Source organism: Garra rufa, chromosome 5, assembly GCF_049309525.1.
Source record: "Garra rufa chromosome 5, GarRuf1.0, whole genome shotgun sequence".
Lineage (NCBI taxonomy): Eukaryota > Metazoa > Chordata > Actinopteri > Cypriniformes > Cyprinidae > Garra > Garra rufa.
Window position 1 is genome coordinate 3,741,850 of NC_133365.1, and position 106,642 is coordinate 3,848,491.

General features: G+C 34.6%; 1 protein-coding gene across 2 annotated transcripts; it reads left to right on the top strand.

Annotated features, from left to right (window-relative positions):
* Positions 1-13,954: 13,954 nt before the first annotated feature.
* Positions 13,955-86,104, top strand: dlg4a (discs, large homolog 4a (Drosophila)). Of its 2 annotated transcripts, none has more exons than XM_073839541.1 (20): positions 13,955-14,084; positions 43,116-43,169; positions 43,820-43,870; positions 45,534-45,658; positions 53,858-54,027; positions 55,408-55,544; positions 57,903-58,077; positions 58,176-58,314; positions 66,064-66,220; positions 69,056-69,158; positions 70,706-70,820; positions 72,869-73,045; positions 75,397-75,439; positions 77,699-77,729; positions 77,844-77,891; positions 78,142-78,243; positions 81,273-81,445; positions 81,535-81,647; positions 83,023-83,114; positions 84,347-86,104. In XM_073839541.1, exons 1-20 carry the CDS (start codon positions 13,995-13,997, stop codon positions 84,451-84,453), a joined length of 2,202 nt encoding a protein of 733 aa, XP_073695642.1. In that variant the 5' UTR covers positions 13,955-13,994; the 3' UTR covers positions 84,454-86,104. The 2 variants fall into 2 exon arrangements, with proteins under 2 accessions (XP_073695642.1, XP_073695644.1); XM_073839543.1 differs by having other exon boundaries at positions 57,903-58,047.
* The last annotated feature ends 20,538 nt before the right edge of the window (positions 86,105-106,642 follow it).

Here is a 106,642-nt window from a genome sequence, read left to right on the forward strand (position 1 = left end):
TCTGGTTTTGCTTATTGTCACGTGTAACATAACGTCTGTGTGCTCTGATAGCTTTTGCATGGGATGGCTAATCTAGTGATGAACAGTTTGTCAGATAATCATGTTTAATGATGCTGCTTCAGTTACGCAAGCTCTGTAGAGACACAAGGAGTGTGTGAGAGATCGCAATTTGATTTTCTACTTTAAAATACACAAGCTGTCTGACAAAAATGGCAGTGATTTATTGTCATGAACTTTGGAGTATTGTATGCAGTGGCGTAAAGCGTCCTGTAGAGGACAGTGTGCTGTCATGTGGGTCAGCTGCTGACTAACAGGGTTTTGACTGAGATTTCTGCTGCTTATCAAGGATACAATATATACTGATTGGCAGTGTTTGGGAAAGTTACTTTTAAAAGTAATGCATTACAATATTGAGTTACTCCCTAAAAAAGTAACTAATTATGTTACTTAGTTAATTTTTATGGAATGTGTTACGTTACTTTTGCGTTACTTTTTAAATCTGGGCAGGGCTTGCTTGTTTGTTTTTAATATAAAAAGTTCTATTTTTGGCAAATGTGAAAGCCTTTTTACACCAAAAGCCTCAGGCTTAGAGAAAAAGTAAATTGACGTCTGTACAGTAGACCGCAGAAGAACAAATGTCAACTATTCAGCAATAAAAAAAAGGAAAACAAATGTTAGATTAACTTGAGTCATTTTTGCTTATTAGTATGGATGAATTGGATCATCGAAGGTTGGCAGCAAAGACATCGGTTAATAAAATGGGATTAAATACATAAAGGATATTTGTATTATTTAGCTTATTTAATTATTGCAGGTTTGCGTTGAATTTCAGTGTTTTTATTCATTTTGAGGAACACTGTATCTGTTTTTTAGTGAGTGAGATGAATTAATGCATGTTCACATTTATTCTAGAACTAAAGTAACATCTTACTCACAATTTCTCTCAACATGGGGACAGCTTTTAATAAATAAATGGGTGGAAAAAGTAACTGCCGTTACTCATTTGAAAACACAACTCAGATATTTTTCTGTCAATTAAAAAGAAATGCGTTACTTTACTAGTTACTTGGAAAAAAAGTAATATTATTATGTAACTTGTGTTACTTGTAATGCTGCTGATTGGCCAGTGGCAGGAAACGTGTTATGCTTCAAACTGTTTTGTTTCATTGAAGTATCAACTATTTTTCTTCTGAAATGCCTTAAAAGATAGATATAAAAATAGACAGAAATGTGCAGTCCTTGGGAGCCAGATAAAATTAGATCACTTGGTTCAGGAGTTCATATTGTCATTTCAGACTGTTGATTGATTTTATCCTCGCAAATCTGAGCTCAGTTTGAGACGTTGAGAAGGTTTAGGACAAATGTAGGGCTCTTTTCTTAAAGAAGAAACAGGAGATTTGATTTTGCTCACTGTTTAATGCAAGACACCACAAGTGAGTAGGGTAAAAATACTGTCAACAAACTCATTTTAACCATATTTTTAGTGATAAAATATCATAGAAATTAGTATAAATGATATTTGAAACCTTAAGAATATAGAAAGACTGTAAAAACTAATATGATCAGTAAGTCATGGCAAGTTCTGTTTTTACATGACTTTTACTCATCAAAATACGTTTGGCAATTTTGTAACTTTTTTGTATAAGTTCTAGTAAATTCAACCAGATTTTTCGTGGAAATTGTTTTAATGTAATTTAAGTTTAAAGGACTCATATAAGTTTATTATATTGCCAAATTTTAAGGCAGCAAACTGCAATTGAATATGAGTAGAAGTCGGTGTGATATTTTATTTTTCATTATTTTTTTTTTAATTATTATTATAAAGTATTAGTATTTAATATGTAAGTGCTGCTGAAGTGGATATTCCCTTACGAAAAAGAAGTTTATTCAAGTGTGCTATTAGTATACTACTTTTAAACTTAAAAATAGGAAAGTATACTTTCAGTATACTTTTTTATGAAGTTCTCAGAAATGTGCTTTATATACTTCTCAGAAATATACTTAAAATTACATTTAAGTACACTTGACTTATACTTAGAAAAAGTATATTTGAGCTGTACTTGTGCTCTGAGAATCAGTGTTTTCATTGTTATATGCTAGGGGTGCTATTGAACATCCTCTGTACAGAATTTCCAAAACACAAGTGAAAAAGAAACCGAAACAACAGATGCTTCCACATGTAATCTAACACAATCATCAGACATAAAACAGCATCAAAACCATAGATATAGAAAACTGTGTAACAGTATGGAATAAAATGTTGACCCATGAAGAGGTAATAATGACTAGGTGTTGATCTACATTTTGATTATTATGAATAGTCTTTTTTTTAGCTTTTTGTTCAGAATTTTGTTTATTTATTTATTTTTTATGAAACTTACCCACATTCAAGTGTTTAGATAAAAGAATGCATGAAGCTGGAATAAAATGTTTTTGTTTACAAGCCGATGCCCTGTTCTTTCTTTTGATGTTTTGTATGTACAGATATTTATGTAACAAAATATATACAAATTAATACCTAAATAGGGACATAGTAGTATACTTAAAGTATGATATAAAGTTCACTTAAAGAAAACTTATGTGTATACTTACAGTATAAATCTACTAAACTACTAGTTTACTGAGACTATACTTCAAAGTGAACTAAAAATGCATTATTTAACCAAAAATGCAGTATTTAATTGGTAAACTATCAGTATACCTGTAAGTTCACTTTTAGTATACTTGTAGTACAAACTAAAAACATAGATGTAAACTAGTTGTGTACTCAAAGTTTACTACTGTTATACTTAAAGTATACTTTTATATACTAGAAAAGGGGCCAATTTAGTCCCAAGGAATATTGAAATAGTACACTTCAAAGTATACTACTAGTACACTCATTTTTGTATACTACATAAAGTATACTTAAAATATACTTGAACTTTATTTAAGTATACTTCTTTTTGGTAAGGGTTGACCTGGTGCAGAAGAAAAACTCATGAACTTTAAAGATAGGTATTGTAATTGAAATCTACAAGAGATAAAGTGCAAGAAAATAAACACTTAAATGCGTTTTTTTATTATGGAGGTAAACTAGCCTCAAACGTCAAAGTTGAGAGGTGCATAAAAAAATTAAACAGTGGTTTACCCAAAGTGTCTTGCCTTAATCTCTCTGCTGTGCAGGAGAAACAGTTGAGATATAAAGTGGATTTGAGTGTGGAAACGGGATCTCTCCATATGGACGCACAGCACTCACAAACATTTCAAACAGGAGGTTGAGACAGTTAGATTCTGGTGTCCATAGCAACGGGGCTGCTGCTGCTGATATTAACACATTTGAAGTGCCAAGAAGGCAAGTGAAATCATTCTAAGCTTTCCTCTGCTCTCTCTCTCCCGCTCTTTCTCTCTCTCTTTCCATTTCTAAATGACAGGCAGTAGGATGAGAGGTAGTGAGATGAGGAGAAAGCACGCACACACACACACACACACACACACACACACACACACACACACACAGCTATTGAGTCACAGCAGGATACAGGAACCAGCAAACACTGAACACTCATCCACAGAGAACATGCTATGAATGAGGAGTACAACGAATTATGTAATCATAACTAGATAGTTAGATTGAAAGATCAGATTTGATTCCATTGGTGAATTATGGCATTTTGTGGTCAAATATGTTTGTGTTCTGACAAACAAAACTACTATGAAAAACAATACACTGCAAAAAAATGTCTTTTTTACTTAGATTTTTGGTCTTGTTTCCAGCCAAAATATCTAAAAATTCTTAAATCGAGAAGGATTTTTGTAGAAATAGTAAAAATGATTGTCTTGTTTCAGAAAGAACAAGTCGAAATAACAAGCAAAATAATCTGCCAATGGAGTAAGCAAAATAATCTTAAATCAAAGATTATTTTTCTTTTTCTGAGCAAAACCTTACTTAATTTTGACTTGTTTTTTTCTGAAAACAAGACAATATTTTTTACTTGTCCAGAAAATCCTTCTTGATTTAAGAATTTTAAGATATTTTGACTGGAAACAAGACAAAAATTCTAAGTAAAAAAATAATTTTTTGCAGTGTACAATTTTTGTATCATGTTTAATGTTTAAAAGATTCAAATCATATGTTAACTTAATTATACTTTTACAAACAAACATACAATGAATGAAAATGGCAAATGTGTCTATTTAACTACACAAACACACATCATATGAACAGTCAGTCAGTAATGATACCAATCTAGGGTTTTCATTAATTAATACTAAATCCATAATAAAAATAACCACTACATGAAATAAACATTAACTAAAACTAAATATTAAAATAATTTACTTGATTTATGTTATTTGCCAAGGTAACATTTCTAATTTTTGCTTATTTGAAGCAATAAGATAACTAAAACGTTAAAACACAACTAAAACTAAAAACTAAAACTTAACACAAAAACACACACTAAACTTACTAGTTTTAAAATTAAAATAAAAACAGAAATGCTAAAAATAAAATATAATGTAAAATATTAACAAAAGCTATAATAGTATACCTGTGAAAATAACAGGCCTCTAGTGCTTTAGCACTAAAAATTTAACATTTTGGGTTTTTAGATTTTTTTACTTAATCGGAATGCTATGAAACTTGGTACACAAACTGAAAAGGTTAAATGGTCCTAAAAAAAGTCACATTTGTACTTTTTGTGGTCAAAAAAGACTTCATTGGAAATGAATAGGAAGCAAATTGTTGTTGTTATAAGCATAATGTTTGGTACTACACTTCTGTTTAGAAGGTTCTTTAGATTATAAAAAGGGAAGAAAGAGATGGTCTTTAAAGAACGTTTCACTGAATGGTTCTTTGTGGAACCAAAAATGGTTCTTCGATGGCATCACTGTGTAGAACCTTTTAAAGCACCTTTATTTTTAAGAGTGTACATCCAAACAACTCCTACTGAAAGCTCATTGTTTTGTGAAATCAACCTCAAATTTGCAACACAGCTTCTTTAGATATATGGATTTGATTTTCACAGTTTTAGTGCAAATCATTTTTTGAAAAATTTAATTGTACTTTTTTCTTTTCCACAATAATCTGCCATGTTTTTCCTCGAAAACTGCAAATGTATGTGTTTATGTGCATGCTTCTTTAAATGCAAATGAGCTGCTGCTCCCCGCCCCCTTTTCAAGAATAGGGCTGTGCCTTTACAGCTCGTAACTCAGATCTCTGTCAAAAAACATCTGTTTGGTTTTGATTATCGTTTGTTCATGTAAATGGACAACTCTGGTCACATTGTATGTTTGTTTTGAGTGCAGTCAGAAAAAACAGCAACAAAAATGAGTTATTTCCCTTGAACAAAGATAATAATTTGTTCATGTAAATAGACAACTCTAATCACATTGTATGTTTGTTTTGAGTGCAGTCAGAAAAAAAAAACAGCAGTACAGAAATGTGTTATCCTGGGGTTATCTCCCTGTTTCTTTTGCCATGATTTAGCTAGGCTAATGCCAAGGAGCAATAAGCAGTCAAATGAATTAGCAGGTGTGTGTCTTACGCATATGAATATACGTGTGAGTCTGTGGGTGTTGTGATTGCTGCTCTAAACATTATACAGACAGACGCAGCTCTGTTGCATAACCAGCTCCGCTGTGACTCCAGCTCTAATTGGCTGTTCGATCATTTGCATATCTGCATAGGCAAATGTCTTTGCAGCGGTATCCTTAAATTACAGCAATATGTGCACCTTATAACAATGTAATTAATAAATGATCTTCTGTTCTCTTATAAATGATAGCGAATGAAAGCTGAGATAATGAAAAACAAGAAATGAATTGAAGGAGAGGGAGACGCGAACGGACTACAGGGGAACATGATGTTAGATGAGAAGAAGGAGAGCAGGAGGAGCTGAAAGATAGAAGTGAAGATGAGTCTAGAGGGAAATCCGGGGAGTTAATAACCGGATCTAATTTACAGAGCCCTGATACTGTAGACCGCTGTTTGTACCTGAATTTAATTTTGCCCTCTCTGAATCCCACAAAGGTTTACTGGATTCAGAAATTAAGAAACCACTGGGTTTCAAACTGATAATTCATTGCATTCATTATGTTATTTTTAGTTATTTTTAGTATTTGTTGGTCAGGACAGTTTGTTTTTAGAGAAAAAAGCTCTAAATTTCTATGAGGGAAGATGTAACCTCAGGTACCTTTACCTCTGTCTGTCCCTTCTTCAGAAGTGTGTCACTAATGGTGTGTGCAGGTGGCTAAACGCTCGAGTCTGGCCATCAGTTCAGCAGTGTGTGTGTGTGTGTGTGTGTGTGTGTGTGTGTGTGTGTGTGTCTATGCCAGCACGGCCGTCTGTGTGCCAGTGGGGGCGCTGGAAGGACTCTGCTATCCAGAATGCTCACATGAGCATCAATAATGCTTACGGATATACTGCAGAGTACAATACTACCTGTACTACCCTTACCAAAAAGAAGGATACTTCAAGTATAGTTAAGTAAAGTTCAAGTATATTTTTAAGTGTGCTTTATGTAGTGAGTATACAAATATCAGTTTACTCGTAGTACACTTTTAAGTGTACTATTTCAATACTCCTTGGGACTAAATTGGCCCACTTTCTAGTATATAAAAGTATACTTTGAGTTCACAACTAGTTTACATCTATGTTTTCAGTTTGTACTGCAAGTATACTAAAAGGTATACTATAGATTACTAATTAAATAAGTTTTATGCATACTTTTTGTAGTCTCAGTAAACTACTAGTTTAGTCATTTATACTGTATACTTGTAAGTTTTCTTGAGTGAACTTTACATCATACTTTAGGTATACTACTATGTCTCTATTTAGGTATTAATTTGTATATATTTTGTTATATGAATATCTGAACAAAACATCAAAACAAAGAACAGGGTATCTGCTTGCAAACAAAAAACATTTTATTCTAGCTTCATGCATTTTTTTTTAATCAACACATGAATGTGGGTAAGTTTCATAAATAAAAAAACAAACAACATTTTGGACAAAAAGCTATTTAAAAAAAAAAAAAAAAAGACTATTGATGATAATCCAAACGTATGGAGTTGATCAACACCTCAAAGCTTGACAGTCATTATTACCTCTTCATGGGTCAACATTTTATTCCATTACATTACACAGTTTGACATATCTATGGTTTTGATGCTGTTTTATGTCTGATGATTGTGTTGGATTACACGTAGAAGCATCTACATTCTTCTTCACTTGTGTTTTTGATGTGTAATAGCGCATATAATAATGAACACGCAGATTCTAAAAGCACAAGTAGAACTTAAGTATATTTAGACTTAAATATACTTAAATGTCACTTAAATGTCATTTTAAGTATATTTCTGAGACTGAAAGTATACTTTCCTATTTTTTAGTTTAAAAGAATTATACTTATAGCACACTTAAACTTTTTCTGTAAGGGTATCCTGCACTCTCAGAAAAAAAGGTACAAAAGCTGTCAGTGGGGAGGTGTCCTTTCAAAAGGTTCACCACTATACCTTATTTACCTCTAAAAGGGTGCATAAGACTACCTTAAACGAGAAGTCCACTTCCAGAATAAAAATGTCCTATTAATTTACTCACCCCCATGTCATCCAAGATGTTCACATCTTTCTATCTTCAGTCAAATAGAAATCTGTGCATTGCAAAGCTAGTGCAAGATGAGCACTTGTGGTTAAAACGTATATACAATTTTATAAATATATATTTTAGAAAATGACTAGATAAGACCTTTATTTCTCAGCTGGGATCATTTAGAGCTCTTTGAAGCTGCATTTAAACTGCTGGTTTGGACCTTCAAGCCATTGCGCACCATTGAAGTCCACTAAAGTCCTGGAATGTTTTCCTCTAAAAACTTTATTTCTTTGCGAATGAAGATAGAAAGACATGAACATCTTGGATCACAAGGAGGTGAGTAAATTATCAGGAAATTTTTATTCTGGAAGTGAACTTATCCTTTAAAGGCAAATATTAGTACCTAAATGCTGACAGCTTTTGTACCTTTTTTCTAAGGGTTGTGATTATAGCAGCAGTATTATAATAGAATTATTTATATGGTATTTGTTAATATTTTCAATATTTATTAATATTTTTGTATGCAATCATTTTTGTTCGTTTTTTAATATTTATTTTTAGCTTTTATTGTTTTAACTTTTTGGAATTTTGTTACTTCAAATTATTTTACTTCAGTTAGCTACACTTTTTTAAAATAAAGGTGCTTTACGATGCCATAATATCTGAAAAACCCTTCTGTTTCACAAAAGGTTCTTCAGATTATAAAAAAGGTAAGAGATGGTTCTTTAAAGAACCTTTGACTGAATGTTTTTTTTTTTTGTGAAACTAAAAATGCTTCTTTTATGGCATCGCTGTGAATAACCTTTTGTAGCAAGGCAACATTTGACAGTTTACTCATCAAATTTTTATTTGTTTAACTGAATTTCAGTTATTATTTTAATTATTACAGTTAACATTTCAATAGTTTTTGGTAACAGCAGAAATATCATAGGGGAATTTGAATAGAAACTGCTATTTAGCTACTTTTGCTTTTATAGATTTAAAAAAAAACATTGCTATCATTTATCCATGTTTCTTCTGAACAACTACCTGAACACCAGTTTTACAGTATTTTATTATCATTGAGGAACTATTATAGTTTTATTAGAGTTTATGTAAGTAATTTTGTTGCATGTTTTTGTCGTTTTTATAATTTTTATTTACATTTTAGTTTTAGTAAAATTTAGTAAAACTAAATTCAACTATTTATATGTCCACTTTTGTAAATAGCTGATTTTTTTTTAAATTAATATTATTTAAATATACAATGAAACCAAATATTATTCAGACACCAGATATCATTTTTGATATTTTTTAGTGGGTGCAGGGTGATAATGTGAGAAATGTTGAAGGTGTCTGAATAAATTTTGGTTTGACTGTATTTAAAAAAAAATAATGTTTATTTTATTACAGCGGTTTTAGTTTTAGTTTCAGTAAACTATAATAACCCTCCTGAACACCCTAGCAACCACATTCAGCCATAGCAACCATTCAGAATACCTTAGCAACTGCTTAACACCATGGCAACCACTTTAAAACAGCCTATGTCAAACCGCTTTTGGACAGACAAGCAGCTCTCGTGTTTTCTAAAGAAAATGTTGAAATGCAGATACCTTTATGTTTTGTTCTTCCCGTCCTGTGTAGGGACGTTATGCTGTGTTTGCGTGTGTGTGTTCATGTGCTCAGTATTCCCTCCTGCTCGTCGCCCACCACAGGTTCAGGAAAGCTGTTTATGTGTGTGTTTGGAAGTGATTCGATTACCTTTTGCTACAGCGATCTCCTCTAGGCACTCTCTCCACCTCTTTAGCATTTTCACCACTCCTTTTACAAAAATGTGTGTGTGTGAGAGGCTTCTATATCTATTCAAAGTTTCTTGCTCACTAATGAATGTTTAAAGTTGTCCCTGCAGCTCTGAGGTAATTACTGAACAGACTTTCGCTGAGACAAATGGTCTGGGGATCCAACGCAAGAGAGAGAGAGAGAGAGAGAGAGAAAGAGAGAGTGGGTGGCAATGGAGGCAGAGAGAAGGACTGAGATATAGAAAGGGGAAGGAAGGAGAGAGAGGGGAGTCCATGTGATATCTCATTTAGGTGTGCCTGTCAACTTGGAGTATCTTACGTAATACTTGTGTGCGCATGGAAAACACTTCTGTGGTGAAAATCATTGTGGGGCATTTGTGTTTTCTTAGCTCAAAGCGGTTCGGCTGGCATGCGATTTATATTGATTAATGTCACATGACTTCATTACAATTCATGTTCATGTTGACATCATTATTTTGCATTTTTATCCAATTTTGTATAAAAAGATTGTGACTTTTGTGATTGTGATTCATTTTAAGTGCATCAGTACAGTATATTGGTTTAATAAAAAATGTGGTTTTGATGCATACTAAGCATCAAGGTCTTTCAAAGTCGTTTCTTTCATAAACTAAATTAAATATTGACTAACAAAATATTTTTAGTTTTATCTTGAATGGAAATTCTACTTTATAGCTAATTTCGCTTTTATTTATGGTGAAATCAAGCCCCAATTGCATTAAGTAACATTTTGGCTTGCGTCTAAAGAAAATATATTGATTAAGTATACGTTTTGTATAATAAATAATTGTGTTAGTTTGTATGAAAATGAGGACATTGGCATATCTCAGAAAACATGGCTGCCATTGACCAATGAATTTTGAGTACCTATTAGACAAGATTAACAAACTTTTAACGATCGGAACGAAACTCAGTGGACATGTTCGACTCTTGGTCCTAAAGGTCTGTAAGAAATTTCAAAGAAATTGGCCACTAGTTGGTATATTCATATCATCTGATAGATCTCCTCATGCTAAGCAACTTTCCATATCTGTCAATCAAACCATTCATTTATTTTCAAAAGTGTGAAAACCCTACTTTTGTGAACTATAGTCCTAATTTTTTTTTTTTTTTTTGCTAAATCTTGATCAAACCACTGCAGCACAATTCTCTGGACTCTCCAGATCAATATTTATAAAAAAAAATATGTTCAATTGTCTTTTGGTTGGCTATAATGGGGTAATTTAGAAAAGGGGTGTGGCCAAGTATACCCAAAAGCCTATAAAACCTAAACAAAAACTCCAAACTTTATGAGTCTTGTTGAAAACATGTGTCAGATAACTCTTAACAAGCATTGAAAGTTTCATGGAGTTCAGACCATAGGTGGCGCTATAACAAATAAAAAGGCTTCAAAAACACACAAATTCAATGGTAAAATGCCTCAAATTGCTAAAATAATGCTCACATATTCACACAAACACTAGATGTTCATATCATAAGATCTCCTTATTCTAAACAACTTTGTTTCTTGAACCATTGCTGTCATTCCAGCTGTTCTTTAAATATTTGATATTATTTAAAAAAAAATACTTTTGTGAATTAGTCCTAGGTTTTTAACTCAAAATCAATAAAATTGCTACAGTACAATTCTCTGGACTCTATGTCAATAATTATCAAACAAAATGTTGAACATTTGCATTTAGACTGTTTTAACAGAGCCATTTCTTAATATGCAAATGCAACCACTAGATGGCAGCAAAGGATCACTCATTGGCTCATTCTATCACTTATATAGTACTTTTCTCAGGTTTTATTTTGGTACTGACATTCAGATAGTTTAAAATCATAATTATTACATTTAAAATCACATTTTGTCAAAGTTTACCACTTCATTTGCATTGAGGAATCACATTTTGCAATTATGCCACATTATGATTAAAGTGAGACCTGAAAATTGCATTATAAAGAGAAGACTTGCAGGAAGCATTTTGATACCTACAACAAAATGTCTTTGCATGTCTGTGTATATGTATGCTTACTTTGTATTAATCTTTCATTTCAGGTTGAGTATGTGTGTGTTGCAATATTTTTCATCATGGATGTGTTGTGATTTCCCAAAATTTCAGGTTGGATGCATTAAAGGCCTTAAAATGTTTGAACCCCGATAACTGCTGCTTGCAGCTATATTTTTTAATATAATTTGAGAAAAACTATAAACATAGTTTTTTTTAATTGGTCCAAAGTATAAATTTTTTCAATGCTCTGTTCCTTAAAAAAGCAGTTTTCCATTTTAGATCCTTTGTTTCATTTTCATCACGCTCGTTTCATCCTTCTTTGTTTTGACCTTTGCTATTAACCTTTACCGTTGACCTCTGACACGGCCATCATTATGCATAGTATACTAACCATTGTGCATCTGTCAGATAAGCGTACAGAGATGATGCATTGCATCTGCTGACGCTCGGGCCTCGTCTTCAGCACAACCCTCCAACCTTTAAGCAATATTTATGTACGAGGGGAGGCGGTTAAAAGCAGGTCATTATCGTAGATCTTATTTCCCAGGGGACATCTCTGTTGTGGGCTGGATAATTCAGCGCTCTCTTGGAGTACTGCGTGTCTCCTCAGTAGTGCATATTAGCGGTGAGGATAAAGCCGAGCGTCAGTAGATCTGGCTGCGGATGTGCCGTCTCAGCACTCTCCTGTGTCACACACACTCTCCACAAATGAACCGGAAATACACAGTCGAGTATTGCTGAGTATTTTAGCACACCATTACAGAAGTGCTGTAATTGAACACTGAGGGTAATAGGGTACTGCAGGGATGATGGATTTTTATATGCTAAAAACCTGAAAATGAGTTAGCATTTTAGCATTTCTGGTTCCATCGTCCTGAAGTCAGTGGGTTTTTTGAATGGGTTTTTGGTTATATGTTTGAAATAGTCACATAGTCATGTTTTTTCTACATCAGTAAAACCCCTTTGTGGCTTTTGAAAGCTTTTACTTGTAAAAGTCAATTGCTAGCAAGTGGCTAAATGGGACTACAGAGGTTGTCGGGACATTAAACGTCATCATGCCAAACAGATAAACTCATCCATTCATTAGTTGCTTTGTGTTTATAGTCATGCTCTTGCAAACTATATTAACTCAAACTTTTAGGGAAAGTGATTTAAAATAAACACTGAAAGGCTACGTTAACTTTTTACTTCTGGTGTTTATTAATGGAAAAACCATGATACGTCTGGGAAATAAGGTACGATGGCATTTTTTTGTTCCATGTTAAAAGATCTAAATTATGAGATTAAAGTTGTAATATTTAGAGAATAAAGTCGAAATGTTTAGAGAATAAAGTTATAATATTTTGAGAATAAAGTCGAAATTTTTCAAGAATAAAGTCTAAATTATGAGAAAAGGGTCAAAGTGTTTCAAGAATAAAGCTGAAATGTTTTGACAATAAAGTCAAAATTTTTCCAGAATAAAGACGAAATTCCAAGAATAATGTCAAAATTACAAAAATAAAATGTTTTGAGAATAAAGTTGAAATTACGAGAAAAAAGTCAAAATGTTTTGAGAATAAAGCCAAAGTTACAAGAATAAAGTTTAAATTATGAGAATAAGGTTGAAGTTTTTCGAGAATAAAGTTGAAATGTTTTGGATTTCACTCGATATCTGGGCGCATTTAAACTCTTTGTGGGGAAAATCGAAGGTACAGCATTTGGTTTAAACCTATGCTTATATCTCTTTCAGTATGTGGTCATCATATCAATATTTCATTTTCTGAGTTCCCTGCTAAAAAAAAACAGCCAAAACCATCCTAGGCTGGTTGGCTGGTTTTAGCTTGTTTTAGTTGGTCTCCCAGCCTGGGAAGGTGGCCAAAACCCCTCTAAAACCAACCTGTTGACCAGCTAAAACCAGCCAACCATCCTAGGCTGGTGTTAGCTGTTTTTTTTCAGCAGAGTTGTGTATTGCGAGTTGTGTTGCGGTAGAAATGGCGTAGCTCAGTGCTAGTATCTCACTGAGTGCAAATGTTTTACGTAATCAAAATAATAGCGCCCCCCATAGTCCAAAATATGAATAGTGATGTGGACTTTTAAATAACATACATCTTTAATTGGTTTCTACAACATATTTAAGTGAGAGACGTCATTGCCAAATATATAGCACAAAACCAGCTACTTCCATCTTAAACCAGCTAAGACCAGCCAACCTGCCTATGCTGGTTTAAGCTGTTTTTAATTTTTCAGCCGACGCTCTTTTATATTTAAAATACAGACCCAGTAAAATGACCGCACATCATTACAAATAAGCGTCAAATCCCTCTCCTTTCCACAAATGAAAAATCCAACCGCATTCATAATAGACGCCCTACAATAACGATTGACCACTTTACCGCTCCGCGTGACGCAATCCTCTCGTGGCTTGTTGCTTTATTAACTTTGCAACACGCTCCTCGAGATCCTCGCTTGTTTTATTCCGTGTAGCTAAACGTCATGCGTGAATGTCTTATTTTGCCACTGTCACATTTAAAGCGCAAGCGTGTCTCTCCTCCTCCTCTGCTCTGCTCTGCTCTCCTCCTTCCGCGCGCTCGTCTTGTGGAGAGGCGCGCGCTGTCGGTCTGAACGCTCGTCGGTGTTCAGCGCTCGGGCAGGATGTTTGTGTCCGTGTGGTACGCCAAGAAAATGGGCCGGCGTTTTATCAACAACGTCCGGAAAGCTAAAAAGCAACGCCACCGGATCATGGTAGGAATTGACGGCTTTCTAAATATTCTGTCATTTGGGTTTGGAGGCTGTTCATCCCTGTAGTCATAAATTCTTGACGAAGTAACGTTAGTGTGTGCATGACTTCTGTTGGCATTTCTGATCTGATTTGGAAACAACCCGAGAGGAATCTATACTGTAACTCATTCCTACAAGATTTAGCCTATATTTGATATTTGTAGTGTGTGTAGACGAGTTCTGGAATAATAATGTATTTATTTTTTGAACTCTGTGTTCCATCTGAGTCTTACAGAACAGTTAGAGGAATCACAGGGGAGCTTTTAAACGAGCATTTTTGTATCCTTGTGGAAGCTACAGGGAACCATAGCCTTCTTTCTAGTCTTATATATGATGTTAAAGATAAAACTGAGTTCTGAGGAGCGCCACTAATCAGATCCATAGTCTGGTCTAGTCTCTGTTCACAGCAGATGGACGCCTAGTGCGTCAGAAGTTGCAAAATGTGAAAAGTTAAAATTAGGGTGTCTGTGTGTGAAATGGTGCTTCTGACAAATGGCCCAGTCGCTTAAATAATAAATGAGATCATTAATGAAACTGAAGGGATTAAATAAGATAAAAATGGGGCACCTGGACTTGCCAACGCTTTATGATGTTTTTGGTGTTACTGCTTTTTGCAGTTTATTTTAAAGGGAAAGACCATTGTGTTCTAGAGTGTTCTTATTTTTTTCTGCGAAACACCGAGGGGACAAGAGAATTTTGAGACGCAGACTATATCATTATAAAGAAACTTGTAGTACTCTGTCGGTGGAGGATGAAGAGAGACAAACACAATAATAACTGCCAAGAACAGATTGCTTGTGTGTTCCTGCCCTGGAGTGTGTGAGGGGGTGGATGCGTCTTCTCCTCTCATTGCTTTGTATCGTAAATTGTCGGTGTCACTTCTGTCTGATTGTTTTTGTGAGACGTTCATTTATTTATAATACACGCAGTCAGAGAAACAGAGAGAGGATTTACTGCCACAGGTATGTGTCAACTTCAGGTACATTCAGTGACAGTTGGACGGCCCAAAACATACTTTACGCAAGTAGGCAACATCTGTGTTTAGCTCTGCAGTCTTCACCCGTTATCGCATTTTGTAATGTGCCAAGCCACAATTTATAATGCAATGCAATTTGAGTAAGACCAACATAGCTTAATGTCATATACACTACCAGTCCAAAAAAAAAACGTTTTTAAACAGTAAGATTTTAATGTTTTTAAAGAAGTATCTTCTGCTCAATAAGCCTGCATTTATTTGATCCAAAGTTTACAGCAAAAACAGTAACATCTTGAAATATTTTTACTATTTAAAATAACTGTTTTGTATTTGAATATATTTTAAAATTTAATTTATTCCTGTGATCAAAGCTGAATTTTCAGCATCATTACTTCAGTCTTCAGTGTCACATGATTCTTCAGAAATCATTGTAAAATGCTGATAAAATTGCTGTTCAAACATTTATTTATTATTATTATTAATATTTAAAACAGTTAAGTAATTTCTTTTTTGATGAATAGAAAGATCCAACGATAATCTTTTATCTGAAATCCAAAGCTTTTGTAACATTATACATACCATTCAAAATCTTGGGGTGAGTATCATATTTATTCATTTTTGGGGGAAAGAAATGATAGAAATTAATACTTTCATTTAGCAAGGATGCTTTAAATTGATCAAAAGTGATGATAAAGACATTTATAATGTTGCAAAAGATTTCTATTTCAGACTTGAAGTCTTGAAGTGCTATTCTTCTGAACTTTCTATTAAAAAACCTTAATAATAATAAATGTTTTTTGAGCAGCAACTAAGTATATTAGAATGATTTCTGAAGCATAATGAAATCACAGGAATAAATAAAATTTTTAAATATATTCAAATAGAAAAAAAGTTATTTTAAATAGTAAAAAAAAAAATTTTGGCTATACTTTGGATCAAATAAATGCAGGCTTGGTGAGCAGAAGAGACTTCTTTAAAAACACAAAAATCTTCTTTAAAAAATTTTTGACTGGTAGTGTATATTTCAATTTGACTATCACCTAGAGAACAGAGATTTTGTTCATAGCCTCTCTAGAGTGCCTGTTAAGTTCAACAGTTATTTTGTGTGAAGAAGGAATAGTATATAGAGACCTAAAGATCATTTAACTTGATGCTTATGGTGCAAGATGCTAAAAAACAATTCTCAGCATTCAAAAGGCATCCATCTAGTTATATGAACTGAGAATTAAAAAATGGTGCACCGCTTTGATGTGAATGTCCCTAAACACAATTCAGTGCAGATTGTTTAGTGGACTTGGCATAGAGGCTGCTATTGAAGGATGAGGCTGTGTCAACTCCTCTGTATTGGGCACAACAACAAACCAGTGCAACAAATGCCTTCAAGTGGTTATTTATTATATAATTAGCTGAACTGCATTTAAGTTGGAAAAGTAATATAAAAGCTTTCTAAACTTAAAAAGTTAGAATGCAATCCCCAAATGTCAATCATTTATCCAAGTAACTTCACTCTCATTACATGTACAAACTGGGCAAATTAAATTTCTCAGAAAAAAAGAGACATATTTATAAATGCATACAATTTTAGTTGACCTAAAACGAGTGATGTATGGACCTCCAGTGCATGAGCACTTTATGGAGTGTAATTTTTAAAAAATTATATTTTATTTTAATACTTTCTTTTTTACTTTTCCATTATTTGTTTATTTTTATTCCCATTACATATTTATGCAAACATCTATTTTGCATAAAGGAAACCACAAACTGTGAGCAATTAAATTTGCATGATTCTATAGGGTTTTTAATCATTATGCCCTTTAATTATTAAAACACAGCATGGCAAAAAATAAAATTAACTATCAAAACTACCATTCCCAGCAGACTTGTTTGCATCCATGGAGCATATCAACATGCCTCTTCCAAAGACACAACTCAGCAACTCATTTAGAGTTCATGCAGTTTAGCATCATTTTCCACTAGTTACATAAATACTGTATGATTTTTCAGACTTTACTTGAAGGCTGCAGAAATGCTGTTTTTAGCACTGAGACAAACATCAGGTATAGCACAAAGAAAGAGTTTTGAGAGATAAACTAAATTTAGTATGCTTTGTTGTGAAACACTTTGACTAACATTATATATTGACACTTGGAAGAAACATGCATAAAGCCTCTTTTTTAAAAATGTTATTGCATGCATTGCAGGTTTATGTTAGACTTTAGATCACAGACTTTTAAGTTAAGTAGTTTACCCCAAAAAATCAAAATTTGCTGAAAATGTACTCACCCTCAGGCCATCCGAAATGTAGATGAGTGGGATTTGGAGAAATGTGTCATTCCATCACTGGCTCACAATGCAGTGAATGGGTGCCGTCAGAATGAGAGTCCAAACAGCTATAAAAACATCACAATAATCCACAAGTTATCCACACCACTCCAGTCTATCAATTAACATATTCTAAAGTGAAAAGCTGCTTGTTTGTAACAAACAAATCCATCGTTAAGATGCTTTTAAATTTAAACCATTGCTTTTGGCTAAAATACATCACCATAAACCATAATATTGATTTATCCACTAAAAAGGTTGCCTTGTCTGAATCAGCAGCGAAATCTGCACAGCTCAAGCAAACCAAAACAGCTTTAAACAAATATGTGGATAGATTTTGATGTAAGAGGACAACGGGGGGTGAGCTTTTTCACTGGAGGCCTACTATTGATTTTTGAGGGTTAGGGTTTAGGGTTAAAAGCACTTTAAAGATGGCTTCAAAGATTTTTGCTTCACAAGACATTATTTGATGGACTGGAAGGATTGAAGTATTGTGATGATTTTATCATTCTGACGGCACCCATTCACTCCAGAGGATCTACTGTTGAGCCAATGATTTAAAGGAGTAGTTCACTTTCAGAACGAAAATGTACAGATAATGTCCTCAACCCCTTGTCATCCAAGATGTTCATGTCTTTCTTTCTTCAGTCATTAGGAAATTATGTTTTTTGAGGAAAACATTTCAGGATTTGTCTCCATATAGTGGACTTCTATGGTGCCCCCAAGTTTGAACTTTCAAAATGCAGCTTCAAAGGGCTCTAAACAATCCCAGCCGAGGAAAAAAGGGTCTTATCTAGCAAAACGATCGGTTAATTTCTAAAAAGAATTACAATTTATATACTTTTTAACCTCAAATGCTCGTTTTGTCTAGCTCTGTGTGTACTCTGTTTAGAGATGAAAAAGTATATAAATTGTAAATGTTTTTAGAAAATAACCGATCGTTTCGCTAGATAAGACCATTATCATTTAGAGCCCTTTGAAGCTGCATTTAAACTGCATTTTGGAAGTTCAAACTCAGAGGCACCATAGAAGTCCATTATATAGAGAGAAATCCTGAAATTCTTCCTCAAAAAACATAATTTCTTTACGACTGAAGAAAGAAAGACATGAACATCTTGGATGACAAGGGGGTGATTATCTGTAAATTTTTGTCGTGAAAGTGAACTACTCCTTTAAAGCTACATTTCGTTTTTCAGCAAGTTTTTGTTTCATTTGAACATATGCCTAACATAAAAAAATATTATCAACCCTTGAGATCTTTTGATCTGTATCCTGTTATTACTCAGTAAGCACTAGCTGTGTTGAAAACATTCATTAAATAACATGGGGTTGTGGTTATATAGAGTGCTTTTCTAATTGTTTGCATTTCAGTGGCAGTTTCAGGTGCTTGTGCGAGGTGTGGGAGGGGATTTCGTTCATTTTTTCCACACACGCACATCATCTCTGAGTGGGAGTTTATATAAGTAGATTTTGTTGAAATGCGTGTGTGTTGTTTCTGCCCACTGCTGTGTGGCAGCCCCCTCAGGTTTGCATGTGTTTCCAGTTTTAACTTCCAAAACAAGCTTGTCATTCAGAAGAACTCAAAACATCCAATATTCATGCACAAGCAGAGCTCGATAATGTCACGCTCTCAGGTCTGTGGGTTTGTGTAGTATCCTTGAAGCAAATACAATAGCAGTGTATTAGTGTGCGTGTAATAGGGTACATGTGCAGCAGCACGGTTTGTGTGTGTGTCCTGTTTTCGGTTTTGACGAGCAAAATATAAAGAGCAGGCTTTTAGACTGATTATATTTTAATTAATTTTGTGCATCTCATTTTATGGATTAGTTGCTCTCTGACTTTGGATTAATTTGTTGAATAAATGTTTATTGAATATGAATGTTAATCATTAACTGTTCCTGTAAACGCTTAAAGTGTGTCATTTTTCCAGACAGTGGAGTGGTTCTTTTATGTGTTTCTCCTTTCCAAGCTGTTTATGCAGAGACAAGTGAGCCATTTGAGGTTGATTTCCTCTAAACAGTACTATTAAACGAAACATATGATAGTTAAAATATACATATATAGAAATATTAATTGTTTTCATTAACGTTATTTTTTCTGCAACTACTTTTTAATATACCTTAAGTACTTGAAGTGCATATTTAGTACAATTAAGCTTGTTTCTGTACAATTTTATGATGTTTTTACTACACTCTTAAAAATAAAGGTGCTTCACGATGCCATAGAAGAACCTTTTTTGTCTAAATGGTTCCATGAAGAACCTTTAACATCTGAAGAACCATTCTATTTCACAAAAGGTTATTTGTGGTAAAGGAAGTTTCTTCAGATTATAAAAAGGTAAGAAAGAGATGGTCCTTTAGAGAACCTTTGACTGAATGGTTCTTTGTGGAACCAAAAATTGTTCTTCTATGGCATCGCGGTGATTGTCAGAAGTGTACTCGGACTCTAAAATGTGAGTAAAAGCATGCTAACGTGCTGCCACAGTTCATCAGTGTGCTATAGCGTAAATGTGTAACTAGCTGGATGTTAGCCATTTTGGGATGAGAGAAGGACGGCTCCATGGTGACCAGCTTCCCCCTCACTGGGAAAAGTACAATGTGCTTCTGGAGCGAGAGATGATTGATGGCGTAGATTAAAGGGAGCGAGCGAGAGAGTGGGAGGAAGTGTTGATACATAGAGAAAAGATGAGGGAAGATGTGCGTTGTTGAGAAAGACTGAGCCGGTGAAGGAGCATGTGAGCTTATCAGAAATGTATGCAAGGAAAGAACCAATAGATTGTTTTACAATGAGCAGTTTCTGTGATGCACAGTGTTTGTTAGCGTCAGTGTTGGAGAAGGCACCATAAAATGATCATAAAAGTAAGTTGTTTTAGTAAAAATGAATTAAAAATCCATGTAATTGCATTGTGTGAGGAAGAAAATGAAATTCTAGTTTATATTTAGCGATCCTCGTAACCGTCACATGACCATGAAGATTTACGTCAGTGATATCAAATGCTTTTTGACTCTCACCTGATTGGTCATTTAAAAAAAATATGCAACGAAGATTTTTCCAACACATTTCTAAACATAATCATTTATTTTAGGAAGCTTGGAGTGTTTGTACTACAAATGGCAACAAAATCTGAACCAAGAATAAAAAAAGTCTGCAGGTCAAAATGATTAGCCCTCTGATTTTAGTAGTCAATGGTTGCTTGATAACAGCCTTTAGTCGTTTGTTGTAGTTCTCAAGAAGTTCCAGTCGTGTCTACTGAGAATTTGCAGCCCATTCTTCCTTAGCAAATTTCTCAAGCTCCTTCAGATTTGTTGGTCTCCTGGCATTGACTCTGGTCTTCAGTGAGCCCCACATATTTTCTATTGGATTCTGTTTCTTTTTGCAAGCCAGTCAAGGATGTTCACTTTGCTCAGTTGGAGGTAGTTCTTCACCAGAAATGAGGTATGCTTTGAGTTGTTATAATGTTGGAAGACAAAACTTCAACCCAAACCAAATTTTGTTGCAGACTGCCTGAGGTTGTCTTTCAAAATCTTCTCGTAGTCTTTCTTTTTCATGATTTTTTTTCAACCCTGATGAGATTCCCATGGCATTGCACTGCCATGTTTCACTCTGGGAGTGGTGTTCCTTGGGTTGAGTGCCTCTCTCTTCTTTCTCCAAACATGGGCATCATCTCTACGGCCAAAGAACTATAGTTTTGTCTCATCGGACCAAAGGACATGTTTCTAGCATGCATACCTTTTGTCCAGGTTGTCCTTCAAATGTCAGTCTAGCTTGGAGGTGTCTCTTCTTCAGAAGTGGAGTTTTTCTTGGTCGAAACCTCACAGTCCATTTCTGTGTGGGTCTTTGTTGAAACGTCGGTCTCGGACTTAGCTAAATCATCCACTTGTCTTACAGTATCTCACAAAAGTAAGTGCACCCCTCACATTTCAGCAACCATTTTAGTATACCTTCTCAAGGGACAATACTATAGACATGAAACTTTGACATATATTTAGAGTAGTCAGTGTGCAGCTTGTATAGAGGTATAGATTTACTGCCCTCTGAAAATAACTCAACATACAGCCATTATTGTCAAAATAGCTGGGAACAAAAGTGAGCACACCCTAAGTGATAACAGCAGTATGTTGTTTAACCATGCAAAGCCACATGTCCCATTCATCATGTTTATGTTTATGTCTGCTTGGCAGGACCATACAAAGTTGTGTATCTTGTAATGGAGCAATTAAAATTTGATGCTTTAAGTACAATTCTCTCATACTGACCAGTGGATGTTCAACATGGCATCTCATGGCAAAGAACTCTCTGAGGATTTGAGAATTAGAATTGTTGATCTCCACAAAGATGGCCAAGGCTATTAGACGTTCAGTAACTGAAACCGAGTTACACTACAGTGGTCAGGGTCCAAGATGGGTTCCATTCGGAACAGGCCTTGCAAGGGTCAATCAGCAAAGTTGAGCACTCGTTCTGTGCATCAGGTGCAGAACATGGCTTCAAAAACAGATGCATGAGTGCTGCCAGCATTGCTTTAAAGGTTGCAGAAGTAGAAGGTCAACTTGTCAGTGCTCAGACCATACGCCTCACACTGCAACAATTCGGTTTGCATAGGCGTCATCGCAGAAGGAAGCCTCATCTGAAGCTGGCTCACATGAAAGCCCGCAAACAGTTTGCTGAAGACAACCAAGAGCTTGAATTACTGGAACCATGTCCTGTGGTCTGATGAGGCTATAAGATAAACTTGTTTGGCTTAGATGATGTCCAGCATGTGTGTCTATGCCCTGGTGAGGAGTACCAAGAAAACTGTGTCTTGTCTGCAGTTAAGTATGGTGGTGGTAGCATCATGGTCTGGTGCTGCATGAGTGCTGCTGGTTCTGGGGAGCTACAGTTTATTGAGGGAAACATGGATTCCATTATGTACTGTACATTCTGAAGCAGAAACTAGGCCGAACAGCAATTTTCTAAAATGATAACGATCCCAAACACACCACCAAGATGACAACTGCCTTTCTGAGGAAGCTGAAGGTGATGGGGTAGCCAAGTATGTCTCCAGAACTGAACCCTATTAATCACATGTGGGGCAACAACAACCTATGCAGCTCTGGTCAATTCCATGTCCAGGATGATTAAGTCAGTGCCAGATAACAATGGTGCTAACACAATATATTCACACTTTGGACAAGTTAGGGTGTTTGACACTTAGTGTCACGTTGTAGTAAGGAGATCTGGGTCCAAAATGCAAGGAGTATATTTAATAACAATAAACACAAATAAACAGAACAAAACAAAACCAAAAGGCCAACACGGCACACACGACTGGATCTGGGCAGGAGCAGGATTAACATAAAACTTGAAACAGAGACAGGAACAAACCATACGGTAGACAGTACAGGAGACAATGCAGCCAGGATGAGTAGTGGGAAATGAGTGTTCTTATAGACCAAACAATTGTGGACAGATGTGAGTGTAATCAGTGCTAATGACTAGACATGAGTGTACAATTAGGGATGTGGAGTGCAGGGAAGGGAAAACAGCGACCTCAGGAGGCTGAGGGGAGACCCACAGCCCAGATCATGACATTACCCCCCCTCTAGGGAACGGCTTCCAGACGTTTCCAACGAAAAACAAAAAAAAACAAAAACAAACCATCTGGAGGGAGGAGGAACGGTGGAAGGTGAATCAGGGGGAGGGATGGCGGGCCAGGCCCGTGCAGCGGAGGAACGTGAGTTGGCTTCGCCGCCAGAGGAACGCCAGCGGCCAGAGGAACGTGAGCTGGCATAGCTGCCAGAGGAACGTCAGTCGCCAGAGGAACGTGAGCTGGCATAGCTGCCAGAGGAATGTCAGCGGGCACCGCTGCCAGAGGAACGTGAGCCGGCATAGCCGCCAGAGGAACGTGAGCTGGCATAGCCGCCAGAGGAACGCCAGCAGCCACCGCCGCGTCCGGCACAGAGAGCGCGGCCACCGCCGCGTGCGGAACAGAGAGAGCGGTCACCGCCGCGTCCGGAACAGAGAGCGCGGTCACCGCCGCGTCCGGAGCAGAGAGAGCGGTCACCGCCGCGTCCGGAGCAGAGAGAGCGGTCACCGCCGCGTCCGGAACAGAGAGCGCGGTCACCGCCGCGTCAGGAACAGAGAGCGCGGCCACCGCCGCGTCCGGAACAGAGAGCGCGGTCACCGCCGCGTCCGGAACAGAGAGCGCGGTCACCACCGCGTCCGGAACAGAGAGCGCGGTCACCACCGCGTCCGGAACAGAGAGCGCGGTCACCACCGCGTCCGGAACAGAGAGCGCGGTCACCACCGCGTCCGGAACAGAGAGCGCGGTCACCACCGCGTCCGGAACAGAGAGCGCGGTCACCACCGCGTCCGGAACAGAGAGCGCGGTCACCACCGCGTCCGGAACAGAGAGCGCGGTCACCACCGCGTCCGGAGCAGAGAGAGCGGTCACCGCCGCGTCCGGAACAGAGGGAGTGGTCACTTCCGCCTTCCCACGGAAGAGCCACTCCACCCCCACTGCAAAGCGGGAACGCCGTCGCGCCGACTCGGCCCTACAGGCCTCCATCTCGGCCAGTTGAAGGTGAATGACCTCCTCGAACCGAGCGGTCGCCGCCTCAAACGCCGCCGCCTCCTCAGAAGAAAAAAAAATATTCCTCCCCGCTGGACCCATCGTTGCTGGCTGCATTCTGTCACGTTGTAGTAAGGAGATCTGGGTCCAAAATGCAAGGAGTATATTTAATAACAATAAACACAAATAAACAGAACAAAACAAAACCAAAAGGCCAACACGGCACACACGACTGGATCTGGGCAGGAGCAGGATTAACATAAAACTTGAAACAGAGACAGGAACAAACCATACGGTAGACAGTACAGGAGACAATGCAGCCAGGATGAGTAGTGGGAAATGAGTGTTCTTATAGACCAAACAATTGTGGACAGATGTGAGTGTAATCAGTGCTAATGACTAGACATGAGTGTACAATTAGGGATGTGGAGTGCAGGGAAGGGAAAACAGCGACCTCAGGAGGCTGAGGGGAGACCCACAGCCCAGATCATGACACTTAGGGTGTACTCACTTTTGTTGCCAGCTATTTTGACAGTAATCTATACTGCTATTCAAGCTGCACATTGACTACTATCCGAGTTTCATTTCTATAGTATTGTCCCTTTAGAAGATATACTAAAATGGTTTCTGAAATGTGAGATACTGTAGCAGTTGTTCTTGGGTCTTTAGAAACTCTCACTAGTTTTCTTTTCAAAGTTTCTAAAATCTTTCTCTTTCTTCCTGTGCTCTCAATTGTGTGGGTCTCTTCAAACGTCTTGATAATACTTCTCGTGTTAATTCTTGAGACATTTTGTGTGTAATTCAATCAGAAAAAGAAAGGAAAAAACACTTAAGCGTCTTTAAATACTTACGTTACAACAGTAGTTGGCCTCATGCACTCCACTTCATTTTCACCCGTATACCATCTCCTCTTCTTTTGCTGCTCCTCACATTTCCCTGGTTGGCTCTGAGTTCATTTTGCTAATATCCACTGCACTCCCTTCAACCTTCATATTCCTCTGAGGATCTCGCCAGCGCCTGCTGAATAAAGGCTGATGCTCAGCAATATTTGAGTGTGTGTGTGTGTGTGTGTGTGTGTGTGCACTGCATTTAAATGTGTATATTCAGATTTTGCATTGTAGGATGAATCTGCATGAAGATCTAGTTATTTCATGTTTAAGTTAAACATTAGTAGTAAACATTTATTCGGTGCATTTGATTCTAAAGAAAACAAATGTTTGTCTTTGTAATCTGTGATCAGAATATATATAACCTGGTTAATCACTGGTCCAGACCACTTTTTATAATCAAAGTCCCATTTTAAACAATCCTGTCCTGTTTTACTCTGAAACATTACATAATATGAATCGCAGACAGTAGTTACAGTGGTTATGTATTTGTATTTGCATGCTAAATTTAGCAGTCAGTTTCTGACCGGCGCCTCACCTTACCTTGTTCAGCCGACTGAAATAATGTTTTTGACAGCAAAACTGCCCTCCACGAACGCACACACACAGACAGACACACAAACACATTATTTTTGACAGTGGCTAATATAAATGCTATATGTTGTATAGTATGTTGACATTGATGTTCCACCCACCATTCCTCGCTTTCATGTTGTGCAATAACTCCTGGGTAATTCAAGCTTTCCCGTCACGTTCCTTTCGACTGCACACTCTTTCTAGTTTATTCACATTCAACAGTTTCCCTTCCTTGCTAGTCCCATTTCTATCTCACTATACTATACCTCTCTAACTAGCTCATTACCTTTTCTTACTGTAGGTTCTGCACTGATTCCCATCCCTATAGACTGTGAGGTTGTGTCATTATATTTGTATTTAATGAGCAAGTTGTTTTAGATACTTGACTAGAATCAAAGTGTAGCAGCAGGAATAGATGCTGAATTCATGTCATGACAGAATGATCATGTTTTAGACATATGACATTAAACAATGTGAACCGCACAACTGGGATGTTCTTGAAGTCTGGACTCTTTGGGTTGGCAGCTGAAGTGCAGCTGAATGAAACTGAAACTTTATAGTCTGTACTATTTGGAATACAACTGATTTATCATTTAGGGTGCATGTTTGCCCTTTTTAATGTTAATGCCAATGCCATGTGAATAAAGGTTTCTTCGAGTGCCTTGGTTTGATGAGTTTTTTTGAGGACATAAAAAATCCATTAACCAAAGAGCATTGATTTATAGATTTCACACCCCAGCAGCATTTGGCATGCTTTTGGATTTACAATTTATTTATCATTCGGAATAAAAGAAATACAAACTCTTTTTTTCTTAGAGCTCTTAATCAATGACATACAGAACTTTCTTTCTTTCTTCATTTTTTGTTTGTTTCTAATTGGAACTCACAATTTAAAATTTGAAAATTTACAGACTTTTCTTTTAGGCCACAAATTGTTAGGATCTTAAGTAAAGATCATGTTCCTTAAAGATATTTTGTACATTTCCTACCTTAAATATATTAAAACTTCATTTGGACAACTTTAAATGTAATTTTCTCAATATTTAGATTTTTCTTAGATTCCTGATTTTCAAATATTGTCCAAAAAAAAAAAGACCATTACGATTGGTTTTGTTGTCCAAGGTCACATATTATTTTAAACCTATTACTATTAACATTTTACATAACATTTATTTATTTTATCTCACAATTCTGATTTTTTTTCTTGCAAATGCAACACTCTTAAAAATAAAGGTGCTTATAAGGTTCTTCACAGTGATGCCATAGAAGAACCATTTTTGGTTCCACAAAGAACCATTCAGTCAAAAGTTCATTACAGAACCATCTCTTTCTTACCTTTTTATAATCTGAAGAAACTTCTTTCACCACAAAGAACCTTTTGTGAAACAGAAAGGTTCTTCAGATGTTAAAGGTTTTTTATGAAACAATTTAGGCAAAAAAGGTACTTTCACTTTGGCATCGTGAAACACCTTTATTTTTTTAAGAGTGTAGTTCAACAATTGTTCAGACTTTATAACTAGATTTAGCTCAACAATAGTAAGTTTTATCAATTCTCAGGGGAAAAAAAGCCAAGCTGATTTTATCTTGGAATTTTGAAAATAATGTCAGAATTTTGAAATATAATTTGTACCTTATTTATTCTTATATGGCTCTTCAATGGCTCCATAGACTGCTACTTGAAAACCAACCAGATAAGCTCCGCCCACAAAAGAAACCGTCATCACTGTTTGTGAACACTGAATTAGTCTATAGGTTATGGGAGGAAAGTTCATGTGTTGTATTTATTTATTTGTTCACTGTCACTATTTAAAATTCCAAGTTTTTCATGACCATGTGAAACCCTGTCTCACCCGAGTTTTTTCCTGTTCAAATTGATTGCAACACTTCCGGAAGCCTCTGTTGAGTCCTACAGATGAGCGGTTGCGTCAGTGTGGTTTTTGACGTGGGTGCGTGTGGCTGAGATCGGCCCATCTGTAACCCACTCGAGTGTGGGAGTACCTCGTTACCATGCAAACGTATTCATCTCACACACAGAGAGACTCAACCTTTTAAAGTCCTCTTGTGATTTACTAACATACTGCCTGCAGTAACCGTTCATATGTTTACATTGTCCAGAGAACTAATGATAATGATAAAGATGACCTGGTATTATAATAACAGAGAAATCAATGTCTTAGTTAATGACTACAAAGCAAATATTGAAGCTGGATACAGCACTTAACTTGAATAATCCTTGTTAACTCAAGTTTCCTATATACAGAAGGTGCTGCTTTGTGATTTGCACGACTGACTGGCAGAAAGATTGGTTAAACGAAGAAAAAAAGGTATAATCAAAAAAAAGGTATAAATCTTCAAAGTCACTTAAAGTATAAAAGCTAAATGGTATGTTTTTGTACCTTTTTACCCCTAAATTGTACATATTAATATCTTATAAGGACATTTTAGTATTACATATTAGTGCTTTTTGAAAGCCCAATGCTCAAGTGACAGTTTTGTACCTTTTTTTTGCATGTGCAGGTGCAGGGTGCATGCAGAAACGGGTGGAAATTTTTCAGAACAGTTCAGTTAAATCTTTAATATCGTAGCATTAGTTTCTGAATGCCATTTTTACAGTAGTATAAGAAAATATTTTGGAAATAAGTATTTCATTATAGCAGTTTGAACTTTAAACTTGAACGCACTTAATGTATCAAAAGTGAAAGTGGAGACAGTAAAGATATTTATAATGTTAAATTATATTTCAAATAAATGCAGTTCTTTTGGAACTTTGTATTCAGAAAGCTCAATGCGAAAATTATCCTAAAATTAACATTTATCACAGTTGTCACAAAAATATTTGGCAGCAACTGTTTTCAACATTGATAATAATTATAAATGTTTCTTGAGCAGCAAATCAGCATATTACAATGATCTCTGAAGGATTGTGTGACACTGAAGGCTGGAGTAATGATGCTGAAAATTCAGTTTTGCATTAGGAATTTGCATTTACACTATATTTATGAATTTGACAGGTGCTTTTATTCATTCAAGTTACTTTATATACATGTCGTTTAGTTCATGCATTCCAATTTATTTTTTAGAGTGTAGTTTATCATGTAACTGTTGGCTCATTGCTATTTTAACACATTGATATTTTTAATAGCAACTTGCCACAAATATTAGTGCATATATTGGCTATTATAAAACAGATACGTAATAGGGTGTAATGTTATCACAAAGGTACGGTATGGTATGATAATACCTTGATATAAATTCCATAAAACTATTTTTATTGCGATATTTAAACTGTCAGCAATTTATACTAAACTTTTAAGCTTTTATTTTGATGGAAACTCCAGCTTCAGTGAGCTTACAAAATGTGTCTCTACTAAATCTAGGGAAATGCTGTAATAATCTGCCCATTAAAATGTTGGGAATTACTCTAATGTGAAAATAAAGCATAACTGGTGGCCGTTGCATTCTCAAACGTGCACTAAACTCACAGCACATGCAATAAATGTGTTCACTGCATTCACTATGAACAGAGCCAATCTGAGGGAAATGGAAAACACTGGAACACAAGTTTATTGCATGAACGAAGTGTGCACTTTGCTCTGAAATGCACAGTGAAAACAGATTTGATGAAAAGCCATCAAGTCTGTTTCATTGTGCTTTCGGTTTTAGTTCATTTGACAGACACTTCGCCAAAGCATAATGACCCAAAACACAACTTAATTTTATTTTTATATCGTCATGTGACCACAATGATGTTTTCATCATGATGTCAATTTTGCTATCGCGATACCACGATATTGATAATATCGTTACATCCCTAATACCTAAGGTTGTGCATTATGATTGGTCAATACAGTGTAGTGTTCCAACCATATAGCAACACTTCTATATATTCACAGTGTACTTTATTGCTTAATTTTACCACAGCTTTGAACAATGATTTTCTTGGAGCCAGAACTGTTTGTTTTATAAAGGACAATTTTAGACATGTTTAAATACTATAGTGTGGTGAAGCTAACGCAGTTCTGAGATGCCCTGACCCACATTCTGCAGGCAGACTCTCCCTGAAGCCAAAACACAACTGAGATTATAAGAGTTAAATGGCAGTCAAGGCTGCTGAGAAACCAAGGGGCTGCTAAGACCTTTACTAGATGAGTCCACCGCTGGACTGTTGAAGAAATCAGTCAAGCAGAACAAAAAATGATTATGCAACTGTTCCCATTTTTAAAAGTTTAGTGCACTGAGTTTGGGCATTAAACATAAAAGTATGGCTTGAAGTTGTTTATGTAAATTGTTTGGTTTAAACTTTCCATATGCATTAGTGGTTTAATGAAGTGAAGTTTTTAGAATTCTGGTTTGGGTGGCCGTCAGCGCAAGCAGATTTCATTATAATAATAGTGCATAGAAATGATGCTTGAAGTTAAGGTCTGGATCAGGAAATGCTCATGTATTGCACATGCTTTACCACTATTTTACTAGTGCTTAGTGCTTACATTTTAGTATCATTTTGGTAGTAAATAAACAGGTAAGATCCAACTTTTGTGAAATCCATGCAGTGCAGCTGTATAAGCTCTGCATTTCACAACCCAGGCCATTGGCAATATGGGCTTGAGGTGACTTTTCTGCAACACCAATATTATGTACCTACTGTACTTTTTAAATTGAAATTGTCAAGTGGGTTCAATGCATGGGTAAAATATGCATTCAATGCATGACCATGACATGTTTTACTATATTGGTTCCAACACATTCTCACTCATCAAGTCACATATTGACGCTTGGTCAGGACCCCATTGGCGTAACTTTTTGACACACAGTTTAGTGTCATTTTGTGATGTCTTTTTTCGTCTTGCAAAAGTTTGGGAGTATCTTTTTGATTGTGATTATGTGTGTGATATGTGATATGTTGATTGTGATATGTATTTTATATGTGACCCTGGACCACAAAACCAGTCTTAAGTAGCATGGGTATATTTGTAGCAATAGCCAAAAATACATTGTATGGGTCAAAATGATTTGTTTTTATGCCAAGAATCATTAGGATATTAAAGATTATGTTCCATTATTTACAACCATAAATATATCAAAACTTAATTTTTGATTAATATGCATTGCTAAGAACTTAATTTGGACAACTTGCAAGGTGATTTTCTCAAATTTTGGATTTTTTTTTTGTTTTTGTTTTTTTGCACCCTCTGATTCCGGATTTTCAAATAGTTGTATCTCGGCTAAATATTGTCCTTTCCTAACAACAAGCTTTCCATACATCAAAGTAAAGCTTATTTGTTAAGCTTTCAGATTATGTATAAATCTCAATTTCAAAAAATGGACCCTTATGACTGGTTTTGTAGTCCAGGGTCACATTTGGAAACTGGATTTGAAATGAATAGGGATCAAGAAATCAATACTGATATAAATAACATAACAAATGACATTCAAATAAAGACATTCATTTTTATGATTGATCCTATTTGACATGCACAACACAGAGTGATGCTCACAGCACTGTTTAGATCCGGTTTGTGTTGAAGAGCCACTAACAAAGTCATTTATTCACATAATGTTCTTTTTCCTAAAATGTAAATGAGTGTGAATATTAACATCATCATCATTGCCTAAAGGACTGAAGTCTGTCAAGTCTGCTATTTTATTCTAACTGTTACTCCGTCTGTGAAGGCTTCTGTAAATGTGTAATGGTGCAACAAAAGTATTTAAAAGTGCGGAAGTTATGTAACTTACTGCACCTTTATGTCAAAACTAACATGTACACAGCTGATCACAGGCTAATCTAGACCTGCTGTAGTTGTTCTATAGACACAGTCTATAGAGACTGCTCAAGTCTGATCTTTAGGTGCTGCGGATTACGATTGGATTTCCTGGAATTTGATTTCTTTCAGTTCTGTGTGAACTTCATGTTTAGTCCTAAACTCATGGGGTATACACTTCAGTCTCCACAGGGAGAAATGAAAGTGACATACCTTGTTTACCCATTAAAGGATGTTTAAAGGTACACACACACACACACACACACACACACACACACACACACAGTGCTTCAGTTTGCTCTAATTTTAGCACTGAACGCTGGCTTTTATAGACTTGCATTACATCATGTCTCCTTGATGTGTTTTCTTTTTTCTAAAAGTTTCCCTCTGTCTCTTTATTCTTCTGTGACATGGATAAATTGCAGGCTTATCAAGCTGTCTTAATAAGTGAAGAGAGGTGGAGAGACAGCGAGAGAAACAAGGCTGGAGAATGTAGAAAAACGAGCAGATGTTTCTTATAATGAGAGGACGAGTGTGAGCAGCAGACAGCTGTGCTGTTCTTACCCTCCCACAAACAAACGCTTCATCTTCACGCTACCACAAAACTGACCTTCACTACAGCTACACTTTGACTAAATAATAGCTGTTTTCTATATGAATATATTGAAAAGTGTAATTTATTCCTGTGATCAAAGTTGAATTTTCATCATCGTTACTTCAGCCTTCAGAAATCATTCTAATATACTGATTTGACAAACATTTCTGATTATTATCAATGTGGAAAACACTTGTGCTGCTTTATTTTTGGTGGAAACCTTCATACTTTTGTTCTTTAATGAATAGAGTACTTATCGAAAATTTATTTTAAATACACATCTTTTGTAACATGAATTAATTTACTGTCACTTTTGCTAAGCCATCAAAGCAAACATTTATTTCTATAGCACTTTTCCAAACACGTAAATGCAGTTCAAAGTGCTTTTACAAGCAAGAACGAATCAAAATCAAAAACAAAAACAATAGTATACAACAAGTACGAAATTGAAATAAACCCATTAAAATGCTAAGACTTGAAAAAGATTTAAGGAAAGCCATTTTGGTCAATTTAATGCATTCTATTCTGATTTAAAGTATTAATTTCTTTAAAAAATGTGGTCCAGGTATTTTAGCAAATTTTGTCGGATTAAAAATCACCAGCTGATATTAATTCCTCTGAGAAATACTGGTTTAGGGACGAATTCTCACTAATAACCAGTTGCTTATTACCATGGATATTTAATAGTGAGAATTGGTCCCAAACCAAAGAGTGACTGAAACATTTATTAAATATAGCTGCAAGCAGCAATTACGGGGCCAAGCACAAAATGGAAAATGAAGAGCTAAGCATGGCATGAAACACCAGACCAACTGCAACAATGAGTAAAAGGAAGCCATTTTAAGACGATTTTAGTCAAGATGACAAAAAAATAATATAGAACTGTTAGTAATGATTTAATGTCTTACCAATTTTGACTAACAGGTGGTGCTGTTATCAAATCGATGTGGTGTGTTTAGTGTGAGGAGACAAAGGCACACACAAAGTTTGGTGTCATTATGTCAAAGCTTTGCAGAGATAAAGCCTCAGGGTCATTTTGGCATCAAGCCTAAAATTTGTAGCTGTGCTGTATGGAAACGGTTTTATCTATCATCATGAAATTCATAACTTTCTGTCAGCACAGTCTGAAGATGATCTGACTTGAAAATCGGAAGAATGGTCTAGGAAATCAATATGGCGGACAGGAAGTTTGGCCAACAATGGTATAATTGCTATGTTGTCGGCATGACCCAAGGAATATTATGAGACCAGTTTCATTACAATAGGCTAAAGCAGTCAACAGTTATTAGCTTTTTTGGACATTTCATAATTATTGGTTAATAAATGGTTCATTACTCTTGACCAATAGGTGGCGCTGTTACCAAATTGATGTGGTGTAATCAGTGTGAGGTGATAATGCCACATACAAAATTTGGTGTAAATATCTAAAAGTTTTGCAGAGATACAGCCTCAGATGCACTTTGGCATTTCCCAGCAAATTCGTTGATGCGTTAAACAAAAAAAGTTTAATATATCCACGTAAAATCCATAACTTTTTGTCAGCATGGTCTGAAGATGATCAGAGTAAAACAACAGTCTAGGAGGAATTCGAAAAAGTATGTTTTGGCATAATTGGTATCAATGTTCTTAGCATGACCCAAGGAATATTTTGAGATCACTTTTATTACAATAAACCATTTTCATCAGAAGTTATTAGCATTTTTCAAAAATTCTTTATAACTATTGACCCCAAAAGCGCTGCCACCAAACATTTTGAGAACTGTCAGGGCATGGTGCCGAAGACAAATACTGAGTTTCGTAACGATACGTCAATGCGTTCATAAAATATAGCATTTTGGCTGATGCCCAAAATGGCTCACATGGGATAATTAGACATGGGAATTGCTGACTTTTGGATATGGTTTGACTTGGCATCAAACGAGACCAGTTTCAAGATTTTTGTCCAAACCATTGAGAAGTTATAAACAAAGATAGCCATTTTTCATATCTCCTGACCACTAGGTGGCACCTTGCAGAAACACAGCAGGTTGCCTCAGGTCATGCTTATTATAACACACACCAAGTTTGGTCTCAATACGCCAAATTATTGCGGAGATAAAGCCTCACATCCATTTTTGCATGCTTTTCGTAGAATTTGTTTGTGCGTTATTCAAGAACGGTTTGACGAATCAACTTGAATTTCTTAACTTTTTGCCAGCATGATCTGAAGATGATCTGAGCCAATTTTGGAGAAAATCAGACAAACCGTCTAGGACGAGTTTGAAAAAGTAGGTTTTTCAAACAATTAAAAATAGAAAAAAACTAAACCTTGCGATTTTTGAAATTTGGTGTCCATTCGACTCGGCATGAGCCAAAGATTCAGAGGAAGAAAGAATTTGAGTTTGGTGCCTTACGGTTTTAAAAGTTATTAACATAAACATGAGTGAAACTTTAGACAAGTGGTGGCACTAGAGAGTTTGATAAAATCATCATAACACACAGTCTTTTGGGACTTAATCACAGGTAGTTTGCTTCTGCATCAATAAATCTTTTGAAAAATACCAATAGTAATGATATTTAATCACTGTTGGATTATGTTTTGCATCATGAGAGACAGATGTGTCTGCTGCGTGAGGCCGTGTCAGTGTGTTAATGAGTGAATATGCGCTCGTTCTCCCTGTAGCAAGATAGAAATACTCTGGTTACGTAACCCTGTGGAAATCCTTGTCTGCTACATCTTTGTTAACATCATTGTCGTCATCGTCATCTTCTTAAAAGGCGTGTTTGAATAGAGCGCTTGGTGGAGGAACAGACAGAAAAAGCGGATTGAAACGAGAAGGAGAGAAGAAACGGTGTGAGAGCAGGAGGCTGATTTCATGCTTTAGCTACAGAGCATCTTCTCATGCTAATCAACAGACTACTGCGGCACAACAAATCACCAGAAACCAGAGATCCAACCAGGACTATGAGGGGGAATAAGGTGCAGAGAAACCCAATGAAAAACAGAGCAGAGCTAATGAGAAAGAGAGAGAGGAGAGCACAACATTACCGCCCACTCACTGAGATTCAATCCAGCTTCTCACTTACCCGTCATCCTCTCTTAAAGAGACAGTTCACACAAAAATTAAAAGGCTGTCATCATTAACTCACCCTCATGACTTTCTTTCTACTGCTGAACACAGAAGAAGATATTTTGAAGAACGTTGACGATAGCCATTGACTTCTATAGTGTGAAAAAAATGCAATGAAAGTCCAACCGCCAACTCTTTTATTTACCAAGATTCTTTAAAATATCTTCTTTTGTGTATGAAAGAACATTAAAGTCATAGAAACGCACAGCAGATTTTGTGAAGCAAGTGAGGCAGGTTTAAAAGCAGAAACATGAAGGTAATATTTTATTAATGGACTTACATGAATTCTTGAGTAAAAGTGTGTTCTTTGAGCATGGCTTTTCCAGGTGGATGAATGTCTGGATATGTGTTACCAACAGAATTCCTGTGGGTGGTGTTTGCACCATGTCAGCCATGCTTTACAGATTCTTACGTCATGCATGGAAGTTACCAAGTTGACTCTTTTAGCTTAAGTAAAATTTTATTTTATCTAAGCAATCTTATATAATTTTTCAGTAGCCTTTTGAAACATGTGATAGTTTTGAATGTTTTATCCATTGATCTGGTAGGAATTCCAGTGTAGGTGTATTTACTGTAATCGTGATTCCCATTGGTTTACACACATTGAGACATATGCATGTGCTATGAATTACTGGCCATAAGTGCAAAATATTGAAATTCTGAAGACATTTAGAGACCAAAATGGTAAAATTTGCATATTATGTCATATTAGTCATTTAGTGTATTTTGGACTTAAACAGTTCTTCCCTTATAAGAAACAAGTGTGCTTATTTGTATTGGAAGTGCTTTTGCTATGCACTTCATATCTTAAAAGTGTATATATATAGAGAGAAAAAACTGTAGTTGCAGATAATTTAATATTAACCTGTTTAATCCCAAATTTTTCCTAGACGTGAAAATACCCAAATCATGTGTCATTAGTAACCCTTTGAAATAATAATATTTTTTTTGGAAAAGTGTTTAGAAAAATTGTGTTTTAAAATTGGGTGGGATAATGTATAAACTGAATTAACATATTTCTACAGTCGTAAAAATGATTATATATCTTAGCCCAGCAATTTTAAACTGTTTGATCACATTCTAAGGTACTACAATGCATAAACCCTTATGCAACATTGATAGGAATACTGAGATAAAAGACTAAAAAAATATTATCATCAACGCATTTCAAAATTGTTATTTTATTGTAACACACATCATCAGATTTTTATATTAGCAACATCAATATTGTAACTATTTGTAACATTTGAACTTTTGATTTGGTGCAATATTTTGTCATTGCAACATTTTAAGTGCAGTCTTCATTAACTAGATAAAAGATACTAGATACATTTATATATGCTGTCTGAATAATTTTTGGTTTGACTGTATTTTAAAAGTACTAAATTGCAACTTCAACATAAATGTGTAATTGTAAAAATATTTAAATGCATAACATAAGTTTCAAAAGGCATTCATTATGCATATTGTCAGTACATTCATCAGTACACTCTTAAAAATAAAGGTGCTTCATGATGCCATAAAAGAACCTTTGGCTCCATAAAGAACCCTAAACATCTGAAGAACCTTTCTGTTTCACAAAAGTTCTTTGTGGATAAAGATGTACGGAAGGCCTGCTTCAGTGAGTCAAAATTACTCTGAAGTTCAAATAATTGCATATAAATAAATACAGATTTAAACCATAATACATTATTATTTAATTGCAAATGGCATGCATTCACAGTAAGTGTCCAAAAACAACACAAATATATTCTTTTTAAAATCTATCATTTTCAAGTACTTTTTAAAAATGTATGCTGAAGTCTACTTGTTTTTCAATATGGTAAAAAATTCAGTGTTTGAATTTGGCAACATTTAATAGTGTGTTAAGTCACCTCTTGGTGTCCACTGTAACCTCAGTTCCTGAAGCAAATTCAGATGAGAACTACTGACATAGAAATTAGGTTAAAACTACTCTGACACCTCAGTGCTCATCACTGTAATCTCACTCACTTTCCATTCCACCTCTGTAATCTAGGGTTTTACTTTTAGGTTATAAGTGATTTCATGCCCTGCTAATACACTAATGCACTGCTTCACACATTTCACCATGATTTCTGACCTATCATAATGAAAATATTGTTGGATATAGTAAGCTTAAAAATATTTACCCATTGATTTCAAATAAGCTGAAGTAGTATTTCTGATAGAGTAGGACATGATTTTACATGTTTGGGGATTTTATCTCCCTTCTAAGCAATTCTCATTTTTTTTGCCCATTTTGTAATTTGCACAAGAGCGCTGCAAATGACATTACGGCTAATAAAACAAGAATGGTTTTGAATTAAGAATTTGTTCCCATGACTTATTAATCTGTTTCCTCATTTTAGTTAAATCATGGCCGTGATTTAACTATATTAACAATTTCTTCAGTTTAAAATCATTGCGACGATTAAGATAAAATGAATAAATGAACAAATTAATAAAATGTGGACACAAATCAACTTTGGATGGCCTGAGTAAATATTTAGCAAATTTTCATTTTTGGGTAAACAGTTCATTTCTGTCTGTCTACTTCTTTTCTTTCTTTTTTTGTGTGTGTGTCATGTACTGAAATACTATCTGTTCATCTTTTTAGATTTCAGTCATAAATCTGGTGCGAATCTTTGAATATTTTATATGAAAATTCATTACATTGCTGTGTTTACCACTGTGAAAATGCACAATTTTAAAGTACAGAAATAATATACTTAAGAATAATATACTGAAACACTTAATGGTTTATTTACGATAAATTGAAAATGTTTTATAGCTAAAATGTAGTACTTTTTAACTCACCTAAGTAGGACTTAAGTACGTTTATATATACATTTTATAATACTTTTAATGTCATTATGTATGTTGTGTATTATTACACATTTGCACCGATGAATTTAGTACATTTAGGCCTATATATTAATTTGAAATGTAATATCAAATTAGTTAAAATTACTGAACATTGTTAAATGTGTAGCGTGCTGGACGGACGAGACGCGATACAAAATAAACACTAATTTTAATATAATCTTCAGATCAACAGGCAGGAACATCCACACACGTAAACTTCAACAACGAATAAAGACCGACGGTGTAATGAACTCAAAGACAGACTTATAAAGACAAACTAATCATTAAACACAGGTGACGGGGATGAGGACAAACGAGGGCAAAACCAAAGCAGACAGATCGACGGGGGGAGACAAAGGGAGAAACCAAGTAGACAAACAGACAGAACTGTGACAAACATGTGCTTATCACATCAAAATGAGCTTCTTTAGAGCACAAGATTATTAAAACACTATTTAAAATGTCTCTTAATTTTTAAAAGCACACTTAAGTGTTAAAAATTAATTGGAATGTCTCTTTAAGTACAATTAAGCGGCCTTTTATTTATTTAATGCTATATTATCTGCAAGTACAGATTAATATATAGATTGATGCAGGGAACAACAGGGCTAAAGGCACACCATAAGAAAAAAAAAGTGGTTTATTTAGTTTAAAAATCGTATAAATGAGGTGGCAAGCATGGAACAAAAGGCACACAGTATTGATACAAATGTTTTTTTGAACAATGTCTAAGTTAAAACTTGTTCAAAATAATCACTTTAGCAAAGTTTGTACTATTTTCTGCTTATTTTGATATATAAAAGATATATTTTGTTCAGTATATATACTGTCATTAAAATATGTTAATATCAAAATATATATTTAAAATACAGACACAAAATAATTTTAGAAAATAACGATTCTGAAAGCATTGTCAGAGACCCCATAGTAATTTAATATAGATTTACAGTAGTAATAACAAATTATATTTGATTTTATTATATGATATGATTAATAGCATGTTTTAAAAATGATGGTTTCATTCTAAACATGGTGATCATCTTATGTCAACAAATGGAAAAGTAAGCCATCTATGAATTATCATGTTAATTATTGTGGCTTTTAGCCCCAACAGCAGGAGTGCTTTTTACCACAAATACAATGCTTTTAAATATTCCTTCGCTATTTAAAAACCATTGCTTTAATTATCTCAAACAAAACTGAAAATCATTTAGAAGACCTTTGTCTCAAAATATGTTTAAATGTTTAATGAATGTTTAAAAACATCAAATATTAGATTAAGTAAGCACAGAATCAACTTTGCGCTGCTGCCAACAATCGCATCAAGGATCAGACAAATTTGCACGTGCATCTTGAAAAGCAAATGTTTTAGAAAGCACCACTTTTTTCTGCCATCAAATGATTTAAAGGAAAATAAAATCAAAGAGCCCTTTTATCTTGGGGCACCTTTAGACCCATTGTACCCTCAATACAATACATTCTTCTACTTCTTTTACACAAGGGGAATGTGCAATTCACACACTTGTCTTTGGTATACGAAGGATGTATATGTGTATTGGATTGGACAGCCATAAATATGGTTGTTTAGTTTACACGTTAGATGTTGAGGATCAGAACGGCTAGCTCACAGCGCGCGCACACACACACACACACACACACACATATGTTGTGTTAACATGTTTTATGGGGACATTCCATAGGCCTAATGGTTTTCATACTGTACAAACCGTATTTTCTATGGCCCTACACCTAAACCTAGCCCTCACAGGAGATTGTGCACACTTTTACTTCATCAAAACTTAGGGGTGATATTTGACAATGATTTAAAGTTTGATAAACAAATTAACGCAGTTGTTAAAAACAGTTTTTATCATCTTAGATCTATCGTGAAGTTGAAATAATTTTTATCGCCTAAAGACTTGGAGACTGTGATTCACGTCTAGGCTCGATTACTGTAACTCACTTTATCTTGGTGTGTCTTGATCTACTTTATCTCGTCTGCAACTGGTACAGAATGCCGCTGCCAGGTTCCTTACCCGAACTAGGAAGAGGGATCATATATCACCGATTCTTGCTTCTTTACACTGGCTGCCAGTTGAATATCGCATTAAATTTAAGGTGTTGCTGTTTGTTTACAAAGGATTACATGGTCAAGCTCCTGAATATATTACAGATCTCCTCCTCCCTAGAAACTGTGGTAGAACATTACGGTTATCCGATAGTAGGTTGCTTTTCGTGCCTCGATCAAGTCTGAAATTAAAAGGTGATTGTGCCTTCTCGATTGCTGCCCCTAGATTGTGGAACGATTTACCAGCATATATGTGACCCTGGACCACAAAACCAGTCTTAAGTCGCTGGGGTATATTTGTAGCAATAGCCAAAAATACATAGTATGGGTCAAAATTTTTTATTTTTATTTTATGCCAAAAATCATTAGGAAATTAAGTAAAGATCATGTTCCATGAAGATTTTTTTTGTAAAATTCCTACTATAAATATATCAAAATCAAATTTTTGATTAGTAATATGCATTGTTAAGAACTTAATTTGGACAACTTTAAAGGTGATTTTCTCAGTATTTTGATTTTTTTGCACCCTCAGATTCCAGATTTTCAAATAGATGTATCTCGACCAAATATTGTCCTATCCTAACAAACCATATACCAATAGAAAGCTTATTTATTGAGCTTTCATGTGATCTATACATCTCAGTTTTGTAAAATTTTACCTTATGACTGGTTTTGTGGTCCAGGGTCACATATTAGGTTGTCTCCAGATATTGTAAGCTTCAAATCTCATCTTAAGACATATTTTTATTCAAGTATATGTCACAGTCTGGCTGGGTTGAGGAGTGGAGATGGAGGAGGAAAACCAGAGTAAATGAATGAATGAATGAATGAATGAATGAATGAATGAATGAATGAATGAATGAATGAAGTTTATTAAAATAAAAACTGCAAAATGAACAAATAAACAAAACCGGGAGCAGGAACATCAACATTGACCGACAAACGGGGTGTGCAAACACAGACTCATAAATACACTGAAACGGGGGCGTGGTCACAAACAAGATAACAGGATAACGAGGGGGAAATACAAATATGGGCAAGAATAAACCAACTGAACATGAACCAAAAGGGGGAGACAAGGACTAAACCAAAATGACTATGAAACATAAGGGGAGAAAACACTGGGAGAACAGAACAGAACAAGACATAATCCTGACATATAAGTGTATGCATGTGTGTAATTTTTGCATTGAAATTGTTGAATATTGTTTTGTGAAGTTATGTTTGAATTGTACAGCTCTTTTCGCTGTTGTAAACGTGCTTTAGAAATAAAATTGCCTTGCCTTGACTTGCCTCAAAAAAACTCATTGTGCATGATTTATAAGCCTGTTTCCTCATGGGGACCTAAGAAATGTCCTTGTGGGGACATTTGGTCCCCATAACATGATGAATACCAGGTGCACACACACACACACACACACACACACACACACACACACACACACACACACACGTTCTTCCTGTGGCTGCTCATCTCTCTCAGATGTGTCTCTCCTTGGGCAGTGGAAGCCATGGGGCAGTGAGCACTTGAATGAGTTTCTGTCGGCGTGTGTAGTTGAGTGTGTGCTAATGTGATCATGTGGGCGGCTGCAGCGCCCTGTAATAAAAGGCAGTAGTTTGGAACTGAGCTGGAGGCAGTACTGCTTGTTTGTGTGTGTGTGTGTGTGTGTGTGTGTGTGCCTCTAATCACATTTATTGGAAAGCAATAGAGGTGCTAGCAGATGTTACAGCTTTAAATTGCTTGTAGTGTGTATGTGAGTTGTAATAGAGGGTTGTGCAAGTTGTAGTACAGCTTATCAGTTGATGTATGTGCTGTTTGCTATCGCATTATTTCAATGGAAAGACCTGCAAAACTGTTGAGTCTTCTAGAAATCTTGGCTGTTTTAAAAGAAATACTGGTTTACTGCTTATATATACAATAACCATTCAAACGTTTGGGCCAGTAAGATTTTTATTTTATTATTTTATTTGGCAAGGATGCATTCATTTTTAATAAAAAGTGACATTTATAATGTTAAAAAAGATTATGTTTCAAATAATGTATCACAGTTTTAACACAAATATTGGGGAGCACAACATTTCAACATTGATAATAATGAGTAATGTTTCTTGAGCAGCAAATCTGCATATTAGAATGATTTCTGAAGGATCATATGACACTGAAGACTGCATGAATGATACTGAAAATTCAGCTTTGATCACAGAAATTAACTATATTTTAACATACATTGATTTGTTTAACATATATTGAAATGAAAATTCTTTGCAAGCCGAAGTTAAAATTACACACTGGGTCTGAAGGTTGATTACTGAACATGGTTTTTTCGTGTTTTTCCGCCATGCATTTTGCCAATTTATTTCACTATTGCATAAATCAAATAGCCAATATTTGCTTTTTACAGTTTTGTCTTGCTTTTCAAAGAAAAAAAATACAATTACAAAACAACAATTTAAAAATATTGATTTAACACTGAACATTTTATAACATTTTAGTAGAAATTGTAGCTTACCAACAAACCACAATTTAACTTAAAATGAATAAGTTAGTAAAATAATATTCTTTGGCCATTTTTAAGACCCCCTTCTTGAATCAGGCATGTGTTTTCAATGTACAAATAAATACAGCCTTGCTGAGCAAAGCAGAATGTTATAATAAATGTATTAATAGAGCTGTTGTTATGATTGTTATCATTATTTTTGTCTTACTTTTTTTTATTTTATTTTACAGAACAACAGTAAAATAATAATACTAACATTTATGAATGTTGACTTTTATTTTGGGTGGAAACCCGCAAGAAAACCTCAGTAGCAGCAGATTTATGAATGATTCTCATCTTTGGACTTTGAACCCCGGCTAATTCGCTGGTGCAGTGCTGAAAGAATAAATACAATTGGTGCGTGTATTAGACAACATAACATTCTGTAGTTTATTTACTAATGGTTTAAGGCCATTTGGAGATTTCAGTCACCGAAAGAGCTTTTTGTTATTTTCAGCCGAATAATTTCAGTTGCCAAACATTCGGTGCATCCCTATTGATTTGTACTGTGTTTTTGATCAAATGAATGCAGCCTTGGTGAGCAAAAGAGACTTACCAAGCCCAAACTTTTGAACACTACTATAGTAGGCCATCAAGATATTCAGCATGCATACCGAAAAATTGCTTACTGTGCACAGTGTGCATACTGCGTCCAGCAAATTAGGTCCAAGTAGTAGCGTTGTGTATTCCAGACATAGTCATTATGTGTAATAAGCACTGCGCTGAACATTCCCTCTCTCTTTCCTCCTGCAGGCGAACTCTCCACCGGTAGTGGTAAATACAGACACGCTGGATGGCTCACCTTATGTAAGTATTGTGCATATTTTAGTCTTTGCATCTAGAAATAATTAGTGGTGCAGACAGGAATGATAGCTCAAACCAAGAATACCCTGACAATGATAGTAATAATGCCCTGGCAGACACCTACAGTGCCCTTGTTGGAGCTCACAGCACCCTGGCAATCACATATCAAGTTCTGGGTTATGGGTTGGTGTGATTTTGCCACATTTTCTTAATCCTGAAACAGCATTTCTATCCAAAAACATATTATAACTCACTAAATTGAACTTTAACCATAACTTACCCTAAATAACAGGTGAATAAGAATGGTGTAGAAGTCAACTGACACAAGTTTTGAACAGTAAAACAACATTTATATTTTCTACAGAAACTTATGCATCATAATGGCTGTTGTGGTCTCTATAAGGTGAAACGGACCACTTGCAGGAAAATAAATGCAATGCTCAATATAGAAATTGTAGGAATTCATTTAAAAATGCTGTTAAAAACCTGTTTTTATTAGCTGGATCAGCCCAAAAAATACATTTTTAGCATGAAAGGAAAAACATTTATGATTCAGTTGTTGTTTTACTGCTGATTAAAAACTGTATGTCTGTTATATAATACATGTCTTGAGCTGACGTCTTAATGGTTTTGACTCTGTTCTTGTCTTGTAGGTCAATGGAGCAGAAGGAGAGATTGAATATGAAGAGATTACGTTGGAAAGGGTAAGTACAAACAAGTACAGTCATGTATCATAGCATTATCTTTTTTAACAGAGGTCATTCTATGTAATGGGTGCCTTATCTGCTTTGACAAATTGTATATATCTTTAATTTTTTAACATAATTACATTTTAGTACAATTTGTACGATTTTAAATAACCCTTGTGAAAAAGAAGCATACTTATTAAATTAAATGTGCATTTGTTGTGTACTTCAAATCTTAAAAGTGCATTTTTAAAATTAGAATATAATATAGATATAGAAAAAGGCCACTTAAGTGTGCTTAAAAAGAGACACTTTCATGACTTTTTAAAACACTTAAGTGCAAATGTAATCAAATTAAAATACTTTTTGTTTTACTGGCTCCATTTTAAATAATTGTTTTGTCATGATTAAAAGAAGTAAATTATGTAAAATACTTTAAATGTAATAAATTACAACTCTATCCATATCATTAGTTACATAATTACACATACAGTCAAACCAAAAAATATTCAAACACCAGATATAATTTTTTTATATTTTTACCAGTGGGTGCAGGACACTATAGTTTATTTATGCAAGTGAAGATAGCAAAATAAAGAAAACTTTATACCCATAAATAGTATAATGGGTATAAAGTTGTATATTGTACAAATTTGAGACCAAAAAATAGATTTGACACTGTGACCTGATTATGTTTTGTTACATACTTTTCTATCAAAGTTATCTAACATTATCAATATGAATTTGAGTTCTTGTCATATTGTATTACCGTTTTCTAAACTATAGCGAATAAACTGTGATAATGTGAGAAAAGTTGAAGGTGTTTAAATAAATTTTGGCTTCACTGTATATATAAATGCTATACAAGTTTCAATAGAAATTATATCAAAGTTTACCATAAATGCATTCAGAAGTACACTTTAACAAAGACAATGGAAGTACTTAAAAAATCACACATAAAAATATACTTAAGCAGATTCAAAAAAGCACTCCAAAGGTTCATTAATGGCATTTAATTTCATTTAATTACATTTTCATTGAACTGCAATTAACATGCAATTAAGTGCCTGAATACATTGCATTTAGTTTGCACTTACATATATTTATTAATCACTTCCAGAACAAAAAATAAATAAAAAATACAGATAATTTACTCACCCCTTTGTCATCCAAGATTTTCATGTCTTTCTTCATTTGTAAAGAAATTGTGTTTCAGGAACATTTCAGGGTTTCTCTCCATATAGTGGACTTCTATGGTGCCCCTGAGTTTGAACTTCTAAAATGCAGTTTAAATGCAGCTTCAAAGAGCTCTAAACAATCCCAGCTGAGGAAGAAGGGTTTTATCTAGAGAAATGAAACACTGGGTCGGTATTTCTGCAGTGATGTAGGATTTTGAAGTTGGACAAGAAAATGAGATGGGAGTTTGACATACCCTAACTGTACTAAACCGAAATACACAGAGGACGCAGAGCTAGACAAGACGTGCATTTGAGATTAAAAAGTTATAAATTGTCTTTTTTTTTTAGAAAATAACTGATCATTTTTGCTAGACAAGACCCTTTTTCCTAGGCTGGGATCCTTTTGACCTCTAAAGCCAAGTAGCAGAGCTTCAGTGTATGTAAATTAGAGACTGCCATTCAGTTGAATGTATGTGTGTGTGTGTGTGTGTGTGTGTGTGTAGGGGAACTCTGGGCTCGGCTTCAGTATCGCCGGAGGGACTGATAACCCTCATGTCGGAGACGACCCCAGCATCTTCATCACCAAGATCATTCCAGGAGGAGCCGCCGCACAAGACGGGAGACTCAGGTAACGCACAGACTGTATGCAGAATGCATATAAAGTGACCCTAACATTTATTTATACACTTAAAGGGGTCCTATTATGCTTTTTCACTTTTTGAATTTCAGCCAGTGTGTGGTATGTATGTTTGTATCTACAAACATCTATTTAAAACATTAGAATCACTTTACTAAAAAATCTAGTTTGCACAGTTATACACGGATCTTGCTGCTTTGTGAAGGGGCGTGGTAGGACTGAAACACCGTCTAAGCTGTCCACCAATCGCAACGCAGTAGCACTGCTGACCAATCACAACACATTTCGTTTTACGGAAGACGGACCTTCATCAAACCCGGAACTAATCGAGCCATTAGTGCCAGCCTGGGGAGAAAGCTATTGTAATAATGTAAATTATGTAAAAAATAAAGCATGCATGAGAGCATGTGCACAAAATAAAGACTTTGTAATAGAGCATAATAGGACCCATTTAAGTCACATTGACAAATGTATAAATGTCATTGCATTAGGTCATGCACTTTTTGTAAAATATGCCTTTCTTTAAGATTACTCCCACTTGGATTGACAGTAAGTTATCTAACACAATGACACTTATATATTTAAGTTATGACTTAGGTAAGACTGCACAATGAGTCATATTTGAATCATAACCACAATTTCTACTTCTCTCGATGTATTAAGCATGATTGGAAGACTGGTTATTTATACTGAAAATGTGCTAATTTAATTTAGAATTTGTGTTGTTTTGCATTGGTAACAAGCCTCCACAAGCTTTCATTATTTGTGGTTGCCAAATATCAAGAGTTTAAATCCCCCAATTAGAAAAGCTTTTTTTCTTTAACTGTATCCACTGGCATGTAGCGAGCAAGGTGGAGTGTTTTCAATTCATTCCTATGGAAGTTGAGCTAAAACGCTCTTGTGGTGTATTATGGGATTGAAAGCGATTCTGAGAAAGTGTTGAGAGCGAATGTTTGGCATTTCTCAACTTTATGCAAATCACGAGCGCTAAACAACCAATCGTTGTGAAAAGTAGGCAAGGCAAGATTTTGACAAGTGTTTGCAGAACTGGTGGATTACTGAGCTGAAATCACATATCATTGAAAAAGTCATGCAAAAGTAAAGTATGCTTTTATTACATGCCAGTGTTTCCTTGGCGAACCGCCATTAAAAGAAGACAATGAAACGCAAACAGGGTGTAAACATTGTTTTTCAGAGGCATGATCTGCCCTAAATTTGACACACCCCAAAGCAGTGGCGTTGTAGCGTTGCCAGCGGCACTGAGCGCGGATTTGACGCTGTGATTGAAACGCACCGTGATGAATACATTTTCTGCCTTGTGATTTACTTAATATTCCCAACCTGGCAATCGCACATGCTCTCTCACATTACAGAAAAAGTGCTGATGATCTGAAAACACTGCCAAATATGCAAGATGGAGTTTAATGATCTCTATTGAGATATTCTGCTCAACTAAAAGTCTAATACAGCCAGTGTATTTCTTTCACACAGTGATTTGTGATGTTTGCTAAACTAAATCTGTGCAATTCAGTGCTTAATTTGAGCCAGATCCTGCTCCGGAAAATGTCCGATTTTGGATTTGCGTTCTGGTGTTTGTTTTTAAAGATCTGGTATAAACAAGTGCATTAGATCGTGAGAGTGAGTGCGTGCATACGAGACAGAGCTAGCGCAGATATATGTAGATGTATTTGGAGGATTGGTATTCGACCAATCAGCTTTCTTAAGTTCAAAATCGCTCTCATTGATTGGTGCTTAGTCCTTAACCACTCTCTCCAAACGTGCACTGCTCACAAAATATATTTAGTGAGCAGCGGAATGTTTACAGAGAGAATGTAATATCAGAAATAATACCAAATCAAGCGAAATATTATAATGTATAAACATTATAAACACTATAAACATCACTATACGTTAGCTCCCCTGATTCCAAAGCAAATAATTTAAATGTAACGCTATTCAGAACAGAACAAGAATTTAAAAAAGCTAAGAAACCAAAACAAAGCGAAACTGAAAGTACTGAATTGCGCTGTAATTCGGCACAAATCCAAACGTTTCCATATTTGCATTAAAACAAAACAAAACATTTGTGCTTTTGTAAAATAAAGCAAATGAACAGGATGCGCATTCTGTCATCTCGGTTCTGCAATCTTATGTAAAAGTACAATAGTTCTGAGTACAATCCAGTGCTTAATTTGAGCCAGATCCTGCTCTGGAAAATGTCCTATTTTGGATTTTTGCGTTCTGGTGTTTGTTTTTAAAGTTCTGGTATAAACAAGTGCATTAGATCGTGACAGTGAGTGCGTGCATACGAGACAGAGCAAGCATGGATTTATGTAGATGTATTTGGAGGATTGGTATTCGACCAATCAGCTTTCTTAAGTTCAAAATCGCTCTCATTGATTGGTGCTTAGTCCTTAACCACTCTCTCCAAACGTGCACTGCTCGCAAAATATATTTAGTGAGCAGCGGAATGTTTAGAGAGAGATAATAATACCAAATCAAGCAAAATATTATAATGTATAAACATTATAAACACTATAAACATCCCTATACGTTAGCTCCCCTGACTCCAAAGCAAATAATTTAAATGTAACGCTATTCATAACAGAACAAGAATGGAAAAAAAAATATATATATATAAAGCTAAGAAACCAAAACAAAGCGAAACTGAAAGTAGCAGGCGTTGGGCTCACGCTGTAATTCGTTTTCATGTTTTCATATTTGCAATGAAACAAAACAGAACATTTGTGCTTTTGTAAAATAAAGCAAATGAACAGGATGCAGAAAAAAAAAATAGTGACTAATAATTGTGATTATATTTTAGAGCTAAATAATCGTGATTAACCGTTTAACCACTGTCGCACACCCCTTTATTTAATTTTACGGTCACTGTATGTGTACTGTATATGCTCACACTCATAATCGCATTGTCGCAGTTAAATATCTCAGTGGATGTACTAGTGATGCATTTATAATGGGACCAGCTGGGGTTCCTGCTAACAAACGCAGTTTTACCCCAGAGCTTTCCAGCACATCCACACACTGCAGGAGAAATTAAGCAGACAGAAATAGCACAGAAAGAAAGAGAGACAGAGAGACAGAGAAAGGGAAGAGATGGACAGAAATAGGAGATCGGTAAGTTCACCCAAAAATGAAAATTCGGTCATTATTTCTTCACCGTCATGTTGTTCCAAATCCATACGAGTCGGATCTTTTCAGTGATCCAATTAACACGGCAGTCAGAGCGATCGCTGCTGGAGTGAAACAGCTCACTGGAGGTGAGGACTTTCAGTGAATAATGACTTATTTCGATCTGTTCATCAAATCATACAGGTTTGTAGTGACATGTTGGTTGGTTAATGATGAGAGAACTATTGGCTTTAACCACACAGCTGGAGTCAAACACACACACAGTGTCAAAGCTGATGGAGCTGTTTTATGCTGTCCTCTGCTCTTCTCTGCAGACAGTTGAGGTTCATTACTTATGGCAGTGCTGGGACCAAATGGACTGTAGTTTAGAAAGACAGAAACATTTCTCTTTTCCCCCTACAGTGTGATTTTACAAGCGAATGAGAATACTCGCCGTTCCAGAATTAATGTGATACTTTGAAAAGATACTATGTGTATCTTCATTCTCTGCACTGCAAGTACACTCTTAAAATAAAGATGCTTCAGGATGCCATAGAAGAACCTTTTTTGTCTAAATGGTTCCATAAAGAACCTTTAACATCTGAAGAACCTTTCTGTTTCACAAAAGGTTCTTTGTGGCGAAAGAAGGCTCTTCAGAATCTAAAAAGGTAAGAAAGAACCTTTAAAGAACCCTTGACTAAATGGTTCTTTGTGGAACCAAAAATGGTTCTTCTATGCATGGCATTGCTGTGAAGAACCTTTTAAAGCACCTTTATTTTTAAGAGTGTTACACTACCAGTTAAAAGTTTTTGAACAGTAAGAGATTTAATGCTTTTAAAAGAAGTCTCTTCCACTCACTAAGCCTGTATTTATTTAATCCAAAATACAGCAAAAGCAGTACATTTTTACAATTTAAAATAACTTTTTTCTATTTGAATATATTTTAAAATGTAATTTAACTCCAAACTTTTGCAACATTACAAAATGTTTTTATTTCAGATAAATGCTGATCTTTGGATTATTCTATTCATCAAAAAATCCTGAAAAATTCAACTGTTATAATAATAATAATAATAATAATAATAATGAAAATGTTTCTTGAACAACAAATCAGCATATTAGAATGATTTCTGAAGGATCATGTGACACTGAAGACTGGAGTCGATGATGTTGAAAATTCAGCTTTGATCACAGGAATAACTTACATTTTAAAATATATTGAAACAGAAAGCAATTATTTAAAATAGTAAAAATATTTAACAATATTACTGCTTTTGCTGTATTTTGGATTAGATAAATGCAGGTTTGGTGAGCTGAAGACGCTTCTTTAAAAACATTAAAAATCGTACTATTCAAAAACTTGAGTACATAGTACACATTATAAAATTATAATCAAATAATTGAATACACGTGATAATAATGATATTTCACATTCGTAGTAAACACACATATAACGTATAACACTGCATAATTGTCACATTTCACAAAAAATGAACTCTTTTTTTAATGGTATGGATAAATTATATGTTTTCTTTCATGTGAAATATTCCTTCAATTGTAGTATAAATGAAGTCCACACAGCAAAAATGTTTGTAATTGTTATAGAAAATGTTACAATTAAAACATGGTAATTAGTTAACTGTTATAATATACAGTGAAAAACTTAAAATGGTTTCAAATTGCATAATTTTACTGTAAAATAATGTCAAATTTATGTGTACATTAAAAACACATGCCTGATTTAAGAAGGGGGTCTTAAAAATGGCCGAATATTATTTTACAATCTTATTAATTTAAAGTTAAATTGTGGTTTTGTTGGTAGGCTATAATGTCTACTGGTATGGTAAAAATGTTCAGTGGTAAATAGATATTTAAAATTGTTGTTTTGTAATTATTATTTTTTTCTTTTAAAAGCAAGATAAAACTGTAAAAAGCAAATATTGGCTATTTAATTTATGCATTGGTGAAATAAATTGGCAAAATGCATGGGGGAAAACACGAAAAACCGTGTTTGGTCAGCTTCGGCCAAGAATTTCCATTTCGGTGCATCCCTATGAAATATCTTAATTCTATTTTTCTACTTTCTTGGTGATCAGTGGTAATTAGAGGGCTTTGTGATTAATATTTCTGAGCAGTTATTTCCAGAAATGTGTATTGACAGTCAGTCGTCACAGTGGCTCTTATACTCCCACTCTCTGTAATCTCTGCTTTATGTTTCTGCATGACAGCACAACGAGTGCTGCGTTTGCATTTCTGAAAGCTAAGGAATATTTGTGATGTTTTGTCGAGTTGTCAGTTTCAGTGAAATGTCTTTTGTCAGATGCTGTTGAGCTCTGTGAGAAAATGCTCTGCTTTAGAAAAGAGCAGGTAAAAAGAGAACATGGTGTAGTTTACTGCACCGTAATAAACATAATAGTACTCTTGTATTAAAAAATTCATGTGTGTACTCACCCTCAGGTTATTCTTAACCCGTATCATTTTTTTCTTCTGTGAAACACAAAAGAAGACGTTTTGCAGAATGTCCTGCCCGCTCTTGAATGAGGCCTATTGTGGTTGAACTCTACTAAGGACAAAATGTACTATAAAATGAGTCATGTACTGTAAAACAAATCTTCTAAAGTCATACAATAGCTTTGTGTGAAGAACAAGACATTTAATCCTGCTCTGCTCATAGCTCTCAAATCTCAAAGCATGACATAACTAGAATTATCCTGAAAAGGCAAAAACAAGACAACAAGAACAAATGTCAGAATCAAATGTCACGGGTGCGCACTCACTGACTCACAGATTTTCAAACAGTTTTACAGTATGTTATACTGTTTCAAAATGCATATATATATTTTAATATTTTGGTGGTTTATCACTAGGGTCAAAGTGTCAAATGCATTATCATAACAAAAGCATTTTCAAAATTGTGATCTGGTAAAGCCATGAAGCTCATCTCAATTTTGTAATGTTGGTTCAGTTTTATTAAACAGACATGTATTATAAAAAACAGAAAGTGATGTATTTGTTTATACAAATCAATAAAACACTAACTATATTATTTAGATGATATTTAACACAAATTATACAGATACATCATATTTAACCCTGTATAGCCTGACCTATAAGAGTTTAAAAGATGATCAAATCTCTGTATATTTTATGGTGGAGGACAAACATACAATACAGTGCATTAACAAATAAGCATTGATTTATATTTGATGTATTCTATTTGCATTTAAACATGAACAAAAAAAAAACATATTGCTTCATATGGTTAATGATTTGTACATTGCATTTAATATATTTAATTGACTTCCTGCACTTGGTTTGTACACAATTATTTTGCAATTGGTTTAGTTGTTTCAAAATTTTTACAAAACGTAGTCTCTCGTATCACTGTGATTTTTAACTGAATTAATGAGATTTTTTTGCAGGCCAGCATAAATGGTTGAAACAAATTGTTAAGAAAGTTATGTTTCCTCATTGCTAAATCAATGTCAGAACAATGAGAACTTATGAACAGAAGAATAGAACTTAAGACTTAGGAACCTGAACTTTCAGAATAAAAAACATATCAAAATACATGTACTCCATGAAACCAGTGAAAAACAACTCACTCTGAAACAGTAATTTTTTCAGCCATAGATGCTAAAATATGTCTTTTTTGTTTTCACTAACTAGCTAAAAAAGTTTGTCAAGACCAACTTTAAGTTGGCTTGAGAAAGCTGGACCTGGAAGTTTGAAAAAGTGTATACGTTTTAGGTTTGATGGTTTTCAGTCTAAAATAGTTTGAAGTTTAAAGTAGTTTTAAAAGGTTAAAGTTTGAATATTTTGAAACCAATACAGTCTGTTAGAGATAGATAGATGTAGTTAACATGATTCTAGCATTAGCATGTTTCTAGCATGATTAGCATGTTACTAGCATGTTGTTAGCATGATTCCAGCATGATAAGCATGCTACTAGCATGTTTATAGCATGTAGTTAGCATTATTCTAGCATGATTAGCATGTTACTAGCATGTTTCTAGCATGTAGTTAGCTTGATTCTAGCATGATTAGCATGTTACTAGCATGATTAGCATGTTACTAGCTTGTTGTTAACATTATTCTAGCATGATAAGCATGTTACAAGCATGTTTCTAGCATGTAGTTAACATGGTTCTAGCATGATTAGCATGTTTTTAGCATGACTAACATGTTACTAGCATGTTGTTAGCATGATTCTAGCATGATAAACATGGCACTAGCATGTTTCTAGCATGTAGTTAGCATGACTCTAGAATGATTAGCTTGTTACTAGCATGTTTCTAGCATTATTCTAGCATGATAAGCATGTTACTAGCACGTTTTAGCATGTTTTAGCATGTTTCTAGCATTATTCTAGCATGATAAGCATGTTACTAGCATGTTTTAGCATGATTAGCATGTTTCTAGCATGATTAGCATGTTACTAGCCTAGTGTTTCTAGCATCTGAATATCTGGGCTGAGTTTGTAGTTTGTAGAGTTAAAGCTCTAGAAGGAGCAGCAGTCAGAAATGTTAGTCTCAGAATAAGAATAACTGTAAGTTTGAATAGCATTTCAGTAAGTTGGGTTTCTCAAGTCTACTTAAATATATCGAAACCCATGAAGGATCCAGTAACATAATCTCTGGCGTGGAGAAATAGCAGCATGCGGGATGAAATTGGAAACAGAACTTGTTTATTATACATTGACAAGCCTGTCATTGGATTCAGGAGCTGATGCTGACAGTCAGCCAATGGCCATGGTTATTGCCTGATGTCCATAATCTCAGAATGGACAAATATCAGCCGATTTGTTCCTGTGTGAATACATTTCTACTGCCTCAGTGTGCTGCATTAGAAAGTCAGTGAATATTAACCGTGTGTTGGTGTATTCTGTGAGGAATTAATATAATTGAACATCTTTTATATCTTGCACATCAGAAAATAATGCCATTTTTAATTCAAAACTTCTAATTTTGTGGCAGCTGTCAGTTCAGAGGTTCATTTATGGCTGAGCACTGACAGATGTTGCCTTAATAACTTTTTTTTCCATTTCTCTCTCTCTCTCAGAGTAAATGACAGCATTCTCTTCGTGAATGACGTCGATGTTCGGGAGGTGACCCACAGTCAGGCGGTGGAGGCTCTGAAGGAGGCGGGCGCTATCGTCAGACTCTATGTATTACGCAGGAAACCCATCGCTGAGAAAGTCACCGAGCTCAAGCTCATCAAAGGGCCAAAAGGTAAAGTCTCTATTTATCATTCACATATCATTCAGCAGATGCTATTATCCAAAGTGACTGACAAATGCAGAATACAGCAGAATGATTCATCACAATGACTTATAAACCTACTGTGAGATAGATGGTTCTTAATCAGTGGTGTATGCTTTTGTTGACACCATTTGCTTGCATTATTACAACACCAGTGGAATTTGTGGGTAAAAACTACATTACCCAGGATGCTGTGCAGAAAGCTCCACCAATCAGAAAGTCCCTGTAAGGAAACTGTGATCAAAAAGCACTGAAGCAAAGTGAATGATGTGATCAAATCTCATTACACTCTGAAAACACTCTTATATTTTTTTCTTTTATATTGATTTATCAAGGGGAGACACTGCACCTGTTAACTTTGAGATTTGGTGTTTCATAAAGTGTTTTTTCAGACTAGTGGAAAGAAAACACCCAAAAGACACCTTTAAGTGTTTCTTTTATAGCACTTTATCTATGTGTGTCAATAGATTTCAATTACAATACAGATTTTAATCAAAATGAGTTTTTTCTAGTAGCACTTACACACATCAAACTTTACATGTTTATTCCTGTCTATATCCTAAAGGTTTTTACAGACGGATTTGTTCATATATAATTTGCTTGATTCTATTTATTCTATGTTTTCTGCCTGTTCTAAGTATTTTCTAATTCCCTCTGTAAAAACATTTGACTCTAATATGTCAAAAAAAAATTTAAACAAGAATTTTGAAACTGATTACATCCAGTGTTAAGATTTTTGTATGCAAATGTATGCAAATCAGTGCATATTTTATTAAATAATAGCTCATTTGCATATTAAAACCTAACATTTTAGAAAACTTGTAATACAAAAAATGATTGCAATTATCAATGTAATCAATCAACTGGGTAAGTAAGGTGATAACTATTAGTTATTTTTTTTACCCTGTTCACCTGCAGTGTCTCGTCTTAAATCATTTTTACTTTTTTTGCAATGCTTTATAGGATTGTTGTTCTTAGTTATGAAGTACACAGTCTTAAAGGGATAGTTCACCCAAAAATGAAAATTCCGTCATTAATTGTTCACCTTCATATCGTTCCAAACCCGTAAGACCTGGATTCATCTTCAAAACACAAATTTATTTTTGATCAAATCCAAAATCCGAAAGCAATGTAATTACCAAATTCAAGGCATAGAACATCAGTGGTTCCACCTTAATTTTCTAAAGCTGTGAGAACACTTTTTGTACACAAAGAAAACTAAATAACAACTTTATTCAACTATTTCTTCTTCCCTATCAGTCATGCATTCACAAAAGTAAAAAATTGTTGAATAAAGTCATTATTTTTGTTTATGAAGAGAATATGTGACCCTTGTTGTTTGTGTCTCAGGGCTAGGCTTCAGTATAGCGGGTGGTGTGGGGAACCAGCACATCCCTGGAGACAACAGCATTTATGTCACCAAGATCATCGAGGGAGGAGCGGCACATAAAGATGGACGACTACAGATCGGTGATAAGATACTGGCGGTAAGACGACGCATATAAATCACTGATGAGATCTGACATGTGTAAAGATAGACTGTGTTAAACTGGAGCAACATCACTGTGCTGTCGCTGTGGGGTTGTGTGAAATGGGCTCTTCAATGCTGCCACCTGCCGATCACAGGAGGAACTACAGGCAGGTTGTGCAAAAGCAAATTTATCTTATTTGATTTACATGCATTTTCTATAGGTTTGTTGCCACTATTGATGCAGAAATTGCAAACTGCAACTTTAAACACAACTTTAAATCTTTAGACGTAATTTCCGTAATCCATAAGTACTTCTATTGTCTTTGCAAACGAAAGTACTGACAAGCATTTATCATAAACTAGAATATACTTTAATGCCTTTTCTATGGAAACTTGTATGCCATTGCATAATTACAGAATTGTTATGATGAAGTTGCAGATTACATGTGTTATTTTAGTGTCACTATTATAGATTTTATTAATATTTTGACTGATTTTATATTTTTTGTTTGAAGTTTTAGTATTATTGTTGTGTATTTTTGTCATTTTGAGTAGTTTTTGTTTAAAGGGAGACACTGCAGGCAAAAACTCAGTTTGAGATTTTGGGCTTTTTGGTTTTTCATTTAGTGTTTTTTTTTTTTTTTTTTCAGATTAGTGGAAGGAAAAAAATCCAAAAAACACCATTAAGTGTTTGTTTTATAGGACTTTATCTATTTGTGTCAATAGATTTCAATTACAATACATCATTTTAAAGGCCGTTTTCTCAAAATGAGGTTTTTCTTCTACACTGAGCCATAAATCTCCACTTCAGTAGCACTTTGCAACTTTACATTTTTATCCCTGTCTGTATCCTGAAGGTTTTTACAGAGGGATTTGTTCATATATAATTTGCTTGATTTTATACAACACTTTATTTCCCCAAAAATGATAAAAAAAAATATAGTGTTTCATGTCTGTTCAAAGTTTTTTCTCAATTGGCGTGACGAAATGAGATACCCAAAAAAGTCCCTCTGTAAAATCTTTTGACTCTGATATTTCAAAACAATTTAAACAAGATTTTTGAAACTGACTTCATCCAGTGTTTAGGTTTTTGTACCAGAAATTTATGCAAATTAGCGCATATTTCATTAAATAATGGCTCATTTGCATATTTAAACAACATTTTAGACAACGTGTAATGCAAAAAATGTTTGCAATTACTACATTTTACTACATCAAACCTTTATTTTATTATATTTGTGTTTTATTTCAGTTATTGCTAATTTTAAGTAACACAAATGTTTTTCAGTTTTAGTTAACTATAGTAACCCTGTAATTTAGTACATTTTAAATATATTAACATGTAATGTCAAATATCACACTACAGTTAAAATTTAATTGTACTTTACATGTATGTATGTATGTTAGTCAACACATCAAAATATGTGCACTTCTTTAAAGCACCACAAAAGATTATTAAAACGTTGAGCTTTTAAATGTACATTTAAATTTTAATTTACATTATTGCAAAGTGCTCTTATAAAAATGTACTTGAGTGTGTCAAGAAACATGTTCATGAAAGTTTAAAAGTTTACATTAAGTACACTGCAAGTTTTTTTTTTTTTCAATTATTCTTTTAAAGGAACATTCCACTTTTTTTGGAAATAGGCTCATTCTCCAAGTCCTCTCGAGTTAATAAGTAGAGTTTCACCGTTTTGAAATCCATTCAGCCGTTCTCCTGTTCTGGCGATATCACTTTTAGCATAGCTTAGCATAGATCATTGAATCCTATTAGACCAATAGCATCACATTCAAAAATGACCAACGAGTTTCGATATTGGTCCTATTTATAAAAACTTGACTCTTCTGCAGTTATATCGTGTACTAAGACCGGCGGAAAATGGGAACTAATTTCAGGCGCTGCGTGATATTACTGCGCCTGCTTCGGCCATATTACGGCAGCATACTTCCTTGATTATTACGCCGGAATGGAAATGTAGTTCCTAATCTTATCAGCCTAGAAAAATTGCATCTTTACATTTTCCGCCGGTCTTAGTACACAATATAACTACAGAAGAGTCAAGTTTTAAATAGGACAAATATTGAAACTCGTTGGTTATTTTTGAACGCGATGCTATTGGTCTCATAGGATTCAATGATCTATGCTAAGCTATGCTAAAAGTGATATCGCCAGAACAGAAGAACGGCTGAATGGATTTCAAAACGGTGAAATTCAACTTATTAACTCGGGGGGAGTTGGAGAATGAGCCTATTTCCAAAAAAAAGTGGAGTGTTCCTTTAAGATCTCAAGTACACTACAAGTGCACATTCAATATAATGCATTTCTGTTTAATGAGAGACACTAGCCTCATAGAGTCAATCTGTGCATCTGCAGGTGAATAATGTGTGTCTGGAGGATGTGATGCATGAGGACGCGGTGGGCGCGCTGAAGAACACAGCAGAGGTGGTCTACCTCAGAGTGGCGAAGCCAAACAACCTGTACCTTACCAACAACTACAACCCACCAGACCTCACAAGCAGTGAGTACACAACAAACGGAACACTGAGAAGTATGTTTCTAGTAAAAGTCTTCAATAACTTTCAAGATTCAATGACAGTCCTTGGTGAATCCAGCATTCACTCATTCCTGTGTGTGCTCACTCTTCAGCGTACTCTCCACATCTGGACACGGACCTTGGACATCCAAACTTCCTGGCCTCGGATTACCCACAAGCCCTCACTCCCACCTCACCAAGCCGCTTTTCTCCTGTGCTGCATGGCTTGATGGGAGATGACGACTTACCCAGGTAACTGGAAGCTTATAATTCAGCAGTTCCTGCACGATCGATGGTTTCAATAAATGGGAAGGATTTAAAACAGAGCTCTTATAATCTTAGTATCACTGAGATACTCAATAATTATTATAGTTTAATTAACAGTTTTTATTAACATTTAGATTTTTTTTGTATATATTTTTTTAATAGATTTGAATTATTATTATTATTATTTTTTTACAATTTTACTGTTTTCATTTTAACTTGCTACTCATGCTAACAACATGTTAGTAACTTGTTAGTTACTAACATGCTAAAACATCAATCATGCTAACATGTTAATAACATGCTAATCATGGAATAATAAAATGGTAATTATGTTCGAACCATGCTAGCGAAATGCTAGTATCATGCTAGTAACTGGCTAATAATGTTAAAACATGCTAGTAACATGCTAATAATGTTAGAAACAAGCTATTAACATGCTAATCATGCTACAACATGCTTGCAAATTATGTTAACAATATGCTAGTAAGATGCAGCATGCTAGTAACATGCTAATCATGCTATAACTGACTAATAATGTTAAAACATGCTAGTAACATGCTAATAATGTTAGAAACAAGCTATTAACATGCTAATCATGCTACAACATGCTTGCAAATTATGTTAACAATATGCTAGTAAGATGCAGCATGCTAGTAACATGCTAATCATGGCAGAAACATGCTAACTGTGATAAAATCATGCTAGTAACATGCTAATAATGTTAATCATGCTACAACATGCTTGCAAAATATGTTAGCAATATGCTAGTAACATGCAGCATGCTAGTAACATGCTAATCACGGTAGAAACATGCTAACATGTGATAAAATCATGCTAGTAACATGCTAATAATGCTAGAAACAAGCTAGTTACATGCTAATCATGCTACAACATGCTTGCAAATTATGTTAACAATATGCTAGTAACATGCAGCATGCTAGTAACATGCTAATCATGGTAGAAACATGCTAACTGTGATGAAATCATGCTAGTAACATGCTAATAATGTTAGAAACATGCTAGTAACATGCTAATCATGTTATAACTGACTAATAATGCTAAAACATGCTAGTAACATACTAATAATGTTAGAAACAAGCTAGTAACATGCTAATCATGCTACAACATGCTTGCAAATTATGTTAACAATATGTTAGTAACATGCAGCATGCTAGTAACATGCTAATCACGGTAGAAACATGCTAACATGTGATAAAATCATGCTAGTAACATGCTAATAATGTTAGAAACAAGCTAGTTACATGCTAATCATGCTACAACATGCTTGCAAATTATGTTAACAATATGCTAGTAACATGCAGAATGCTAGTAACATGCTAATCATGGTAGAAACATGCTAACTGTGATGAAATCATGCTAGTAACATGCTAATAATGTTAGAAACATGCTAGTAACATGCTAATCATGCTATAACTGACTAATAATGCTAAAACATGCTAGTAACATGGTAATAATGTTAGAAACAAGCTAGTAACATGCTAATCATGCTACAACATGCTTGCAAATTATGTTAACAATATGCTAGTAACATGCAACATGCTAGTAACATGCTAATCATGGTAGAAACATGCTAACTGTGATAAAATCATGCTAGTAACATGCTAATAATGCTAGAAACAAGCTAGTTACATGCTAATCATGCTACAACATGCTTGCAAATTATGTTAACAATATGCTAGTAAGATGCAGCATGCTAGTAACATGCTAATCATGGTAGAAACATGCTAACTGTGATAAAATCATGCTAGTAACATGCTAATAATGTTAGAAACAAGCTAGTTACATGCTAATCATGCTACAACATGCTTGCAAATTATGTTAACAATATGCTAGTAAGATGCAGCATGCTAGTAACATGCTAATCACGGTAGAAACATGCTAACATGTGATAAAATCATGCTAGTAACATGCTAATAATGTTAGAAACAAGCTAGTTACATGCTAATCATGCTACAACATGCTTGCAAATTATGTTAACAATATGCTAGTAACATGCAGAATGCTAGTAACATGCTAATCATGGTAGAAACATGCTAACTGTGATGAAATCATGCTAGTAACATGCTAATAATGTTAGAAACATGCTAGTAACATGCTAATCATGCTATAACTGACTAATAATGCTAAAACATGCTAGTAACATGCTAATAATGTTAGAAACAAGCTAGTAACATGCTAATCATGCTACAACATGCTTGCAAATTATGTTAACAATATGCTAGTAACATGCAGCATGCTAGTAACATGCTAATCATGGTAGAAACATGCTTACTGTGATAAAATCATGCTAGTAACATGCTAATAATGCTAGAAACAAGCTAGTTACATGCTAATCATGCTACAACATGCTTGCAAATTATGTTAACAATATGCTAGTAACATGCAGCATGCTAGTAACATGCTAATCATGGTATAAACATGCTAACTGTGATAAAATCATGCTAGTAACATGCTAGTAGCTTGCAAATTATGCTAACAATATGCTAGTAACATGCAACATGTTAATCATGCTAGAAATGTGCCAACAACATGTTAGTAACTTGTTAATCATGCTAGCAACATGCTAGTGACATACTCATCATGTTAACAACATGCTACTCATGCTAGAAACATGCTAGTAATTAACTAATCATGGTAACAGCATGCTAGTAACACCCTAATTGCAATAAAATCATGCTAGTAACATGCTAATCATTCTAGAAACATGCTAATTGTGATAATCATGCTAATAACTTGCTAGTAACATGATAATAATGCTAGCAACATGCTAGTAACTCGCAAATGATGCTAACAATATGCTAGTAACATGTAAAATCTAGCTAGTAAAATGCTAATCATGCTAGAAATGTGCAAACATGTTACTAAATTGCTAATCATGCTAACAGCATGCTAGTAACACTCTAATCATGCTAGAAACCTGCTAGCAACATGCTAGTAACTTGCTATCTATATATATATATATATAGTTTTAGTTTTCTTTTTTTTAGCACACACCTAAACTAAATGAAAAAAATATTTTTTTTACTACAGACAACCGCATTTATGTCAAAAAGATCATCAAGGAATTACATTTTTAATTTCTGTTCATATTTATTTTATTTCAAGTATTTTTTTTTTCTATTGTTTCAGTTAACTATAACTATAACTATAACCCTGCATTGGGTAAAATAAATATTAATTGGCAGCTGAGATTAATAATTGAATTTTAAATTGAAGTCACTCCAATGATGCAAACAGCAGCAGACACAAAGTTGTTTTGATGGCCTCTTTTAGATCTTATGTCATTTTGGGGAATTTATTCTCTAAGCAAAACTGATTCAGAGGCATGTTATATTTCTTATTAGTTATTTAAATAATCTTAGTATGGATGCCATTGATCCCAAAGGGTTCATTATATTTATTGTAATTATAGCAAATTCATGATTCATGTTCATGAAAGTAAGCCAATAAGTCAATCTTTCAGAATGAGTCTATTTCCAGATTTCCACAGATTTTCTCCATAATTAGAGCAGAAAATGTTTACTCTATCTAATTTGGTTCTGTGCCTCTGGCTTCCTCACTGAGAGACTGAAGGACTAAAGAATTACGGAATAACTTTCTAGTAGCTCCCTGATGAAAAATACTTAGAGCTGGCTTAGAACACAAAACGACCAAAGGCTATAAAATTTTCTATCACAGTAGTGATGCATTAAATAGAAACTCACAGCAGCAAGAAAAATCTAAATTGCATGTTATATTTCACAGTTCTGACTTACAATTGCACATTTATAACTTGCAATACTGAGAAAAAAATTAATAATTGCAACTTTTTTATCTCTGTTTTTAATTCTGTAACAGAAACAAGCTTCAACCAGATTTTTTTTTTTATAAATAAAATTTATAGTCTTAAAACACTTGATGCATTTCATAATATTAATTTAAACATTTAACCTAGATTAATGTGTGCTGTTAGATACATATCCAATCGTTTGTGCAGAAATTGTAAGCTCAAGAGTGCTTTGCAGGACATGGAAGCACCAGCACTTGCAATTTTTTCTTAATAACAGTGGAAACCTAAAATACGCCATCATTTTGCTCATAAAGATTAATACATCAAACAGAACTGCATAAGATTTTATTTGTGTGCACAATATCCACAAAAAGTTGTGCTTTTGTAAAATAGCAAAAGAAAATATCAAAATTGTGAGCAGAGTTCTTTCCTCAGAATTGCACTTTATAACTCTGAACAGAAGTCAGAATTGTGAGATATAAACTCACAGCTGCGAGAAAAAGTCAAAATTGCATGTTATATTTCACAGTTCTGACTTGCAATTGCACATTTATATCTTGCAATAGCAAAAGCTGTGAAATAATTGCAACTTTTTCTCTTTTTTTATTCTGTAACTTCCATAACATTTTTCTTTTTTTAACTAAAATGTTAAATCTCAGCTGGTTGATCATTAATGCCATTGACAGATATTAACATATCGCTGAGCCATAAAACTGCTTATGAGACATTATAGAAATAACAGTATTTTCAGTAAAGCTGTTTTGCTGTTCGGTTTTAATAAAACAGATTCTTTATTAAGTTAATTTAACAATATGTTCGGAACATTTTATGTTTGCAAATGTTTGATTCAAGCTTTTGTTTTTTAAAGTAACGACCAAGCGGCCAGCTGCAATGAGTTGAGTATGTTAGATCAATTTAGCCTTCTCAAATCAACACAACTTGCCTAAAATAAAAGCTATAAACATGAAACACTTGATGCATTTCACAATAATAATTTAAACATTTAACCTACATAAATGTGCGCTGTTAGACTCATATCCAATCATTTGTGTGGAGAATGTAAGCAGGACATGGAAGCGCCAGCGCGATCACTTGCATTTTTTTTTCTTAATAACAGTGGAAACCTAAAATACGCCATCATTTTTTATCATAAAGGTAAGATTAATACATCAATCGGAACTGCATAAGGTTTTATTTGTGTGCACAATATCAACAAAAAGTTGTGCTTTTGTAAAATAGAAAACGAAAATATCAAAATTGTGAGCAGAGTTCTTTCCTCAGAATTGCACTTTATAACTCTGAACACAAGTCAGAATTGTGAGATATAAACTCAGCTGCAAGAAAAAGTCAAAATTGCATGTTATATTTCACAGTTCTGACTTGCAATTGAACATTTATATCTTGCAATAATGAGAAAAAAGTCAGAACTGTAAAATAATTGCAACTTTTTTTTTTTATTCTGTAACTTCCATAACATTTTTCTTTTTTTAACTGAAATGTTAAATCTCAACTGGTTGATCATTAATGCCACTGACAGATATTATCATATCGCTGAGCCATAAAACTGCTTATGAGACATTATAGAAATAACAGTATTTTCAGTAAAGCTGTTTTGCTGCACTGTTTTAATAAAACAGATTCTTTATTAAGTTAATTTAGCAATAAGTTTTGACCATTTTATGTTTGTTAAATTCAAGCTTTAGTTTTTTAAAGTAACGACCAAGCGGCAATGAGTTGAATATGTTTGATTAATTTAGTCATCTCAAATCAACACAACTTGCCTAAAATAACATTTATAGACTTAAAACACTTGATGCATTTCACAATATTAATTTAAACATTTAATCTAGATAAATGCTTGCTGTTAGAAGCATATCCAATCGTTTGAGCGGATAGTGGAAGCTAAAGCACGCTTTGCAGGACATGGAAGCACCAGCGCGATCACTTTTTTTTTTCTTAATAACAGCGGAAACCTAAAATATGCCATTTTTGCTCATAAAGGTACGAGTAATACATCATTCGGAACTGTAGAAGGTCTGCTATTATTTGTGCACACTCACAATATCAACAAAATGTTGTGCTTTTGTAAAACAGCGAAAGAAAACAAACATGCACTTTCTGCCATCTCTGTCTTGAGGAGGAGCGCTTCACAAAAATAATCCGAATCTCAGCAAATATTTGCCTCACAGACATGATAAATATCTCTATAAAATGCTAAATTACTACATTTAAACAAAAAAAAAATTCATGGAATAAAATCATGTTATATTGACTTAAGTCTATGTGAAAAATTCACCTACTCTGCCTTCCACAAAAAAAGAAGAAAAGTCTTCACATTTAACTTGAAAAACAGCAATAAAAACAAGTCCGTTAACTGGCTGATTTATGAGAAAAAAAAATGTTGGCAAAGTTATAGGCTTGTTGGCTTTTCTGAGGTAGGCTAAATGTTATATTACTATTATTATGACTTATTTACAAGATATTTTATTGACTTTTTTTACTCTGATTGATCGATTTCATGAGACATTGTTTTGTTTTTTTTAACATGCATTCAAATATTTTTTCATGTTATTTCGTGCTGCAAATATTAAAAAGGAAAAGATCATTGATTCACATGCCGCTTGATCTGAGGCGAATGTAGTTATCTCACTACAAATTAAAGAGTATAAAAACACATTTATTGTTTGTATTTTATCATAAAATTGACAGAATTTATAGGCTGAGACTTGCGTGCTACAAATAAGAAATTGACTTGAAAACATTAAATATTATTTCCAAGCATTTATATCGTAAATAAAACAGCTGAATACTCACCAGTGGCGATTTCTTTAAGACTGCAAGGGAAGCTCAGCTTCCCCTATAATGTCACAAAATTAATGGTCAAATTACGTACTATTGTATTAACATTGTATTGACTAAAAATGCGTTAGAAAACGTTCATCTCAAAGACGAATTCGTTCAGAATCAGTTAGATATAGCAGGTCGGCTGACTTGATTTTCTTCTCATACATTCCCGTAGCGTCACAGTGCATTTCCCCATTGAAGCCCAGCGTCCATTGACTTCAATGGGGCTGCTTTGAACGTTTTTTTTCAGTGCTTTGAAACTAGACGGTCATTGGATAAACGCTGCGATTATGTCCCGCCCACGGACGCTCAGCGTCTCTGGGGGTGAATGAGGAGTGGGCTGGCCTGGACGCTGAGCTTCTGCGTGATGATTGGAGGGTCTGTCGAAAGATTGCATCTCCTTTTGACTGACAGCGATTTTGTCCTATAAGGAATCGCTGAAGCTATTCGTTCGCGCTCTCTGCGGCCGCTCAGTCCCATCGTGGATTTCTCAAGTTCAGTCGAAATAAAAACTGCTGCAACCTATTTCTTTATATTTGCTTGGCGAAATTGCTTGATTTTCATCATACATTTCACACAATTATACACAACATTCCTTGTTTCACTTTTACAGAGTTTAATATTTTTTTTAGATCATTCATTCATATGAAACGGCACACGAAAAGTCACTGGAAAAGACGCCTAGTTGGTACGACAGGGTCACAGACCATTTTCTTGAAAAGGAACGTAGGGCAGAATTTACTTTTAAATAAATAGACAATTTTATGATGTAGACCGAAAATGAGCTTCCCCTATTTGACAGACCAGTAGCCGCCACTGATACTCACGTATTGTTATGTACTTAAAAAAATCAACAAGTTATCTGAGTTGGAGCCCATAATGATTGGGGGGCCCATACAAATCTTTTGCATATGGCCCCGGGGCTGACTTGCTACACCACTGCATAAATGCATGGTGAATCCGCACTTTACTGCCAATTCAGGTTCAGTCATATATAAAATAATGTGTATTTTACTGGAAACGATTGTTATCATCCTGGAATTCTCTTGTAATTTATCTCTACCTTCTGTTATTTCCTTGCTCTGTCTTGTGTGTCTCAGGGACCCGAGGCGTGTTGTGATCCACAGAGGATCGACGGGTTTGGGCTTTAATATAGTTGGAGGGGAGGATGGAGAGGGAATATTCATCTCTTTCATCCTGGCAGGAGGCCCTGCGGACCTGAGCGGAGAACTGCGCAAAGGAGATCAGATCTTGAGTGTGAGAACATGCAAACACATACACATGACCTCATGTGTGAAAAGAATGATCATAGTTTGAAATGAAAAGCTCTGGTTTACAGTGAAGAATTTTAACTGATGAATCTAAGTCTAGCCATGATGTTGGTCAGTACTGTTGAGGTCTGCAAATCAGATTCTGCAAAATGTTAATTATTTTACCAAAAATACAAAATGCATGTTATTTTTTTTATTTAGTACTGACCTGAATAAGATATTTCACATTAAAGATGTTTACATACAGTCCACAAGAGAAAACAATAGCACTTAATATTGTGTTGTTACCTGAATGATCCACAGCTGTGTTATTTGTTTAGTGATAGTTGTTCATGAGTCCCTTGTTTGTCCTGAACAGTTAAACTGCCTGCTGTTCTTCAGAAAAATCCTTGACGTCTCACAAATGCTTTGGTTTTACAGCATTTTTGTGTATTTGAACTAGGGCCGGGACTTTAACGCGTTAATTAAGATTAATTAATTACACAAAAATAACGCGTTAAATTTTTTTAACGCATTTTAATCGCACTTAATTTAGCACCGCGGAACGTTTCTCACTGGATGAGTTTCAGCGGGCCGATTATACTGGAGCACCAACTAGCGTTTATGCGCATATTACCGCAGCACATCGAGCCTCAAGTATCACCTCAATGCTTTTACAGAAGGTCTACCTACCTATAGGGTACCTGAATTTCTGAAATGTAGGCTAGCATATTTCTAAATATCCCAGTGTTTTCCCCACCATTATCTTAGGAGGGCGCGTTTACAATGTCTCCTCCAAGAAAACACGGACTGGATCGCGGACTCCATTCATAAAAACCGAATTTACTATAGCGCGGAATGCCACGTAAATTCGTCGATTTTTTTTATTGATAAATCAAAAGTTGGTCTGTCACTTAATTCAAATCGCGATATGGACTAGTGTCTGTGAAAACTGAAATGCAAAAAGACCGTTTTAATATGAATCCTGCATGTACCGTTTGCCTCTTTATGTTAGAATGGCAGAGACGCGTTTTTTTACACTGCACGCGTGATGCTCTCGTTAATTTTTGGCATTTGCATCTCACATGAACAGATAGACTCAATCTCCAAAGCTACTGTCAGTGTCACTTTTACCATTTCATTTGAGAAAACTAGCATCATATCATACTTTACACACAGAAACTTCACGGCAACCTGTCAAAATAAAAGTACGGTTTAACATGAAACAGAACAATATTCCTATTTAAATAATTGACAAAAAACAATATATATGATAAAAAAATAAATATAACAACAAGATTAACCACTTAATTGTAGAAAAAAAATACTACGATTATTATTTAAATGTTAAATTATTATTATTTATTGATTTTAACAGCAACCCTCTTGTTTGTTTGCCAAAAATTAAAAAGGTTTATTTTTCATTTGATTAAAAATAAATAAATGTTTATGCTTTCATTTGATTATGAGAAAAATGAAAACACAAGAATTTCTTTAAAAAAAAAATAGCAAAAGATTGTAAAGCCCTATTGTTCAAAATGTCAAAATAGAGAGTTTTGGATTTATTTTTTCACTGAAATAAATGTTTTATGTTATATAAACGTTATTACACAAAGTAGGGTAAAGTACCGAGAAAAAAAGTATGGAAACCTAGGGGAAACACTGTATCCTATTGCTACAGTTAATGGCAATATTGCACTGGTCTGTTGGACTTGGTTGAACAAAAATAAACAATATTTTGTTGCTTAAGTTTATGTATTCAGTCATTATTTAATGGTATACTAAAAATCCATATGAAAAAACTTACTTCTCACTGTTCTCAGGTCAAATATTTATATGCGATTAAAATGCGATTAATTTCGATTAATTAATTACAAAGCCTCTGATTAATTAGATTAATTTTTTTAATCGAGTCCCGGCCCTAATTTGAACCCTTTCCAACAATGACTGTATGATTTTGAGATTCATCTTTTCACACTGAGGACAACTGAGGGACTCATATGCAACTATTACAGAAAGTTCAAACACTCACTGATGCTCCAGAAAAAAAACCACGAAGCATTAAGAGCTGGGGGGTGAAAACTTTTTGAATTTAAAGGTAGTAAATTAACGGTAAATGTTACTTTTTTGTCTTCTGGGAAAAGTAAGTATCTTCTGTAGCCTCTGAAGGCAGTACTAAATGAAAAAAATATGATATTTAAGCAAAATAGGAAAAATGGACAAATCTCCATTCTGTTCAAAAGTTTTCACCCCGGCTCTAGTTTTTCCTAGATTCAAGGGAATGTAAACTTTTGAACAGGGTCGTTTTTTTTTTTTTTTTTAATTCAACTGTTTTTTTTTTTTCTTGTGGACTGTATGTAAACATCTTTTATGTGAAATATATCTTATTCAGGTGAGGTTTACTAAATAAACAAAACATGCATTTTGTATGATCCTCTTATTTTGCTAAAATAATTAACATTTTGCAGATTCTGAAAGGGGGATGTAAACTTTTGACCTCAACTGTAAATCAGCATGTTTAATGATTAGTTACTGCATTGCTTTTAATGGAGACTCCATCCCATTAGTCATGACTTGAGATTGACGGAATGACAGTTTATTCATTTATTTTTGGGTGGAATGTCCCTTTAAGAGCTGTTTGGATTAGTTTATGCCAGCATGTAGGGATCTGAAAATTAAAATGCAATAAAGAAAAGGAAATTACATATTGCAGCGCAGCAGTATTGAACGTGGTGTTGATTTGCTGCTGTGATCTTGTTGAAATGTAGTTTAGCAGTAATATTGCAATAATATGTTAGATGTGTGAGATCTGTGATTGTAATGATCTGCATGTGTTTCTCAGGTGAACGGTGTTGATCTGCGGGCAGCTACACATGAACAAGCAGCAGCTGCTTTGAAGAATGCAGGACAGACTGTGACTATCATCGCTCAATACAGACCAGAAGGTCAGAACACAAACACACACACACACCTGACTGAACAATCTGTGTTCAAAGTTGACACTCGCTATATCCAGGCAAAAAATTAACTATTAATGGACAGTGGAGAGTTAATCTGTTAGGAATGTCAAAATAACACATTGTATGTCTGCTTGAGCTGTATTTCTTCTAAATGTCACTTTTATACATTTTTAATTCTGGATGAAGTTGAGTCCACTGTACTGTATACATTACCATTCAAATGTTTGGGGTCAGTAAGTTTTTTCTTTTTTTAAATAAATTACAACTTTTATTAATCACGGATACATTATTCTAATCAACAGTGCCAGTACAGACATTTATAATATTACAAAAGGTTTCTATTTCAAATAAATGCTGTTCTGTTGAACTTTCTATTCGTCAAAGAATCCTAAAAAAAAATAACCATTTTTTTCCCAAAATATTAAGCAGAAAAAAACTGTTTTCAAAATTGATAATAATCAGAAATGTTTCTTGAGCAGCAAATCATCACATTATAATGATTTCTGAAGTCTATTCGGTTCATTTTTGTATGTAAGTCTCTGTAAATCAACTTTATGACAGCAGGTGGCACTTATGGACAAGCTGAAGTGAGAAAAGCACTTTAAAGTTCAATTTTACACTATAATGCATTTTCATGTAATTGAAATTACCATAAAATGAAATCTCAAAAAAGATTCAGTCACATTATGTATTTTCTTTTAAAGCATATTATTTCACTAATAAGTAGGGATGTAACAATATTGTCAATATCGTGGTATCGCGATAGCAAAACTCACATGGTCACGTGATGATATGAAACGATATATGCTTTATGCAAATGAACTAAAACCGAAAGCACAATATGGCTTAATCCGTTCATTAAGTCTGTTTTTGCTGCGAGTTTCAAAGCAAAGTGTGCACTTTGTTCAGGCGATCAGCTTGTGATCCGGTGTTTTCCGCACCTCAGAAAGGCTCAGTTCACAGTGAATGAATGCAGTGAACTTGTTTATTGCATGTGCTATGAGTTTAATGCACATTTGGGAATGCAATGGCCACCAGTTATGCTTTATTTGCGTGTCAGATAATTACAGCATTTTACTAGATTTGTAGTAAGACACGTTTTTGTGAGCCTGTTTTCACTGAAGCTGGATTTTTCCTTTAATGTCATTTCCATCAAAATAAAAGCTTAAAAGTGCAGTATGAAGCATCATGTGACACTGAAGTCTTGAGTAATGATGCTAAAAATTCAGCTTTGATTACAGGAATAAATACAATAAATTCACATTGAAAACAGTTATTTTAAATGATCAAATATTTCACAATGATACTGTTTTACTGTATACTTATGTGTATTTGGTGAGTAGAAGAGACTTCTTTCAAGAACATTTTTAAAAATCTTACTGGTCCGAAACTTCAAATTCTAGTATATATAGAATAGATATTTTAGACTCAGGTCACATCACTGCCCAAACTGACACAAATGGTTCATTTCTAACAAATGTAGCTCTTCTGTGCTTTACAGTGTTGGCTAACAGCTGTGTTTGTTTGTGCAGAGTACAGTCGATTTGAAGCTAAAATTCACGATCTCAGAGAGCAGTTGATGAACAGCAGTATGGGCTCTGGGACAACTACATTACGAAGTAACCCCAAACGAGGATTTTATATCAGGTAAACATACAGCACACACACTACAACTCCAAATCACTAGCCCTTCAGTCTTTCAGTCTTTCAGTATTCTATTGAAGACCTCTGGACCAGCAGTTAGCATGTACACACTATCCAGCTTACAATATTACACTGCAAAAAATGTTTTGTCTTGTTTCCAGACAAAATATAAAAAATTTCTAGACGAGTAAAAAAAAAAAATTGTTTCAGAAAAAAACAAGTCAAAATTAAGTGCGTTTTTGCTTGAAACAAGCAAAATAATCTGCCCAAAATAATCCTGCTTTCTGTTTCAAATAAGATTTTTTTTTTTTTTTTGCTTACCCCATTGGCAGATTATTTTGCTTGTTTGCTTGTTTGTTTGTTTTTTTTTTTACTCGTCTAGAAAATCCTTCTTGATTTAAGAATTTTTTTGATATTTTGTCTGGAAACAAGACAAAAAATATAAGTAAGAAAAGCATTTTTTGCAGTGTGTATATACCATATGCAGAGTCAGACTCTGCTGTAAAAGTACTTTTCAATTGTCTGTACTTTTCTTTATAAAACTTTACTTCACAACATTCCAAAGCATAATATTGTACTTTCTACTGCACAACATTCCTTAATTACATCTATAACTTTCTTACTTTTACTCAAGTAAAAGTAATTCAACAATGTTTTAAATTTACTTGAGTAATGTAAAAATACTTTACTACTGTCTGCCTCTTCCCATAATCCACTGCACTCAACTTGACCTTCCATTTCTGCTTTGAATGAACTGAATGCTGTCTCTTACGTAAAATAAGTTTATTCAAGTGTGCTATTAGTATGCTTCTTTTAAACTAAAATATAGAAAAGTATACTTTCAATCTACTTTTTATGTACTTCTCAGAAGTGTGCTTTATATACTTAATGACATTTAGGCTTATACTTAGAAAAAGTCTAAATATACTTAAGCTCTACTTGTGCTCTGAGAATCTGTGTTTTCATGGTAAATGCACTATTACACATCTTCTGTACAGAATTTCTAAAACACAAGTGAAGAAGAAACCGAAACAACAGATGCTTCCACATGTAATCTAACAAATCGTCAGACATAAAACAGCATCAAAACCATAGATATGTCAAACTGTGTAACCTTATGGAATAAAATGTTGACTTATGAAGAGGTAATAATGACTGTCAAGCTTTGGGGTGTTGATCAACTCCATCTACGTTTTGATCATCATCAAAACTCTTTTTTTTTTATTTTTAGCTTTTTGGTCAAAATGTCTATTTATTTTTTTTATGAAACTTACCCACATTCAAGTGTTTGTAAAAAAGAATGCACGAAGCAATGAACAAAATATATACAAATTAATACCTAAATAGGGACATGTTAGTATACTTAAAGTAGTATACTTAAAGTATGATGTAACGAAAACCTATGAGTATACTTGCAGTATAAAATGACTAAACTAGTATTTTACTGAGACTATACTTCAAAGTGCACTAAAAATGCATAAAAAGTATTTAATTAGTAAACTATCAGTATACCTATAAGTTCACTTTTAGTATACTTGCAGTACAAACTAAAAACATAGATGTAAACTAGTTGTGTATTCAAAGTTTACTAATACTTAAAGTATACTTTTATATTCTAGAAAGTGGGCCAATTTAGTCCCAAGGAGCATTGAAATAGTTCACTTAAAAGTATACTACTAGAACACTGATATTTATATACTTTTTATATCAATTTTAACATCTTGTTCTCCCTATTTAAGTGTTCATTTTTAAGTGAGTTGCAACACAATGGGATCATGTGAGAACAATGTTTATCTCTGCATACTGCATGCTGTTTAACACAGACAACACTGCACAGTGTGCAGAAAGCAGTTCCATTCTAAACGGAGCCAATGAATAAAAATGAAATGAGGCCAAAAATAAAAGGTCTGTGTTGCTCAATTTCAACCCAATTCCATGCTTTTCCTTTGATGTTCTTCCTTTTCAACCCCCCTCTCTCTCTCTCTGCCCTCCTTTATCCTCTCTTTTCCCCGTGACTTATGTTCTCCCTCTCTCTGTCTGTCGTTTGGCAGGGCTCTGTTTGACTATGATAAGACAGCAGACTGTGGTTTCCTGAGTCAGGCCGTGGGCTTTAAGTTTGGAGATGTGTTGCATGTCTTGGACTGTGGAGATGAGGAGTGGTGGCAGGCCTGCAGAGTCAGCCCACAGGGGGATGAGGAGGAGGTCGGCTTCATCCCCAGCAAGAGGAGGTGTGTGTGTCGCTGCTTTCTCTTGTGTTATCTCCTCTGTTGTCCTTGAACAAAATAATATTCAAACGGCTTAAAGAGGCTTTTTAGCTTTTAACTCTGTCGTTCTAACACAAGGACGTGCTCTAGAGACGTTTATCCGCACAAACATTTCTCTGCAGTCTTTTTAAAAGAAACTTCTGGGATAGTACTTTATTTAAGCTCTATTGACAGCATATGAAATGCTAAAAAAATATTTTGTCTCCCTCAGATTATAATCGGGGTTTGAGCATATAAGGCCTTTATTGCATCTAAGGTCTAGGCCAACCTGAAATATTGGACTGAAATCACAACACATCCATGATAAAGAATATTGCAACACACATACTCAACCTGAAATGAAAGGTTAATACAAAGTAAGCATACGTATACACACATATACAAAGACATTTTGTTGTAGATACAGAGATTTAAAGTAAATGATCAAGTTTTCTTGATAATGCAATTTTCAGGTCTCACTTTAATCATAATGTGGCATAATTGCAAAATGTGATTGTTTAATGGAAATGAAGTGGTAACCTTTGACAAAATGTGATTTAAATGTATTAATAATGATTTAAAACTATCCGAATGTCAATACCTAAGTAAAACCTGAGAAAAGAGCTATATAATTGATAGAATACGCCCATGAGTGATCCTTTGCTGCCATCTAGTGGTTTCAGGAAAAGCAGTATAGATATGTAGTGTTATTAACCTTCATAACTATTAGAGTGTGAGTTATATATAAGCATTTTTATAAGCAATTTGAGGCCATTTACCATAGAAATTGTATTTTTGAAGCCCTTTTAACTGTTATAGCACCACCTATGGTCCGATCTCTATGAAACTTTCCATGCTTGTGAAGAGTCATCTGACACATGTTTTCAAGACGTTTTATAAAGTTTTGAGTTTTTGTTTAGGTTTTATAGGCTTTTGGGTATACTTGGCCACACCCCTAATCTAAACGACCCAATTAAAGCAAACCAAAAGACCAAATTCAACATTGTTTTGATCTAGAGAGTCTAGAGAAATGCACTGCAGTGGTTTGATCGAGACTGAGCAAAAACCAAGGACTAGTTCGTAAAATTAGGTCTTTAACATATTTGTGAATAATTAATGAACGATTTCATTGACACCAATGGTTCTTGAGGCAAAGTTGCTTGTTATGATGAGATCTATCAAATGATATGCATATTGTATGGATGTGTGAAACACCACGTGATTACAAAGTCTAAAAATCTTGTTAGCACCAAATAGTGGCCGATTTCTTTCAAAATTCTTACAGACATTTAGGGTCACGAGTCAAACATGTCCACAGAATTTCATTCCGATCGGCCTCAGCTAACCTTGTCTAATAGGTGCTCAAACTTGATTGGCAGATAGTGGCCAATGTTTTTTGAGATACGCCAATGTCCTCATAGACCCTTATGGCACATTGGACAAAGACACTGCATACCATTTTTCAGGTCAATTGGACTAATGCTTGCATAGTTATAGCTGTTTTTTCCATCTTATAGCGCCACCAAGTGGCAGAGCTGCACATTTTTTTATTTGACCAAAGATTGTGCTTATACACATGTGTACCAAGTTTGGTGAAGATATCTCATTCCGTTCAAGAGTTATAGCCATTTTAGTAACAGTTTTGAACGTTTTGGCGCCCCTTTGCGAAGATGAGTCGAAAGTTCAACTTAAAAAAAAAAAATGGTATTCACTGTCCAGGGAACATTTCTGCACTGGTTTGGTTCTGATTGGGCAAAAAACCTAGGACTAGTTTGCAAAAGCAGGCTTGATCCTTGACCCAAGGATTCCAAAAATTTATTTTTTTTGAGTCTACGTCAAACAGTCTACAAGTTATGAGCGTTTTTTGCATTTTCGATCACTGTAGCGCCCACTATAGGCCGATTGGGCCGAGCCTTTGGATCTGAGTAGCAAGCAATACTACTACCATCTGACAAAGTTTCAGCTCTCTAAGCCTTACAGTTTGGGGGAAGAAGAATAATAATAATTAAAAAAAACCTTAAACAACAATAGGGTTTCTACACTACGTGCTCAAACCCATAAAAATTACACTTCTATTCAAAAGTTTGGGGCCGTTAGATTTTTAAATGTTTTTGAAAAAGCCTCTTCTGCTAGCATCAATCTAGCACTCAGAATCACAAAACGGTGAATTGCATTTTTTTAAGGGGTTGAGTGTTTGCTGTTGCCTCATTTGCATAATTAAATTTGTGTGTGAATTGTCCACAATTCATTCTTAGTGAATTCCCCCCTCAGTGTTCCTTTTGCTGTTGTTTTGTTATATATTGCATGCCGTTCATTCAGTTCGTTCTTTCTTCCAGGGTTGAGAGAAAAGAATGGTCGCGGTTGAAGTCAAAAGAAAGGGTAAGATCCCTGCTAAAACACAAACAGCTGCATGCAGCTCGTCCCATTCAAATATTTTTCTTTAAATTACTCCAGAAACCTTCGGCGGCTCTCCTGTGAGATTTGTTTTCCTTCACTATAATCAGTTGTGATTTGTGTTTAGAGTAGCAGTGGTGTGTGTTTGCAGCCCATGGGAGTCCATCAGGCAGTTGTTTTATGAAAGCGTTGAAACTCCTGGGCATTGTGAGCTTGTTCTGTCTGTAGGGCTCATGCTGCAGATACAGATCACTGCGCTCACAGACACACACACAAACATGCATTCAGCACATGTGCTCAGTGCTTTCTGTAGGTTTTCTTGGGAAATTAATATTTAAAGGATTAGTTCACTTCCAGAATAAAAATGTCCTGATAACTGACTCACCCCCAAGATGTTCATGTCTTTCTTTCTTCAGTCACAAAGACATTAAGGTTTATGAGGAAAGCATAGTGAACTTAAATTTTGGCCAACGGGTTTAAGGTTCAAATTGCAGTTTCAATGCAGCTTTAAAGGGCTTTACACAATCCCAGCCAACGAATAAGAGTCTTATCTAGAAAAACGATTTGTCATTTTCTAAAAAAAAAAAAGTTTACATACTTTTACCCACAAATGCTCATCTTGCACTAGCTCTGCGAAAGTCTGTTTATACATTTCTGAACAAGTGTGTAGTGCAAAATCTTAAAAGTACTTTAAATCTTAAAAGTAAAGTTTTAAATCATTACTTTAAAGCTGTACGCTTACTATGTGTTAACATGCTAAACTCATACTAAAGCGTATGTAAAGAACTTAAAACTTTAACTTTACATTTAAAGTTATTAAATATTTTAAATTGTACTACATTAATCTTTGTTAAAATGTATAGTTACAAATATATTGAAATCCATGACATACAGTTGAGGTCAAAAGTTTACATCCATGTTAATTATTTGACCAAAATAAGAGGATCGTACAAAATGCATGTTATTGTTTATTTAGTACTGACCTGAATAAGATATTTCACATAACAAATGTTTACATATAGTCCACAAGAGAAAATAATAGTTCAATTTATGAAAATTATCATATGCAACTATTACAGAAGGTTCAAACACTCACTGATGCTCCAGAAGGAAAAAACATGCATTAAGAGCCGGGGGTGAAAACTTTTGAACAGAATGGAGATGTGTAATTTTTTCTTATTTTACCTAAACATCACATGTTTTAATGTAGTACTGCCCTTCAGAGGCTACAGAAGATACTTACATGTTCCCAGAAGACAAAATAAGCTAAATTTACCCTGATCTTCAAATTTCAAAAGTTTTCACCCCCCGGCTTAATGCATGGTTTTTTCTTTCTGGAGCATCAGTGAGTGTTTGAACCTTCTGTAATAGTTGCATATGAGTCCCTCAGTTGTCCTCAGTGTGAAAAGATGGATCTCAAAATCATGCAGTCATTGTTGGAAAGGGTTCAAATACACAAAAACTCTGGAAAGCAGGCAGTTTAATTGTCCAGGACAAACATAGGGACTCATGAACAACTATCACTAAACAAAAAAACACAGCTGTGGATCATTCAGGTAACAACATAGTATTAAGAGTTTTGAACAGGATAATTTTTATAAATTCAACTTTTATTTAATCTCATGGACTATATGTAAACATCCTTTATGTGAAATATCGTATTCAGGTCAGTGCTAAATAAACAATAACATGCCTTTTATTTTGGTAAAATAACATTTTGCAGATTCCGAAAGGGGGATGTACTAATTTCAATAGAAATTATGTTAATAAAGCAATAAGCCCCAAGAAGCCATAAATTCCTTTTCAGTTCATTCAGCAGTAACACTTTGAGATGTACTTAAATCTTACTTGAGTCAAAAAAAACTCTCTAAAGTTCAGCTAATTGCATTTAATATAAATTAAGCATGCAGTTAACTCTTTTTAAACATTAAATTCGGTTCACACTTATGCATATTGTTTGAAAGTATATTTTTCCTTGCTAAGAACTTTTTTTTTTTTTTCAAGTATACAAGTGTACTTGTTTTTCACAAGGATATTTATGGTTGCTCATCTCATAAACACAGTCATTTCGATAGGACTTGGGGGGCAGCGTTAGCTCCACATCTCACACACTTTTATTATTGGCTGTTAACCCCTTTAGGCCATGACGAATAATGCAATAACTGCATGTTTACATCTAAACTGATGCAGGAAACAGTCTGTTACAATTTAATAAGCTTTGTCCCCTATATTTCCTTTCGACAGGACCGAAGTCGAGACAGCACAGGTTCACAGGGTGAGTTACGATCGTCTCTTTGCTTGTACGGCCCTGAATACTGAAACAGAGGGGATTGTTTCGTTGCATGTATTACAGACAGAAACTGATGTATGTGTATTTGTTTTCTTGCAGGACGGGAAGAGCCAGTACGGAGTTACGAGACAGTTGGACAAGTGGAAGGTTGTATACTTGACTGAGTCAAGATATCAGATATTTTAGTCTCTACTGATACTTTTCAGTTCCAAAACCTCTTTAGTTTTTGTGTGGAGTGTTTGATGTCTAAGAATGTGGTCTTTGTAGGCAGCTCACTAGGGTTGGGAACTGAGTCACTGACTTTCTGTCTGTGATGTGTTAGTATTCTTTCTCTTCACTTGCATTTTTGGTCTAGTCTTTAAGTGCATGCACTCATGTAGTCTCTCGGATTGTTTAGTGCACTACGCGAGGCCCATCATTATTCTGGGCCCGGTGAAGGACAGAGTGAATGATGACCTACTGTCTGAGTTCCCTGACAAGTTTGGCTCTTGCGTCCCTCGTAAGTATTCTTCAACTCTGCTGTCACTCTCAGATGTATATTGCTCACAAAACGTGATAAGAGCCTTCCAAACAACAGCTAGCTCCAATCTGAATTGGGTTTATGCAATTTTCAGGAGTCAGGTCAAAGGTTTTAATTAAGTTTGTTATATTTGTGGAATGTTAGTAATTGCTAAACATGTCGAATTCATTGAAATCATGAATCGCTCATTATACAATATAAGAACTATATGTGACCCTGGACCACAAAACCAGTCTTAAGTCGCTGGGGTATATTTGTAGCAGTAGCCAAAAATACATTGCATGGGTCAAAATTTTTGATTTTTTTTATGCCAAAAATCATTAAGAAATTAAGTAAAGTTCATGTTCCATGAAGATTTTTTGTAAAATTCCTTCTGTAAACATATCAAAATGTAATTTTTGATTAGTAATATGCATTGTTAAGAACCTAATTTGGACAACTTTAAAGGTGATTTTCTCAGTCTTTTTGATTTTTTTGCATCCTCAGATTTCTGATTTCAAATAGACGTATCTCAGCCAAATATTGTCCTATCCTAACAAACCATACATCAATAGAAAGCTTATTTATTGAGCTTTCATATGATGTATAAATCTCAGTTTTGTCAAATTTAACCTTATGACTGGTTTTGTGGTCCAGGGTCACATATATTCCAAGTTTTAGGGCTTTATGAAATCTGTTTGAATTTGTATGGGTTACATTGTAATGGTTTGATTTTAATAATCAAAAAGCACTGAAATGAGAAGTCTCTTTCCGTTTTGATTTTTCTGTATTTATGATTTAATTTTATTTTATTATGAACAATGTAATCAAATGAAGGCATAAAACAATACCATTTTTTATCTCTTAAAATGTAATCAAATTAGCACAACTGTTTTTTGTTTTTTTTAACAGTTGTGACATTTCCTAAATGTAATACATTTATTATTGATACACTGCAAAAAATTATTTTCTTACTAAGATTTTAGCCAAAATATCTAAAAATTCTTAAATCAAGAAAGATTTTCTAGACAAGTAAAAATTATTTTCTTGTTTTCAGAAAAAAAAAAACAAGTCAAAATTAAAAGAGTTTTTCTTAGAACCGGAAAAATAATCTGCCAATGGGGTAAGCAAAAAATCTTATTTCAAGCAGACAACTAGATTATTTTTCTTACCCCATTGGCAGATTATTTTGCTTGTTTCAAGCAAAAACGCACTTAATTTTTACTTGTTTTTTCTGAAAACAAGAAAATAATTTTTACTTGTCTAGAAAATCCTTATTGATTTAAGAATTTGTAGATATTTTGGCTGGAAACAAGACAAAAAATCTAAGTAAGAGAAGCCTTTTTTACAGTGTAATAGGGGTGTGTGAAAACAAATAAAATTATATCAAAATTTTCACAAATTATTTAGCTCAAAATGTTATTGTGCTGGTGTTTTGGTAGGTTTAGGACTGCTGTGGACAGCTGACTCCCAAAGCTTTTGATATTCTTCATATTTTGTGCATTCAGAAATGAAATTTTCCAATAAGTTTAAATTGATTACCTTTTATAGGCATTTTTATCTTTATAAGGCCAAAAATTAAATATGTGCATGAGCTTTTGTGTCAAATTATTCAATTTAATCAATTAATTCAAATAGTAATATTTCAATCAACTGAAATCAGCATCAACACAATTTGTGTTTGCAATGCAGAGGTGGCACAGAATCTGCATCTGAAGTGGCATTTAGATGCATTTACATAGACTGTTTAATGCAGGACATGAATGCACTTTAACCTGCATTCATTAATGTTTGGAAGTTTTAAAAACTAAATATTATATATAAAATGATTTTGTAAAAAAGAGGGAAAATATACTTTAAACATAAACCTAAAATCGCCAGTAGGTGGTGGCAGATCACTGCATAAGAGAGTCATTGAGTCATTCATTCAGACAGTTGCGTGTTGTTCAGAGACCGGCTTTTTAAAACTATTTTTGTTGATGAAATACAGCAAAAACAGGAACTTGTGTCTAAAATGTCCATCAATGAATATTAACTTCTTGTTTATATTGGACTGTTTTATAAAATAAATATCACATTTGTAGTTGTGCTGATATTTGGCAAAGAAAACTGTACTCTTCGTGTGAGGTTAACTAGTCAATGCTTTTCTACCTTAGATTTTTTTGTCTTGATTCCAGCCAAAATATCAAAAAATTCTTAAATCAAGAAGGATTTTCTAGACGAGTAAAAATTATTTTCTTGTTTTCAGAAAAACAACTCAAAATTAAGTGAGCTTTTGCTTAGAACAAGCCAAAAAATCTGCCAATGGGGTAAGAAAAAAAATCTTATTTCAAACAGAAAACAAGATTATTTTTTTTACCCCATTGGCAGATTATTTTGCTTGTTCCAAGCAAAAATGTACTTAATTTTGACTTTTTTTTTTTTCTGAAAACAAGACAATAATTTTTACTCATCTAGAAAATCATTCTTGCTTTAAGAATTTTTTGATATTTTGGCTGGAAACAAGACAAAAAAATCTAAGCTACAAAAGCATTTTTTGCAGTGTCTTGAATTTTGGAGGAATTTTTGAATTTGAATTTAGATTTTTTTTTCTTCTTTTTTTTTTCTTCTTAAAGCTAAACCTCTTTTGTTTTGACGGGATGTCATTAAGAAATTTTGAGTTTTTAGTGTGTATTTGATATGGCGATAGTTCTTGTAAAATTAAATACTTGTGAAGTGACTCTAAGAGAGATTGTAGAGATTCAGTTCATGTTATAATCTAAATTCCACTTTTATGGCTAGATTCCACATTTCTGTCCAAAATCCATTTAGTCCAGATTCACAGTTCCTTAATCTTATTTCAGAAAAAAAAAAACAAAGAAGAAACCTCTCAGTCTTTAGATGCTTGCCCAAAATGTCTCATGAATGCCAACAGCCTCCTCACTAACTATAAGCCATACAAAATGAGTCGTTTTCAGCACACCTGTTATGTGCTGCCATTAGCCGTAACTGATATCATGTTCACGAGATGATGTTGGCTCTCTTCTCAGATACGACGCGACCTAAGCGGGAGTATGAGGTGGATGGGCGGGACTACCATTTTGTGTCGTCGCGAGAACAGATGGAGAAGGACATTCAGAACCATCGTTTCATCGAGGCGGGCCAGTACAACAGCCACCTGTACGGAACCAGCGTTCAGAGCGTCCGAGAGGTGGCCGAACAGGTTAGAACACAAGTTGATTTGGACAAAACAATGAGCTTGTGTATGTATTTTGCAAATCTTAATGTGCATGTGTGTGTTTTTGTGAGCAGCAGGGAAAGCACTGTATTCTGGATGTGTCCGCAAATGCAGTTCGTAGGCTACAGGCTGCACAGCTCCACCCAATCGCCATCTTCGTACGGCCCAAATCACTGGAGAACGTCCTGTATGTAATGGCAAACAACTATACAAATACTTCAAATTACATTAAATCAAAATGCCTCTTTTTAAGAATACCTCAATGTATGTCTTTTCAATACAAAACTGACAATTGACCATATGCACGGAGCTTTCTTTAGAACTTCCAGCATAATGATAAGAAGCTCATTTTATATGTGCTATATATCTGGATACTCTTGGGACACCTCTACTGCCATGTTCTTATCAGAAACCGAGAAAAATAATAATTGCAACATCGTAAATAATGATAGCGGCATGAACATTCAGTTTCATATTATTTAACAACATATCATCTAAATCCCAGGAGAGTACCTGCAAATTTGTATATTTAAATACTGAATCTTAATGTGTTAAGGCTAACGTTAGCTAGCTAGCGATACTTCTCTTCAAGGACATCTTAATTGTATTTTTGATAATCAGGAACTTGCCTTCATAGATTTTAAAATCATGTAATATTTTAAAGCCATTAATATTTTTCAACTCTACGGCTGTGCGATAAAATTCACTTCAAACATTCACGTTTCATTCGTAAAGACGAATGTATTTTCACGGAAAATAACGTCTTTTTAAGATGAAAATGACATGAAATGACCCAAATAACCAGAAGATGGCAGCAGAGGATCAATCATTGGCTGCAGCTGCCATTTCAACTCCCTAGATTTTTCAAGACGTCTTGCTTCTTGATTTATTACAAAATTACTAGTATAATAAATTGCAGTATATTTACTGCACTGAAGTATATAGTATAGCAAGTGCAGAAAGTCAATAAAATAAATAAAAAAATTAATAAGCTGAGGCACAAATAGCCTATAAGGGTGAATTATTTAAATACTTATATATAGTTCACTACAAATTAAATCAGTTAAATATTAACAGTATAATAATTAAATAATGCACTCAATATGAATTGATATGAATTTAAAATTATTGAATAACTATATCTTTTAAGCTTTATCTTGTAAAACTGTAAATGCTATTAAATAGCCTATATTTAACCAACACAAACGTGTTACTGCTATAGTTTTGTTACTCTGAATTTAGTCTGAATGATTTAATGCACAGCTCTGTTTTTGACATCAGGTTATTATCGGTTGTTAGTGTCAATCATAGCAATGACTCGTGCGTATTTAGTCGATTTACTCACAATTTACTTTTCACGCTTGTCATTCTTGAAACGGTATATATGGACATTTGTTCCTCTTAGACAAACAAAACTTTTCTTTGATTGTGAATGGATTATGTAGAGAAAAAGAGCAAAGAACACTTCTATTATGGCACACTACAGTACAGCTGGCTTGTCTAAAACAAGGAAGTAATCTGTGCATATGGTCAATTAATGGGGTTTCTGCTCTTTTATCCAGAGAGATCAACACACGTCTGACTGAGGAACAAGCCAGGAAAGGTATGGACCGCGCTATTAAACTGGAGCAAGATTTCCTGGAGTGCTTCTCTGGTAAGACAGTTTCACACTTCTAGCCTTCTAGTGTCTTGAACGAAAACTGTTGCATTTTTTAATTACTAGACAATGCCTAATGTAACTCTTGTAGAGATTTTTTAATTGACGTGACCTTTCCAGGTCTAAAAATCGCACGTTTATGATTCAATAATGGCAACTCTCTGAAAAGCATGTTAATAAATGTGTACACGCTATATTTGGTCTTGGCTGCTCTTGCAGAACAAGTACTTACCACTGCCAAAATATGTAAAATATGCTGCTGCATGAAAAGGCAGACATAAGTCATGTAGCAGATCTAGACAGGTGGAGCTGGGGAAGGTGGAGGGTTTCAGAGAAACTCTAGAGCAGAGACTTTTACTCCTTGTCCTGGAGCAACCTTTAAACTGCATTCCAGTAAAAATCACAGTCATATAGAATATGTCGAGCATTTACAGTATCATTTACATGTACATTTATTCATTTAGCAGACGCTTTTATCCAAAGCGACTTACAATTGGGAATACAACAAGCGAGAAGAACGTTAAGTAAAGAGATCGAAATGAAGAGTGAAAAACGAATGTAAACGAAAATAAAAATATCACCAACAATAGGCTATTAATAATACAAATATGGAAAAAAGATGATCAGTTAATAGAGGGATGGATTAAAATGTATATTGTAGGCCTATTTTATTTGATGTACTTTACGTAATGTTTATTCTTAAAAAAAATCATGCAAAAAAAAATCAAAAAATCATGACAGCATTAACATAGACATTCAAGCATTGCCTATTCATAATATAATCATTTAATTTTTATATATATGTATAATTATATTTATACATCATTTAAAAATTCTACCTTTTGTACTTAATGTTAACTGTTGTGCACCAAGGGTCTGAGAGTAACGCAGTTTCAATTCTCTGTATGTCCTATACATGTGGCAGAATTGACAATAAAGCTGACTTGACAAATAATGTATTCATTTCAATAATAATTATTATAATAATCTCTTAATTTAAAATTAAATATTAATAAATCTATCTCTGATAATCCTGGGTTACTATGGTCGTGCAGTTTATTTATTCCCTAAGGCATAAGGATGTTGTTGCCTTGATAAAATGATCAAGTTCCCTGTATAAATAAGCACTTTAACTGATTCAAACATAATACTTTCACCATATATAAAAGTGCATCTGTTGTAAATGCTTCAATGACTTATTTCTCTGCTGTTCTCTCTCCGTATGTCAGCGATCGTGGAGGGCGACAGCTTCGAGGAGGTTTATCACAAGGTGAAAACTGTGATCGAGGAGCAGTCAGGGCCTTATATCTGGATTCCCACCAGGGAGCGTCTGTGAGAGTCCACCCAGAGCCGAAGCACCTCGCCCAGTCACCATTTGGCCTGCCTGCCCTGGACTGCGGAGCTCCAACTCGTCGAACTCACGAGAAAGAGACAGAGAGAGAGAGGGAGAGATGGAGAGAAGTCACAGAGACGCCGGGAAATGATGGAGTGGAACAGCGACAGGAGCTGGCCACACCGCATCTGCCTCTCTTATCCGTTTCCTAGCTTTGTAACTTCCTTTTTCTGCTTTTCTCTGCCTTTCTCTCGGTCCTTCTCTGTTTCTTTCTGGCTTTCTCTCTGAATAACGTCCTTTCACGCAGGACTGGTGAGCTGTTTTTACTCTGTCACGAACTGGGATGCTACAAAGAAATTTTGTATATTGTCCGATTCCCTCTCGCTCTCTCCGAAACGACGCGGGAAGCGGAGAGAGTCGAACGACCGACTCGGCTTTTACTGGAATGAGACGTTCAAGAGCTGTTCCTGATTAAAGGAGCTCGTTTTACAATACTAAAGGTGAATCGAACTGAAATATGAAAGTATATTTATCAGTATCAATAATGCGCTGAATTCTTCAATATCAAAGATATTACGACTACTCAGAGACTGACGTTCACTCACACTTATCAGCATCAAGGGCGTTTAATTCCTTTTAGAAATTTGAAGTGCTTGACGCGTGCTTCCCGAAACCCAGGAAGCATCTAAAACCTTTGCCTCAGTCCTTCGAATGTTCCCCTCAAATAGTTTGCAGCTAGTTCATCACATTGAATGGGTGATAAGGAAGGAGAAACGGAAGATGCAGACTTTGCCACTTTTTCGCTTGATGTTCATTCCGAGGGCTGTTTTCTGTTGATTTTCTCGCGCTTACATGTAAACATGCACATTTAGACTCATGCCAACATAGATTTTGTAACGTTTGCCTTCTTCTATCTGGATCTTCTTGCAACAGCCAGATTGATGTTTTCCTTTGAGCTGAAATTTATTTGCTCGGCTGGATTATTTCCCCGAGCGCCGCGGCTCTCAAACACAATGACTCCAGGCTGCTCTTTAATGTGCAATATCGGGCTCTTCCATAATCTTCTCATAATGGAACGAATTTTAGCCATGCTTAGATCTTGAAGTCATCGGTAAATTATCAAACCGCTTCAAATGTAATGCCTTTTTCTGAATTTCAGTTCGATTTTGATCTCACTTGTGACGAGTGGCTACGTTCACAACGCAATCCTATATCAAACAATTCATTTAAATGCATTTCAAAAAAATGATATATCGGGAGTGTTTATTAATTACGCCATCATGCCGTTGGTTTTGTTTTCACTGTCCTCTTTTTCTCAGCTAAGGTAAACCAAGCATCATATTCAGACGAGTGGATGTTTATTTTAATGAAATATAACTTAAAAATGATTTACATCTTAAACATTTCATTGTATAATAGTAGATGTTTTGTTAGTGGCCTTTTTTCGTCTCACAGCTCAGGATAGTTAAGTGAAGGCTTTGGGAAGGTCAGAAAATACGCAAACTCACGCCAGTTCATAACTGTTTTGATCAATTGCTGGCTGATTCGTATGAATTCGTACTATCCTATTCATACGGTTCATGCTTTTTTTCTACCACCTTGTAAAACAGTTATGTTTTCTCGTGAGGTTGGAACAATAGAAACATCAAGCCATTGGAATGATTGGATTGGATTGGATTGGAGTTGAATTCAATGTGATTTTTCCCCATTCAGCTGCAATGTGAACGTAGCCGTACTGGCCTTTCATCTCTGAACTCTCCACACACACTTCCACACACACACACGAATACTATCAGGAAAACGGTGTATTGTATGAGGTTTTTTATGCTGTGTATCAGATTCTAATTAACTCTTGTAATCAAACCAATGAGGCTACTTTGATGCATCTCAATGGCCGGTCAGCGGACATCGTCACACCGGTTAATTGGTGGGTCGATGATGTTGCCGTCACCCAAGTGAAGAAGAGCGGGACTTAATGATGCCAGAGTTTTATTGGAATACAATCGTGGGTTCATTATGTTTGATGAGATAAATTAATGGCTGTAATGGCAGAGAATAATCAGCTTAGCCAGCTAAGTTTAACAATCTTAGTCCTAATTACCCTTCTCAGAGCCAAACGCTCATTTGTAAACAATTTCACCCATAACTCTGCACTTCAACCCTGGTCGAGGAGAAAGCGGAGGAATGATAAATTGGCTTTTTTACCCTTTTGTGCCGTGACAGCGATGCGGTAAAAATCGATACGGTGCTTTGAGCTCAGAGGGCGTCATATTCAAGGTCTAAAGTGGGGATGAAAACCACGGTTTGTCTTGAACACAGTCCAGGGGTTTGCATTTGATTTAGAGAGATTTCCTGTAAATCGATGCCATGAACATTACTATGGTGATTTATGGAAACGGACTTTGATTGAGACTGTTGTAATCGAAAAAACTGGCACCGGCCAAATAAAAAAGAGAGAGTCTGCTAAGAAGATGAAGTGAAACACATTTGCACTTATTAAAGGGAAGATTCGATCAGACGTGATGAACGGCGGAAGAGCTGAGGAATACGGAGCGGTCTGCTGGCTTGTTTACTTTCACTTATTTTCTTTTGACTTTTTGCGTTTGAATTTCGATATTTCAGTGTGTTTGGAGTGCAGTGACAGTTCTTTTCTTGCCGTTATTTTTAATTTATAGATTTTATATAATTATTTACTTGTTTACTGCTTTGTTTACATCGGGGTTTCGTGTGAAGACTGAGACGCTTTTGCTGTGGTTTCCAAAGTGGAGCTGCACACAATCAAATGTGAAATCTGAAATTAAAATCTTACTGTGAAATTATAAAAAAAATAATAATCATTTAAAAAAATAATTAACTATAATTGCACGCATTACACATACCACATACTGATACTTTCACAAACCCATAAAAAAAATGTCCCAAATCTAATTATTGGCCACATAAGTAATAAAAAACAAGAACGTACATTGCATACACACACACACACACACACACACACACACACACACACACACACACACACACACACACACACACATTGTATTACCAAGAGAAATATATGACTTCACTCTTACTAGAATGAATTATGAGTTGAATTTATTTATTTATTTGAAAGAATCAAATGTATTTTATCGATTTGTATTTGCCATAACATATTATTCTAATTATCCTGAAGATATTGCTTTTATTTTAAAAAAAGAATAATTATGAAAATACAACAATGCCATCAGATGCAAAAGTATATTTAAATGATTTATCTTAAAAGAGAGATTTACCAATGACAGTATCGGATTATACAAATGTTTAATTTCAGTGAGATGCTTGTTGTAAATTAGCTACAAAAATAATAAAACTAATTATGTTAACAAATGTCCTGTTGAAGCTTTTGTTGCCGTGTGGATGGGTTCTCAATTGCATACATGCTACACATACTATTTTTCCAGCATGCATACTGTATTCCAAAATGTACACTGTAAAAAGGTTTCACCAGTTTCAACTTAAAAACTTAAGTTTAGCAGCGGCCTTAAGGTTTTAAGTCATTTAGTTCAACTCACTTTTATTGTAAAAAGTTAAAATGAATTTTAGTTTTAAGCAGATTTAACTTTAAATCTTAAGGCAGCTGCTGAACTTAGGTTTTTAAGTTGAATCTGGTAAAAACTTTTTACAGTGTAGATGACTTTGTTTCTTCAGATTTGGTGAAATCCTCTGCAGTGAATGGGTGCCGTCAGAATGAGAGTCCAAACAGCTGATAAAAACATCACAATAGTCCACAAATAATCCACACCTCTCCAGTCCATCACTAAATGTATTTTTAAAGCCGAAAGCTGTGTGTTTTTAAGAAACAAATCCATCTTTAAGACAATTTTTAATTTAAACCATTGCTTTCAACTAAAATTCCAGTCCTCTATCCATAATATTGCTTTTTACAGCAAATCAGGAGAGAAATCTGCAAACACTGTTTACAAGCTAAAACAGCTCTAAACACATATGTGGGAGGATTTTGATGTGAGAGACAACAGAAGATGTTTTTCTTTTTTCTTTTTTTATGGGTTATGGACTTTAGTTATTTATTTTAATTAAAAACTAGTCTCATGATGGATTGATGGCGTTTTTGCACCAGTAAGGGCAAGATTTTGAATGTGCTGCTATATATTTATTCATTCATTTTATTTAAGTGATTGTGATGGCAAAGTCTTCTATATATAAGTTACACAATATGTTCTGTATGATGTTCTCAAATGTGTACGTCATAAAATATGTGCTGTAGTTCTGTCTGAAGACAAAGCACAGGACAAAGGTAAGCGCATCATTGCTTATTTCATTTTTGCTGTCCTATTATCATAAAGCCTAATATGTATCAGTGAATAACACATTTTCGGTGTGCATGAATGAGAGCAAAAATGCCAGCTAAATTACATTGCTATTACTTTATTGTGCATTTTTTGCTCAAAACATTGTGCTTATTTTTACTGTGGACATTGAAAATGATGCATGTGTTTTTCAAAGGGTTAAGTTTGTCAGAGATTGCCTCTTTGAAAAGATTTCTGACATTTTAAGCATATTTCTGGACTCCCTTTAATGCATTTCCCTGTTTTGAGCCATATTCCTGTGAAAATGGTTTATCTTTGTTTTATTTTGTTAAATAAAATTAAAGAGATAAAAAGGGTCCTTATCAAATATGACTAACATGGCAATACAATTCTATATCATTATTTTGCCATTGACAGTTAAAATTTTGGGCTGTTTTTTGCTGAAGTTGGTGGGTTTTTATGAGCTTTTGGCCTGGAAATCATCAACCCAATCTGGCAACACTGATTGATTTGTTTCTTTTGGCTTTTCAAGATGTTAACTGATGGACTGGAGTGGTGTGTTTTTATCAGCTGTTTGGACTCTTATTCTGATGGCACCCATTCGCTGGAGAGGATCCATTGGTGAGCAAGTAATGACATGCTACGTTTCTCAAAACCTGATTAAGCAAGAAACTCATAAACATCCTGTATGGTTTGAGGTTGAGTAAATTTAAGTCAAATTTTCATTTTTGGCTGAACTATTTCTTTAGGGACCGTGTACTTTGCGGGAAAACAGATTTTTGTTTTGAAATCAGCAAACCAAAATCAGGAATCGAGCCATTTCCAGACTGTCACTGTTCCAGAAATAGGAGAGCAAAAATAAGAAAACCGCTCCTTTATTTGTTTTTTCGTTTGTTCAGAAAATGAAAAAACAAGATTTTGGCTCGAGTTTTCCTTTTTTGGTTCACAGATAAACGACTTTCAAAATCCGTGGACCACTTTCCGCCGATTGGTCAACAAAATCTGGACCAGTGACGTCATCGATTGTTTCAATAAACATATATATATATATATATATTATTATATATATATATATATATATATATATATTTTTTATAATTTTTTAATTGCAGTCAACAAACATACAAGGGCAATAACATTAATTACATCAAAATATAATAAACTAAGACTTTTTTAAGTCAAATTTATATATATATATATATTCATAAGTCCCATATTTTAAAACCATACAGCAAAATTTTCCTATTTAAAAAAAAAAAAACAATGGGAATAGCAATAAGAAATATGTGTGTATATATTTATTTATTTATAACTCCCAGATTTTCCTATTTTATTTTATTTTATTTTATTAGTTTATTATATTAATTATTAGTATGTTGTTTTAAAGACTGCAATTAATTAGGAATAAAAAATAATAATAAATGAGTCTATTGCTTTGTTGAACGAACAACTGAAAACGAAAAATCGAGCTGAAATCTTGTTTTTTCATTTTCTGAACAAACGGAAAAACAAATAAAGGAGCCGTTTTCTCATTTCTGATTCTTGTCACGTAAATGACCACATCCGGTCTCGGAATTTTATTTTTTTTTCAAATTTTGTTTTCTAGTGATTTTATTTTTTTGTTATTCGAAATATAAAATAAAAATCAAACCATTTTTTTTTAATTATTTTGCTCATCTGTTTTTCAACATGAAGAAGAAAAACGCCTTGTATTGCAATTTAAAATAGTTGTACTTTAAAACAAAAATCAAATAGCCACTCTTTTTTTTTTTAATACCCGTTTCTAAAAGGAAAATCAAATAACCAAAAGATACACGGACCCTTTAGTTTAGAGAATGTCATTCAGTAAGCATCTTAAAAATACACACTTTTTTTGTAATGTTTGAACATAATCATCAAGAGTTCACAACTCAATGTCAACCATCACAAAGAAAATGTAAAACACTTTGCAAAAGTATAAGTGCTATAGTACATGTATCATAAGGTCACTTTGTTGTACCAGCCAGCAGGGTGAGCTGTCGAGCTACTTGTCTACAACTTCCCCTGTGCACTTTCACTGTCCAGAATTTTCCAGGCCTCTTTTGAAAACCAGCTGAATTGAATCTGTATTGATTTGATACTCCTAATTTACTCTGAACAAAGGCCTGAACCAAAAAAAAAAAAAACAGTCTATTCTGTGCTTGCTCAGCTATGCTCAGCTTGAATGTGTATATATTCAGTGAGTCTCTCCATCAGCTAAGGGTGCTGCACCCTCTTCCTGTGAGGAAGTCAAACAACAAAGATGCTTCCTTACCGCCCTGATATACAGTAACCTGTGTGAGAGTGTTTTTCATGGCCACTGCTAACCTTCAGGGCACCTAGGATGAATTATCAGCCAACATGTGCCTTTCAACCTATCAGTGCGGTTAAATGAGATTAGCTGCAATACACACAAACACAAACATTTTGTGGTACATGCATTTCATTTACTGCACGACTCAAATCAAGCAGACGTCTTGCAGTTTTATAGTAGGTGAAATGAAATCATGTGGTGAGATTACAGTCAAAGTGTGAAGGACGGATTGGACGTGTGTGTGTGTGTGTGTGTGTGTGTGTGTGTGTGTGTGTGTGTGTGTGTGTGTGTGTGTGTGTGTGTGTGTGTGTGTGTGTGTGTGTGTGTGTGTGTGTGTGTTGGGTCTCACCTGAGGGAAGCATTCAGACTGTCAATTGCTTTATTTATCAGCTATGGCTGTCAGAAAGCATTCAGTCATGCCTCTCAGACTAAATGTGAATGGAACCGAGAGAGAAAGAGAGACAGGACTAGAGTATAAAAAGCAGAAAGACTGGAAAAGAGGTCAAGGAGAAACATAAAGAGTGAGGAACATGAAATACTGCTTTCTAACAAACTTGCGCAGGGATATGGAATAAAACACTGAACTTAAAACTAGTGATGTTATGATTTAGTCATCATCATAATTAAGAAAATGATGACTAGATAAGACAGTTCTGTCATTTACTCACCCTTCGGGTTATTCCAAACCTGCATTACTTTTCTTTCTTCTGTGGAACACAAAACATGTTGGACAGACTGTTATGGTCTGACAGCCTTGTTCTTCATTAGCTTTCACAGCAGCGTTTTTTCCATACAGCGGTGAACGAGGCTGTCATTCTTCCTAATATTTTCCTTTTGTGTTCTTCAGAAGAAACACATATGGGTTCGGGAGGACATGATGGCAAATAAATGATTCTGCTAAATCACATTTTCATTTTTGGAAGAACCATTCCGTAGATACAAAGCAGTGAAAAAATGACATTTTTAAAATGAACCGACTTACGTAAGTATAAGAGTAGAACAGTGAAATGCAAGCTGGATGAGCATTTTCTGATATTCAAATTACAAACCAAAAAAAGTGGTTTCTACCGTATTTTATTATTATTATTTTTTTTAAGTTAATGTTGCTGTTGTATTCCGAAATGTAATATTTAATTATATTGTTAATATTAAAGCCACACCATATACCTTTTTTGCTTAATTAATTAAATATTATTCAAGAGAGAGGGCAAAAATTCATTTTCCAAAATTAAAAAATGGTCATTTATGTTGTTCCCAGCAAACAAAAAGGTGTTTAAAAGCTGTCTACAGTTTCATTATTATTATTGTTATTTAAATTATATTAAGTGATTTAATATTTAATTATAATAGTATTATACATAATTAATTACAATAATAGTAGTATGGGTATATTTGTAGAAGTAGCCAAAAATACATTGTATGGGTCAAAATGATTTCGGTTTTCCCATATCCGTCACCCTTTCCTATCAAAAATGCTTGTTACGGATGTGAAAACGCAGAAAATCGAACTTGATAAGATGTTTTTTTTTATGACGAAAGTTTCAGAGGCAGTGTGTAAACTCAATTGACACAATGTAAGGTTATTTTTTAACGTGCAAAATTTTCAGATGAAAATTTCATATTCAGTGTGCAATGGCCCTAAGTGTCAATTTTGTAAAAAAAAAAAAGAAAAAAAAAAAGGTTTATACATTATGAACAAAATATGTTTTGCACCCTTGGAGCTTCTTCCACAGCTGGCCATATTTGAACCATATTCATATGTCTAATCTTAAAGGGATAGTTCACCCAAAGCAAATTCTGTCATTACTTACTCACCCTCATGTCGTTCAAAACCCACAAGACCTTCGTTTTGTGGACAAAAGCTATTCTCCTAGCTTCATGAAATCATGGTTGAATCATGGAGTATTTTGTCAATGTTCTTGATAGCCTTGCTGTCTATGGAGCATTTGGAAAGCTCTCAGATGTCATTAAAAATATCTTAATTTGTGTTCCAAAGCTGATTGAAGATCTTACAGGTTTGGAACAACATGAGTAATTAATGACATAATTTTCATTTTTGAGTGAACGTTCTCTTTAACAATTCAATCAGTCAACATAATTTTGCACGTTCTAAGGAATCTAAATAAAGACATATTAAACATTCTTATTTAGGCTAAATGAAATCAAATAAATGCAAATATTTAATAATAAACAATGTCTTTTTTTTTTTTTTTTTTTTTTTAGCATAACTGGCAAACCTGGTTGGACGGTATTGGAAACAATGAGCAGTATCTCCTCTCCCGAGTTCATAAGTATGGTGCTTAAGCTGGAGGGGAACCGTCCCACACACACATTCTCACAAACACAGTTTCCAGTGCCTTTGGATTGGGTCATCTGCCCATTGTTTGAAACAGGAAATAGGTCATGCGGTGTGAACAGTTGGGGGGTGGACAGTGGTAAACGTGTGTGTGTGTGTGTGTGTGTGTGTGTGTGTGGGAAGGAACTGCCCCATTGCCCTTTCTCTAGATGGTATCCAGAGCTCAGTAGATTACTTACAAATTGTAATCCATTACTGATTCCAGATTACATGACAAAAAATTGTAGTCAGTAACGTAATCCATTACATTAGATTACTTTTAGGTTACTTTTGACCTGATTCGTTTATCACATTGATAAATGTGGGATTATCTTATACTAGAATGATTTAAAATGCAAAAGGAAGGAAATATGTTCCATTTTATTGTAATTTACAACATGAAGTGCATTAAACATTGTATTACAGGTTTCCCAAACTAGGGTTTGTAAAGGAACTGCAGGGGTTTGTGAGTTTAATGAAAAGCTAACAATGAACTGAATCATAAAAAATGACAATGAAAGTCTTTTCACTTGGTGGCCATATTTGCAATGCCGAATCCTATCTTAATGAATGGGGGAATCCTAAAAATCTCAGAAACTGCTTGCTGAACTCACAATTAAATTATGTCGAATCAGCAACAAAAATCTGAAATTAATTGGCCCATTTCTTATGCTCAAGTAGCGTTTAAAAGCTTATAATGCGCATTGGCTGGTCTAGCCGCAGGTTTTTGGCTCTTTCATTTAGAAGGTGGAACTATTCCTCCAAATTGTGTGTTTCAGTTTCTCCCATTCTTAAGTATAGGAGTGAACCGTCTTTGTATTTCTGTAGTCTTTGTTTTAAAATTGCAATTCAAATAAAACACTTACTAAAAAAGATGAGATATTTTTATTTACCTGCATGCAATGTGACCATTAATCAACGTCAAAGAAACCGTGAGCATGCAAATATTAATTTAAAATCTCAGGGGTACTTAAAGTAAATATATTTGGTGAATAAGGTTTAGATGAAACAACCAAAAAAGTTTTGGAGTGCCTGCATTACATGTAAATAAGAAATAACTTGAGTATGTGCAGTTTAATGAGTTTAAAAGACAAAAGCCTTCCAAAGACATAATAATACAATGATTAAAAAAAAAAAAACTTACAGAATGTTCATTCAAATAAAAGTGAATGTGTTCTTCCCTTCTTAAACCTTAAAATGACTAATGACTACACTCTTAAAAATAAAGATGCTTTAAAAGGTGATTCACAGCAATGCCATAGAAGAAACATTTTTGGTTTCACAAAGAACCATTCAGTCTCTTTCTTACCTTTTTATAATCTGAAGAGCCTTCTTTCGCCACAAAGAACCTTTTGTGAAACAGAAAGATTCTTCAGATGTTAAAGGTTCCTTATGAAAACATTTAGACAAAAAAAAGTTATTCTATGGCATCATGAAGCACCTTTATTTTTAAGAGTGTAGTTTATGTGTAAATGTCCACAAAACTGGACTTTCTGAATATATATAAGCAGCAGTGTTGGGGAAAGTTACTTTTAAATGTAATGCATTACAATATTGTGTTACTCCCTAAAAACAGTAACTAATTACATTGCTTAATTACTTTTTATAGAAAGTAATGCATTATGTTTCTTTTTAAATCAGTTTGGTTTTAATATAAAAAGTTCTATTTTTGTCAAATGTACAAGCCTTTTCACACCAAAAGCCTCAGGCTTAGAGAAAAGTAAATTGACGTCTGTACAGTAGACCGCAGAAGAAAAAATGTCAACTATTCAGCAATAAAAAAGAAAGACAAATGTTAGATTATCTTGAGTAATTTTTGCTTATTAGTACGGATGAATTGGATCATCGAATTGGCAGCAAAGACATCGGTTAATAAAATGGGATTAAATACATAAAAGATATTTGTATTATTTAACATTTAATTATTGCAGGTTTGTGTTGAATTTCAGTGTTTTTATTCATTTTGAAGAACACTGTTTCTGTTTTTGTGAATGAGATTAAATAATGCATGTTCACATTTATTCTAGAACTAAAGTTCAGGAGAGCTTTTAATCAATAAATGTAACTGGCGTTACTTATTTGAAAAAGCATCTCAGATATTTTCATTTTATATTATTATTTTATGTCAATTAAAAAGTAATGCGTTACTTTACTAGTTACTTGGAAAAAAGTAATCTGATTACATAACTCACATTACTTGTAATGCGTTACCCCCAACACTAAGAAGCAGTAGGCTTTTTCAAAAGGAAAACTGAAAAGATGAAAAAGAGAAATTAGGGAGAATCAATAAATTATGAATAATTTATTGCTATAGTGTGAATAATAGGTAATCATGTAATCAATGATTACTGTACACTGATTATGAGTATTTTGAAAAGTAACTCTAATTACAAGTACTTTATTTTTGGAATCTGATTACATAATTCAGATTACATGTAATCAGATCACAGTTCAGCTTGTAAAATGGGCTCTTCAATGGTTGCTTGTGGTTTAGGGCTTCTTGAGTTGGCTATTTGAAAGTTCTAAAATCTGTCATTTCTCAATACGTTATTGAACTATTCCTGCAGTGTTCAATATGAGGACTCGAACCAGTTTAACTATTAATATTTCTCAGGTTTCAGGTTGTACTTTCCGCTCTTGAGGTGTTTGTAGTCAGAATGGGGTCAGTCTAACATAGCAGCAGTGTGTTCTGGGTAATCCTGCAGGAAGAGTGAAATCCAAACACATGTTTCTATCGGTATGCCATCAAACAGGTATGATACTGATACCTGTCACCAGATCGGGTTGAGAGTGTGCATGTGTGTATATGTATGTGTGTGTGTGTGTGTGTGTGTGTGTGTGTGTGTTTGTCCCACAGACACACAGAAAATTCCCCTCACTACACCTCTCCATCCTGGCTGGTCACCATGGCAACAGAGCATTTTCATGTGTCGTCTCCATTCTAACGTCCCTAATTAAAATGGGTCTGGTTGGGTGTAAGCCGGCGTGTATGTTTTGCGCAGACATGCGTGCCTGTGTATGCAGATGTTTAAAGGCTACTAAGGAAAAGTGTATGTGGCAGGTTTGCTGCATTAAAACTGCAAACGGACTGAAACATTTACATAACATTCCCGGCTGAGGCGGCAGACAGCGATTCCTCCCTCTGGCACAGAGAGTGTACAGTCCAGCAATTAAAAATGACTAATTAATTACACATATTTATGTAGCAATCACATTCAACATTCAAATATAATGGCAAAAGTATTTTCACATTGAAGGCCCAAAATGCAAATTGCCAGGTTGTTTTTATTTCTATAATTAAATTGCATAACATTCAAATAACTTTGTGATCTTCGAACAGCGTTCACAGAAACCTGTTATAATGAATGTCACATTTAGCTGTGCCTTTTAGCCCGTAGTGTTTTGTGGTGTTTCTCTCAGTTGTTTGACTGTGAGTTTTAAAGGAACACTCCACTTTTTCGGAAATAGGCTCATTCTCCAACTCCCCCCGAGTTAATAAGTTTCCATATTTGTCCTATTTAAAACTTGACTCTTCTGTAGTTATATCGTGTACTAATACCAGCGGAAAATGTAAAGCTGTGATTTTCTAGGCCGATAAGATCAGGAACTACACTCCCATTGCGGCGTAATAGTCAAGGAAGTTTGCTGCTGTAATATGGCCGAAGCAGGCGGAGTAATATCACGCAGCTCATGTGCAAATGCTAAACTAGCTGGGAACTAATTTCAGGCGCTGTGTGATATTACTGCGCCTGCTTCGGCCATATTACAGCAGCAAACTTCCTTGACTATTACGCCGGAGTAATAGTCACAGGCTAATCAACCCTGCTGAAAAAACCAGCATATGCTGGTTTTTTCAGCAGGGAAGTAAGAAAAAACCTGTTAAAAACAGCTATCAACATGCTAATCATGCTGGTAACTTGCTAATAACTGGCTAATCATGCTAGAAACATGCTAACAACATGCTAATTAGGTTAGAAACATGTTCAACATGTTAATCATGCTAGTAACTTGCTAATCATGATAGTTATGCTAACATAATGCTAACAACATTCTAATCATGCTAGCTACAAGCTAGTAACATGCTGATCATGCTTGGAAAATGCTAGCAACATGCTAATGACGCTAACAACATGTTAGCAACACACCATTGACATATTAATCCTGTTACAAACACACTAAAACATGTTAACACCATGCTAATCATGTTAGAAACATGCTAGCAACATGCTAGTAACTTGTTAAAGGATAACTATTGCCAAAATGCAACCTGTGCTGTTTTTTTTTTACTGTAAACGAGACAAACGTATATCTAAAAGCATAATTACGACAAACGAGCCGTTTTTGAGATTGAGCATGTTACTAGAATGTAGCTAGCATGATTAGCAAGTTATTAGCATGTTGCTAGCATTTTTCTAGCATGATTAGTAAGGAAATAGCATGTTTCAAGCATGATTAGCATGTTTTTAACTTATTTAGCATGTTACTAGCATGTAGCTAGCATGATTGGCAAGTTACTAGCATGTTGCTAACATGTTGTTAGCATCTTTCTGGTATGTTTGTAACATGATTAACATGTCAATAGCGTGTTGCTAGCATGTTGATAACACAATATGTTGGTAGCATGTTTCTAGCATGATTAGCATGTTTCTAACTTATTTAGCATGTTACTACCATGTAGCTAGCATGATTAGCAAGTTATTAGCCTGTTGCTAGCATTTTTCTGGCATGATTAGTAAGGCAATAGCATGTTTCAAGCATGATTAGCATGTTTCTAACTTATTTAACATGTTACTAGCATGTAGCTAGCATGATTAACAAGTTACTAGCATGTTGTTAACATCTTTCTGGTGCTAAAACATGCTAAATAAGTTAGAAACATGCTAATCATGCTTGAAACATGCTAGTGCCTTACTAATAATGCTAGAAAAATGCTAGCAACATGCTAATAACTTGCTAATCATGCTAGCTACATGCTAGTAACATGCGAAATAAGTTAGAAACATGCTAATCATGCTTGAAACATGTTAGTGCCTTACTAATCATGCTAGAAAAATGCTGGCAACATGCTAATAACTTCCTAATCATGCTAGCTACATGCTAGTAGCATGTTAAATAGGTTAGAAACATGCTAGCAACATGCTAAAACATGCTATCTGTCTATTCATCCGTCCATCTGACAGACTGTATTGCCTTAGCTTTAAGCTTTAAAACTACTTTAAACTTGAGAAAGCCAACATGCTGAAATGCTATTTAAACTTAAGGTTATTATTATTCCTAATAGACTACAATTTCTGACTGCTCCTCCTCCTAGAGCATTTTCAAGCCAACTTAAAGTTTGTTATGACGAACTTTAATTATCTAGTTTTGATGTATTATCTTAATTATGAGCACACTGGTTTGTAGTGCAAATTGTTTTATCGTTTACTGCACTTTGTTATTCTTCTCATTATTTCCTTATAGCAGATAATCAACTGGAAGTCATATTTCCGTGTTGAAGACAAAGGTGGATAGCCTTCTGTAATGAGGAAAAGATACCACCGTTACGTTTTAACACACCAAAGATGATTTATGCAATTATTTATTTAATTACCTAATTGCATGACTTATTTTAATGCATTTAATGCGTTAAATCAAATATTAACTGCAGAAATTAACACATTATTTTTTGCCTCAAGTTACATCATGTACAACAAAACATCGATCAAAAAGTCAGTTTGTTATAAAAATAGTACATCTCAAGATTCTCAGCACTTGTTTCACAGTTATGAACAAATGTAACATGTAGAAAACATTTATTCAAAGTTATGTGGCCTTTAAAAACATTATTTATTATTTATACATTGTTTTATGGAACATTTCAGTTGGAAGTTCATCTAAAAACGATTTTGAGAAAACACTGAGAAGAAACATTCCCATTAAGTTTGCAATAAGAATTTGTAGCATTCTTCTAAATATTTACAACTAAAGAAATTTTTTTTAACATTTAAAAAACAACTAGACATTTTGACCATTCAGTGAACATTCAGAAATAATGTTATTCTTTGACTTAATGGGAACTATTGGGAATATTTATGTTAGCTGTGTTTAAATCATTAACAAATCAACATTGCTGAAGGTGTTTACTTGACCATATTCATCAACTATGTTTAAGATTATGCATAAAAAAACACAATCGAGCTTGTTTTGTAAGTAGTTTTTAGAGTTCTCTATGGATTGTAGTTTTGCTGATTCCAGTGTTTACTCACCAAATATTTAATCCTAACCATCCTAAGAGAAAACTTTGGATAAAAGATAATTAAGTCACTTAATTCACTTAATATTGAGGCGATTACCCCGGAGTAATCAAGGGCACATTGCTGATAGCTCATGGTTTCCTCAAAATGTGGAAATTTCATAGCTACTGTGGAGGGATTTTCAGAGAACAGTAAACTCAGGCAAACTATTATATAGACCAAAAGTCATGTTGCCTTTCAGTCATTTTGACAGCCTTCATCCTCATTCACTTCCATTGAATGGATAAAAGTGATTTAGCAGACATTCTGCATAAAACTTTTATACATCACTTAGTACCGGCGCTCAATATTTTCAATGACGGCGCTACAACAAACAAAGGTTGAATTCAGAATAGCATACTTTAAATATTTCAGCCATATTCATGCCATACACTCTTAAAAACATAGGCTCCAAAAGGGTGTTTTTGCATTTTTTGGTTCCCTAAAGAACCTCTTTGACTATAAAGAACCTTTTCTGCATCTGAAAGGTTCCATGGATGTTCAAGGTTCTTCATGGAACCATCGGCAGCAAAAAAAGAACCTTTATTTTTAACAGTGTATATATAGCAAAACAGTGTAGTAGTAGCCAGTATGCTATTTGAATTCAGCCAAAGCAACTGGCAAAGTTGTGTCTAAGATTATTTAAAATATATAGTATTTAATGATTTTTATCAAAGGTGCATTCAGTAGTTTCTTAGGTAGCATTAGCACTGCTGTTCTTTGTGTACTTTAAGACGCTGCACTACCCTCTTTCAGCATGGATCAGCATAATTATCTTGAGTTTTATGTAAATTACACTGATACTGGTGTGTTGTAGATAGCAGTCTACACAATAATTAACTTACCTGCCCAACAAAAACTGCAATTTGAGCAAACTCAGGATAGTTCTACCTTACAGTATGGGTGCCGTATTGATGTTCAAGCTTGTTTCTTTCTTAGTAGCACCTAAACAAATATCCAAACCATTTTTATGTTTTCCCTTTTAAATGTCCTTAAAAAGATGCATCTTCTGTTCCTCTCAAGACTGATGATCACATTTTTGACTCTGGACCACAAAACCTTAAGTAGCACAGGTATATTTGTAGCAATAGCCAAAAATACATATGGTTCAGAATGATTGATTTTGCTTTTATGCCAAAAATCATTAGGATATTAAGTAAAGATCATGTTCCATGAAGATATTTTGTAGATTTCCTATACTGTATATCAAAACTTAATTTTTAATTAGTAATATGCATTGCTAAGAACTTCATTTGGACCACTTTAAAGGCAATTTTATCAATATTTAGATTTTTTTGCACCCTCAGATTCCAGATTTTCAAATAGTTGCATCTCAGCCAAAAATTGTCCTGATCAGATGAATCTTAATTCCAAAAAAAAATTCCCCTTTTGACTGGTTTTGTGGTCCAGGGTCACATTTGATACTCATTATGGATAATGACGTAAACATAAGTTGCTTCAGTCTGGTAAATGTTCATCTATAGAAATATTACTTAAAATCTATATGTTATTCTTACATTTGCGTTATAAAAATACACTCACGTTGCCATAGAACCTTTTTGTGTAAATGGTTTCATAAAGAACCTTTAACATGTTTCACAAAAGGTTCTTTGTGGCAAAATAAGGTTCTTCAGATTATAAAAAGGTAAGAAAGAGATGGTTCTTTAAAGAATCTTTGACTGAATGGTTCTTTCTGGAACCAAAATGGTTCTTCAATGGCATCGCTTGAATAACATTTCCAAGCACCTTTATTTTTAAGAGTGTAGTAGCTAAAAAACTATCAATGTGACAACAGTTGGCATGTGGTAGATAGTGTAAAACAGGTTTTTCAGCAACGTTTTGATCACGTTGATAATTTAGGGCTTAGAAATTTGTGATACAGCAGGTTTTATAGAGTTAAGGCAGTGCCGTCATATGAGATGCAACTGTAGCTGCAATCCAGAGGAAATGGTATCCGCAAGCAGAACAAAAGCTTTAGGGTGTGATCAGCTGCTCTGTATAGACGACAGTATAGGGCCAGTGGAGTGTGATTATGCATGTACAATATCAAAATTATTATAAAAAGTTCTCTTATAGAATAAGAGTAAGACAATATGTCACTCCTAGACGGTGTGAAGAAAACTATAACAATGCAGGTTTCTATCTGTCCTGTCCCTTGCCTCACACACACTGTAGTTGAACTCGTCCATTCACGCTTTCCTCTCGCACCTCTCTCCCTGTGACTCCCAGGTCTTCACGCCGGGTTTCTCCTCAGGCACGTTTGTCATTATCCCACTCTTCACACTTACTGGAGTGCAGCACACACTCCAGACAGACAAGAGAAACTGTGTGTGAGAAACCACCACAGGCTCAGACTGATACTACAACCATCATGATTAGTGCTGTTTGCATTGATATTAAAGGAGTAGTTCACTTTCAGAACAAAAATTTACAGATAATGCACTCACCCCCTTGTCATCCAAGATGTTCATGCCTTTCTTTCTTCAGTCGTAAAGAAATGGTGTTTTTTGAGGAAAAACATTTCAGGATTTCTCTCCATAGTGGACTTCTATGGTGCCCCCGAGTTTAAACTTCCAAAATGCAGCTTCAAAGGGCTCTAAACGATCACAGCCGAGGAAGAAGGGTCTTATCTAGCAAAACGATCGGTTATTTTCAAAAAACATTTAACTTATATAGTTTTTAATCTTAAATGCTCGTCTTGCTGAGCTAGACAAGGCAAGCATTTGAGGTTAAAAAGTATAGAAATTGGCATTTTATTTTTTTTTAGAAAATAATCTATTGTTTTGCTAGATAAGACCCTTCCTCCTCGGCTAGGATCCTTTAGAGCCCTTTGAAGCTGCATTTAAACTGCATTTTGGAAGTTCAAACTCGGGGGCACCATAGAAGGATCCATTTACTAAATGTGTCCACCCTGTTTTCTGACTTAATAGGGTAGACACTAACAGAGTGGACATTTTGGCCTAAAATCAGCCTTTATTATTATTTTTTATTAAGTAAATACTTGGAAAATATATATACGTTAGAGAAAACTTTTACTGATATACCAAACAGTGTGAAAAAAATATATATATTAAGTGTCGTATGTATCATCAAATGGCCTGGGGACATAGGGAAAATTATGATATTTGGTGGTTTAAAATGTTTAGAATTATTAATATATATATATATAATATATATAAAGGTTACTTATGGCAAAGACAACATTAAAATTGATGTTGTTAAAAAATCTTAAGGCAATAATATCATGAATTTTATGGGGACACAAAAGGCACCGAATCCCAGAAATGACCCGAGAATTTTTTAAAGTTGTGATTTCCTTTGTTCAGTCCTGGAGATCAATTTAATATACCTCTTAAAAAGTCATTATCTGCTCATTGTGATTGGCTGGAAGGATTATGGACAATTGATCAATTTATCGATCAAAACTGCATCTTGGAGTTCCTTAAAAGCACTTTACCGTAAATGATAATAATTCAGTTCCAAGGTAGGTATAAATCAGACTATCACGGCATTACCGTCACCGCACCGCCGCAGTACTTTTTGTAAACAAGCCTTATCAGCGCTTGGATCAGCTGTTTCTGTTGAAAACCTAGACCACATCAACTACTGACTTTAGTGCGAAAGCGCTTCAGATAAGCTGTCACAACCTTTTTTCTTTAAAAAGTAGGATGAAACCACACACGGGGAGCTTTTCTCCCCCTTTAATTCCGATGCTAATGCATCTCTGGAGCCCTCTTCATCACACCTATGTGGATTGGCGTGTTATTTGGCTCAAGGATTGCACATTCACTCAGGTTCTTGTCATGCTAATTCAAGCACTTGTCTTCTCACTGTAAACCATTAGCTGCTGCAGGAAGGCCATGAAGGAGACGTGCGAGACTTGAAAAGCTTGGAGGGAGAAAGTGCGAGGGCCTTTGAGAGAAGAGCCGCTGGAAAAGGAAGCCAAATCATGCCATGACACGTTTTATTTTATGTTCAACAAGTTGTTAAATGCATATACCACTAAGTGTGAGAAATCTGAGGCTACCTCATGTAAAGTATATCAGCATTTAATGACAGAATGTGTCTTCGCACTTAAATGTGGCTGCTGTCGCAAATCTTCTGAATAAGCTGCTTATGGGTGACAAAGCAGCTAAAGTGTCTTACTATGATTTCTTGTCCTCCTTCAAAAACTATTTATAATCATAACTTTGGTGAATAAATAGTCCAAAACCAGTAATCCCACACATGCATCAATGAGAAATGCATATTTTTACACACACTTTGTTGCCTTTACTAGTTAATGCTTTTAGCATGAAAACAAAATAAGCCTATTTACATTATTTATTCATTAGTGTCTTATTCCCTTGTTGTTGTTGTTGATTTTTTCATAATCTGTGATGAAAATATAATAACTGACTTTCCATTTCGGCTGACATTATGCTGACAGCATGGAGCACAGCCAAACATCCACTTTATCTGCTGCGACCAACATAAAACTAGGATGCAATGCAAAGATTACAAGAAGAAGGACAGAAATACTCATGTTTGAGACGTTTCACTTGTGAATACATAAAGTAAGTTAAAAAAAATAATAAAAGAAATGGGGTTTGCTCAGAGCTCTGCCCATAAAGTCAACATCAAAACGGACCCTGTTTTGTTTTTAAAACACACATTTTCAGGAAATTTTGTGGTGAATACCATTCATTTAAACTGGAATCAGTGCAAATGGTAGTTCTGCATGAGGATGCAAAAGTTCCCGTTCCAAATTCACCGCACTGACCAACAGAAAGCTGCTTGGTTTGAAAGTGACGTCTGTGTGAGCGGTGCTTCATACTTTGCTATACACTTTTGACCATGGAAAATGTGCCTGCGAAATGTAGTCTAGAGTTTGTTAACATGATCTCAACTTTAGTGTGCATGACTGTTGTTCCAAAAAGAAAAATGTTTGTCTTTGTGTCTGTCATTAAGACCCAATCTCATGTGAAAATGTAACTTCTATTAGTTGGCAATTTTGTATTTGATAAGAATTGTTTGAAAACATAAAACTTTTAGAAGAAAGTGCACAAAACTTTGGCGATATTTCATAAATGTTGATTAAAAAGTGTTGCGAAATGTTTCCATTAACCAATGTTATGCGACTAAAGTGTATTTTTTCCTCTCACGATAAGTCACAACAACGGATTTTAGTGGGATTTTGGCTATTTTTAATCAAATGTGATCTGTAAATGTGAAAAGCCATTTCCATTGCTGTTTTGCAAAATATTCCTTTTTCAGTTCCTGAAAAACTACCTCATGCAAGCATACAAAATAATAAACTGCTGGAATACTATATGTTTTAAAATAAAAATGGAGTATTAAATAAAAATACATTTATTTTTAGTATTTGTTTTATTACTTTTTAATCAGAATTTGTATAATTTTCAAACCTAATTTAGCTAGCTTTTATTTTGGCGGGTTGCCGGCAAGTACATATGCGAATAGCCTAGAATTATGCTTCCATAAAGGTAAAAAACGATATAAATACTGTTCAGTTTCTTGCAACAACCGATCGTTTCATCTCTTTGGACATCAATGTATCCTTACAAGCCGCAGGGCGTAATTTGGATTTGTCTGTGCATGTTTTGTTTACTTTTAAAGGTTTGGTGCCCATCCACTGCCACTATTTGACTGACAGACTGCACTGCTTTGAGTTAAAAATATTCGTTTGTGTTCTGCTGAAGAAACAAAGTCACCTACATCTTGGATGCCCTGGGGGTAAGCAGACAAACATCACATTTTCATTTTTGGGTGAACTATCCCTTTAAATTTATTAACCTAAGATTGATATATATATATATATATATATATATTTTTAGGTGTTATGCTGTCCAAAAGACACTGAATACTGGGAATGACCCATTAACAGGGTGGAAATTGAAAAATGGTGATATTTAGTAGTGTGTGTAAATGTAAATGCTGTAAAATGTATATTACACATGCTTAAAGTTCAAAAAGTGTTATTCATGTCAAAGACAACTTTAAAACTGATGTTAAAAATATGAAATCATGATCTTTACTAGGGACACAAAGACACCAAATCCCAGGAATGACCCGAATATGGTATCCTACACTCCTAAAAATAAAGGTTCCAAAAGGGTGTTTTTGCAGTGATGTCATAGAAGAACCATTTTTGGTTCCCCATTTTAGTTCCTGAAAGAACCATTTAGAAGAACATTGTAAAAAAATAAAAAATAACCTTTTTTAGGCCACTTTTTGAAAGGTTTCATGGATATTCAAGGTTCTTATACCATTGATGCCAATAAAGAATCTTTATTTTTAAGAGTGTTGATGTCCAAAAGAGTTATAAAGTAATGAATCAATCTTTGATTTTTCTGATCAGGGTACAGGACTAACATTTTGTCAATAGCAGAAAATCAGTTTAAAGGTTTGTCTAAACGGTTAGCGAATCATTACAGACCAGTTTTGGGGGTACTGCATAACAAGTAATGCAAATTACGTAAAAATATTACTTCTTCCAAGTAACTAGTAAAGTAACGCATTACTTTTCAACTGACAATAAAATAATTTCAAATAAGTAATGCCGATTACCAGAAATTGTGAGTAAGATGTTACTTTAGTTCTGGAATAAATGTGAACATGCATTAATTAATCTCACTTACTAAAAAACAGATACAGTATTCCTCAAAATGAATATGGTAGCCTACACTCTTAAAAATAAAGGTTCCAAAAAGGTGTTTTTGCAGTGATGCCATAGAAGAATCATTTTTAGTTCCCCATTTAAGTTCCTGAAAGAACCATTTAGAAGAACATTGTAAAAATCTAAAAAATAATCTTTTTTGACTACTTTTTGAAAGGTTTCATGGATATTCAAGGTTCTTATACCATTGATGCCAATAAAGAATCTTTATTTTTAAGAGTGTTGATGTCCAAAAGAGTTATAAAGTAATGAATATGAATCTTT

Coding starts and splice junctions, on each gene's coding strand:
- dlg4a (XM_073839541.1), top strand. CDS start 13,995: ATGTTTGTGTCCGTGTGGTACGCCAAGAAAATGGGCCGGCGTTTTATC. Junction 14,085..43,115: donor AGCAACGCCACCGGATCATG/GTAGGAATTGAC, acceptor TTCCTCCTGCAG/GCGAACTCTCCACCGGTAGT. Junction 77,892..78,141: donor GACAGTTGGACAAGTGGAAG/GTTGTATACTTG, acceptor CGGATTGTTTAG/TGCACTACGCGAGGCCCATC.